The sequence below is a fragment of the Diadema antillarum genome, unplaced genomic scaffold, assembly GCF_040938485.1.
Source record: "Diadema antillarum isolate AM-2024a unplaced genomic scaffold, OU_Dant_1.0 seq00002016_RagTag, whole genome shotgun sequence".
Lineage (NCBI taxonomy): Eukaryota > Metazoa > Echinodermata > Echinoidea > Diadematoida > Diadematidae > Diadema > Diadema antillarum.
In genome coordinates, this window is record NW_027272671.1 from 126129 (window position 1) to 270307 (window position 144179).

The 144179-nt window shown below is 38.0% G+C and overlaps 1 protein-coding gene and 1 long non-coding RNA gene across 2 annotated transcripts; both read right to left on the reverse strand.

Moving 5' to 3' along the window:
* Window positions 1–45413: 45413 nt before the first annotated feature.
* On the reverse strand, window positions 45414–119315 carry LOC139713619 (uncharacterized). Its single transcript, XM_071625325.1, has 4 exons — window positions 119179–119315; window positions 111325–111636; window positions 110507–110635; window positions 45414–45538 (listed from the first exon to the last, which is right to left on the reverse strand). The coding sequence occupies exons 2-4, from the start codon at window positions 111629–111631 to the stop codon at window positions 45414–45416; spliced, it is 561 nt and encodes a 186-aa protein (XP_071481426.1). The 5' UTR covers window positions 111632–111636; window positions 119179–119315.
* Window positions 106542–109145, reverse strand: LOC139713616 (uncharacterized). Its single transcript, XR_011709648.1, has 3 exons — window positions 109012–109145; window positions 107552–107713; window positions 106542–106834 (listed from the first exon to the last, which is right to left on the reverse strand). It is a non-coding gene; the product is annotated as an uncharacterized lncRNA (long non-coding RNA).
* Window positions 119316–144179: the final 24864 nt, after the last annotated feature.

The window sequence follows — 144179 nt, forward strand, 5'->3', positions numbered from 1 at the left end:
GTTTTCATGTAAACGTACACACACACACACAGGTACACACACACACACAGACACACACAATATCCCTTTGTTTTGTGTTGGAGACCACATTGCTTTGACAGGCAACTTGGACTTGAAATTACAAATGTTAAAGTGAAGATGACTCTTAAAAGACCGCATGGCCATGTTTGATTTTTTTTTTTTACAATATAAAGACCTATTGGTAAATATTCATTCACATATCCTTTCCAATCAACTTACTTGAACACGCCGACACCACACGAAATTTTCAATTAGTTGCATGACAGAAACAATTTCATCTGAATTATGTAGGACTGTGTAAAGAATTGGACTTCACGAATATTTCTCAATATTACTTCAAGTCGCTACTTAACATTATTTTCGTTGTCGATCACTGAAAATGAGAATGGAATCTGGTTGAAACGATTCCCGATTTATCTTTGTAACTGTATATTGATCGAATCCACGCGGCCACTCGTGGGAAGTTGAATAGCGCTATCAGTCACTTGACGTATATAGCCAAAAAACTGAATATCAATGTAAATTTGTGTTGTGTATAGCATACATAGATAGATTTAAGTTTCGCACAAGATCATCGGATCTTCCGTGTGGCAGAATCGCTTAGCACGCTGCGTGTTTATAATGCCCGACCGGAAGGAGAGAAGTTAATCGAGTCCCGCAGGACTTTTTCCTTTTATTTCTTTTTTTCTTTTTTTTTTCTGTAGTTCAGCTTCACTCTTATGTCATGAACACAGCTACTCTATTTCCCTTGTTTTGCATTGGAGTTTGGAGGTTGGGTTTGCTTCATTAATTTTGTCACACGTAATGTTGTAAATTGCCCCTTGACACATAGTCCATGGGCCAGGCCAGATATTGGTACCATCTGAGGTGGCAAAACCTTTTTGGTGTCATTTTGTTTGTCGGGCATAGATATGCTTATCAAGCTATGATAGCATTTCCAAATGAGTAGCTTAGTCATAGTAAATGAATTTTTAACCAATTTAGTTTCGTTGTTATATCCCTATACTTCTGAATCGAAACTAACCGCCATACAAAGAAGAGCACAGTCTTCTGTATGTTCCATAGAGCTGTAAAATGCAGCTCTATGGTATGTTCACAGGTGTTCTGTTGTAAACGCGGTGCGCTTAGTCTTTATTCAAGGCAGCGAAGGGAATATCCAAAGGTTATGATGTCCACAGCGCTTAGTCCTTATTCTAGACGGCGAAGGGAATATCCAAAGCGTATGATACAGTGTATATCCTTTTATCTAAAAACAACAACAACAACAAAAGCAATTCCTAGTGAATTTTACCGTATTTTTCAATCATTTATCATTTTCCTGTGAAAACGCTACGGTGAAAATGCTGATACCACGCCAATGTCGCTTTATTTCCCTCCAACAATATAAGATAATGCAAAAACAATGTACCGGTACACTACGATACATTATAATGAATGATATTGTAAATGAACAGAGTGATTTTTGTTTAAAACTGATGTATTTGTTGATAGGGTAGTATAAAAACAGTATAGATAATCCCTTTTATGAGGAACTTTAGACATGATAACGGTACATTGGTCTAGATAAAGAACTAAGCGCACTGCGTGACAGCTGTGGACATCATAACCCTTTGGATATTCCCTTCGCTGCCTTGAATAAAGACTAAGCGCACCGCGTTTACAACAGAACACCTGTGGACATACAGAAGGCAGTGCTCTTCTTTGTATAGCGGTTTAGTTTCGATTCAGAAGTATAGGGATATAAATACGAGACCAAATTGGTTAAAAATTCATTTATTATGACTAAGCTACTCATTTGGAAATGCTATCATAGCTTGATAAGCATATCTATGCCCGACAAACAAAATGACACCAAAAAGGTTGTGCCACCTCAGATGGTACCAACAACCCATTTTTCGGGTCTTGGCCCATGGACTAACAGTACCCCGCTTGCCACCATTCGTTTTCTCTTTCCTTTTCTCTTCATTTGTTCTTGTTATACTGTAGCAGGATATTTAGGAACGTGTACGTTTACATAACTAACATGAATGGGAACTGAATTAATTAACTCTAGTCCAGGTGCATGGCGTCTCGCTTATCTCTTTGGAATTCCAGGTTGTTATTGTTTGACCAAATAACGAAGTTAAAGACAGGCAGGGAAGGAAGTGACTTGATATTGCTTCATAATGAGGAATTTCGGGCAACACCTTTCCAAGTGTAGTGATTATGACGGGGTTCTCTGTCGTTTATTTTCGTCATGGCTGTTTCACTAGTTAGCCATAGGTGATATATGTTGCTGGCATCTTGGAGAATAGAACAGATCAGTACCAAACTGGAATAGCCCTATAAGCAATGTGGTAAGCGTTCAATTTTTTTTGCATTATCTTTCTTCTTTAAAGTCAATCACTACTGATCGAAATACACACTATAATATGACACGTTCCACTGGTAGTTTAGGAAAAAGGAGTTAATACACGATGCAATGATAAATGTGCTACCATTGATTTTAGAGACGTCATTGTGGTGTGGTACTGGTGATGGTAAGGGAACCATAGATTGCTTTTAAAGTAATGAGACAATCATTGGACCTTTGCATCAACACCGTATTCCCATCTAGAATATAATGCGGCGTGCGGCGTTTTTTAAAATCCTGACGTGGACATTTTCTTTTTCTTGTTTTTAATTTACGAATGTTATATCTAAATTTGTTTCTTTCCCCTAACATTTTTTTTGTTGAATATAAAGTTGGACGTTCCTTGACCGAGTCGAAGAGCAGCGATTTAGTTACAGTTTCAATGCATCTTGTTTACCATCTTCTCTGACATTAAATTGATGGTTTTTATATTTGACATTGTCTGTCTATTTGCCTGTTTATGCTCATAAAACACTGCTATAACAACTAATACCTTTGCTTCACTTGTCACACGCAATGATATGGATTGCAGTTGTGCATGCAGTTTTACTTCTGCCACCTCTCGTTTTTCTCTCCCCTTTTCCCTCACTTTGGTTTTGTTATACTGCAGATGGGAATGATTACACTAACATAACCCAACTTGAAGTAGGAATGAGAACTGAATAAATTAACTCTAGGCCAGGTGAATATAGCGTCTCACTCATCTCTTTGAAATTTCAAGTTGTCATTGTTCGACCAACGGAGTTGAAGACAGGCTTTATGTTGCTATAGAGGTATCTCGCGCCACATGAATGGAATGCATACGCTGTTTAGTATTAGTAATGAATTTTTTCATGTCCATCCCTGCCAATGTAAGTGAAGTGTGTTTGACGGGGTTCTGTGTCATTCTGCCTATGAGAAAGGAAAGTTTTATTTTCGCCATGGTTGTTTCTCTATGCGTGGCCGTGGGTGATGGGTGTTGTTGGCATCTGGGCAGTAAAGAACCGAGTATCATGCTATAATACCCCCCCCCCCCTTTGGTTCTAAGCGTTCAATACGGTGATATATCTCTCTTCTTTATCATGTCAATCACTGCTGATGGAATTACAGAGTTATGTTATGACACGTTTCACTCAAAGCTTAAAAAACAAAGTTTATGCAAGATACAATTCAATTCAATTCAATTCAATTCATTTATTTTCATTCTTCTTCTTTTTTCTTTTTCAACAAAAACATAACACAAGATAAATCAGGTTTTACATCATAAACAAAAAACATTTGTCTTAATTAATAAATGGTATCAATAAACATAGGAGCGCATACTGGCAAAAAAAAAATAATACAAAGTCATGCTTCAGTTGAAAAAAAAAGGAAGAAAGAATAGAGAGGTCCACTAAAAAGCAAAGCTTGTAGATTGTGAACCACTCATACAACCTATAAATTACTTATTTACAAACACTTGTGACGAATATAATATACGACACGACGGGACAAAACAGAAGAAACGCAACAACATGACACAACTTGCCAGAATAGATGAAAAGTATGGAAGGAAAGAAAGAAGAAAAGAGAGAATGAGAGAATACCTACACGCTGAAAAAGGGAAATGGAACAGAGAAATGGAACAGAGGATGGTAGAGAATGTGCTTCATAGAGATGGTGCTGCATGCAGCTGAGCAAGGATTGTAATGGCTACTTTTTTACGTAATAATAAATTCAGTGTTTGAATGATTGGTGGGTGGATGATGAACTCTGAGGTTAACAAATACTATAGCTGTTAATGAAAAAAAAACATGTCAGGGAGGATTTAATAAAAAAAGTTTCAACTTGCGCTTAAAAGAATACAAAGATGGGGAATTTTTTATTTCACAGCTCAGTGAGTTCCAAAATCTAGGACCAGTGTATATAAATGTATTCTGAGCCAATAAAGTTCTCAGGAGGGGTAAATGAAACTCATTAGATTGTCTAGTGGGATAATCATGAAAAGACTGGTTTCGTGGGAACATTGAATTAAAAATACTGGGAAGTGCATTTACATTGTAATTAAACATAAACTGACCAAGTTGAAAAAAATACAAATCTTTAATTTTCAAAATCTCATGTTTAATGAATAATGGCTCTGTATGGGAACGTGGCGGGACGCCACAAATAATACGAATAACCTTTTTTTGTAACAAAAGTAATTTATCTAGTAAGTTTTGATGGGCACTACCCCACGCTAGGAGTCCGTAATTAAGATAAGGTAAAATTAGAGAAAAATACAACGTCAACAAAGAGGACAATGGAATATGAAACTTGAGTCTATTAATAATACCAATATTGCGTGAAATTATTGTACTAATGTTAGTAATATGCGGCCTCCACGAAAGTTTATCATCCACTGTGATACCAAGGAATTTTATATGAGGAACTCGTTCTAACAAAGTGTTATCAAGAACAATACCTGTGTCTAAATCTTCTAAAGAATTACTAAAAAACATATACTTAGTTTTCTGAAGATTAAGAGATAATTTATTAGCTCTTATCCACTGAGTTACTTTTTTCAATTCGGAATTAACTATGCGTACAAGAGTATCTGGATTTTGGTGAGAAAAGAAAATATTTGAATCGTCAGCAAAAAGTATAAATGAGAGTATGTCAGATGATCTACAAAAGTCATTAATATAAATGATAAAAAGTAAAGGTCCTAATAAACTACCCTGTGGGACGCCACATTTAATGAATTCTAAACTCGAGCTGTACTCGTTCAGAGATACATATTGTTTTCGGTTTTGTAGGTAACTCCTGAACCACTCCAAGGCCTTCCCGCGTATTCCATAATGAGACAGTTTATAAAGTAATATTTCATGATTAATTGTATCGAAGGCCTTGGAGAAGTCCAGGAAGATACCAATGAGATGAGAATGATTATCAATAGTGTACGCAGCGTGGTCAATAAACTTTAAAAGAGCATGAATGGTGCTATGTTTCTGACGGAACCCAAATTGAGAATTTGTAAAAACATTATGCAAATTCAAAAAATTAATTGTTCTTGTAAATATCAATTTTTCCAATATTTTAGATAAAGATGAAAGCAAAGAAATAGGTCTATAATTACATATATCAGAATCATCTCCTTTTTTAAATAAAGGGAAAACCTTAGCTATTTTCAGAAAATCAGGAAAAACACCACTTGATAAGGATTTATTGAAAATATATGAAAGTGGGTCAGCAATTGAAGATATAATCCCCTTTAAAATAAAATTACTGATGTCGTCATAACCGGCACTTCGCTTGTTATTCATTGCGGTAACAATATCTATTATTTCATATTTTGTTGTTGGAACAAAAAAAAATAGAACTGGAATTGGATTGACCTAAAAATTCAGAAAAATGTATATTTGACTGTGGTATTTTTTCTGCCAAATTCTCTCCAATCATTGAAAAATAAGAGTTAAAAATATTGACTATATCATTAGGATCTTCAAAAACTTTATTATCATGTCTTATTTTTATAATTTCTGATTTCTTTTTTGATATATTCATAGCCTGCTTCAACACCTTCCATGTATTTTTCATATCATGTTTATATTTTTCTAACTGAATCATATAATATTTTCTCTTTTCCAACCGTATAATCTTCGTTAAAATATTTTTATACGAAGTGTATTTATATTTTAACTTCTCAGTTTTTTTCATTTTAAATTTATAATATAACCTATTTTTCCTATTTATTGAACGAAGAAGAGATTTTGTAATCCATGGTAATTTGGGGGACGTTTTATAATTAACTGACTTTTCTTTTAATCTGGGAATATATTCATCTAAATGTCTATTAATTATCCCTGAAAAATTCTCAAACGATACATTTATATCATCATTATCATAAACACTAGACCAATCAGCCCTGTCTAGGTTAGCACCAAGACTAGCCAAATTTTCTGGTGTAGCTCTACGTCTGGATGAAAAAGAATGAAACTTATCAACACAATGTTTAAGGTCAAAACATGCTATAATGGGGAAATGATCAGTAATATCAGATAAAATTATGGAAGAATTTAAAATCTGCACAGAATTAGTAAAAATATTATCAAGGAGGGTGGCGGAATGATTTGTAACACGAGTTGGCTTCGAAATTAATGGCAAAAAAGAAGCTGACAAAAACATTTCAAGAAATTCTTGAGATGTATTATCATCATTCTTAACCAAATCAATGTTAAAATCACCCATTATGAAAATATCTTTATTAATAAAATGGGGTTTTTTTAATAAGTTTGATATACAATCCAGAAAATCTTTAGGACTTGAACTTGGGGGTCTATAAACAATACCAATCATAATATTTTTACTTTGTGGAATGATTATTTCCACAAACAGGGACTCTAAAATATCATTCATGATATTGAATTCATCACAAACACCATATTCAAATTTTTGAGATAAATATAACGCAACTCCACCACCCGTCCTGTTCCCTCTGTTATTAACAATAAAATCATAACCATTTAATGCATACGGCAAATTATCATCAGATGATAACCATGTTTCAGATAAGCCTATCACTGAAATTTGATGTTTATTTTGGTTATCTAATAATATCTGTAATTCATCAAAATGTTTATTAATACTCCTTATATTCAGATGTAACATAGAAAAAGTGCATTGTGAAAAACTCTTTGTAAAATCTTTGAATTGATCAACAGTGACATACTTAGAAGGAGTTGGAGTTAAGTCATGTTCAAAATCAAAAGCATTATATAAATCTTTTGAAGATGCGTTAACATTGTTGGCAATAAAATTATCAAAAAAAGCAGACGAATGTAACTGAGTACGACTTAATTCCGAAGGGAAGCGTCTAAACAAATCAAAGAGTTCATCATCATCAAGGGAATCAAATGCTGCATTGAGTCGATTAGCCATAAGGAGAGTCATAAAGTATATGAAGGCATGTCAACTGATGAGTTTGTACAGGAATGAAATATAATGGCACAAGGGAAGCACTAACAGCCCCGGGTTCACGGATAGTACAGCGAGTAGGCAAATTCACATGGAGATAGATTTCTGGCAACATAAACAAAAACATAAAATACATAAACAGCATAGGAAAAGAACATAAATTACATAAACAATACAGGTAGAAAGTGTACACACAATCAGTCAAAGTCTGTAGGAGAACTTTGACTGGACCAGTACAAAGCATGTAAACGGACATAGAAATAGCTCCCGAATTTGAACAGATTTGCTGTTTGTAGGAAATAGTTATGAATATTGTCTAAAAAATTATTGATTTGTAGGATGAAAAAAAAAAACATCTGTAAATTCATTCTGTATATCTCACCCTCGCTCCCGATTCCACCCCCTCCCGGTGTTCAACGCACTGATTGCATGTGTACAAAAACTACAGTTTAATTTGTAATGATTGACAAGATGGGAAAAATAGTGGAATTAAACGCACTCGCGTGTAAAAGGAGCAAAAAATAATCAAACAAACAGAGTGTTTTGATGAGGAGGGTGAAGAAGGCGAAGGTGGGACAGACAAGTATTTCATAGGCATGTGTTGAAAAAATCAGCAAGAAAAATGCTAAGGCTGTTTAAGCACACATACAATTCAGTTTTTACTGGGTGGTTGAATTTTCGTGCAACCAAGGCAGGCTAACGACCGTCAAGTTACACCCGGCATTGACTTACAGAATAAGAGAGAAAACAAATGCGTCATGTTACATGACAGGCAGAAAAATGAGGAAAAAAAATGTGAAAACAGCCCACGTGCACTGTTACAAAACAAGGAGGAGTATAATATACACAGGGATATACACGGGGGTATACAGGACTGGTCGGATCAGAATGTAGACTGAAATTGTAGCTAATCTGAAGGACTGGTAAGTAGCTGAGGTGACTGCCCTCGATTGGACATTGGACATTGTGAAAAAGAATACCACTGAAAACATTATGAGTATAACGACAAGTTGAATTCAAATTGGGATACACATGTATACCTATATATCATTAAATGTGTCTTATATTATGAGAATACCAATACGTGAGTGGAACAGGTTCACGTTAATTTGCTGACATTACGCATGTCGGACAACACTGCTGAAATGAGTAAACATGAACGTGCTATAATGATGATAATGATAACCCTCGCAGGGGCAGACGGGGCAACAGTTGTATGCGAACTGAATGCCAGACTTACAAAAGGTGATAAGAAACAACAACAACAGATCATTCCATAGTCTCAGGAAAAGCGTTATTCGTACATTACTGGATGCATAAATAAATAAACCGGTCTATTATTCGGAAAAAGATGTACTGTATGTCCCACCTCCGCTCCCGATTCAACCGTCCTGGGGTTAAACGTACCGATTGCATATATAACTTGTATTATTTGACAAAGTGGGGAAAAACAATCGAATACTAGGCGCTCACTTATGAAAAAAGAGCAAAAAAACAAGAGCAAAAAACAATCAAACAAACAAAAACCAAAGTGTTTGATGAGGAGCGTGAAGAGGGCGGAGGTGGGACAGACAATTATATCATAGGCATGAGTTGTTCAGTCAATGTGAAACGCTGAGACTGTTTAAACACACATACAATTCAGCTCTTAAAAGACAGGGAAAATGAACTTGCGAACAACCAGAACAGACAAACGACATTCTCGGCCAAGTTTTACAAGGCAATGTCTTACAAAAGAATAGAAAAAACGTGAAAACAGTTCACGCGTCATGTTATATAACAAGTAGAAAAATGTGAATACAGTTCATGCGCAGAGCGCAATGTTACATAACAGGGAGGGGTATACAGGACGGATCAATATGAAGATTGAACTTAGTTGATCTGGTTATAAAGGTAAGTGGCTGAGGTGACTGCCCTCAATTGGTGGGGGGGGGGGGTGTAAGGAATGAGTAAAAAGAGGATACACATAATGACCCTCTGGTTTTATCATAGCTCTGGTTGAAACTGGATTATACACATGATTAAAAAATCCATGGGCATTTTGAAAACGAATACCTCTGAAAACATTGTAAGTATTGGGATGACGACAAGTTGAATCCAAATTGGGGTACATTATCATCCAATGTACATAGAATATTATTAGCAAAGTCTTGCAACGTGTGAATACCAGTGCACGAATGAAACAGATTTAAGTTAATTTGCTGACATAACGCATGTCGGACAACTGCTGAAATGAGTGAACATGTCCGTACTATACTGATAACCCTCGCAGGGGCAGACAGGGCAACAGCTGTATGCGAGCTGAATATAATACTTACAAAAGGTGACACGGAACAAAAACAACAACAGATCATTCGAAAGTCTCAGGGGAAGCGTCAAATACCTTTGGATGCATGAATAAACCGGCCTATTGTTCGGAAAAGGATGTACTGTATATCCTGCACCTCCGCTCCCGATTCAATCGTCCCGGAGTTAAACGCACTGATTGCATGTGTAACTTATATTGTTTGGCAAGGTGTGGAAAAACAGTGGACTTCTAAGCACTCACGTATATAAAAAAAAGGGAGAGAAGAAGAATAAAAGTGTTTGATGAGGAGGGGGAAAAGGGCGGAGGTGGGATAGACAAATATTTCTTAGGCATGTGATGAAAAATCAGCATGTAAAACGCCAAGGCTGTTTAAACACTCATACAATTCAGCTTTTAAAAGAGAGGGTAAGTGAACTTGCGAACAACCAGAGCAGACAAACGACCTTCTCGGCCAAGTTTTACCGGGCTTTGTCTAGCAAAGGAAGGGGAAAAATGTGCATGAAAACAGTTCACGCGTCATGTTACACAACAAGTAGAAAAAATGTGAAAACAATTCATACGCAAAGCACAATGTTACATAACAGGGAGGGGTATACACGATGGATCAAAATGGAGATTGAAGTTCGCTGATCTGGCTATAAGGTAAGTGGTTGAGATGACTGCCCTCATATAATGTGGGGGTGTAAGGGATGAACAAAGAGAGCGTACACGTAATGGCCCTCTGGTCTTATTCTAGTTTGGGTTGAAATAAATACTATATGATAAAAAAAAATTAATGGCATTGTGGAAACAAATACAACTGAAAACATTATGAGTATTTGGAAAATTAAAAGTTGAATCAAATTGGGGGTACACATGTACATCCATAAAATAGACGAGTCTTATAGTGTGTGAATACCCGTGGGGGAGTGGAATGGGTTTCAAAAAAACACCTTGACCTTCAATGGAAGGGTACAGACCCTGAAAAGCTGTACAAAGAATGAGTGTTATTTGGATTCCATAACGTCTTGACAAGAGTATGTTTAACACATTATGAGTAATAGGGCAAACGAAACGATCTAAGGAATACACACAGGTGGATATCGGTGAAGAGTGTATATATGGACGAGTTCTATGCACTCTGTAAGCAATTTGGGACAAGAAAAAGAAATGCTGTACATCAAATACATGACTTTAGTTTCCGTTTTGGGGGAAAATTCACAACAGGAGTAATCATACTAGCCCGAAATTCAACTAGCATGAAATTGAACCTTTCAAGGACAGTTGATATACAGTACATACATTTCTATTTAATCATTTGCTAAACACGTTGGGTAAAAAGCCAGTTGGCAGTTGATTCGAAATGAGTATAAAATGATAATGGGTCATTAGAGCAAAATTCAGGGTTTTTTTTTAATACTTCAGATTAAAAAAAAGCAAACATACACCACTCGGTATTTGTTTGCATGGGGTAATTATAACTCTGAGCATAAGGATTTCAGACAAAATACGAAATTGGAGGAGTGTGACGGACATGCTACGTATCACATCAGTGACTTTAGCGACAGTTTTGGAGTGAAACTTTAAACAACAATTTATTGAATTCTTAATACAGTCGATTTTGTAACTGACAGCAATAGCATTTAATGCTAATACGAGATGATTCAGTGTAAACAAAAGGTGGCTTTTCATTGTACCTTGCTATGTAATTTAAGGGTAATTGGTATATAATTTAGGGGTAATTTAAGGGTAAGCCACATGGCAACTGATTAGAAGTGAAAGAATGGGTCATTGAAACAAACATTCAAAATCACCAACTACTTCGGCGGGAAACCAAAAGCAACAAGCATACAGATACATGTAGCACTTATTGTACTGTTTGAAGTAATTATCAATTTCAACATGAGATAGGAAAAATGTGAATGGAGCGGAAATATCATCAATTCATATTAAAGAGTAAAACGAATTCGAATAATACTAATCTTACATGTTATTCCTTCCAGTCAGTCCAACGGTCGGCGTTCCCTCCATTTCGCGCACTTTTCCTGGTTTGGAGGATGACTTTGGTTCCAGCTACCTTTATCCTGGTCGATAGGTCATTGTTTTTCCTGATGTTGTATGCCATTGCTGCCAGTCTCCCTCTCTCGCGCTTCATCTTCGGGGGAAGATCAGTACGGATGGAGACTCGACTGAAGGGATTCGGGGCTGGAGACGCGTCACTTCCAGGAGGAGGGGGTTGCTGGCCTTGGTCACGGCGTTGGCGGGGGCGATGCTCGTAGGCGTTCAAGAGCCGGTCTCTATCCGTCATGCATGCGAATCTTATGATGAGAGCCGGTGGCTGGCGTCCAGAGTCATGGGGTCCACGATTAGCTGGGGGCAAGCGATGAGCATTGATGATGGGTATCGACGAGGCCTCCGTTGTAGAGATGTTCAGGAAGTTGGTAAGTACTTCAGTGACAACTTCATGAATGTTTTCGTTCTGTTTAGGTGGTACGCCATAGACAAGGAGATTTTGCTTCCTGTCATGTATTTCGCTCAGGATAAGTTTTTCATTCAATTCCTCGATTTTGTTGTCGATATAGCTACGCAGCTGAGGAAGGGTATCCCTCTCCACTGTGCACAGCCGATCAGAAGCATCAGTTAGACCCGTTTCCAGGTCAGAAACCGTCTTTTTCGTGCTTGCAAGGTCGTTCTTGAGCGAAGCTATTTCGTTCACTACAGAGTCGAGTTTTGTGTTTACCTGACTCGTGAAGGAGCGAAACATGTCCTTAATATCCCTCATGAATGAAAGAAGTTCAGGAGGCGCGGCAGCTGTAGCGACCGGCTGGTCGCTGGACTCGAGCAGAGACACATTGCTAGCCGTAGACGTAGTTGAAGTGTTGGCGGGCGAGGCTCCGCCCATGGTGCTGCTCGTGGCGCCACCAATAGATCCGCTGGTCTGCATAGCTTCCTGTGTGCTTGAATTTCTAGCTGCACAACCACTGAGATTTGACGGTTCCTTTCTCGTATTAGATGACGGTTGTTTAGGTTTTCCACTTGTCTGAGAGCGGAAATTATATTCCCTTCTCCTTACATCCATAATGTGGAGAAATATGATCCAAATATCGCGTATTTCCACCAAAATTCGGAATATGAGTGGGAGCTCTCTACAAAAGCGTTGCTGCTACGCCGACATCACGTGCATCAAAAAAGCAATGGTGCATGAGTCCTATAGGCCATTGATTTTAGATGAGAAATTATGATATGCCTATAGTAGGGGTGTCATTGATTAGGAATTATTAATGACACGATTAAGCACTCCTTCCACTTCTAACTCTCCCCTTTGAATGTGTGTCGATCACGTGAGATCGTCATAAATTATCATTCACGTATAAGCTTTCGTTCAAAGTGTACTCTTAGTTGGAGGAGACCTATAGTTACATGGTTAAAGGCGATGTCTCTTTCGCTGGAGCCGTACGTTTGGCCCGTTTTTCTTTTGCCCTTTTCTCTTTAATTGAGGTATCACTTTCGTCCAGGATAAATCACATTCTCATGTAAACAGACTCACTTGCTCTGTATCCCTTGTTTTGTATCGGAGGCTTCATTGGTTTTACTGCTGGTAAATCTCACAGGCTTGTATATAGCTGTAAGAGCTCTCTGAACTGATCATTATGATAGCAAGATTAGAGGGAGTCATATTGGTTATGTAAATAATGGTCAAAGGTCATGTTTTAAAAGGCCACTGTTAAAGCCAGGATGGTTATAAACACTTAATTGTCATGTTTTATTTGTACGTGCCGAGGATCCCTTGGACCCCGTTTACAGTGTGAGGCTCGGCCGCGCCGAGCCCACCTTCATTTCGGTGTAAACGCGCAAAAGGTCAAATGCGGGGCCAAATTTGGCCTCGCATTAGGCCACGCTCTGGAGGTGGTCTCGGCCGCGGCCGAGCCGCGGTAGCGCCCGGCCTTTTTCTCAGTGTAAACGCAAACTGGGCTAAATGCGCGGCCAATTCTAGTCTGGCTTCCAAACCCTCGCCTGTACTATTTCGCTATTCAGGATATTAACCACTGCAACGTCGAAAACTAGTATAGTTGAAGGTGGTTTTGTCCTGCAAAGGATTTTCTCCTTCGGCAAAAGCCTTTGCCCGAACGGCGACTTCGTCGCCACGGAATTCAGTTGGCAAAGGATCTGAAAACCAGACAATACCAAATTGCGTTTGTTTACAAGTAGAGCGCCACTACGACAAAATAATGAAAGGTTTGAATCAAAAGCGCGGTCGAGTCCGGCAGTGTAAACGGACTAAATTGCGGGGCTCGGCCTCGCAATTGAGGTTGGCCGCGGCCGCGGCTCCGCCCAGCCCCGCACCGTTAACGGGGTCTAAGTTTATGCACTGTACGTACTCAAAAAGTCCGTAAATCAACTTAGTCGCACACGCACAGAATTTCCACCTAGTTTGTGTGACAGAAAAACAAATGTGATCTGAATAATGTAGGCCCAAAAAAGTTCAACTAAGTATCTCATTATAACTTCCAGGTGCTATATTGCATTCTTTTCTTTGTCGATCACGGATAACCGATATCTGATGACCCCAAGCGTATCACCTAACTCGTCTTTAAAGTGACGAGTTTCATGTCTCGTTCTTCTTTCTTTCTGCCACATTTTGTGTAGTCAATATCTCAACAATGACATTACGGAATAACATAACATTTTCGGTCAACATGTCTCATAACAATATCTAGCCACAATAAGGTTTTCATGACAGTAACATATCTATGACGTCATCTAGGCGCCATTTTGTGATTTTCGGACCTTGTCACATGATCGATCATAACTTCATAACTAGATATCATTTCTGTATCATTTTCGGTGGACATAAAGTTCAGGTCAGGCTCTATCTTACGTTTTAACGCTAGTTACCAATGTCATCATTACGCGCGCGTTTGCGCGCGTCAAAATTTTAAAAGGCTCAAAACGACTTCCCAATGGGAAATCTCGAAGTTTCAGACAATTCTAAGCGTTTCAAACATTTTCTCGCGTGCGCGTCCGTCCGCGCAATTTCGCGCGCAGAGGGCGTAACCAACATGAAAATGCAATTTTTTTTGACTGATTTGGATTTCTGATACTTTGAGTAACAATATCCATTGATTTCCGATCGATTTTGACCTATAACAAAGGAATGCACTGGCGTCAAAGTTGAAATTCCGCGCGCGCGTCTTTCTGCAAATATAGTGAAAAAACATGTTTTTGTTTATGTCGCCATAGCTCTTTAAATCGTCCATTGACCCTATATTTCTATTGCATATTACAAAAGCATATGAATTGGAAATAACGTTTCAAGTACCAATATTGCCAGGAAAACTCATGACGTCATCATATCATCATCTGAAATCAAAAAAGTGGAATTAATTTTTTTGAGGTACTCTTTCTGACATTCATTTACTCGTATCTCTATTGTTTAAGCTTAATATCACCCCAAATTCAGATATGTTTTACTTTGAACATTTGCCTTTCAAGTCCATGTCATGGTTTTGAAATTTGATGACGTCATCATACTTTAAATTGTGATTAAAGGTAAAGACGCAAAATCGGACAAGTTTACGTGTTATGTCTATGGGAGGTGATTTTTTTAAAAACCATACATTGACTTGACAACGTTTAAGCACCTTTATCTCAGATGATTTTGCTTCATTTCCTCTGAAAATTAAGTATGTTGTAGCTGTGACAATAAGCTGCAGTAATCATGCATTTTATTCTTTGAAATCTCCTCATCAGGTTGACAATTTTGCAATTTAAAACTGAAAATGAGAATGGAATGCGGACGAAACGATTCCTGATTCATCTTTCACGTACATAAGTTTACGTTCCTCTAATTTTCTCGTCGAGACGTATGGCCGAGTGGTTAGAGGTGTCGTCACAGAAACGTGAGGTTGCACACGTACGGGTTCGAACCTCACAAGAGCACGAAAGAAAATAATAATTTTTTTTTTACTTTTTTTCTTCAATGGAGTACTACACCTTCGTCCATGTAGAAGTCACGTTCGCATGTAAACACACCTATACGCACACACTCACACAGTATCCCTTTGTTTATCGTTGGAGACTGCATTGCTTCGACTGCTGCAAAATATTGCAGGCTGGGCTTTTCAAGCTGATCATGGTATATTGTAACAAAATGAAATTTGTTCATATCAATTCAGTAACACAATGTAGTCGTGGTTACTTTGTGCTGATTTTATACATGTAAGAAGCTATACATTGTAAAAAAAGGTATTTGAATTGTTCCTTTAAGTCAGTCTTCTGTATTGATGATTATTTGTCAATTAGTGGTTTTTGTGGAGTTTCAGATAATGATAAAAAGTATGTATGATAAGTGCAGCGATACTTTCTACAGTTAGTTCAAAGTTGGGTTACAGAGGTTTGATACATACATTTAGCATTGTGTTTGTGTGTCCACGTGTGTATACAGGTTGGCCATATGGCACATTCTAGACAATAAATCTTAATTAATTAGCAAACGCGATCAGCTATGGAACTGAATATGGTACTAATGTATGATGTTCATGATTCTCATTAAACTGTGACGAGTTTAAAGAGATAGCTTAACTGTGTGTAAAAATAAAGCAATAATAAGGAAATTTTAAGGGAATTTGATAACCATGCCTATAATAATTTCATACAGGTACTAATAGCTGCCTCATATTCGTGTGATTGATCGTCATGTCAATAGCAAACTGACAACGTACGATTAATATATTATACATTAAACAACTGTCTTTCAAATCCATATCGATGTTTTCTAGTTTGATGACGTCATCATACTTTAAATTGTGATAAAAGTAAAGACACAAAATCGGACAAGTTTACGTGTTATGTCTATGGGAGGTGATTTTTTTTAAAACCATGCATTGACTTGACAACGTTTAAGCACCTCTATCTCAGCTGATTTTGCTTCATTTCCTCTGAAACTTTAGTATGTTGTAGCTGAGACAATAAGCTGCAGTAATCATGCATTTTATTCTTTGAAATCTCCTCATCAGATTGACAATTTTGCAGTTTAAAACTGAAAATGAAAATGGAATGTGGACAAAACGATTCCTCATGTATCTTTCACATACATAAGTTTACGTTCCCCATATTTTCTCGTCGAGACGTATGGCCGAGTGGCTAAAGGCGACGTCTCAGAGACGTAAGGTTGCGGGTTGGAACCCCACAAGATCACGAAACAAAATACTTAGCTATTTTACTTTTTTTTCTTCAATTTTGTATTACATATTCGTCCATGTAGAAATCACGTACGTATATAAACGCACCTATACACACACACAGACACACACACACACGCCATATCCCTCTTTTTTGTGTGTTGGAGACCACATTGCTTCGACTGCAGCACAATTTTGCAGGTTGACTTTGTCAAACCGATCATAGTATGTAATGACGACGACTGAGGTGTTGTACTTTGAACAATTGTCTTTCAAGACGATGTCATTGTTTTGAATTTGATGACGTCATTACACTGAAAATTGTGATTAAAGGCAAGGTATCAAAACCAGCCGATTATAGGTTTTATGTCTGCGGGACGTATTTTTCCCAAGTTGCCAGAAATGGCATAGCGACCTCAGTCGTTACAAGGCCGCTTTTCCGTCTAGCAATGCAATAGATGTTCACACGGCCACGTTGGTTGAGTGGGCATTGACTTTCCCCCTGTTATATCTATACATTGTTTTTTTTTTTGTCTTACCATTTCCGTGGATGACCCGTGGCCGAGTGGTTACAGAAACGGTTTCGCATGTACGCTCAATATAACTTCAAGGTGCCTATATCACATTCTTTTCTTTGTCGATCACAGATGACTGTCATCTGATGACCACAAGCGTATCACCTAACTCGTCCTCAATGTGACGAGTTTTCATGTCTCGTTTTTATTAGGTGATACGCTATCAGCGTATCACCTATTGTGATTGTCAAAATTTCTCTTTTTTTTTATTAGGTGATACGCTATCAGCGTATCACCTATTGTGATTGCCAAAATTTCTCTTTTTTTTATTCTTCTTTCTTTCTGCCACATTTTGTGTCGTCAATATCTCAACAATGACATTACGGAATAACATGACATTTTCAGTCAACATGTCTCATGACAAAATCTAGCCACAATAAGGTTTTCATGAGAGTAACATATCTATGACGTCATCTAGGCGCCATTTTGTGATTTTCGGACCTTGTCACATGATCGATCATAACTTCATAACTGGATATCATTTCTGTATCATTTTCGGTGGACATAAAGTTCAGGTCACGCTCTATCTTACATTTTAACGCTAGTTACCCAGGTCATCATTACGCGCGCGTTTGCGCGCGTCAAAATTTTAAAAGGCTCAAAACGACTTCCCAATGGGAAATCTCGAAGTTTCAGACAATTTTAAGCGTTTCAAACATTTTCTCGCGTGCGCGTCCGTCCGCGCAATTTCGCGCGCAGAGGGCGTAAGCAACATGAAAATGCATTTTTTTTGACTGATTTGGATTCCTGATACTTTGAGTAACAATATCCATTGATTTCCGATCGATGTTGACCTATAACAAAGAAATGCACTGGCGTCAAAGTTGAAATTCCGCGCGCGCGTCTTTCTGCAAATATAGTGAAAAAACATGTCTTTGTTTATTTCGGCATAGCTCTTTAAATCGTCCATTGACCCTATATTTCTATTGCATATTACAAAAGCATATGAATTGGAAATAACGTTTCAAGTACCAATATTGCCAGGAAAACTCATGACGTCATCATATCATCATCTGAAATCAAAAAAGTGGAATTAATTTTTTTGAGGTACTGTTTCTGTCATTCATTAACTCGTATCTCTGTTGTTTAAGCTCAATATTATCCCAAATTCAGATATGTTGTACTTTGAACATTTGCCTTTTAAGTCCATATCATGCTTTTGATATTTGATGACGTCATCATACCTTAAATTGTGATTAAAGGTAAAGACGCAAAATCGGACAAGTTTACGTGTATTGTCTATGGGAGGTGAGTTTTTTTTAAACCATGCATTGACTTAACAACGTTTAAGCACCTTTATCTCAGCTGATTTTGTTTCATTTCCTCTGAAACTTAAGTATGTTGTAGCTGTGACAATAAGCTGCAGTAATCATGCATTTTATTCTTTGAAATCTCCTCATGAGGTTGACAATTTTGCAATTTAAAACTGAAAATGAGAATGGAATGTGGACGAAACGATTCCTGATTCATCTTTCACGTACATAAATCTACGTTCCTCTAATTTTCTCGTCGAGACGTATGGCCGAGTGGTTAGAGGCGTCGTCTCAGAAACGTGAGGTTGCACACGTACGGGTTCGAACCTCACAAGAGCACGAAAGAAAATAATTATTTTTTAAATTTGTTTTTTCTTCAATGGAGTACTACACCTTCGTCCATGTAGAAATCACGTTCGCATGTAAACACAACTATACGCACACACTCACATAGTATCCCTTTGTTTTGCGTTGGAGACTGCATTACTTCGACTGCTGCAAAATTTTGCAGGCTGGGCTTTTCAAACTGATTTGAAATATTGTAATAAAATGAAATTTGTTCATATCAATTCAGTAACACAATGTAGTCGTGGTTACTTTGTGCTGATTTATACATGGAACAAGCTATACGTTGTAAAAAAGGTATTTGAATTGTTCCTTTAAGTCAGTCTTCTGTATTGATGATTATTTGTCAATTAGTGGTTTTTGTGGAGTTTCAGATAGTGATAAAAAGTATAGATGATAAGTACAGCGATAATTCCTACAGTTAGTTCAAAGTTGTGTTACAGAGGTTTGATACATACATTTAGCATTGTGTGTGTGTGTACGTGTGTATACAGGTTGGCCATATGACACATTCTAGACAAGTAATCTTAATTAATTAGCAAACGTGATCAGCTATGGAACTGAATATGGTACTAATGTATGATGTTAATGATTCTAATTAAACTGTGACGAGTTTAAAGAGATAGCTTAACTGTGTGTAAAAATAAAGCAATTATAAGGAAATTTTAGGGGAATTTGATAACCATGCCTATAATAATTTCATACAGGTACTAATAGCTGCCTCATGTTTATGTGATCGATCGTCATGTCAATAGCAAACTGACAACGTACGATGAATATGTTATACATTGAACAACTTTCAAGTCGATATCGTTATTTTCTAATTTGATGACGTCATCATGCTAGAAGGTATGGTTAAAGGCGAGATATCGAAATCAGCGAAGATTGTACGTTATGTCTATGAAAGGGGATTTTTGTTTTTTATCCATGCATTGACTCGATAACGCTCGAGCACCTTTACCTCACTTGATTTTGATTTCCTCTGAAACTTAAGTATGTTGTAGCTGAGACAATAAGCTGCAGTAATCATACATTTTATTATTTTTTTTTTTTATCTTCTCACCAGGTTGAGTATTTTGCAGCATAAAACTGAAAATGAGAGTGGAAGATGGACGAAACGATTCCTGAGTCATCTTTCACATATAAGTTTACGTTCCTCATATTTTCTCGTCGAGACGTATGACTGAGAGGTTAAAGGCGACGTCTCAGAGACGTAAGGTTGCACACGTGCGTGATTAAAGGCAAGGTATCAAAAACCAGCCGATTATAGGTTTTATGTCTGTGGGACGTATTTTTCCAAAGTTGCCAGAAATGGCATAGCGACGTCAGTCGTTACAAGGCCGCTTTTCCGTCTAGCAATGCAATAGATGTTCACACGGCCACGTTTAATAGTTGAGTGGGCATTGACTTTCCCCCTGTTATATCTATACATTGTTGTGTGTATTTTTTTTTTGTCTTACCATTTCCGTGGATGACCCGTGGCCGAGTGGTTACAGAAACGGTTTGGCATGCACGCTCAATATATTTTCAAGGTGCCTATATCACATTCTTTTCTTTGTCGATCGCAGATGACCGTCATCTGATCACCACAAGCGTATCACCTAACTCGTCCTCAATGTGACGAGTTTTCATGTCTCGTTAGGTGATACGCTATCAGCGTATCACCTATTGTGATTGCCAAAATTTCTCTTTTTTTTTATTCTTCTTTCTTTCTGCCACATTTTGTGTCGTCAATATCTCAACAATGACATTACGGAATAACATGACATTTTCAGTCAACATGTCTCATGACAAAATCTAGCCACAATAAGGTTTTCATGACAGTAACATATCTATGACGTCATCTAGGCGCCATTTTGTGATTTTCGGACCTTGTCACATGATCGATCATAACTTCATAACTGGATATCATTTCTGTATCATTTTCGGTGGACATAAAGTTCAGGTCACGCTCTATCTTACTTTTTAACGCTAGTTACCCAGGTCTTCATTACGCGCGCGTTTGCACGCGTCAAAATTTTAAAAGGCTCAAAACGACTTCCCAATGGGAAATCTCGAAGTTTCAGACAATTTTAAGCGTTTCAAACATTTTCTCGCGTGCGCGTCCGTCCGCGCAATTTCGCGCGCAGAGGGCGTAAGCAACATGAAAATGCATTTTTTTTGACTGATTTGGATTCCTGATACTTTGAGTAACAATATCCATTGATTTCCGATCGATGTTGACCTATAACAAAGAAATGCACTGGCGTCAAAGTTGAAATTCCGCGCGCGCGTCTTTCTGCAAATATAGTGAAAAAACATGTCTTTGTTTATTTCGGCATAGCTCTTTAAATCGTCCATTGACCCTATATTTCTATTGCATATTACAAAAGCATATGAATTGGAAATAACGTTTCAAGTACCAATATTGCCAGGAAAACTCATGACGTCATCATATCATCATCTGATATCAAAAAAGTGGAATTAATTTTTTTGAGGTACTGTTTCTGTCATTCATTTACTCGTATCTCTGTTGTTTAAGCTCAATATTATCCCAAATTCAGATATGTTGTATTTTGAACATTTGCCTTTTAAGTCCATATCATGCTTTTGATATTTGATGACTTCATCATACCTTAAATTGTGATTAAAGGTAAAGACGCAAAATCGGACAATTTTACGTGTATTGTCTATGGGAGGTGAGTTTTTTTTAAACCATGCATTGACTTAACAACGTTTAAGCACCTTTATCTCAGCTGATTTTGTTTCATTTCCTCTGAAACTTAAGTATGTTGTAGCTGTGACAATAAGCTGCAGTAATCATGCATTTTATTCTTTGAAATCTCCTCATGAGGTTGACAATTTTGCAATTTAAAACTGAAAATGAGAATGGAATGTGGACGAAACGATTCCTGATTCATCTTTCACGTACATAAATCTACGTTCCTCTAATTTTCTCGTCGAGACGTATGGCCGAGTGGTTAGAGGCGTCGTCTCAGAAACGTGAGGTTGCACACGTACGGGTTCGAACCTCACAAGAGCACGAAAGAAAATAATTATTTTTTTAATTTGTTGTTTCTTCAATGGAGTACTACACCTTCGTCCATGTAGAAATCACGTTCGCATGTAAACACAACTATACGCACACACTCACATAGTATCCCTTTGTTTTGCGTTGGAGACTGCATTACTTCGACTGCTGCAAAATTTTGCAGGCTGGGCTTTTCAAACTGATTTAAAATATTGTAATAAAATGAAATTTGTTCATATCAATTCAGTAACACAATGTAGTCGTGGTTATTTTGTGCTGATTTATACATGGAACAAGCTATACATTGTAAAAAAGGTATTTGAATTGTTCCTTTAAGTCAGTCTTCTGTATTGATGATTATTTGTCAGTTAGTGGTTTTTGTGGAGTTTCAGATAGTGATAAAAAGTATAGATGATAAGTACAGCGATAATTCCTACAGTTAGTTCAAAGTTGTGTTACAGAGGTTTGATACATACATTTAGCATTGCGTGTGTGTGTACGTGTGTATACAGGTTGGCCATATGACACATTCTAGACAATTAATCTTAATTAATTAGCAAACGTGATCAGCTATGGAACTGAATATGGTACTAATGTATGATGTTAATGATTCTAATTAAACTGTGACGAGTTTAAAGGGATAGCTTAACTGTGTGTAAAAATAAAGCAATTATAAGAAAATTTTAGGGGAATTTGATAACCATGCCTATAATAATTTCATACAGGTACTAATAGCTGCCTCATGTTCATGTGATCGATCGTTATGTCAATAGCAAACTGACAACGTACGATGAATATGTTATACATTGAACAACTTTCAAGTCAATATCGTTATTTTCTAATTTGATGACGTCATCATGCAAGAAGGTATGGTTAAAGGCGAGATATCGAAATCAGCGAAGATTGTACGTTATGTCTATGAAAGGGGATTTTTGTTTTTTATCCATGCATTGACTCGATAACGCTCGAGCACCTTTACCTCACTTGATTTTGATTTCCTCTGAAACTTAAGTATGTTGTAGCTGAGACAATAAGCTGCAGTAATCATACATTTTATTATTTTTTTTTTAATCTTCTCACCAGGTTGAGTATTTTGCAGCATACACTGAAAATGAGAATGGAAGATGGACGAAACGATTCCTGAGTCATCTTTCACATATAAGTTTACGTTCCTCATATTTTCTCGTCGAGACGTATGACTGAGAGGTTAAAGGCGACGTCTCAGAGACGTAAGGTTGCACACGTCCGTGATTAAAGGCAAGGTATCAAAAACCAGCCGATTATAGGTTTTATGTCTGCGGGACGTATTTTTCCCAAGTTGCCAGAAATGGCATAGCGACCTCAGTCGTTACAAGGCCGCTTTTCCGTCTAGCAATGCAATAGATGTTCACACGGCCACGTTTAATAGTTGAGTGGGCATTGACTTTCCCCCTGTTATATCTATACATTGTTGTGTGTATTTTTTTTTTGTCTTACCATTTCCGTGGATGACCCGTGGCCGAGTGGTTACAGAAACGGTTTGGCATGCACGCTCAATATATTTTCAAGGTGCCTATATCACATTCTTTTCTTTGTCGATCGCAGATGACCGTCATCTGATGACCACAAGCGTATCACCTAACTCGTCCTCAATGTGACGAGTTTTCATGTCTCGTTCTTCTTTCTTTCTGCCACATTTTGTGTCGTCAATATCTCAACAATGACATTACGGAATAACATAACATTTTCAGTCAACATGTCTCATAACAATATCTAGCCACAATAAGGTTTTCATGACAGTAACATATCTATGACGTCATCTAGGCGCCATTTTGTGATTTTCGGACCTTGTCACATGATCGATCATAACTTCATAACTAGATATCATTTCTGTATCATTTTCGGTGGACATAAAGTTCAGGTCACGCTCTATCTTACATTTTAACGCTAGTTACACAGGTCATCATTACGCGCGCGTTTGCACGCGTCAAAATTTTAAAAGGCTCAAAACGACTTCCCAATGGGAAATCTCGAAGTTTCAGACAATTCTAAGCGTTTCAAACATTTTCTCGCGTGCGCGTCCGTCCGCGCAATTTCGCGCGCAGAGGGCGTAACCAACATGAAAATGCAATTTTTTTGACTGATTTGGATTTCTGATACTTTGAGTAACAATATCCATTGATTTCCGATCGATTTTGACCTATAACAAAGGAATGCACTGGCGTCAAAGTTGAAATTCCGCGCGCGCGTCTTTCTGCAAATATAGTGAAAAAACATGTTTTTGTTTATGTCGCCATAGCTCTTTAAATCTTCCATTGACCCTATATTTCTATTGCATATTACAAAAGCATATGAATTGGAAATAACGTTTCAAGTACCAATATTGCCAGGAAAACTCATGACGTCATCATATCATCATCTGAAATCAAAAAAGTGGAATTAATTTTTTTGAGGTACTCTTTCTGACATTCATTTACTCGTATCTCTATTGTTTAAGCTTAATATCACCCCAAGTTCAGATATGTTTTACTTTGAACATTTGCCTTTCAAGTCCATGTCATGGTTTTGAAATTTGATGACGTCATCATACTTTAAATTGTGATTAAAGGTAAAGACGCAAAATCGGACAAGTTTACGTGTTATGTCTATGGGAGGTGATTTTTTTAAAAACCATACATTGACTTGACAACGTTTAAGCACCTTTATCTCAGATGATTTTGCTTCATTTCCTCTGAAAATTAAGTATGTTGTAGCTGTGACAATAAGCTGCAGTAATCATGCATTTTATTCTTTGAAATCTCCCCATCAGGTTGACAATTTTGCAATTTAAAACTGAAAATGAGAATGGAATGCGGACGAAACGATTCCTGATTCATCTTTCACGTATATAAGTTTACGTTCCTCTAATTTTCTCGTCGAGACGTATGGCCGAGTGGTTAGAGGTGTCGTCACAGAAACGTGAGGTTGCACACGTACGGGTTCGAACCTCACAAGAGCACGAAAGAAAATAATAATTTTTTTTTTACTTTTTTTCTTCAATGGAGTACTACACCTTCGTCCATGTAGAAGTCACGTTCGCATGTAAACACACCTATACGCACACACTCACACAGTATCCCTTTGTTTATCGTTGGAGACTGCATTGCTTCGACTGCTGCAAAATATTGCAGGCTGGGCTTTTCAAACTGATCATGGTATATTGTAACAAAATGAAATTTGTTCATATCCAATTCAGTAACACAATGTAGTCGTGGTTACTTTGTGCTGATTTTATACATGTAAGAAGCTATACATTGTAAAAAAAGGTATTTGAATTGTTCCTTTAAGTCAGTCTTCTGTATTGATGATTATTTGTCAATTAGTGGTTTTTGTGGAGTTTCAGATAATGATAAAAAGTATGTATGATAAGTGCAGCGATACTTTCTACAGTTAGTTCAAAGTTGTGTTACAGAGGTTTGATACATACATTTAGCATTGTGTTTGTGTGTCCACGTGTGTATACAGGTTGGCCATATGGCACATTCTAGACAATAAATCTTAATTAATTAGCAAACGCGATCAGCTATGGAACTGAATATGGTACTAATGTATGATGTTCATGATTCTCATTAAACTGTGACGAGTTTAAAGAGATAGCTTAACTGTGTGTAAAAATAAAGCAATAATAAGGAAATTTTAAGGGAATTTGATAACCATGCCTATAATAATTTCATACAGGTACTAATAGCTGCCTCATATTCGTGTGATTGATCGTCATGTCAATAGCAAACTGACAACGTACGATTAATATATTATACATTAAACAACTGTCTTTCAAATCCATATCGATGTTTTCTAGTTTGATGACGTCATCATACTTTAAATTGTGATAAAAGTAAAGACACAAAATCGGACAAGTTTACGTGTTATGTCTATGGGAGGTGATTTTTTTTTAAACCATGCATTGACTTGACAACGTTTAAGCACCTCTATCTCAGCTGATTTTGCTTCATTTCCTCTGAAACTTTAGTATGTTGTAGCTGAGACAATAAGCTGCAGTAATCATGCATTTTATTCTTTGAAATCTCCTCATCAGATTGACAATTTTGCAGTTTAAAACTGAAAATGAAAATGGAATGTGGACAAAACGATTCCTCATGTATCTTTCACATACATAAGTTTACGTTCCCCATATTTTCTCGTCGAGACGTATGGCCGAGTGGCTAAAGGCGACGTCTCAGAGACGTAAGGTTGCGGGTTGGAACCCCACAAGATCACGAAACAAAATACTTAGCTATTTTACTTTTTTTTTCTTCAATTTTGTATTACATATTCGTCCATGTAGAAATCACGTACGTATATAAACGCACCTATACACACACACAGACACACACACACACGCCATATCCCTCTTTTTTGTGTGTTGGAGACCACATTGCTTCGACTGCAGCACAATTTTGCAGGTTGACTTTGTCAAACCGATCATAGTATGTAATGACGACGACTGAGGTGTTGTACTTTGAACAATTGTCTTTCAAGACGATGTCATTGTTTTGTAATTTGATGACGTCATTACACTGAAAATTGTGATTAAAGGCAAGGTATCAAAACCAGCCGATTATAGGTTTTATGTCTGCGGGACGTATTTTTCCCAAGTTGCCAGAAATGGCATAGCGACCTCAGTCGTTACAAGGCCGCTTTTCCGTCTAGCAATGCAATAGATGTTCACACGGCCACGTTGGTTGAGTGGGCATTGACTTTCCCCCTGTTATATCTATACATTGTTTTTTTTTTTGTCTTACCATTTCCGTGGATGACCCGTGGCCGAGTGGTTACAGAAACGGTTTCGCATGTATGCTCAATATAACTTCAAGGTGCCTATATCACATTCTTTTCTTTGTCGATCACAGATGACTGTCATCTGATGACCACAAGCGTATCACCTAACTCGTCCTCAATGTGACGAGTTTTCATGTCTCGTTAGAATTGGACCCTCCTAACCCATTCAAAGGGGACCAGGATTACTGCTATCTTAGCATCTCTCATAGCTTGTATTGGAAGCAATAAGGCAAATGTATTTTCAGCTGGTGTGATCGTCCTCCGCGACGGCTAGCAGTCAAATAAGAAAAATCGAAAGTCGGCTTCCAGTTTATAATCTTGTCCTATTTCTTCATACTTTCCGAGTATCTAACGTATGTTGTCAGCAAGTCATCCTGATTGTCCTTGTTCACGATTTTACCACTCCAGGGGCCCGTTGCATAAAAGTTACAATTACGGTAACTACCATGGCAACATTACTCAACAGCCAATCAAAATCAAGAATTCCATGGAAGTTACCATTGGATGGCAAAGTTACCATAATTGTAACTTTTATGAAACGGGCCTCTGGTGTAATCTTAGATGTGCCCGCACTGTACGGCTACGAATAGTATTTTCCGAGGTATTTTGCGCTCTTCCTGATAATTCGGAGTACACTCCTAGGAATGTCTGTAGTCGGTCCGCACAGATTCCTAGGAATGTCGCCAGACAAGCCGATTCGCACACTTTTCGCAGTATGACGCGGAAAAGAAGCCGAAATGACAGAATTTGATTCTGCAACCCTTCCTAGGCTCCCTAGTGGACGTCAGCCCTAAGGGAACGCCCCTGTACTTTTCAAACAAGAGGCTTGCAATACACTTCTTTTTATTTTAAAGGTAAAAGAAGTAGAAGAATTAGAAATGAGCTACTTTCAGAACCAACACAGTAAAGAAACATTATCTGAATGAGTTACAATGTGAAACGTGTAATGTGTAAAAGACACACTAAATTTGATTGCAGTCCTTGTTGTAAAGGTGTCTTGTGATTTCAAAGGGTTAGGGAAGCCTGCTCGAATTTCTTTATTTTCACTTTTTTCTTGAATTATCAGGGTTGTAAAAATGTGTACATTTCGTCTCCCGGATACGTTGGTCCGGGTGAATGATCAGGGATATGAGTCTCTTTTCCACTTCCGTGGTGTCAACTAGAACTGCGTTTCTCGTTAGAAATCGAAAATGGCTGTTTTTGACATCTTCCTGGTAAAAAATGGAACAATTTCAATTGCACATAGGTGGCAAGGCCTCCGCACACCGAGTACGGTTACGGCAACGGTCCAGTTTTTGAATTGGTACGCCAAAAGAAACCATGTCTTGTTCTGTTACAATAGCACTTCTCCATCAATAATTTTGTTACAAAATAAATTTTCAATTGGTAATTTTGTTGCTCTTGATTTTGAGATACGAATACATTTTTTTTTTGATGATTTTGTACCCCGACATGGTTCTTTTTGATGCGCCATAGCAAAAAACCGGACTGTTCCAGTTACCTTGTTCGGTGCGAGGAGATGTTTACAAGGTATTAACATGGCAGTTATAGCGAAATGTCACCGCATTTGAAGGATAATAATATGAATTAATAGATATAAATCAAGACATGGAACGATTTGATATGTTTTGTGAAAATGTTAATGAAAATCTGCATGATATAAAATGAGCAACTGTACACACATACACCACACACACATACACACACACACACACACACAAACACACTTTTTTTCTCTTTACTTTTGTTTGAGTTTTATATGTTTCAGGAACAGCTGCATCACCTGCTGTTATCACACAACATATGGCAGCTTCATCTTATTCATACATCGTAAAAGGTGGGATTTGAGGCATTAATGTTATCACTTCAAAAGTCCCATTATCTTTCATTGCAAAACGTTAATACTACATTTGAAATCACATGTCTTTTGAATGATTGTAAAAAAAACAAACAAGTGTCGTTCTAATTATTCATATACTTCTTTATTTTCTTTTTGCTTGCATTAGGTAGACTGAAGACGAATAGGGGGATATGACATCATCATTTCACCTTTACGTGTTTACGTATCGAAGTGCGGTGTAAAAACCTGCCAGAATATTATGAAATCCCATGACATTCAGGATCAATATCCACCTGTGCTACATTCTCCGATTTTGCTTAATTAGGCGTTTTCACGTCAGCCAGATGTTTCGAAATAGCGCGCTATTTTCTGACTTGAGAATTTCACCCGATCACGAAATAGCACGCTATTTGATAATGTGAATACAAATTAGCGCGCTAATTGATCGAGAAAAATTTCTCGAGTCCAACTCAGGAAATTTCCGAAATAGCAGGATAATTAATGCGAACTAGCGCCCTATTTGATAAATATTCGGGCTGATGTGAATAGGAAATGAAACAGGGAGTAATTTGCGATCGCAAAAAATATATTGAGCTTGGATTTTTGTCGGGCTGTGTGAAAACGCCTATTGATGCGCTACTCAAGTACATTCAGCTTAAATATGTAGTGGCATTTCGCTGTAAAAGCCGATCATTTTACTGCACTATTTGCCAAGAAAGAAGACTGCATAACAAGTAAGTAAATACCAGTAAAACAGGGGTGTAAGTATAGAAAGAAGCACTCAGAGAGCGCATCAGACCTTCGCCTAGTAGCTAATTTCAAGCAATGATCTTGTTCTTCCATAAAGCTGTGAGCTCACCCACACATGTGCCTGCTGAAAAGGCGTTTTCACATCAGCTCGATGTTTCGAAATAGCGCGCTATTTCATGACTTGGGAAATTAACCGGATCACGAAATAGCGCACTTTTTGATAATGTTAACACAAATTAGCGCACTAATTGTATTGCTCTGATCGAGAAAATTTCTCGAATCCAACTCGGGAAATTTCTGAAATAGCTGGATAATTGGCTGATGTGAATAGGAAATGAAATAGTGCGCTAATTTGCGATCGCGAAAAATATCTCGAGCTTGGATGTGAAAACGCCTAGACTGTCGCCCGATTACCCCATTTTAGCCATGTTCAGACGAGAGCAGTTTTGGTCGGAGTAACTTCAGAGGAAGGGTCGGAGGAAGCTTGGTCGGAGTAACTTTGGAGGGTAGGTCGGAGTAGTGCCCATCTGAACAAGGTCGTGGTAAGTTCTTCCTCCGACCAAGATACTCCTGAGTTTTCTCAGGAGTATCTCGCTACCACGACTAGCCGGTCGGAGTAAATTGGCCGTGTGGACAAGCCCTCTGAGTATCTTTGAACTTACATACCTTACGACCTAGGTAAAACTTCCGGGGTTAGATCGCAATGTTGACATTTTGCGAGTACACGTGCGCGTGTAGTGCAATTCTAACCTAGTCAATCGCGACGAAGAAGTTAGCGCTCAGAAATTTCCATCAACAAGATAAGAATGGAGAAGACAAATGCCGCTGGTAAAGAACAATTGTATGGTTGACGTGCGCGGCGCTACCACTTCCGGAGGTTACACCGACCCTCCTCAGTGATCCCTGCGGAGGCCGTGGTAAATTGGTCGGAGTTTCTTCCCACGACCGTCGTGTGGACACAGGGTCGTTGTAAGATAAGTAATAATTTGAATTTTAATTGCTGCGCCATAAAATTTTACTCCGACTAGAAATACGTCTGAACATGGCTAATGAAACCTTCTATTACGTCATCAACTTTCAGCTGCGCGGCGCGCCTCGCCTAAGCAGAAACCAGTGCCGTATATACGGCACTTACAGAAACTAGAGGACGCACTTTAGGGCGCGTATGAAAACCTCTAAAATGCGCAGCTTGAACTCCCTTATGCATTGACCTTACCAGCCAAAATATCGAAAATCCTTTATAAAGTCCATGAAAATTTTCCGATCACTACCAAAATATAGTCATCTGTTCCTTGTGTCGTTTTCAGTCTTTCCTGCAAGTTTCATCTAAATTCGTTCTCAACTTTTTGACTTATTTTGCACGTGGACAAACAAACAAACCGTAATGAAAACTTAACCTCATTCCTTAGTGGAGGTAATAAATTTCTCACCTGTGATGATAGACTAAGACAGCGCAATGACATTCCTCTTCCTTTCTCTTGACAGGTGTCGTACCATTAATTTGGAGTGTACCATCTGGAAAAAAGAAGAAGGAAGTAATGAATTTATTTCTTAACATACGCAATGTCACAAAAGTCAATTCTTGGTACGTGTTTTATTATCATAATTATATATAAAAAAAAGATCTAGTTCAGTGCTTGAGAGTTCAGAGATGACGACACCTTTAATACGCCATGTAACTTTTGGAGAAATTTTGTGGAACTGGACTCGAGTGTTAACATATTGAAGTATTTCTCTTTCTCTCTCTTGAATAGCAAGATTTGCTTTTGAAATGACAGCTTGTTCGCAGTGTGCCCGTAACACGAAAACTGCATTCATGGAATGGAAATGATTGTGCCATCATAACGTATGATTAACCAACACCTCGTCAAGCCTCTTGGAAAAGGCTCGCACTTCCCGTTCCGACACTTGATATGATTATGATTAAAAAGAAATGACCCCCTTCACTGACAGCTGATGATACCAATGTATTTTGTTCCAATTCTGATTTTCATTCGCTCCTAAGAACTCTCAATACTGAATTACCGAAATTATCTATGTGGTTTAAGAGTAATAGATTAACACTTAATCTGAAAAAAGACAAATTTTATGTATTTCTGTAACAAGAAGCATAACAATGAAATGAAACATTTAAATATTATGGTGGATGGTGTATTATTGGAACAAAAAGAGAGTATTAAATTCCTCGGAATATATATAACTGCAAATATGAAATGGAACGTTCATGTACAATATATCTCTGATAAAGTATCTCGTAATGTTGGTATACTTCAGAAGTTAAAGTAATATGTCCTTCAGAATATTTTATTTCTGTTATATAATTCGTTGATACTATCGCACATTTCTTATTGCAACATTGTATGGGCAACTTCAAAAAGCCACATTGTTAGTATATTACTTTTGCAAAAGAAAGCTATACATATATGCACCAACTCAGGGTATCGAGACCATTCAGATCCTTTATTCGCGGAATTAAGAACACTTAAGGTAAATTACATTAATTTTTTGCAAAACTCACTCTTTATGTTTCGCTTACATAATGGTCAGTTGCCATCTTATTTTCACTCACTATTTCAATTAAACAAGGAAATACATTCTTATCCAACAAGACAATCTGATAAGTTTCACTTGTATAATCCCAAAACAGTGATGGCTCTGAAATCTGTCAGACACACCGGACCCGATGTTTGGAATTCTCTTCCTTCTGAAATTCGAAGTTTAAAGTCCATGTATTTTCTTAGGAAGGCTGTAAAAACAATGTTGTTATCTGAATATCAGTAATTCCATTGTAATTAATGTATTATACACGAATTTTTTTCGTAGAAATATCGACGCAATTAATCTATTATGTAATAATGATTATGTAACCGACCATGACATGTATCAGCTGTCCACCTGTACCGCGGTGAGGAAATATTTTGTCATGTCTTGTAGTCCAGGCTAGGCTACATAGAAAGTGCACCTAACCTTGTTTTTTGATATATACAATGTTTTTTGATGGTTTCTTGTCAATTCGAGGGTGCTGATTCCAAATCCGATTGATGCCACTCGCGTAACCTTGAGCATTTTCGGCAAAATGCAAAAATCCAAAATGGCCGCCAGATATGCTAATTTGGCCATGATAATCCCAGTTATGTCAATTTTATGACGAATTATTCCCTCAAAGTTTTTTAAATTGTTGTTCCTTGAGTAATTCTACTTGCACTTGCAAGAAATTTTTCATTTGAAGAGGTTCATTTAGTATTTTAAGCTTATTTTCAATCCAAAATGGCCGCCACTCCTATACTCATGTACTATATGAATGGCAAAAAATATGCATAGAAATAGAAGGCGAATTTTCAGTCACATACATACGTTTTTATCAAATTTTGCATGTGCCATGCAAATATGATGAGTGCCACTAGCAAAATAAACAAGCAAACAAACAGAAAATGTTTTGTTTTTAGGCTTATTATATTCTTCTTAATACAAAACTTCAAAATGGATGCCACTCATATACCCCTGCACAATATGAACGGCAAAGTGTACATGAAAAAAAAAAATTTTTTTTCTGTCACCCGGGTACACTGTTTATCAATTTGTGTGCTGATTATAAATCAGAGGATTGCTACTAACAAAAGCTGTTTTATTCTTTGATGCAAACATCCAGATTTACTACCTCAATCTGAATTCTTCCCAAGAAATTTGGAAAAACCCACCAAAGCTTGAATTGACGCCAAGATCAAGATCGTTTATCAGGAATTATTAGACATGAACAATTTGATACTGATTACTTGCCTTGATATGTTCAACATCATAATATTCACGCTGAATTAAAAGGCTGAATCCTACACTGTAAAAAATTTGTTTAGTTTCTAAACACCTAACTAAACACTTTTCTGTGACAGTTTAAAAACACTGCGACGCGTTTATTTATTAAACATGTTTAGGAACTAAACACATGCTGTGTTTATTTTCAGCACACCCTAGGTGTTTATCACACACACATGTTTATGTTTTAAACGGTTCTGATGTTTAAAAACTAAACACCTGCTCTGTTTATAGCCTAAACACCAAACGTTTACACCATAATCACTCACAGTGTTTAAATACTAAACACCGCACAGTCACATAATCACCCACAATGTTTAAGATCTAAACACTGAACCAAGAAATAAACATGACGCACTGTTTACGATGTAAACACTGCGACATGTTTATTCGCTGTGACAGATTAAAAACACTGCGACATGTTTATTTGCCATTTTAGTGTTTATTCTCAGAACACATGTCTGATTTATAGATCGATCACAAAATTGCATACACTAAACATGTGACATGTTTACATATTAAACATCGCAATTTCTCAGTGTTTATATGATACATGTTTACACATTATACATGCTGAGTGTTTATATGAGACATGTTTACACATCATACATGGTAATTTCCATGTGTTTATATGAGACTTGTTTACACATCATACATTCATACATGCTAATTTCTACGTGTTTAAATGAGACATATCATCATGCATGTTAATTCCCATGTATCTATTAATGTAAAGTGGATTGTTTCATCTTTTTTTTTTTTGCATGGAATGAGATAAACGCATAACATTATATAGAATTTACCCAGTATGTACCAAATCATCAGCACACTTACATCGCATAATACCAGGGAAGACCTGGGCTAGTTCTTATAAACATTTTGGCTACAAGAGTCAAAGGCAATTCTCTGAATGCAAGTTATTAAAACATCAGTCAAAGCTTGGGCAATATCTGATGAATGATAAGTTAAGATCCTTTAAAGGGGAAGTCGAGTCCAATAAATAAGATAGTCTGATAAAAAAGAGTAAAATCTTACAAGTTTAACAGTAAAAATTTTGAATGAAATCGGATGAAAAATAAGGAAGTTATAAAATTGTGAAGTTTTGCTAATTTCTGCAAAGCAGTTAAAAGTGGATATGAATATGCAAATGAGTGAGTTGACCATGCCATAACCTCACAATTTTCCATTGATCGAGTACAAAAAAAATAATGAAATTCAGTGTTTATGTTAATGAAATGTGAAACATTATGGTATTGCTGGTTGAATAACTTCAGAAAAGTGATCAGTTAATTATATCAGGACTTGAGCCTCGGGAATAATTGCGTTTGAATGAAAAACTTGAAATTAAGGTAAGTTGTGAGGGAATGACATGCCCACGCTGCCATTCGCATAGAATATCAACCATTCAAGAACTGTTTCCTCAAAAATTAGCGAAACTTCAAAATGTCATAACTTCCTTATTTTACATCCGATTTCGATCAAAATTTTACCAATGAACTCTTAATATTTTACTCTTTCTTATCAGACTAACTTGTATTTGGACTGGATTTCCCCTTTGAATATTGCCATGTTTTGCTATACGACACAATACTGAGTTAAATGCAAGATACCTGGGAGTCACTGGCCTGTACACGAAGACGTAAATGAAATTCTCTCCTATACACACAGTAAAGTTTGTATATGCAGGAAATGGCACACAACTCATTTTGGAGAAGAAAAAAAATATTGCATTTAACAATTACTTTTCAGTCACATATAATTCTTGGCCTGCTTTCAAGAATTGCCTTCTTTCTACTATATTCAGAACTAATCCTTTAGTATTGTTAAACAAACTAATAAACTTGTTGATTGTGAATTGCAACTCAACGCTTCGGAAGCTTGACATGTACTAGTATGTAACACCTCCAGGAACATAACTGCAGTCTGTGAACAAATCCATGCCGACCTTGAAGATTGCATCAATTATTGGCAAAGTGCTTTGAGGTGTACCCGAACCAGATTAGGCTCACGGCAAATTATACCATGCACAACACTATGGTCGTATTGGTACTGATCAGGGAGTGTAGATGATGCACTCCATCATAAGGAGACCTAACAAAAAAAAAAAAAAATGTTTTCACTGTATTTAGCCTGTGGTGAACATCTGCACTCCCTGATCAGTACCAATAATGGAACTTAAATACATCCATAATATTGTTCTTTTCACTGCGACGATCACTGAAAGTACATGTAGGCTAACAGTACTGTATGGATTTTTCACTTTTGCTATTTTGAGAGAAATATTAGAATGTTAGTGGATTTCAAGGGGTGAGTGAGAAAAAACTTCTACCTTGCTAGAACCTTGGAGAAAGAAGTCAAACTCAATGGGTATACAAGATGTACATGAATAGTCTATTAGAGTCTAATCAGTCTCATCATACTCCACATAATCATGGTATGGAGGGCTACTTTCAATCTCGACACAGCAGAATTTTTAGTAAAGACAAGAGGATATGAACAAAGAAAAAATAATGCATTGCAACTGGAGGCGGGAGGGTATGCAAGGCTGTCATGAGCACGCGATGTGATCAGCAAGACTCCTGTCTTGTCAATTTGTCAGTCAGTTGCAAGACTCCTCCCTATTCTCCATACATGTTGTACTACATTTCTAATACCTCTCTCCATGTGACCGATTTCAAGAATATCTCAGAAAGAAAATATCAACTACCGAATACTGCATTTCCTATCAGGTCTACAAGAAAATTGCAAAGAATTCCAAACAAATGCAACTACTTGCTTCTCATTTGCGTCCAATATCTGCTGATTGTATTGGAAGCACCTGAGGGGAAAAAAATGAAATGGCTGATATTTTGATTTGATTTGTTTTGATTTCTATATTCCTTTTTGCACATACAACAGAAAGCCAATCGAACAAAGTTCTTGAGTAATATCTTAACAGTGAATTACAAGGACATTGGTTGATGAATAAAATGAAGTGAATAAAACTGTTTTTCTTAATAGTGCAAAACTATTTCGAGCAAGTGTCTTTACATATGAGATAAAATTACAATTTTACGTACCAGCTGTTAAAAAAGAACACATATCTATGAGCAATAAGAATGCAGGTGACCATTATCGTAAGCACAGAGGACAATAGAATCGCTTTGTTTTGGATATCCCTGCCATTTCAAAACCAATTTTCATCAAATAAGCATTGAATTCCTCTTCGAATAATATCTAGGCCCCCTACCTTCATATTTCTTTAGAGGTTCGTCCTTATGTAATACACACACGCAAAGTTACACACACACGGAGAGCTGAAGCCCCATCGCATACAAAACCCTATCGTCCCCCATATGATTTACTTTATTCTAGTACACAGGTTTAGATGCACACTGTCAGTAAAGAAAGAAAAAAACAATAGAAAGGTTGCTCTAACAGGTGGGATGCCTCCTAGGTCTGTAGTGCATCATGACGATGTGAGACATCACATGGCTAGCGGGAAAAAGATTAGTAACATTCAAAATTATTATCCATGGTTCATTTCCTGCATATGGCATGTAGGCCTATAGATATACTGTATATCAGTATATCTTGCGATGTCCTTGTAATCCTCAGATGTTTGCACTTTTAGACGGGTTGTATAGAAGTAAGCGCATGCATCTTTCATTCTAATCCAGACAGGTTTGGCGTGATCCCTGATCAATTCTTCCATGACGTACTGGTGCTGGTAAAAAGAAATGATTACACAAGGAAAACAAATCAGTTGGCTTTGCAATACAATGGACTTAACTGCTCCCATAGATTCTGAAAATGAATGGATAGCAAAGAAGTTGACTGAATCCATAAGCAAGTTCAAATTAAAAGGAATGACAGAATCCCTTCATCACATTAGCACTTAGTGTCTAGCGTCAGTTTTTACTTACTTTGATGAATTTTCTGGAAATAATTCAAGTCTTTTTTGTTGTTGTTGTTGCTTCTTTCTTATTCATCATTATCAAGCAGAGTTACGACCATTACTGTATCCTTTGTCTCTTGGGTGAAGATTTTCACATCAGTAATTTACACTTTCAACAATATTTGCAATACATCAATTTTTCATATTTATTTTAGCTAATGGATTGGATTCGGGAGTCGGGAGTAGGTAATCCCCCCAAAACAAACAAACAAACAAACAAACAAACAAACAAACAGAAGAACTTAAAGCATCTAAAATCTGCATTTTTTAGAATCTCATTTACATGCCCTTTTAATAAGTACATAATATTAATTGATTTGGCTCTGCAATTTTGAGTACTTACTTGATTTCCACTTTCCACATGGGTAGTATACAGTGATGTACTATTCCCAGTTGATTTACTCTGCTGACTGCACCATGCCTCGTTCTCTGCCAGCAGAGGTAATGTCTTGCAGAATTTATACAGTCGTCAGGACATCATCGTCACCCACTTTGGTGCCATCGGCATCCCTTTCCAAGACATCCTAATGGGCTTTACATTCACTTTTCAGCACCTGTTGAGTTATGAAGAATTTACAGGGAATGAAACTGAATTTCACTCAATTTATAGTCACTAACCCATCGTCATTCACATGAAAGATACTTCATAACTTCGTAAAATTAAAGATACAGTGAGTTTACCCGCTAGGCCGAGTTTACCCATAACTACGGTACCGGTAATCTGTAGAGTGTAGGAATATTGTAACGTTAACAACACTAACACGTTACAGTTAGAGCGTTCCCAGTTCTAACGTTAGATTTAGAAATAGAAAACATTACAGAAACGAGCAAAATCTTTCAGGGCGTAGCCTATTTCTACGCCTACTACAGTTTTACATTAAACGAGGGCAATTTTGCAATAATCTTGTTATTCACCGACTTAGCAGACTTAGCAGACTTACCGCTTTCATGCAGGCCGGCCAGGCTAGAACTTTATCGCTTCGACGCCATCTTAGCTAGATCCGCTCCTTTAGCTTTATTAACATGCAGTACGACAGTACAGTCAGTACAGTGCAGTCGATCGAGTCGTAAGGACAGTAGTGTAGTGGACGATGCATGGATGATGTACCAAGCCTCGAACGAATGCGCACGTACTGTAGGCCTACGCACATCACGCTGCTAGGGCAGCGCCAGCCAGCCAATCAGACATCCATCCGTACAGGACGTACGCGCACATCTCCTTTCTTGATCCCGCCAATTGTGCATTGATTATGGTCATAATTATGCATAGCACGAGTGTGCGCTAGAAGCGTACGCACAGGGCACCACTGCGTGCGTTGTGGCCGCGGCCGTCATGTCACGTGCGCTGCTGACTTGTAGAGTACGAGTAGCACAGTGTTTATGTTAAACATGTGCGGTGTTTAGAACGTGTTTACGAGGCGTTCTAAATGTAAACGCGTCTGTTTACCCTGACAGTAGAAGTGTTTAGGCCTAACCAACAAACATTTGGGTAATGCCCTAAACCATGAACGAAATCATTAACAAAGGCAACTCCCATTTTTTTTTTCTAGCAGTTAAAATATAGAACTGTACATGCGAAACCAAAATATAAATTTATTACAGTTGTATTACATATTTTTAGGTTATCTTTTTTCCTTATTGAAGGCATTTCCATGAAAGGCCTAAAACATGAATTATTTCATAGTGCATCTTGATGTCGTAACAGTTTCCACTTTCTCGTGATGAAAGGAAACTAGAAATTGCAATTTACACACCATTTCCAACACTTCTCCATATATATATGGACATAGCCAGAATAAACACTCCAACTAAACACTCCAAGCTAAACACTTTAACTCTCAATACTTTACACGTGCTATACACACCGGGTGTTTAGATGTTAAACAAAGTGTTTAGATTCTTAACACTGTGTTTAGTTCATAAACATGTCGCATGTCGCATTTTTTACAGTGTAGATGATGACACAATGAAATTTCCAATTACCTGCCCTGTTCTACATTATCTAAAAGTGATATTATACAAACTTTTCAGTCCCCTCACCCGAGAAAGAACATGAGGCAGGGGAAAGTGGAAAAAAGGGACCACCTCACTTCCTGTTGTCAAATCTCTGAAATGAAAACGATGTCCAAAAGTTTTTCATGTTAACCCAGATATATGGTAGATGAATTCTACCTCCATTTTTTTTTTCTGAGTGAATGTGTTTGCGTATATGATGTCAAGGGAGACTCTGAGATCTGTACAGTGCTGTCTCATTCTGAAAGTAGTGTTATAACAACTTCACACTGCTTGTCTTTAATCTTCAGCACTCAGAGACTCCAACTCTCCAGCTTTCAACGGGAGATCTCCCGCCCCCGTTTTGCAAAATCTCCCTTTCTCCCGCTTGAGATTTGATTTCTCCTGTCCTGGCTCTGTGTCTCCCACTTGAAATGATTTCTTATACTTTATGTGTTCGTATGTTGAAAAATAAGCCCGAGATAACACAAGAGAATATTAAGAACCCTATTAGAGCTTTCAGAGCTCAAGCGGGCCCTGGACCCCGGCCGCAGGAAACTTCGCGCTCGTAATATACGCTTCGCGCAAATCGAGTTGGAGTCTCCCGTTTGCAAGGGGTTTCAGGCGGGAGAATCTCCAGATCAGAAGGTACTTAGGATTGGAGTCTCTGAGCACTTGCAGATTCAGGATTGCTCTAGGTAACCAGACCAGCAGTGTTAGGACTCTGAATGATGGCCTCCTTAATGGTGGCTGTAAACTAACTCCACTAGAGCTCTTTTTACCATATACATGGTGACATAATATTCCCTTCACTTAGGAAGTTTCCAGATGATCTTGCCTTTGCGTCTCATAGAAAGTCCTTGGATGGCATGAGCCGAGTACTGACCCATCTCAAGACAATAGAGGAGTTCTTCACGTTCTTGAAACTTTGCCCCAACCTTTATAAGATTATAATCCGACCCATGCCCTCCATCTTAGTAACCACCTTGCCAATGCTATGTTCAAGGTAGTCCTCTATGGCAAGCCTTCCAAGCACAGGCTAAGGAAGTCTATCCTCCTTCACTGGCACTCAATCACTCTCCCTCACGCTGGAAGGAAAGGATGGCAAGTGTCACCAGTGCTGTCAACGCATACCCTGACCTTCCAAACGCGATAGAATGGGGGCATTTCATGAAGCGTTTTGTCTGACAAATTTGTCTGACAAATTTGCTCTCAGCCAATCAGATGCAAGGATTTTAGTAGCTTATAACAGTTAGTCAAAAAGAAAACATCTGACAAAACGCTTCATGAAATATGCCCCCTTGAACAATCTGCCATCAATGCGTCTGAAATCCCACAAGCCTATAGATTTCCCTCCTGTAACTAGAAAGCTTTGACCCCAAAACCGGTTGGTGAAAATGCTGGTCTATGTCATCTCTGACACCACCTAAGTTACCTACAACACTGTCTCTGGCCTGGCAACAAAGCCATAGGGCTTCAACTGGTGGTGATCAAGCAAGTCTTCATCTCTTCATTCTCTTTCTATGGCAAATAATCGCCCTCTGACCCCTGAGGAAGTGCTGAACATCACCAGATGTGGTTGCAATTAAAGGAAATGCAGGACTAATATGCCTCTTTAACCTAAGAATTCTGCAAATTTGGGGCTGATGTCACCTGCTGCCAAACGTCCAATTAACGGGTTCTTTAAAGACAATACAAATGACAGTTTTAGTTTCAAGACAAGACTGAATGAGATCATGATGTCAAAGTGTATATTATCAACACCTGGGAACTGTGAGAGAACTGAAAGAGGTATCTCACATTGCTACTTGGTTGATGTTTAATGAATAGTTTGTACGGTATTGCGTTTAGACAGTTTCGTTTATGCCTTCACCAGTTTTTGTCGTTGTTTTAATTCAAGAAGAAAATCAAGTTTGCTCTATAATACCAAGGCGGTACTTCTAAATTATATCATACCAAAGTGATGGAGGTTATGATCCATTTCAAACTCGCCCCCCCCCCAACTCCTTGCTGGAAAAAAATCTACAATGTAAAGCCTAAAGGGTTTTTAGTTGTGTCATTAATGTCCGGTATGTTTTTGTCTGCAACTATGTATCTCTGCACTTCCTGTATAGGATTTTTTCTGTACTTTGTTAACATGGTTTTAGGAGAATGTATATTAGAAGCTTTGCTTTCTAGCTCCCCCTCCATTTTCAACATTATTTGATAAATACCATGCATCAAGGCTTCTTAATATATTGTGTTAGTATTACATTTTCATATTCAACCTGCGTGTAGAATAATGATGGTATATTGATTTCTTGCGAGACGTTTGGTGAACTTATATTCGTTGTTGAGGCAAAATGAAATAGACAAGAAATTGTGTTAAACATAGTAAGGTTGATGAATATTAAATGCTCAAATATACATGTAGGCCCTCTATATATTGTAAGTGACACCCAACATATTTGTATTACACATGCAACACTTTATGACAGCGTAGGTACGGGACTGGAAATACAGTAAATTTGTTCTATATTCTATGCATTGTGTTTTGCCATTCATATAATACATAAGCATAGGAATGGCGGCCATTTTGAATAAAAAATGAGCTTTAAATACTATATGAACCTATATGAAAGGAAAATTCTCTCGCAAATGCAGATGGAGTAACTCTAGGAACAGAAATGTACAAAGTTTGGTGGAATAATTTGTCATATAATGCACACTATTATGTTTATCACGGCCGAATTAGCATATCTGGCGGCCATTTTGGATTTTTGCATTTTGCCGAAAATGCTCAAGGTTACGCGAGTGGCATCAATCGGATTTAGAATCAGCACCCTCGAATTGACAAGAAACCATCAAAAAACATTGTATATATCAAAAAACAAGGTTGGGTGCCTTCTAGCCTGGACTATTGTTAATCAGTGATACAGGTGACTTTACTTTGTATAAACCTTTAGTGAAAGCAGACAAACCTCTCCTTTCACTTTCTCCTTTCAACTATCCTATCTCTATGCAAGTCATCCCTCCCTCCTATTCTCCTTCCGATGTACAGGGTGTCCCAAATAAAACTATACACTTTTGAAATGGCTGCCGAATAAGGAATATATAATCATGGGGGAAAATGTTTGTATGTATGGATAGCTTATGGACTCAACTTAATTTATATGACACCAAAATGTCTACAAATAATGCATGCTTGAATGAGCACTACTCACTTTTGTAAAGGGTATGAAAATTAGGCTGCGCAGGATGTATATTATAATGTTATGTTATGCTACGGGGGCTGCACGCAAATCAAGCTACGCTTATGCTGTAGCCCCTCTGTATTATTCATTGTATGTTTTGTTGTACTTTTGCTGTACATTATACACAGGCAATGAATAAAAAAATACTTATATATATTATTATATTTATGTTTGTACATGAATGTGTATGTACAATGATTATACAGAAACCAAGAAATCAAATCGAAACAACATAAATAAAAAAATAATATCGACGTTTTGATGATTTAGATTGTTGATAGGCTGTGACAGTGTAGAAAGCATCCACATTGGGACGATGACTGCATGGAAGGTCTAATAAAGGTGATAACTATGTACTCAGTGGTAATTTTCTTTTCTAGGTTACAAGTGAATGATTCATATATCAATAATTCAGTTTCCTGTGGTAAAGTTAACTCACTAAGCCGGTCCTCGAGGCGGTCTAAAGTCTCGGAAGAGAAGTCCGTAATGCCACAAGTCTCGATCAAATCGATTCTCTCAGTTAATATGTGACGGGTTTTTCCTCCTGGCTGTTCTGTGTACCCTTCATCAGATATCACGGGATATTTTCCTGAATTTCATCAAAATGAAGAAGACTACAAAATTAATGATAAAAAGTTCGGTAACTCGAATAAAGCTCGTCCTTTCTTCATCTCTCTCTCTCTCTCTCGTTTCTTTGTCTTTATGTCACCCTACTTTTCAACTAGTCTATCACGTTACGAGCGACATCATGTCTAGCGGAAATAAAGCACCCCTCTCTCTCCCTCTCTTTCTCTCTCTCTTACACACACAAGCACACACGTAAGTGCCTACACACGTGCGAGGGATCCTGTATTTCAGCAACTGATTCGGGCATCTTAAATCTAATAAGACGCAAACCAAACCAATCCAAATCAAACCAAACTAAACAAAACAGAAATGTATTACAATTTTATCGCCGATGTTCATCAAAAAATAGTCTGTGTGCGTTGATTCTGTGTAAAAGATATTTCAATAGTTTCTTTTTTTTCGCTTCATAAATCGTTACTACGTGATCAGACTGGCAAGATTACGACAAGTTTACGATCGCGAAGTCTTCACGATCTTAAACTTCTCGATGTTTTGTCAGTGTGAACAGGACTTGTGTCTGTCCAAAGAATCATCGATCATTTTGCTATGTCAACACCATTGTCCTATCGCTTTCACACACTGAATATCCATGATTTAATGTCTTACAAGTTGTCTATTACAAAGTGTCTATTTACTCATTCTGAAGTGACCAATGTGCCAGAAACTGAAGCGTTTCATATTTGTCTTGATTTCACACTTTAGTTTGCCGTATGCTACAAGATTAGTTGAGTTTCACAAATTTGCGCAAAAGGGGGTTCCCATACAGCCATTTGTTTATGCGCGAAGAGAACTACAACCCCCCCCCCCCCACACACACACACAAAAAAAAAAATCCGGTTACTACATACAGTGAATATGTTTCTTTCTTTTTGAATAATCACAAAGTATCATAGGTGTATACTTTACCTGTACTGGCCGGTGGAATAATGCTACACGGACGGTAAAACGACGCTGCCGATGGGCATTTACCGAATGTAATTACCACTAAAATCATTCCATAGTTTGAAATCGTCCTCACGTATAAGGAGCTGCACACATATTATCTTACTACGGTTTTATTGTACTGCACGTCTGCCGCATATTATAACACTCACTGAAGACAAATGTGCAAAAAGTTGAAAGTGATAGTGATTAATGACGACACTGTGTCTTCAAACATTCTCATTCTTTGAAATCACCCATATTGCATTTGAAAGTTAAGTACGTGCTTTGTTTAAAATTCGCAGGCTGTCTGCGGTCATGATATGAATTACATTTGAAAAAAAAAATGGACTCTTCACGAGATGGCAAACAAATTAGTATTAAGGAGATAAAAGCATTATATATAAATAAGATACTCGCGATGTAGGCAGATTGATGGACCAAGTTTGCAGTTAATTTTGGCCATTCCCATTTTTATGTGTAAGCAATCTATTCGATACCAATATATTGTCGATGCCTCTTCTCAATGAAACGGCAGTCCTCATTCAAAATCGAAACACTCACACTAACAAAAGTGATACAATGATTCACATTTACCGTGAAGGGCGAAGATAAGCGAGTTAATGAGAGATGACTTGCCAGCATCCTTTTCACCAAATACGCCGATGTTCACCTTCGATTGGGTTTTAAAATGACTACCATAACGCGCCTTCCCGGGTAAGTAATCCCTTATTTTCCGCCGAAGGCCGTCTCGTTTCCTCTGTAAACTGTTCACTATTATGAGTAAAAAAGGAGATCTTTCCATTGATTATTCAGATTCAGATGATGCCACGTGTTAGTTGATGGGACGACACATTACCAACTACTTTGTGTGTAGGCAGTAGTAGGTTACTGTAATAGTCATGACATGCATTGGGCGTTTTCAGCAATTTATGAATAAACGTGTCAGTTGCATTCTTCAAGGAAGACACATGACAATTTAGACATTCCAGTCAGATCAACCATGATACAGGGAAACATTTACAGGGAACATGATAGCTATATACAATGGTGTGATATAATTATGTGCCTTGGCTTGTATTGGCATTTCACATATGGACCCATAAGACACATGTGCCTTTAATATTTATCAAGAGATACCTATGAAAAACAACAAACTAACAACATTTGGGTCCAATAAAACTGTTCACGTGAGATTTTGATGTCCTCATGGCTTATGTCCACGGACTAAAATGATCTAAAAACATTACTTCTGGTTGGGGTTTACACTCTGAAATTATGTATATATTCTACAAATTCCTTGAAGGGTTGTGGAAGATGAAAATAACTAGCGTACTATCAAAAAGCATTACAGGATACTTTTGAAAATGTTATTATGTTCTTATCTGCGTTTGACGTACATTTTTTTTTTCTTAAGCCAAAATTTTACCTTGATGTGGGACATCTTTTATAAAATAAATAGGCCTAAATGAGTAGAACAAATTGATATCCTGATAATGTTTCCAAGACTGTTCCGAGACTTTGACCTTCATCTTCCTGCATCCAAGATAAGATACAAAATAATGATGCTTCTCGTACTCTCTATCAATTCTTCTTCCGCGTCAGATTGCTCAGTTTCGTGTTGTCTCCGCCAGCAGGGATTCCAGCCACATCCTTTGAAACGTAACAACATGAACAACGACAACAGTAAGTAGTAAGAACTATATTCGCATCAACACATGAATCTTATACAAACAATGCTGTCTTCATGGTATTCATGTGTTTATGCAGATGTGAATGCTGTTTGAAAAATATGATTTTGTCAATTATTGACTGTGTGACCGTATAAGTATAGATAATCCTGTAATTCATTATCGTAGATTACATTATTCCTTTACCGACAGACCTGAACTCTACGTTATGTCACGAAACTATTCCGCAATTCAGCCATTATCAAAAAAAAATATTCCATTATAAACATACAACTCTTAGAAAAATAAACAATGGTACATTAATTCTTTTCTACTCGTTTTATGTACGGATTCATGAAATGATATTCGCTTCTAAATGATTTGCTTTGGTAACCAAATAAAAAATTTGAACACCTTTTCGCGGTAGATAGTCCGGGTGGTATTTTTTATAGATATTTTCCAACGAGGAGAAATGCGATGACCAGGAAAACAGATATGCCAATGCCAAGTCCAATAGCCAGACCTAGATTGTCATTTTTACCTGAAACAGGACCTGGTGTATATAGAATATAACACGCGATACATTTATCATTACATCCGTGAGAGATATTTGGTAAGTTGAGAGAAGTCTTGATAATAATTATAACACTTAATCGTAGTTTGCTTTCTTGGTTTTCATTTTGCAACGCCAGAACAAAAGATAAGTTCAAGGGAAGCAACTGGACACATAAGTATTGAAAGGAAGCAAATTTGATTGTGTGGTAGTATTTATTATAAAATGCTCAACAAAAGAGATGGCCTGGTGGCTCGGAGCCTATAAAAATAGATATCAGGCCTTCATTCTCTAGAGAATGATATGTTTTGATATATATAATGTGTTGATATATATATATATATTTTTTTTTTTTTTTCATCCAGGGAATGAAAGGATTGCTCGTGGCCAATAAGTGCTTTATTACATCATGCATTTCAGTTGGCTGCCGGGACCAGGGTTGCCAGTTAATCTTACGGCCAAATTCGGTCAACTGGTTTTTTTCTCGCTTTCAAGTTCTATCTACAAAGAACAGAAGTTAGTATACCTCGACGCTGAATAGAATGATAAGTGCACGATTACAGTACGTCATGGAAAAGTCATTTTTGTGTCTCGATTCTCATTTGCATGAGGTGGGAGTCAGCAAACGGTACGTGGTATTTCAAACCCTTTTTTATGCTTTTATCATACTGTTGCTTTTCCTGGTTTAGTCCATGTTTATGGAATTATTTAATTATTAACATTTTTGCCCTTTTTTTAAGAAACAGTACGAGCTATTTTGAGCATGTCGTATATAATTGATTTTCACAGCATTGTCATGCTATGTTGTATTCTTATTCTTAATCATTTCAGTGTTTTGCTAAATTATCATATTTTCAGGCTTTCCTTTATTCTATAGAGCCACTAAAGAAAAATTAAAGATATTTAATCATTTAGAAAAAAAAAAGTAGTGTCGAGCCATAAGATTATAATACCTATACATATACTGCATGTATACATGTGTGTGTTATAGATATCGTTCAGTCCTAAATAGTAGCTCAGAATAAACATCAAAATAAAATCAAAATCGACATATTTCATAAAATATGTCATACTTTAGGGAGAACATAAATCAGTAAGGACGGTTTGGCTTATAACGCAATGGAAAACTCAATATCAACAAAGTTTCCCCATAACCTGATAATGGTAGAACGATGATTTCTGCGGTAGACGTTTCATTCAGAGAGTCTCCGGTAGCCGTACAGATGAAGGTTTGCTCCGTGCCGTCCTGTTTGGCTGAAACGGTGATTGTCTCGAACCGCTCGAATGTGCCGCTAGATAGTGCTGTCTGTTGCGATAACACAGGATACAACACCTCTCCAGACTCCTCTGTCCAAAGCATGGATATGTTAGACATGACTCCTCTTACTACGCACGTAAGGTTGAAGGAATAAGTCTCAAAGGGTGTTTGATGTGTACACCGGTCTGGATTCAGCTTGCTCTCGTGAACGCACTCCTCGAGTCCATTTGTTATTATCATTGCTAGGGGGAAAATGCGCGTGAATTAAATGTAAAATGAACTTCGTTAGTCAGATATTACGATAGGTTTGTAACATTGGGGGGCCTATTTCGTATGAAGAGACTTACATTGGAACGCTTGTTTAGAACATGAAACAAAAATAACGACAACCGTGATTTTTCCTGACCAGGCCTACAACGCTCTAATAGGCCTATCATGTACTGCAAGGGGAAAGGGGGGGGGGGGGGGGCTGTCAAAACATGCGGGCGTTGCAGAAATGCTTTTCTATAAGGTATTGGTTCTAGATCAGGGTACCAGAGTATATGCCAAAGCGACTGTAAATGGAAGAAAGAAACGATAACACATTTTATTCCATTAATCCAATCCAGGCAAACTGGTGAAATTTTCTGTTTAATGGCATTTATTTTCAATGTATTGTACAGAAGATACACTCAAAATGCTTGTAAGATGTGTCTGTTGCTATCTTCTAAAAAAAAGGAACCATATGTTTCAAATGTAGTTGTTTTGTGTAACATCAACGTTGAAATTTGAATGATTGCGTGGTTACAATCATCGCTACCACTCAAAATTAACTTTGAAATATCGAAAACGTTATTAAACATTAGATTTTATTTAAAGATTTTACAAGATGTGTCGTGAACCTTCATCAGTAATAACGAAAATTAGCATGACTCAATCATTGAAAAGCATGAATTTATACAAAGCAACCTGATATAGGCAGGACTGTGATTTCTGTGGTGGACCTTCCATTCAAGGAGTCTCCAGTAGCTGTGCACATGAAGTTTTGCTCAGCCCCGACTTTGGCTGAAACAGTGATCATCTCGAACCTCTCGTACGTGTCGTCAGCGAGAGTTGTCTGTTCTGAAATCACAGAATGCAGTTTCTTTCCCGACTCCTCGGTCCACAGCATGGAAATGTTGGGCTTGAATCCACTAATGACACACGTAAGGTTAAAGTAAGAAGTTTCTGGGAAAGTTTGGTATATACACCGGCTTGGAATTTGTTGGCTCTCATCAACGCATTCCTCAATTTCATGCGTTGATACCATCGCTGTATTGGGGAGCAAACAAATATATAAGATAATCATTCAAATTTCTAGACAGCAGACACCAAATGCACCTGCCACAACTAGACCTCTTTCACAAAAAGACAAATATTTGTGCGCTAAGTCAAATACGTGTCGGACATGAAAAGCAAAACAAAATAAAAAAAACCCCAAAACAACAAACAAATAAACAAACAAATGCCATTTTTTTTCCTGATCAGGCCTGAACAAAGTTCCAGACATACTGTATTATCAAGTCATAAAACTTGAATTGTATCAAGGGTGTCTTATAAGCATAAACATTGTAGTGTAATGCTACCGTGTTGGTCCACACCCGACATTCGATTTTGTAGAATGGATGATGTTCCATGGATCATGACATTACATTGTTACTTTCCAGACTATTTTACAAATGAAGTACTTATGAGTTAGAAAAAAAAAAATGTAGGTTTACATGCTAACCGACGAATCCTCTTTCTACTCACTGCGGTTCACCCGTAAATGTCCGACCGAACCCGTAACATTTCTATCTCTATTTTTTTATTGCTCATTTCTATAAAAAAAAAGCAAACAAATTTGTAATCACAGTTGTGCGCCGCGATCACAAGGTGACATTTACGATCTTCATGATGTATATGTATATGTATTATATATATATATTTTTTTTTAAGTAATTCATTTTATAATGTACTGTAATCATGATAAAGATTCACTTTTTATCACATTATATGGGTCAGAATTTTGAACGATGTACAATTGAGCCAAAACAAGGTAAAATTTAAAAAGTAGGAATTTCTCCAAATCATTTATCTTACCTGAAAGAGTATATCTCAAGCTTCAATATGAACCCAATTATACTAGGTTTTTCCCAGAGGAACAAGTTTTTATTCACCGCGGAAGTTTACCATGTCCAGAACAGCGAACGTCCGTGAGGAATAGTACTGCACATACATTTGAATACCATCTAACATAGTTTGCAAAGATCTGATTCAGTTCAAAATTGTAACGAAATATCGTAAGGGACATGTGTACGGGTTGGCAGAATATTAAGCTTGTACTCATAACCTGTACGTAATGGTAGACAACCGATGATTTAACCAAATTCGTCATTTCTGTTGAAATATTGCTCTTCCGCTAAACACTTTCTCCACTTCACGCGCATTTCACAGAAACTCAATATTTTGACCTCTTATTTCACTATCCCATACTTTAATCCTCACTCCCAAATAATAACAAACCGTTTTAAGATGTATCTGGTCCAGGCAGTCTCTATAACCCCACAAACATACCATAGTTTTCATCACGGAGGTTCGCATATAGCTCACGGACGTTCGGAACAAACAAGATATTGAAAAATGCGGCTCTCTTGAGTTGAAAACGCATATTACTCACAACAAACAACAATTATTTCATGTCGAGAACAAACTCCTCTGCAAAATCCTGAATAGATATTACCAATTCCCAATTATAAAAGCTTGTTTATCTTCTCATACTGAGGAATCAAAGAAAACAATTGTCCTATCTCTCGTAAATGAACGTACAAACGTACGTGTAATCTCAGTGACGTATAGTCCATCCTTGACAACGAATATATTTATCAAAATTTCGTTATCACGATGTAGAGATTCAGGTCCTAAATTTGTTATCTAAAGTCTTCAATGAAAAATTTGCTTATAACGAACATGGTCACAGCTAAATATGACAAAGAATTAACATACAAAAACAAAAGAAATGTGCTCCGTTATAAAAATACGAAGTGTAGCTGGGGAGGGCAAACGAATACGTTAGGAAGAAATCCCTCTACGTTTGCTCCTTGTGTTACACACTGTTAACGAGGAGAATTTGTGTTATTATATTAGTCAGAAATGATATTACGTTCGATGCTGCGAAGTTTCGTCATAACAAGACGCAATAAGTCCATATAACTTGGATGGATGTTTGTGACTTCGATATTATACAATATGGTTTGTTATAACAAACATTTTGTAGCGCGTCATTTTGGAGGCTCGTTATTCATACAGTTTGTCAACTTGAAAATTGATAGAGTTCGTATAATCATGAAGCTTTTTTATTCGGTAAATGATAGGAATCTCCGAAGGTTAATCGAAAGGTTTATTAATTGCAACATGAAAAATCAGGTTCGCTTATCCAAATGTGGAGAAACAAGTTAACAACCAAATCCTCCAAATTTCAAAACCTCATGATAACTGTTTTCACCTAAACGAATATCAGGCCCATTCCACTTTTAGAAGAACAGACCTAAAATAATGAACCTTGATACTTAATTTTAGGACTAACATAATTTCGGAATAAGAACATTTTTAATAAGAAACCTCCTGAATTCACTACGAACATTTTATTTTCTCATTTTCGGAATAACAAACCTTTGGACATTCGGAGTAACGAATCTTTGGAAGAGCGAACGTATCAAAGTGCAACCTTAAACCTATTCTTAATCATCACTTTTTTAGCATGTGTTTTCAAAGTAAGCACAAAAGCACAAACAAATTGACGATCTCTCTGTCTCTTAAATGTAAACTGAAAAAAAAAATCTTGGAAAGAATTACAAATTGACATTGCTTCTCATTGATGAGTATGAAAAAAGAACACCATGCCATGATAAGGGGAGGATTTGCGTGTTTTCATCAGACAATAATTGTATACTGCACTATTTTTGTTCGCTTGTGACGGCATTTCGATGAATGAAAAAAAAAAAAAACTTCTCCAGAGGAAATTGGTATAACGGGAGTGCACTGGCAATTCTTTTCTCTGTGTATTGGAGCTCGATCCCTTCTCTGTTTCTTCTCATTTTCATTCAACTGTTTCCACGTCCTTATGAAACTTGTCCGTTTCTTCTTCATCACATGCCTATTACAGACTTCTTCCATCATTATCCTGAATGTGATTGCGTAGCACTTTTCGGATTTGTTTTGTTTTGTTTTTGTTTTCTGTTTGGTCGCAACATGTTCAGGCTACTTAGGGAGTGAAAGAAAAATCGTCGTGAAGAGAGAAATAAGAATGAATTAAGGTATTTGATATCATGACAATTACAGCGAACGTCCGTTATGGAGACCAAAACTGGATGTGTTCTGTTTGAGACGGCAGCTACCATACTCAAAAGATAAACACTTGGAGCATCTGTCACTAAAAAGTGGCACTGTTCTTCTTTCTCCTACTATGTAATCAATTGACTCATTCTACCAACGAACATCCGTGACCAAAATGTTTTCCGTTTGTTATTACAGGTAAATTGAGTGCTGAACGTTATTCACTTTTGGGTATGAGCGACTCAGTGATTTGGTAATATTTTCAAGTAACATTAACTTAATGTGCAGTGATATTTTTTTAATTATCAAAAATTTCCTTTCTCGGACAGAACGTCCGTGAGCGAAACTTTAAGAACCTGTAACGGTACAAATTGTCTCAAGAACCTCATTAGAAAGAAATTCATATGCACAGAAATTACAGATTACGCATAATTCAATTTTTCTAAAAATTTTTTTTAAGTGTTAAGCTGTTTTTGTATAATTAGAGGGAAAACAAGTGTAAAATTGTGAGTAAATTTTTAACTGTTTGCTCATCATGATCACATAACGCCTTAAAAATTCTGAAACCACTGCTCTAAGCTCATAGTTTACTTTGTAAAACTTTATTTGTCGCTATTGGAGCCAAAAGTTTTAAAGAATACAGAACACTTTCGGGACAAGTTATCTCTATCGGTGGGATTGCATACGTCACGGACGTTCGTTGGAATTGTCAAGGACGTTCGTTCTACTACAAGGGTCATGTTCCAGGACGGATAACTAACCGGCAGAGAGTACCTAGCCTTCCTAACTCTTTCAAAGTTTTGAAAAGGTATTGTCAATGCATATTATAAGAAATTTGACATCCTTACAACATATGTATTGCTCAGAGGGGGATCAGGAGGTGAACTTTCAGAGAAAATATTAATTATTTGCTTGGTTTTCGATGAATTGCATGGTCCAAAAACTGGGGACGAGCCTCAGTCCGCTCCAAAAATGACATGCAGCTCCTCGGCTAGAGAGCCAAGGGTAAAATGTACCTTCGCCATCAAAGCAAGATGGTGTCCCACTCGAAAAATATAATTTCGGTTCCTATTTGACAAAGGATGGACAGAAACTCAAAACAAACATGTTATCGTGTGGCTAGATCTTAGTTGATTACGACTCAGAACAATATCACCAATAACGTTTAATGGGCTACGATCTTTATCAAAAAATAGAGTATAATGTTGCATAAAAGAATGTTACGTCCCATGTACAGCCAGCAGACGTACAGTTTTTGCAGGATTGTTCATTAGTTGGAACACCAAATTTTCGTATACATTACAATTGGGACAACAAAGTAGAATTCGCAGCAGTGATAGAAATAAAAGCATCACGGACGTTCGTCTGTTTAGGACTTTGATATTTCAATTGTTCTCTGTAATTTTATACGTGCTCATAAATTTCTTATAATTTTGTGGTACATACCCATGATATGTCAGATCCAGAACATGGCCAGATATTAGATGCCACGTACTATGATAAAGGCACATCATTAGTTTGAAAAACAAAAATTATTGTGAAAATAGCGTTTTTACCGTATTTTCACGCTTTAAGTCCTTGTCAAATGAAAAATATCAGGCAAAAGTCAACCAAACCATACATTTCCTGAAAGGAAATTTACCAATCTTCGGAGATGACATGAAAAAATATAGTTTCTTAGATCATCCTGGCGTGTTCTAAGGGAAAGAATGTCATAAGGTGGGAAAATTGGCAATTGTACATCGTTCAAAATTCTCACCCATATTATGTACTTTCAGAATAGTTTGTTATATGTAGATGTTACCTCATCCATACTTACTCAATTTTGTTATCCTGCACCTCTGCCGGACTGTTGCATTTACCAAACTCACTAACAAGTCAGTTATATTCTTTCGTAAAAACAAGTACTCACAGCTAACAGTAATGAGGGTGGAATTCTCGAAATTCTCGAAATTCGTAAGCACCACTTGACAGTGATAGAGACCCTCATCTGCCACTTCTAAGTCGGTAATGATCAAGTTAAAGTTCCTGTCGATGTCGAACCGTGCCGCCATGCTCACATAATCCCCGTCAAAGAATGCCTTACTCGTCGACAGCTCGGGATTTAACATGCTCTCCTTGACCCAGTATACAGCTAGAGGCTCTTCGTGGAATTCACACGGCAGTCGGATGTCTTCCCCTCTCCAGCCTTGAATGGTTGGCAAGGTGTCTACCGCTGGGGCTAGACGATGCAAAAGTGTATTACATAAATGTGTCATATCGAAGTATGTGAACGTGATCTTCCACTAACTGATGAAGTGTTATTTCTTTGTGTAATATATTTTGAGAGCGACTCGGGGTATAGTCATGGATTTAACGGTGTATACAAATAGTGTTTTCTTTTAACATATGAAGCTGCCAGTCTCGCATTGGCAAGATGTTTTGAAGATGTGTTAGGATAAAAGTACGAGATGGTTAAGGAGTGCCAGCTGACAAAGTGATACTGCTAGTTCGTGTCTACAAGAATTCAATTGGCGTATATGATAATAATATTGGTCAATTTGAAACTGTCTATATTAAGTTTTGATTTGTGTGTGTGTGTGTGTGTGTTTGTGTGTGTGTTTGTGTGTGTGTGTTTCAGCTATTCCCTGATGTCCTTCCTTCAGCTGGTTGGAAAGGCTCAAGGGCCATAGTGATTTCGATTGCTTTTTTTCCCCCAGCCCGACAGCTTAGGAAGCACATCAGACCTTGTATTATGTGCCTTTTGTTGTTTGAGCATTCAATTGTTGTGCCTTGCTAAAAGCAATCAAATTAATGGTAATGATGATGATAATGATATTAGAATGTATTCTTTCTTACACTGCATATTTCGTTGCACAGTGTTTTGTTCACTCCGTGGGGATAAATCATGGCACTCACAAAATCTTGATTTCGAAGTGTGTGTATATATATATATATATATGTTTAATATGTTATGTATATATATATATATATATATGTTTAATACCAAATTAGCAAATTCTGCAGGTTCCAATATGTCGCCCGAATTTTCGTAAATATTGCTATTCCCTTTCCCTAAAAGTGATCATATTGACTCTGCTTACTGGGGTTACATGCCTCCTATAAGCACAAAGGATCACATAAGCATCTGATTACATTTCGTCATATTCAAATCCATATTATTATTAATAACAGGACAGGAAAAAAAGTGTCAAGAGAGGCATGCACCATAGTCTTCATTCACACCACATCCTTCGCTCCTTTCTAACGCTTCTATTTATGTTCTCAGCAAATTGGAACACTCTAGTCACTGACAAAATAACGTATCGATATCACCCGATAGGATGAATTACCATTACTACCCATTTACAGGTAGTTTCAATGCGCCTTGGATACATACCTATCGATATCTCTCTGCAACTTACAGGATTCTTCGTTGAACATAAGTGATTGAGGCCAAGCCGTAAATGGCAGGGATTTTAATCATCTAATTTGCTGTAATTATTGTGTTACATGATGTGTTCAACAGACTTTTATAATGCAGGTTTTACACTGTCCTGAAATTGAGAGAAAAGATGGGCACACGATAAAGGAAATGTACAAATTCGACTCTGATCGTATAACCTTTCAGTAATTCGTGAGATCATGTAAGACCATTTTATGACCACCGATGGAGTTTCTCATGATGCGTCAGCAACTTCATGAGCGGCAGCAAAATCTTTTATCAGAAAAAGAAAATAGCCAAAGGACTTTTCGAAGATGTATTGTGTAGTGAACATTTACCTCTTCGAGTAGCCTCCTAGTGTGGTTCGGGTGTCATCGTGTGACTTTCTGTAAAACATCTGATATGCTTCGGCTTTTGATTGGATTTAACCAAGGTCAGGAGCAAAATTGAAATTCCATGTTCGTTTGGCCATCTTTTGTCAAATATTGGGCAGCATGACGTCATCTTTGCGTAGATTTTTTTTTTTTTTTGGTCTCACTTTCGCTTTCCCATGAACGCAGCTAATTATGCATGCTTTAACGCTGATTTTTCTACAACACGCATTTCCCATAGACATTTGCCCGAGTACACTCGGGACTCGTCCTCAACTGGTTACAACAGATTCGATATGAGATTTACTCCTAAAACTAAAGCTGTAAATGTATAGTTGATTCTCACTACATTCTGGTTACTTTTGAACACATACAGGACACCCTGTTACAATATCATCATGATGTACAAGGAGTCAATTTGATGACCTCCCTCATGCAGATCCATTTAATGATTTCTCGATGAGGATCAATTCCACGGCCAACTCATGGATTTCCTATGAAGCTCAATATACCAGCGAATCCATTACATGTACTAATGGTATCAATCCCTGCAAACATATAGGCATTTATTTCCCTTTCTTTTTTTACTTTCTTCATTTTTTTTATATTTGGGGTTCACTAATGACATTGTAAATATTTTCCCAGTAAGTCAACCCCGTCCCTATGTGTTCAGAGGATGAAACAGTACTTACAGATCACTGACTGGAGGGTTGAGTTCCAGAAAACCTCGAAGCTTCCCAATACAAGCTGGCAATGATAGCGGCCCTCATCTTCCACGTGCACGTCGCTGATGACGAGACTGTAGTTCTCGTCGATATTAAACCGTTCACTTTTGCTTGCAAAATTACCATCGAAGAAAGAAGCCTTTCTTGTCTCAAGCGGCTGATTTGAGCTGCTCTCCTTGACCCAGAAGACAGCTAGTGGCTCTTCCTCGAAGTGACATTGCAGTCGAATGTTTCCCCTTGTCCATGCCCGAACGGTGGGGGCAGTGTTTACTACTGAAGCTAGATGAACGGGAAATGAGAAGAGTTTATTTCTCGGGCGCCTGTCCATTATACCGGTTGTCCCCCCCCCCCCCCCCCCCCCCCCCAAAAAAAAAAAAAAGAAAAAAAAGAAAAAAAAAAGAAAAAGAGAAAAAAAAAAACGAAACGTGGATTTTCAGTGCCTTGCATTCTAAAAGTGATATATTTTTTGACATCATAGAAAGAAAATCTTTCGCAAAAGACAATGATGCAAAACACATTATTTTTGGGTAGGAAACTTTTTATCCTAGGCCCAATTGTGTAAATGCAGTCATTTTCAAATTTCGCTGAATTTTTGCTACGTTATATGAGCGAAGAATTTGGGTGCGACACGCGTGCCATATCGGTGTATTGTGTAAGCCCATTGATCCATGTCAACAAAAGATACAGTTTTCACATTGGGCGCTGGCCAGGAAAAAAAAATAGTGTGTGTGTGTCTGTGTGTGAGTGTGTGCGCGCGCCCAATGTGCAAGCTGCATCTTTTGTCGACATGGATCAACGGTCTTACACAATAAACAGTATGGAACGCCTGTCGCACCCAAATTCTTCACTCATAATTGGTTCTGTGCCAAATTTAATGATTTTGGTATCATTGTCTTTTGCGGAAGATGTACTTTCTAATGATGTCAAAAATTAAACCACTTTTAGAAAGCAAGGTACCGAAAATCCATCCTTCCGCTTTTTTTGGAGGACACCCGGTATATGGTTTGTACGGAAAGTTGTCTCTTTTTTTTTTGCGGGGGGGGGGGGGTATTTTTACCTCTTCAAGGGCTCATCGTAAAACATGCTTTTGCTTTCAGTGAGTGACTATCAAATCTAATCACAAATTAAGTGACATATAAGAGCTTCCACCACACCCTATTATGTCGTTCCCACCTATTGTCAATGCACATTTTCGCACAGAACATTTTGGGGTCAAAGTTCGAGGCTGAATGTCTGTCTCTATGTTGTACATGCTATGACTTGGTAGGCAGAATGCGGCGCCATTGTTCCGTTACATGGTAGAGACTCTCTTGTCTGTGCTGTACGCATTCTAAAATACACGCATGAGCAAATAGGAGTTACACAAAATGTGTGGTGTGAATCTGTGCCACTGACTTGTAAATGCGGCGGCCATTTTCTTCAAACCCCCACAGCGACGGTAAATGATTGCTGACACAATTTACAACAGAATCGAAACATTGGTATTACTCGAAAGTAATATTCTGAGCATTCAGATTAATTTGTTTTTTCCCTAATGCTTAGTAATGATGAATGAAATTTATGTTACTGTCTTCTGCTTTAGTTGGTATTATGCTTTGCAGGGAATAGAAGTAAGAAAAAGATCCGTATACGTAGGTGTTATTACCTGCTTTTCTAACTGTGATGATTGCATGATTCAGTTTCTTTTTCTTTGTAATGCTGCCATCCACGCTTTTAAGGGCGATATCACTCGTAAGTATTCTTCACGCACCTCTCTGTTTTGTTGTTTAATCGTGACTTTATTCAAGTTCAATATATATATATATATACATATATATATATATATATATATATATATATATATATATAATGTCTACCGTTTCATTAAAAACGAATGACAGGTCAAAACAAGTACACGAGTTACAAAACAACGGTTGACGTTCACATTTCCACAACAATATTTCAAATCACATCACACACAACCTGTCCAATATTAATCAATCGATTCCATATCAATAATATCAATGCGTTACAATAGTAACAGTGATGATATCATCTTCCGCAGTATCAGTACAATAATTATTGTGTAAAAGTGACGGTGATGAAATGAAATGAACATGACTAATTGATATGTATAAACCTAGCTACAATCATCGTCATCATCATGATCATAATCTGAAGCATCGGTATAACCAAGGGTATTATGTGTAATGCATAGAAAATCTCCACTTCTTACCTTCTGCTAAGCTAGAATGGATTATACAGACAGTCACTATTAGGAACAAATCTACGTTCTTGTGGTATCTTTTCATTTCAACCGGAAGTGAAGTTTCACTTGTCAAAAAAGGACAGAGACAATTTCGATGAATCCAAGTGCGCAAACATTGAATAACGACGGCAGTGGCAGTGTGGACCAAGCCCCCGATAACTGACAGTATCCTATTCGAACTAGCGGTTGTAATAAACTTGCGAAAACATTGTACACGTCACGTGATGACTAGACCATTGTTCGCGTTTTATTTTACGGCGGTGACGGGGTATTGGGAATCCCACTGTGGTCCGCGACGGCTAGGTGGCTTTCTATCAAGGATAAACAGACCAAACCACTCTATGAAATGCCTGATAAATATGATATTTCACATAGCGTTGTGTCAGGATTTCCACTTCAAAATGAAAAGGACACGACTTTTATCAGGATTGCTTTATTTTACCTTGTTTTGAATAATTCAGTCATTACAAAACCGAGTTTGATCAAAAAACTTTCAATTCTGTTTCGAATTGTATGCTGTTTACTATTTTTAGAGTGGTTTATGAATATCTCACAAAGCGTTTAAAGCTGAATCCTAACCTCAACCAGTACTATACCATCCTTTTAACTTCATCACAATTACTCATTAGACACATATTTCTTGTTTTTGTGTGTGTGTCTGTGTGTGTTCTCTGTTTGTTTAGTCTTTTCATTTAAAGGAAATGATAATGTAGCAACTTTCTTTTTTTGTTAAACATTCTTTTGATCTTATTTGCCGATTAACCCATTGAAAAACCAACCTCCTGATAACTACTACCCTGAAAATTGCCGACCCCTCCAGACGACTAATCTGTGTAGGCTTATTACCCTCTCGGGCAATATCCGTAGGAGACTTCCCTTCCAGGGCAATTCCTCCTACGACAACTAACTTCCAGGTAATAACCCCCAGAGACTTAAGCGACAATGAAATTACGCCCACTGGTTCACCTTATAGTTAATAACTGTGTTAACAAGTATTAGGGTACATTTTCGTTCCCTTCCACCCAAAAATGTGTGTGTATGGCGCGCCGTTTGGCCAATGATTCCGATAAACTTATGTTTGTTTGTTTTTTTGCAAACAAAAAACCTAGTTTATCGCCGAAAACTTTGTTTATCAGTCGATGCAGAGTTTCTCGACAAACGTAGTAGTGGGGCAGATATGTGAAAAAGATGCTCACATCCGGCGGAAAGTATGAAATTTTGCATATCGGGGTATTTTGGGGCGCTGATTTTAAAAATTGCCGGATCCAAGAGATCTGGCCACGGGGTCGGCCGCCATTTTGAATTCCAATATGGCCGCCGTCAATGATCCCTATCTTCAGTTCTGCATGGCATAAGCCATTGGAATTTGTTACCTAAAAGCATGGTGATATGATGACGTTAATACCAAACTGATTTTATGTGTCTGACAAGCTGCATGGCAGCCAATATGAATTTTTATACAAAGTTGTCATGTTGGAGTGTTGAAAATCTCTATCTCGGGTTTGTAAATTAGGCTACCTGATTGAGCGCGCGTTTGTAAGTGATTGAGTGCGCGCTGCTGTATTTCCATTGTGACGTCAGTGAAAGAGGCATTATGCTTCCTTTTTGCTGCAATTTTTGACATGCCCGTGAATGTTAGTCGTGGTGTTTGTCTTCGCAGCCACATTGAAATTCAAAATAGCAGGCATTGCGTTTGTCAGACATATCACATTAGTTAGTATTTTAACTCAGTATGTTAAAATACTTGTTTACACTTAATTTCAGCGTCACTCACCATTTAGAAATCGAGATAGGGATTTTGAATATTTCGTCGAAGCGGCCATATTGGAATTCAAAATGGCGGCCATTCGATGTTTGTCAGACACTTCAAATCAATCTGTCATCATATTCAATATGTCAAAACGCTCATGTGTACCAAATTTTGGTGCCACAGGTCATTCAGAACTGAAGATAGGGATCTTTAGATTTGTTTTGTGATGGCGGCCATATTGTAATTCAAAATGGCGGCCGACCCCGTGGTCAGATCTCTTGGATCCGGCAATATTTGAAATCAGCACCCCAAAATACCCCTATATGCAAAATTTCATACTTTCTGCCGGATATGAGCATCTCGGCCAAATTTTGTTACATATCTGCCCTACTATAGTGTTTCGCTTGATAAACTAAGATTATCGCTTTATAAACAGATTTTTTTTTTCGCTCAGTAAACAATGTTTTTCGAAAAACTGAGCTTATCCAAAAACTAAGTTTTACATTAAACTCTGTTTATCAAGCGAAAAACGTAAGTTTCTCGATAATCGTAGTCAAATTGAACGCAATGTCGTTGCCCAGCGTATTACGCGTTAAAAAGTTAGCACGTACGCTCAGATGTAATAATGAAAACCTACCAAATAAGGGGTAGTGAACAATGGGAACTGCGTATGAGCGCACTTTGGTAACAATAAGGTTCCACAAATATCACTGGATCAATTTTGACCAATTACAAGCTTCAAAATTCAGGATAGTGGTCCTGAAAAGGACCATTGGGTTGTATGGAAGCAAGAAGCACTGTATTAATTTAAAGTTTTCTTCACAGTTTATTGCTCTTGTCTTCTCCCCTCAGGACTACACATTAACTTTATTTTGATCTCTCATTTTGCATTTCTCCCGCGGGAACCTCTTTAGGATTTAACTGTCATTCATTTTCCTCCACATTTTTTCTTTCCTCTGCAGCATTTATTTCTAGGATCCACCCAAGCCCCCTCTCCTTTACTTTCTTGAATCTTATTCTTTTTTTTCTTCTTCTTTTTATTTCTTCTTCTTCTCTTTGTTCCCTCCTCCCTCCCTTCTCTCAACAAAGTCTCATCTCTCTTCGACTTACCTTTCCTTCGCGGGATTATTCATCCTTTCTCCATTGATTCCACATTCCATAGTCCACATTGTTCGCCGCCTTCGTTCTTCTCTTGGTTTCATGAATCTTCACTTCTCTCTCCTATCTCCATGATTTTCCAACCTTCAACTTCTCCCTCTTCCTCTTCCCTCCACTGTCTTCTTTCTCCCCCTAACGATGTCCGAACATATTACTTGATTTTCACTCTATTCTTCCTTACCACTCTCTGTGTTCTTTTCTCTACCGTCTCCACTAGTGCACATTCAACTTCCAGCCCATTACTGTTCCCGACTCTTCACTTTTTGCCCTCCTTACAGCCCCCATATGTCGCTTCCCTCTTCAATTCTCATATTTCTAGGCTCTTCTGCCAAACAACGATCCGGTTAAGGACTACATACACATGGTGTCACCGCAAATCTTTCTCCCTCAGATGCTAAGCTGGTCTTCCGTGGGGTCCCGTTGGATATGTGGTGGGACTACTTCACCAGGTTAACCCGTTGAGGACGAGTCCCGAGTATACTCGGGCAAAGGTCTATGGGAAATGCGTGTTATAGCAAAATCAAACCGTCCTCAACGGGTTAAGCACCCTGCTCTTTGCGATAAATGAATGAAGCGGGATCTTTGACGTGCATGAGTTGTGACTCTGTCACACACGGGGACCTCCATTGTATGTCCTATCCGAGGGACAGAGTGTTTTGCCTCTTGCTAGAGGGGACGGTCTGATTGACACACAACATTGCTCAGTCCATACTCGGGCCGGAGGTAGGCGCGCTACCGACTGAGCCAACTCACCGGCGATATCGGCGATAAACTCAGTGTATCGGAATTATTTGGCAACGGCGCGACATATTCGCTTGATAAACTGCGTTTTTCAGTTGATAGACAAAGTTTGCCGATAAACTAAATTTATAGCTCGGTAAACACAGTTTCTCTCGGAAAAAAAAAATATTAACAGAAACTAAGTTCATCGACTGATAAGCTGATATTTTCGGCTATAAAGTAAGTTTATGGGCGAAAAAAACACAACTTAGTTTATCGGAATTATTCTGCATATGGCGCCATAACTGTATCTCCTTGGTTCATATGAGTCTCACAGCTGCCTTTTCACATTGTGCGAGACAACAAACGTGGACGCGCGCCAGAATTGAGAACTTCATTCTCCATGGGAAAAGTATCTATTTTGCCTAGTGTAGGTCTCGTGAGCCTCTTGCGTAGTATCAGTCTCGTGAGCTTGTTTTGATTAGTGTTGGTCTCGTGAGCTTTTTGTGCGTATTGTCGAACTCATGGGCTGTATTTGCCTAGTATTGAACGCATGGGCTGTTTGATTCATGAGCTGTGTAACTCGTGGGCTGACTAATGTAAATATTTTCCATTTCCACTTTCCATGGATTTTTAGTTAAGAGCAGATTCTGAAAGAGAAGATTTCTAAGCTTATGAAGTGATGTATACTCGATTCAAATGGACTCTCATGTCACTATGAAAACCTATCTAAATGTTAGAAGGAAAGCACACACTCTTGAAAAGTGTGAACTGAGAAAAATGGCTCTGAAGTACAGGGTGTACTAACTCTTTATGTGCCACGTTCGCACGGCCGAGTCAGTCGACGGCGTGCCAACTTCGCATATTCTGCTCAACAAACAAAGCCGCCAAGACCGATCGATAAACCGCTAATTACTGCTAATCCCGCGGCACAATGAAAGCCTTTCTTGTGCTTTTGATCCTCTCTTATACGGCTTGCATTCTATGTGGTAATTGATTATCAAGCGGTGTTCCCAACTAGATTTGCTCGTACATTGTAAGTTTCTGTTAAGGTTTTATGTGCAAAAGTCATGCCTTTAGAGTAATGTAGTAGCTGGTCACTCAAATGAAACACTGAAAATAGATTCGTCATACAATTTATATCTGAACAAAGCTTGGCATTCCTCTTTAACTTTGCCTACTATTATGCCCATTTTAACAGAAATTTGTAGAAGTTATACAAATTGGAAAAACAGAATTCTTTCTCAAAGCATGACTACCTTCGTGTCTCAGAATAAGGTGGCACACAGGGGGTTTCCACCATGGCACATAAAGAGATAACCCGTTCCTTCCGCAATTCTCTGAGTGCCTTTGGCTGCGTTTATCAACTTTCCCCAGTTTAAACGACTTTCGAAAGCCCTTTCGATAGCCCTTTCGATAGCCCTTTCCATAGCCCTTTCGAAAGCCCTGTCCACTCCCTGTACTATTAATGTGCCTCTTGTTTTCGTCGGCTGCGTTTATCAACTTTCGATAGCCCTTTCCATAGCCCTTTCCATAGCCCTTTCGAGAGCCCTTTCCAAAGCCCTGACTGCCTGTACTATTAATGTGCCGCTTCTTTTCTAAGAAGGGACGGCGAAAAGCAATTACCATCATAAAGACATATCTTCCTTTGAGAGTGACAGTCATGATACAATGGCACATGAATCAATTGTCTTCCTATCTGCGAGGCAGCTCCAGTTTAGCACATACTTCAAATATTTCTGAGTGGCGGCATGAGACATGGGATCAAAGGGAATGAGACTGTTGTTACTCTTTTTCTCAAACCTTGTTGGTGAAAGAAACACCTCCTTGGGAGGGCGCCCTTGATGTCGAGCTAGAGAGGACGCAAAATTTGGAGCTGCGCTTCAACCATTATTTTTGACGGCCTAATTTCATTTGGACCAAGCTTTAACAGTTTTTTCTTTCCTGAAAGTAAAGAGCCATGCTTAGTTTCAAACGTCTCCGTATGTCGAGTTCTGAGGATAAATCAGGAGAAGCGGACCAAGAGAAAACAGTAAGTGAAAGTGCCACTCCCATATCACCTTCCATTGCTGAGGTACGTACGGAAAATACCGAGTCTCTACTACGTAACATTCTAGAAAAGGTGTCGATGCTCGATGGTATGTGCAAAAAAATTGATGTTATCTCCGAAAAAGTCACGAAGATAGAGGGAAACATTGAAAGCCTAGACACTAGAATATCTGACCTTGAACATGGAGTGTCATATATGGAGACAGAAATGGGAGAAATCAAGCAAGATCTTGGGGAAATTCGCAAAGTAAAGGCCGACCTTGAGTATGTAAATGAGCTACGCAGGAATGTTGTTGACCTTGTCAACCGCAGCAAGCAGAACAACGTCATACTACACGGGATTCCAGAAGGGGAAGAATTGTCGAATGGATCACAGGATTGCGTAACCTATGCCCGCGACTTCTTGGCGACTCATCTGAATATGCGTGAGGTGGAGATTGAGCGTGCCCATCGCACACCACGTGTACACCGCCCTACTGGGAACGAAGGTAGCCGCTCGAGACCACGCCCCATCCATATCAAGCTGCTGCGTTTCACTGATCGCGAAGCGATTCTGAAGCGTAGTTCCGTTCTGAAAGGTGTCACCATTCGCGGATCCAAAGTGGGCGTGAGCGACGATGTACACAAAGACACGCGGATGGAACACAAGCAGCTCATGGTCAAAGTGAAAAAGCTCAGGGAGGAAAACAAGTTCGCTTTCATCCCGAACTCGGTACCAAGACTTATCAAGTACAAAGATGGCCCTAAAGATTCCCCCGGTTCTCTGAAAACACTGAGGTTGTCAGATTTGCATAAAGTGTAGGTCGTACAGTCTTTAGTGCATAGAATGATGTTCTATGGAGGTAGCTATTCTGTCCATTACGTCTATTGTAAAATGTATGTTTAGAATAAAAGACAAAATTGCTATCACAGAGACGTAACTATTATAAACGACACACTATATAGATCCTTTGCTCGAGATAACAAAGTCAAATAATGTGAGTTATTTTATTTCATGCTGTTTTAGAAGGCCAAAAATACTCAAATGACGAGCTCCTTTTCGCACGCCACGGAAATGTATGCTGGCGGAAAAACGAAAATCGCAAATCAGCAATTTTCGTGTTTTACGGTTTCTTTTGGGTGGTGGTGCTTTTTGTTTTGTTTCATTTCAAATCTGCCTACAAATCTAGGCCAAAAACTCAATTCACATCACTTGTTCATACTGTGCCTTTTGAGTTTCGGAATGAAAATACATGCCAATTTCCTTCTCATATATTGTCTGTACAATCCGTATAATACTGTGAGAATGTTTTACGTACGTCATGAGTGAGCCAATTGATATCAAACTCTGTTCTTTGAATGTGAGGGGACTTAGAAACCCCTTTAAAAGACGATGCGTTTTTAATTGGATAAGAAATTCAGATTATCATGTGATTTTCTTACAAGAAACGCATTCTTCACCAGATTCAGAAAAAAGATGGTGTCAAGAATGGGGATATAAAATCATATTCAACCATGGTCGATCTGACAGTGCAGGAGTATGTATGCTTCTGAAACCTTCTGCAACTTTTGAAATAGTAAACACTGTTAGAGATGACAATGGTAGAATATTGTTGGTCGTCCTGAAATTAAATGCAAATTTGTTAACACTCGGTAATATTTACGGCCCCAATAATGACAACGATAGTTTTTTTGCTGATCTGCATAAGCTACTTGCAATGCACGGGGAAGAACCATATGTAATCGGTGGTGATTTTAATACAATTTTAGATGCTAAGTTAGATAAATTTCCGAATTTGATCCAAAATCATCCACGATGCTTCAAGGCCATAACTGATATAATGTTAGATTTTGATTTGATTGATATATGGAGATCCTTTAATTTATCAAAATTGAAATACACTTGGATGTCTCACGACAGTAAGATAGGAAGTCGTATTGATTATTTTTTGATATCCCAAAGCTTAACCACTTCAGTTGAAAAATGTGATATCCGCTTTGGATATAAAACGGACCATTCTTTGATTTCTTTGATGTTAATGAAGTCCGTTGCAAAGCGGGGGCCGGGATTTTGGAAACTCAACAAATCTATTTTAGCTTCGGCAAAAAATGTGGAAAAGATACAAAGTGTAGTAGATTTAGTTTTGACTGAAAACAAAGATTCGAACCCAATAAAGACTTGGGAATATTTGAAATACAAAGTAAGACAAAAGTGTATTCAAATTTCAAAAGAAAATAAAAGTGTCCGTCAGAAAAGATTGAGTAAATTAGAATCAGAAATTAATAAATTGCGTAATACAGATAAATTGAATGATAACAATGTGTTATTGAATGATCTGAAAAGGAAAGAAAGGGAATATGAAGAATTACAGGAAGAAGTCGTGCGTGGTATAATTGTCCGCACCAAAGCCAAATGGATTGCTGAAGGTGAACGTAATACTAAGTATTTCTTTAATTTGGAAAAGAGAAATTTTCAAAAGAAGTGTATTTCTCGATTATCTACAAACAATGCCATTTTAACCGATGCAACTGATATTCTTGAAGAAGAAAGGTTATTTTATCTCCGGTTATATACCAAAGACAATCTGAAAAAGTTAGATGTTGATCCAATTAAAAATTTGGTGTTACCTACACTGCATCAGAATGAAGAACGATTCATTGGTGGAAAGATTTCAGAGAAAGAATGTTATGAAACTATAATGTCATTTGCAAACGATAAAACACCGGGATCTGATGGTTTACCCATCGAGTTTTACAAAATATTTTGGTTTCAGATTAGAGATTTGTTATGTTCTATGTATAATAAATGTTTTGAGGAAAAATCTCTTCCACATTCAATGCGAAGAAGCATTATAACTTTGATTCCAAAAAAAGGTAAAGACCTGTTACTTTTAAAGAACTGGCGTCCAATATCACTTCTTAATAGTGACTACAAGATTTTGGCAAAAATTCTCTCCCAAAGACTTAAAAAGGTTTTACCTTATATAATAAGTAGGGATCAATATGGTTTCCTGAAAGGTAGATACATAGGAGAAATTATACGGTTGTTCATTGATATAAAACATTATTGTCAAATGCATAACATGGAAGGTATTGCTTTAAGCATTGATTTTGAAAAAGCCTTTGATATGTTAGATTGGGATTTCTTATATTATGCTCTTTATACCTTTGGTTTTTATCAGTCTTTTATTCAGTGGGTCAAATTGCTATACTGCAAAATTGAGGGTTGCGTAATAAATAATGGGTTTTCTTCGAAATCTTTTGATATACAACGTGGAGTGAGACAAGGTTGTCCTTTATCTCCATATCTTTTTATAATTGCAGTTGAGTTACTTGGCTGTTTAATGCGACAAAATGAGGAAATCAAGGGATTAAGAATATACGATATAGATGTGAAAATATGTCAATATGCAGACGACACAATTATGTTTTTGAAGCCGAATGAATTGAATCTAAGAAAATGTATTGGAGTGTTGGATAGTTTTAGAGAAATGTCAGGCCTAAAAATAAACCTTGAGAAATGCAATGTAGTCAGACTTGGAGGTTTTTCAGAAACATTGTGTCGAGACATTCCATTTATTTGGCCAACAGATTTGTTTATGTATCTAGGAATAAAGATTCCCCTCTCTGATTGTACCAACGATTATGATTTGAATTTCAAACCTAGAATTGCAGAAATAAGAGCACTTTTGAATTTGTGGAATTGTAGATCTTTGACACTTTATGGAAAAATTGTTATTATAAAATCTTTGATAATTCCAAAATTGATTTATCCTTTAAGTATATTGCCAAATCCTCCTCCATCTTTCTTTGATGAGGTTCAAAAATTATTCTTTGGGTTTTTATGGAGTTATAAGAACGATAAGATAAAACGTTCTTTGTTGTATAATGATTATGATGAGGGTGGTCTGAAAATGCCACATCTGCAATCTTTTACCTCTGGTATGAAAATAACTTGGGTAAAGAGGTACCTTGATAAAGAAAATGAGAGTAAACACAAAGTTTTTCTTAGAATGTATGTAACAACTATGGGCGGTGATATGTTCTTTAAATGGAATCTTTCATCTCGGCACCTTATTCTAAATGATAATATTGATATTTTTTGGTACAATGTTCTCTTTGCATGGTGTCATTACAAGTACTACAATCCAGTTAACTTCAAGGAAATTGTTTCACAGCCATTATGGTTTAATTCCCATATTTTAGTTGATGGTCAGCCTATTTATTCTAGAAATTTGTTTGAATCAAACATGATTTACATAGGAAATATTATCAACCCTGATGGTTCCTTCATGAATTATGACCAAATATCACAGAAATTTAATCCAGGGTCATTCTTGATTTATTTTTCAATAGTATATGCAATTCCTCAAGAATGGAAATTCACCATAAAACAAAATATGGATTGTCAAAGTGTTGTATTACTTTCGAATCCTTGTGATCTTCTACTGAACAATTTTCTTAAATCCAAAAGAGTTTCAAATTTTTGTTACCCATACTTTGTAAAGAATCATAAAACCACACTTTCAGAGACAGACCATCAAGTAAAATGGGAAACTGATTTACTGTTGAACTTACAAGATTCTTTGTTATGGAAGTCTCGATTTTCTTTGATCTATAGATCATCGATAGAGAACAGAATTCGTAATTTTCAATTTAAGTTCGTACATAGAAAAATCGCTACTCAATATTATCTATGTAAAATAGGTATCAGTGATTCTGCACTTTGTAATTTTTGTGACTCTCATCCACAGACATTATTACATTTATTTCTGAAATGTACCCATGTGTCATCCTTCTGGTATGAAGTATTTCTTTGGCTCAAAGCTAAAAATGTCCGCAATTTTATGTTCACAGATGAAGAAATCTGTTTTGGAACTTTGCATGTTGGAAGGGGACATTTCGTGAATACAATTATCTATTATGCAAAATATTTTATATTTTCTTGTAAAATCAAAAATATCATTCCAACTCTAAATCCGTTTCTGTTTTCTATGAAGCATTTGGAAAATACAGAACGCATCATAGCTATGAAAAAGAATCGTCTAGATTTTCATGTGAGCAAATGGCAAGCTCTTATACCATAGTTTTCTATGTTATACATGTATGTTTTTTCCATAATGTACTATTCATTATTTTGCATGTATTTGGTATATGAAGCAGCATGTGAATTGGGAAAATAAAGTTGGAAAAAAAAAGAAAAAACACCTCCTTGTTCCAAGCATACGCGTGCATTACACACAGCTGTATGTATACACCTGTGTACACGTACTCGTGTGCACTTTACGTGGCGCGCGTCTTTTCAGAAACTGGAAACGCATGGTTGCGTAACCGCAGTAGGACGACCTAAAGGGCTTTCAGAACAGCTTTGCGTTTATCAACTTCGAAAGGCTTTTACAAACAGGTTTCGGATAACCTGTTTAGGAAACCTGTTTGGATCGTCACAAATTTCGGGCTTTCGAAAAGGCTTTCCTAAAGGGCTTTCAAAACAGCTTTGCGTTTATCAACTCGTGAAAATTCCTTGAAAGCTGTTTGGATAACCTGTTTCTGCCGAGAAAGGAGAGTTGATAAACGCACCCTTTCGTAAAAGGCTTTCCTAAAGGGCTTTCAAAACAGCTTTGCGTTTATCAACTCGTAAAAATTCCTTGAAAGCTGTTTGGATAACCTGTTTCTGCCGAGAAAAGGAGTTGATAAACACAGCCTATAATGCCCCCAAACGAGATTCTTTTCGCTCGTCGACAGAGAGGCACACAGGTTGTTAATCCAGCTGTGTGAAGGCAGTCAAGCGGGTCATTGTGTCCCCCTTTCTACGGTCAACTACATGTGCCCGTGAACAATGGAAATATCGATCGGGTGCGAGGTATGAATAGAGCGTGCGCTGATGAGCTCTCAGAATCTTTTGTTCTACACAAAACCAGGTACCTGAATGAGGTGACGGGGGTCAGCGAACCCGCATTTCTATCTGATCTCAGCCTTGATCATTATGTATGTTCGTACCAGTTTACAGCAGAACAAGCACAAAACTAAATCACGAAAAGGTACATAATACTGTAAAACCCCTCTTTTTTAAACGGCAGGAGAACAAATCCTGATAGAATAAACTCTGATCTTTTTATCAAACCCACTTTTCTGAGCATTTTAACACAAAGAAACATGAATTTAGGCCACTGAAGCAGGCACCCTTGTCTTCATTTTGGGAACCTGGTAAACCAGGTTCCCGTACATCAGTTGCTCCCACGGGAACCTGGTTTAAGGCAGGGCCGGTGCACTGTTTTCAAAAGTGTGGGGGCCCACTTCCGGGTTTCATGAGCTAACAAGCAAAAAAAAAAAAAAAAGAAAAAAAAATTGTAGCGTTTCTCCCTAGTTGAGGTGGCGAGGGTGTTAGGGAACAAACGCTATCAGGATAATTACTATTATGCCCTAATTAATGCTACAATATAAGACACAAATGGCAAATATGCTCAGCGTCTATAACTTACCGTTTCTGAGCAGCTGCTCCAATTGCCAAGTGCAGGTACAAGGTAGTGAATACTTGCAGTAATGTCAGTGGACGGGGACGAGGGACAGTCGAGGTCAAGGGAGGTCCTGAGCCGTTCTCTGTCCTGTCCTGGGTCCGTCTGTCTGTTGGTCTCTATTTTGCCCTCCAGGTGAACTTTCCGTGCGTGCGGCTGGTGCGTGCGTGCACGTTTGTTGGGGGTTGTGCTGTCCGTCAGCCTGTGTTGGCACATACGCCGATTACCGGAGTACGCGGCAGTATGGCCATGCATTACTACAGTGTATGCGCGGCGACGGACGGGGCTACGCACCAGTAAACATTATGTACCGCGGCACCGGTATTGGCTTGTATATTCCCGGTGGCAGATATATTATCGCCGACCGTATACAACATATATTCCTGGTGGCAGATAACCTATTATCGCCAACCTTATATATTATATACTTCCGGTGGCAGATATAATCGCCATCCATACAACCAAACCGAGCGCCGAGCACGGAGTTCAACCTGTCTTACTACACTCCCCCCGGTCCTATAGATTGTCACCAGCATGGTGACAATCTTGATAGAAAAACAATTTTCCTCAATATTGTCTGCCTGTGGAGCTGCAATTTGCCGGAATGCCGATTAGCGGCAATCCTGGCAGAATACCGATTATCGGCCATTCCAGCAAAACTACATCACTCTTTAAACAGACACATAGACTTTGCGGCCGGACGTGAATACAATGGAGGGAAACAGAGAGCCAGGACAGACATTCATACGGAATCTGCAGCCGGGATCTGCAGAAATGGGATACATCAGCCATGGCGAGCTAGAGAATGCTACGCTTCCCGGCTGGCTGTTACTTGGATTTCTCTTTAGTTCTGCATCGGTCTCCTGTTCATCACCCCGCCGGAGGAGGTTACCCCACTCAAGGCAAGAGTGTCTTCAGGAACCGGTGCAGGCTCGGTACTCACAGGCTTGCATCCTTGTGTCACGCCATTTATGGGGGTAGCAATGTCCCAACTGTTGGCAGTGATATCCATGCGTGTTACATGGAGTTTGGCAGGTGCTACACTGGAGACCGTGACATCTGAGACCTGTTTTGATTTGTAGGCTAGTGGAATTACATCATCCACTTCGTTGGCAAAGCTTGACCAGTTTTGATGGGCCTTACGACAATAAGAGCAGCCTCGGCACGGGAGGTCATCAGGATGCATACCGAGGTGGTATTCTTCGCACATACTCTCACTTGTTGGGATTCGCGAGAGTGCGTCTGCATTCTGGTGTTTTTTCCCCGGCCGATGCTGGATTTTCATGTCGTACTGGGCCAACTCCTCCAGCCATCTTGCCAACTGGCCTTGTGGGTCTTTGAAATTGAGCAACCATATCAGGCTTCCATGGTCGGTTCTCACCGTGAATGGCTTGCCGAGAAGATAGTGTCGATACTGGCGTGTAAACCTGACCACTGCTAGAAGCTCGCGTCGAGTGACGCAGTATCTACGCTGCTCTGGTGACAGAGACAGGCTGGCATATGCGATAACCCTCTCTTGTCCCTCTTGGAGCTGCAGTAGTTCAGCACCGATTGCTGTGGCAGACGCATCAGTATCGAGCACAAAGTGGTCCTTGTCATTGGGTATTGCTAAGACTGGGGCAGAAGTCATCAGCTGTTTAACATTGTCAAACGCTGCTTGGTGCTTCGCCTCCCAGTGGAAATCGTGCTTACCTGTTAATTCATACAGGGGACCCACCATCTTAGCATAGTCCTTGAGGAAGACTCTGTGGTAGTTGACCAGACCGAGAAATTGTTCAATTTCTTTTGTGTTGGTCGGTACTGGCCAGTTTACCACTGCTTGAGTGTGGTCTTCTTTCAAGTGAAGACCTGAGCTGTCTACTTCCCTGCCAAGGAATTCCACTCGTTTTTGGAATAGTGCACACTTCTTGGGTTTCAGCTTTAGTTTGTAATCCCGGAAGCGTTCAAGCACTTTCCTCAGGTTGCTCATGTGGTCATTGAACGAAGTTCCCAGCACTACCACATCATCAAGGAAGGCGAGGGCGATGTCCCAATTTAGTCCTCGGAGAACGAGGTTCATCACCCTCGAGAGAGTTGCCGGGGCGTTGCACAGACCAAAGCCCATGCGAACAAACTCAAACAGACCATACCTTGTGGTAAAAGCTGTTTTTTCCCGGTCTTCTTTCTTGATCTTGACCTGGTAGTATGCCGAGTTGGCATCCAGCTTCGAGAACCATGTGTTGCCCGCAAGCGTATCAAGGCACTCTTCGATGCATGGCAGAGGGTAGACATCTTTCTTTGTCACAGTGTTAAGACGACGGTAGTCAATACACCACCGAACACCCCCGTCTCTCTTCCTCACCAGCACCGGAGCTGAAGCCCACTCTGACATCGAAGGTTGAATCACCCCGGCTGAGAGCATTTTGTTCAAATGTGCTTTTTCTTCCTGCACAAAGTTCTGGGGGGTTCGCCTCATCTTTTGTTTGATTGGCTTCGCCTCCCCAGTATCGATCTGATGCGTTATTTCTTTGAAATCGCCTAGATCGAATTCGTCCTTTGCAAAGACTCCCTCAAATTCTATGAGCAACTCCCGCAGCATTTCTTGCTGTTCTGGGTTTAGATGTTCGCTTGACTCTGCCCATAGGTCCATTAACTGGGCAGGCAGTTGATTACTAGTGGGGAAATCAACTAATTGTACTTTCTTGCCCTCCCGAGAGGTATCCGCTTCCACAGAATGGACAATGGAGACTTCCATTGCCTCCCCTATAATCTTGTCCCGTTTCCAGCGGATATTATTACCTGTCGGGTTTAGGGCAAAGATTTCAATGTCTGCCTCAGTTTCGTGGAGTGATCGGGGGATGAACCCAACTAAGTCCCTGCTTGGCTGTACCAGGAACTGATTGAGGGGGTGACTCATTCGGCACTTCACCCTCTTTACGGATCTTGGGGGGATTACCACAGTTTCTGATACAAGAACCGTGGTCATTGATACTGTGGGTTGCCCCGAGTCTATAGGGATGTCTTCGCCTTGGATAGACAGTATGGATTCCGGTATGTTGATGTTAGCTTTATGTTTTCTGAGGATGTCTACCCCCAGTAACATATCGTCGTCAATTGGTGCAATGTATACAACTTCACTGAAATTGGCATTGCCCAATGACAACTCTACCGGTCCGACTATCATACCCGTCATTTTCATGTTCCTTCCCGCAGCGTTGAGGGTTACATACCTCAGCACTGCTGGTTTGGGGGACAATGTGTCGTACACCCTATCTGACATGATAGTTACCTCTGCAGCTGTGTCCACAACTGCTCTCAGTGCTCTGTCACCGACCTTCACATCCACGCCCAGCATTGAGTTGGATTTCAGTCGGCAGACAATTACCTCGTCAGCGGGTGACATGTCCCTCTTCTGGCAGTCCGGGTCTAGCTCTACCTTGTCAGTAGGAGGGGGCCACGGTGGTAGCCGCCATGATTTCGACGAAGGCAGAGGTGCGTCCTCGCCTACCGTGTCCTTCGTGGCGCCACCACTCCCTCCAGCTGATGGCCATGGTGGTTGCAACCATGGTTTTGACGGAGGCAGAGGTGCATCCTCGCCTGCCGTGCCCTTCGTGGCGCCACCACTCCCCCGAGCTGATGGCCATGGTGGTAGCAGCCATGGTTTCGACGGAGGCTGAGGTGCGTCCGCGCCTGCCGTGTCCTTCGTGGCGCCACCACTCTCCCCAGCTGATGGCCATGGTGGTAGCAGCCATGCTTTCGACGGAGGCAGAGGTGTGTCCTCGCCTACCGTGTCCTTCGTGGCGCCACCACTCTCCCCAGCTGATGGCCATGGTGGTAGCAGCCATGCTTTCGACGGAGGCAGAGGTGTGTCCTCGCCTACCGTGTCCTTCGTGGCGCCACCACTCTCCCCAGCTGATCTTTCACTTACCACAGACGCCAGAACTGAAGGAGTGAAGGCTGTCTCTTCTTCTCTGGACTCTTCAAGTTGTGCCTGCAAACTCGAAGGTTTCTCCAGAGGTTTGACATTGGTGCCGGATTCGACTTCCGGCAACCCTTGACCCAGATTTACTCGGACCGGGTCTGGGTCTGATCCACCGATCCGCGACCGTTTCCCTGATCCTCGTCCACAAACGAAACTGACTTTTCTGTCTTTTTTTCTAGACAGTCTCGCTTGAAGTGCCCAGTTTTGCCACAGTTGTAGCACTGAATGGTCCTACCGGGCGAAGCGAGTCGGTTAGGGGACTGACGAGGATAGGCTGAAGTTGCCCTCGTGAGATCTTTGAGGGATAGTTGAATTCCCTGGACGGCACCTTGGATTAGGTTGACTGCCTCATAGATGGAGTCTACCTTTCCTTCCAGGGTACTTACCCGTTTCTCCAGCCTTTCCACATGGTCTGAAGGTTGAGGACGCTGACTGGTGGTTGCTGGTGAAACCTGCCGGATTTCAAAGTCCCGGCCAGGCCCTTCCGTCATTGAAAGCTGCTTTACTTCCTTAGACGGCTTACCATATATTGCACAGTGAGTGTGCTTGTACCACCTCACAAAGTCAAGTGCCTCATCCAAAGACCTAGGCCTGGAGTTCATTGCGTACTGACCGGCCTCCCGGTCCAGCGAGCCCTGACAAAATCTGAGGACTACTTGCTTCTGAATGTGGCTTTCAGGCAAGTCTGGGAAGGCATAAGTCGCGAGAGTCATCAAGCGGTCAGCCCATTCCACAGAAGTTTCCTCTGGGTTTTGTCTGGCGTAAGTGAAGTGCATTTGTGACACTTCTGGCAGATCTCTACGGGCAAACCTCTTTTCCAGACGTTTGGTCAGGTCCCAGTAGCTTATGTCCGGTTCCCTTTCGATGAGGAGGGCATAGAATTCACTAGCCCCTCCCTCCAAGGACCAGCATAGTTGACGCTGCCTCTGCCGGCTATTCCATCCACAGTCATCGGCGAAGGTATTGAACTTTGCCATAAAAGCTTGCCAACTTCCCTTGCCGTCGAATGTGATGGACTTCGGAATCAACGGCCGCGTAGGAGCTGTGGACCTACCAAAGTCATCTGGATATCTTGCTCTTGGTGACCTCTCATACTCCCGATAGTCTCGGGATGGAAAGGCAGGAGAAGACCGAACCCTGGCAACCGGTGGAGGTGCCACAAATTCGGTACTTCTCGCCTCTCGCTCATGGAAGTAGTGTCTGGGGGCATACCTATCTCTGTAGGAGGGAGGTTCATAAGGAGGAGCTGTCCTCCCATATTCCTCCCTGGGGTTCACAGACTGAGGCTCGCGCCTTTCCATAGTCTCCCAATCCCGGTAACGCGTCCTCTGGGTTAGTCCAGGGGACGGGTACCGGTCACGTCTGTGATCATCTTGCACCCTATGATCAAAATTGTAATCCATGGTTTGAGTACCATAACTTCCTTTCCCATACATTTGAGCTGCATGGTACTCACCTTGCTTCCCTGCCACGCCGGGAGGTGCCGCACACCCATCCCTCCCTAACGACCTGGGCGGAGAGGTGCCGCATCCCCGGCTTACCGACTCAGGGTTCTCCCTAGTGGGAGATCGCCTCTCTGCAGGGGCTCTGAGTTGGGTCTCACTTTGGGTTGTACGTGGTGGAAAATAATCAAAGGGATAGGGCATTGGATTATTCTGATCGCACCCATCGGCCGCAGCATGCTTTGGTGACCTAAGGTCCCGCTTGCCGGGACTGGATGGAGAGAAATCAAAATAATCCATCAAATTTGGAATGTTCCTCAAATAGGACATAGAGGAGAGCAAAGTGGGGGAAAGTTCCCCCTGCGCCTCTCTCAAGTCCAAGATACGCTGGGCCAAAGCATTTCCAATCCCTGGCACCAGCGTCAATTCATCTTCCGTGCAAAAATTAATACGAATCTTCGACATTATTACACTGTGCGGTATACTTGTACTAAAATGAAGAAGAGAAAAAAGAAGAAAAAATGCAATATCCCGATATCCAAACAGTCGATAGTACCCTATAAATAACAACTGAGTACAATACTCAGTGAATACCGGTCAAAATGAAGCGCAACTATGCCGTATACTCTTGATCAGAGCGGTAGAATAACGGCAATAATCGCCCGGTATACCACCTTAATTACCAACAATTACTAACATAAGGAAAAAGAGAAAAAAATCTATACACGGTATTGAATATTCTGACAACAAATATATCTATTTGCCACCAAAATAAGAGGCCGGTAATATATATATATAGGTCAAGTGACCCTAGTATATACCGATCACCTATGCGCCAAATAGTAAACAAAAAAGAAAGAAAAAAAAATCAAACAGTTCACTTAGGGCTGCAGTTCCTATCTGCTTGCCCAATATGGCCGCCTATAAAACTACGAAGACGCACCACAAATCGCGGAAAATCACAATATATTACAACAAGTTAATAATAATAAACATATATTATAATTATGTTTGAAACGCAATTACGTATTTTGATCCAGTGACCAAATATACACACCCGCCTAATAGCGAACAAACACTAACAAAAATGCATCAGTTCGGCAGCACATTTACCCGCTATCCCGATGTCTGGCAGCCTCTTATTAGAAAGGCGCCGGACTGACCACGTGGATGTAATACGTGATCCGGAAAAGTCAGGTTAGGCACGCTAAATCCAAACTGGTCGCAAGAAATTAAGAGAAAAAAAAATAAAATACAAATTCAACGCTTTGCTTTCCAGTTTCTTAATGCGGAAGCAATTATGCGGTAAAGAAACAAAGAACGAAGGAAAAAAAAATACCACGCAAATACGAACGCGCGATGTTACCAACAAGGGGCTGAATTTACGTGAACGATGCAGAAAAATGTTTTCCAAAGTCCACGAAAAGTCAAAGGTGATATACTAGTACTTGGAAAAGAAAAGGAGAAACTGGAGAAAGAAGCAAAGCAAGACAAATACAGGTATACGATGAAGCAATCAATATATATCCTCCAATATTTGGATCATCCCTTATAGTGAAATTATAATCACTTTAGGACGTCCAAAATGTGGTGGAACGTTAACAAATGCGCATGCAAAAATCACTTTATGAAATGAACAAACACATAAATTATTTTCAAACAATTCTCGCAACAAACAATCGCAACAACAAATAGGAATTGCGTGTACAACATGTAATCATACTCTCAGCAAAAGCATGCAAAAAGCATATAACATTAGAGAAATAGGAATTGCATCAAGAAAATACATGTATAAGCGTCAAGAAAAGCATGAAAGAAGATTGCATGAAAGAATATAACGTATGTGTCACCAGCGATTCAAAGCAATCAAAAAATCAATCATCAAACGCGCCAAACAAAGATACAACAATGTACAAATGCAAACATGCAAACGTATAAAGTATATAAGGATGCAATACAAATGCGAGAAACGAAACATATAAGGATGCCGCGATTGCCTGGTTTCAACGCGATCAATTTACCGCGGTCATTCCGAACGGCGCAAGCAACCGCGAAAATCCAACTATCCGCGAAAGAGAAAAAAAAAATCTATCCGAATCGGAAAATGAAAAACGCATATAAACATGTAAGTACGGCAAGCGTTGAATATGCTGCCGATTCTCACACTATACGATGGTATATAAACAGAAAGGGAAAATCTAACCCTTCTAGTTATACATGAGTAGCGAGAAAGACAAAAAAAAAAAGGAATCACAAGTGACTATATAAATCAACAACGAGCTGTCAAAAAAAAATACGATAATTCACAAAGAATTAAACGCTACTCAGGACAAAAAAAAACAACTACTGCTATACATCACATACAAATCAATCTTACCAGCTTTACTTCAACAAGAAAGCAAAGCGAAATAGAAAAAACAAAGGTGTACGGCGTACCATATAAGCAACGAATTGGGTAGTCGAAATGTTCGTATTACTTCCTACCCCAGTGCGTTACTGAGTGGAAAAAAAAGAAAACAAAGAAATACAAAGCGAGCGCTCGACACTAAACGGTGCGACCGTGACTACGCTAAAATCAATCGGTCTAGTGTATAAGCCTGCACGTAAGGTGCAGCGACAAAAACGAACAGAAAATGAGCATGAATCTGTGTTACTACAAATCAGGCTAACGAATGTATCACATTACTTATAGTACGCCACTTCAGCGAAAAGAGAGAAAGAAAGGAAAAAACAAGAAAAAATAAGAAATCTCGGAACACGTTAAGTGCAGTAGGACGACGCACCAACTATCAAGATTGACGAATATGCACAAAACGTAATACGGAGAAAGTATAAGAAAACAAAATACAAAATAACTCAAATTGCTACTTACATTCGTGTCTGGATCACCGGTGCTGTGCGGAATTGGGGTTTTGTTTAGCTCCCCAAACCAACAGGTGGATGCTCAAGAGGAGCTAAAGAAAAGGAACTTGACCGCGGGATCGAAAAACGGCGCGAATCTTAGGTCACCTGGTCTAAACGGCGCGCTTCCAAACAATAGCGGCATCCCAAAATCACCACTTAACTAACATAAAACTAAACTTAATTTACCTAAATTTAACAATTTCCTTTCTCCGTAAACCAAAAAGAGAATTTTTTCCTGTTTCTGTTGTGACTTTCGGGTCTGCCACACCCGTACGTAATGGGTTGGCAAGACCAGAATTTACCACAAAATGTTACGAATTAAAGACAACCGGCAGCAGTAAGCGCCGGTATTTGTTCCCGACCGGAAAAAATGATACAACTAATTTGTTTAGAAAGAAGCCTCAAATGTTTGAAAAACAAACTCGTTAAGAGTCGGTATAAATTACTTGAAAAATACTCCAAAATACTAACATCTCTTAAGCTACCTTACAGTTTCTTAGGGTTTTCAGAAAAGAAAAGAAAAAGAACAAATATCCTTGCCGCCCATGTAAATTGGTGGCAAATTCAAAATGTCTAAGATAATTCCCTCCCGGGTTCAAAAAAAGAACATCCTCGTCGCCATTGTAAAATGGCGGCAAATTTAAAATTTCTTAAACAGTTACCTAAAGGTCCGAAAAGGACATCCTCGTCGCCATTGTAAAATGGCGGCAAATTTAAAATTTCTCAACTAATTCCCTCCCGGGTTCAAAAAAAGAACATCCTCGTCGCCATTGTAAAATGGCGGCAAATTTAAAATTTCTCAACTAATTCCCTCCCGGGTTCAAAAAAAGAACATCCTCGTCGCCATTGTAGCTCATTCTCTCCCCTCCCATTGTAGTGCCTCTTACGTACTTCCGGGTTGGAAAAAAGTGTGGGGGCCCAAAGTGATGACACCTTATGTATTCCTTTGTATGGTGCACAAAAAGTGTGGGGGCCCGAGCCCCCACGGCCCCCACGGCTGCGCCGCCCCTGTAAGGAACGGGTTAAAAGCGCTTAACCTTTACTAAGCCGTACTATACCTGTGAGAAGAATCGGGCAAAACGGCATGTAAACCACAGTTGTAGCAACAACGAACGGAATATTAGATTAGGCTGAAAATTAGCATGATCCATTAAACACATTCTGTCCACGATTAATGTCAACTTTCAAAGCAGTAGCATTATTGGTTTTATTTTTTATTATTAGAGTTGAAAGTTAAGAGAGTTCAAAGGATTTTCAAGAATTGAAAAGGAGCCTGTAAGACATACCTGATCACACTTCTCCACCCCCCCAAAAAAGAGTTGTAAATAATTGCTGAAAACCCACTTGCCCATTCATTTTATGATCTCAAATTTAAGAATAATGTAAAAAACAATATTGCTCTCTTAGAAAAATGGAAAACTCAGAATTGACTTGGTTGACCCGTTACACCTTTTTTTTAGTGTTGGAATAATAAAAACGATACAAACGCGATCTACTCATTTTAATTTTGCGTGGCTGTTCTTTGGCCGGGGGGGGGGGGGTAATTCAACCCCCCGAGGTCTCGGCCGTCGATCGGGCAATCACCATGACATTGGCACATGCATTACCTGGGGCGTAATCTACCAAACTATGTAAAAAGAAATGGACATTTTCGTAATAATACTATGCTATTATATGCATAAAATCCTACATTCTTTGTAGCATTCCTTATGATGTACCTAAAAAAAATCTGGTATCAAAATTAATTTCTTATGAATTTTGTTGTTTTATGAATGTGTTATTTTTTTCCTTGTTTTCTCGACCTTTTCTTATATCATGTTGTTTTTCGCAAAGTTTATGCCAGAACCTATTTTAAGCATCATTATGCTCAAATTAAATAATTTCAGCATATGCAAGTGAAAATAATCAAATCTTTATGAATTAGGTGAAAAAAATTCCATTTGCATAAACTTCATACACAAAAAGCCATTTTCAGCCATTTTCGGTCTAACAGGCATGTATAAAAGGTCATGCATCGTCGTACGGTATGCGCGATTTTCGCGAAATCGGGGTCAAAAGATGTGCGAGTAAAAAAAAAAAAAAATCGCGCGGCGGAGTAGTCGCGAAAAATATCGTAGGGAGGGGGGTTGAATCAAACCCCCGGCCTCTGTAGGATTAAGAGAATAAAAAAGATAAAATTCACGACATGAAGCATACAATGTAAAGGAGCGCACGATACGTTTTCCTTTTTGTTATTGGATATACGCCACACATCATTTTAATTTGCAATCAATTACAAAATGACATTTTTGGAAAAACTAAAAGTAATGAAGAAGACACCAGGTATAAAAGCAAAGGTGACGCAGCCGTGGAAAACACGTTCAAGGTGTGTGGAAAAAATCTTCCTATACGTGAACGTAGTAATCTTGAACTTAACATCGCAAGCAGCGATTTAATATTGCTACTTCTTGGCAGAAGGATAACCAATAAAATGTAAACATTAAATACAAAACCTGGAATTAACTATATCGTTGGCGTGTTTTACAGACATACTCCAGCAAGTTATTGGCAATGATAATTATCACCCATCTCCCCCCCCCCCTAAAAAAAAACGGTATTATTTAGGCCTATGCTTCCTTGTAAATATGAACGTAATAATATAAAAAAGAATTCTGGTGTAATATTTATCAAGGTTTGTTGTGAATGTACTAAGCAATATAGTGGAAAAGGAGGCAAATGCAGGAATACATGACTACAATAATGCTTAAGACTATTTTTGCCTAATTTCAGTCAAACGAGATTGAGTATTAATATAAGCACCATTGCGGTTTTGAGAACTCTTTGACGCTCATGTCTGAAAACCCCCTGAAATAAATTATTGTCACGGTTGACTTGTTAACTTTTTGTCTCTCTCTCTCTCTCTCTCTCTCTCTCTGTCTCTCATACTCAGCCTTGTGTGCTGAAAACGAACCTACTCACAGAAATAGCCACTAGCTGAACGGATGAGGCAAATCATAAAAGGAAAACCTTCAAATGAAGAGCAGAGTCACAATGACTGAGGGAATGAGAGTCATGTTGTCATATATACAAACAGTTTTTACTGAAGAATAAGCCAACAATTATTATTAAGTATAATATAAAGAGCGTGAGCCTAGATCTTTAGATTTTCTCATGCTGAGATTGTCACGTTCGTTTTATGAGTACCGGTATGTTTCGTATAATATATAATGCAACAAAATGATATATATTGAAATATTGAAATTGGAATTATGATAGATGAACTGCAATCGGAAAATGTATAACTGAGAAATTTATATTCTGTCTACGTAACACACACACACACACTAACACACAAACACACACACACACACACACACACGCACACATACGTATACAAACAAACACACGGAACACACTTAAAAAGGCGCACACGTAGTGTGTAGATCAGAAAATATCGGTACACACCCTCAATGTCAGATTATTCTTGGCATGCATGTAGGAAAGAGTGGACAAACATCTAAAAACAGACCTGAAAGACGAGACACTTATTTCATGAGCTTCGAATGTAGCAGTACACCGATGATCAAAGACTGTAAAGACATGAATCATCAAAAAACACTTTTTCCATCAATATCTGAAATAGTATAGCTTTGTTTGGTTTGGTTTGGTTTTATTTCTGCCTTTTTCCAAATCACACATAACAAAAGAATTCATATATTTAGAAATCAGCATAATAAGTCAGCATACTCTCTTACAAATTAATTCAAAGTACATGTATACATACGCTGTGAACATGACAATATTCAATGTATGAGACGTATAGCATAATATCACAAAAATGTTCAGAAGGGAATCGTGGAATTAAAAGTTAGATTATGTCAATAATGATTGATTATTCATTTAGAATATGTCATGTCGTTACAGTAAACGAATTTCCAAAAAAAAAAAAAATAAGGAAGGGGAATTCGAATGAATTGAATTTAGATTTGAGCATTTTTTTTTTCTATTATGACAATAACAATGCAGGAGACCGCGATCATAGCAGCAGCTTCACATGGATCGAGGCCTCGGGGTAAAATACGAAACTTAAATTTGATTTACATAACTCTATAACGGACGTGTCTACAAAATAGAATACATAATCAAATTCAAAATATCGTAGAAATTTGTGAGGTCAAAAATAAAAGGTAAATTCAAAATAGTTATCGTTAATTTATTTTCAACAGGCATTCATTAAATATGATACTGTACTGAGATGAGTGCTGTGCTTCCGGTGCTGTGCATCCGGTGCTGTGCATGCCATGAAACACAACTTTGTTAGTTTAACGTTTGGGCATGTAATACATAATTGGGTTTGTGTCTAATGTATTTTGTGTCATCTATTTGTCTGTTACATATTTCTGTTTACAATATCAATTTTAATATGCAGCAAATTACTTTTATTTATTTACAACATGCATTGTTTTACTACAATACTGTGCTGAGGTGAGTGCAGTGCTGTGCTGTGCAGTGCTGTGCATGCCTTGAAACACAATTCTGTTAGTTTAACGTTTCTGAATGTAATACACAATTGGGTTTGTGTCTAATGTATTTTTGTGACATATATTTGTCTGTTACATATTTCTGTTAACAATATCAATTTTAATATGCAGCAAATTACTTAACTCCTAATATGCCGGTATAAACTGTTTGCGAGTTGAAATAAAAACCCCAAATTCTTTTTTATCACTCATACATTGTTATATTTCGATCCAAGAGATGTATATCTTTATCACAAGTGCCTTAGAAGGATATAATGCAGTGGTTGCTTTGATTTGCTCAGGGAGATTGTTCCAAACGTCTGGTCTATGGCGTCTAATTGACTTGTGAGCTACCATTAGCTTGAAATTGTGAAGATGAAAATCTTTGGGATGTCGAGTTGGGTAAGCGTGGACGCTGGAGTTCACAGTGAATAGGTTGGGGGACGAGGAAGGAAGGGTAGTGGATGCGTATTTGTACATGAATATTGCGCATTGCAAAGTATGAATTTCGTATATGTGACCCTGCACTTCAAAACAAACAAAAAGTCGCCATACATGAATTTCTAGTTAAGAGCATATTCTGAAAGAGCAGACTTTAAGCTTTAAAATGATGTATAACTCTAATCAAATGGACTCTCCTAACCTATCTAAATATTGGAAAGAAAGCACAAACTCAGGAAAAGTGTGAACTGAGAAAAGAGGCTCTGAAGTACAGTGTCTATTCAAGCGCTTAATTGTTACGAAACCGTGCTGGCTGTGCGATAAATGGGACAAAAAACAGAAGTAAACCACCAGAGTAACAACAATGAAGGGATTATCAGATTAAACTGAAATCAAGCATGCCTCATTAACACATTCTGTTAATGATTAATGCCAACTTTCAAAGCAGTAGCACTATCCTTTCAAAAGTTATTAGAGTTGAAAGTGAAGAGTGTGGACATGGTTTTTCAGAAATGTAAAAGGGATTCTGAAGACACACCTAATCACACTATTCTACCAAAAATGTTTGAGATAAACTGCTAAAAACTTACACTTTCCTGCCCGTTTTATGGTACCAAATTTTAGCATAATGTAAAAGAAGACCCGCTCTTTCAGAAAATATAAAAAAGTCAAGTTCGGCTGGGTTGACCCATTTCACTTATTTTCAGTCCTCACGCAAAATCAGTGTATGCGACTTTATGTTCGTTTTGAGGTGCACGGTCACATATTACACAGTTTGCAAGATAATGTGAGTTTGTGCAAGGTGAACTGTCTTGTTAGAATATGCCCATAGCATATTCCAGTATGTTTCTCGATATAATACTAATTTTATTGTTTATATATTTATTCCAGGTAAGATTAGCATAAATAATTGCACGAAAAAATTGGTAGACTTTTTTTCTACAGGGGGTAACCCATCAATGTATAAATTACATTCAATATCACAAGAATGAACTTACGAAATTATTGTATGAAATTAGTTTAATCAGTATTCACAGATAATCTATTGCATTTAAACCAAGAAGAAGCTTTTCACAATTCAAAATTAAGTGTGCTGATAAGTATCTGTGGATCTCTATGTGGATAACATATAATTTGTATCGTCTGCGAACAAAATGAACGTTAAAATTGGTGAAACATTGGTTATACAACTGTATTACTAACATAGTTGAGAAATAAAGAAGGGCCTAAGATAGACCTTTGTGGTACTCCACAATTTTTTTAATGTCCGGGAGGAACATGAATCAAAATCAACGTATTGGTCACGGTTAGATGAATAATCGGTGAACCATAACAAATGTATTCATTGAACGCCATGATGTTTTAATTTTCGAATGAGAATTTTGTGATCAATATATCAAATACCTGAATACTCAGGTCATTAAAAAATCCTAATGATATGTTCCTTATTGATACAAGCTTCAACTATTTTGTCACAAAGGTGAATAATGGCGGAAACTGGAGAATGATTTTTTTTTTTAATGAATCCGAATTAATTCGGAATAAGAATTTCATTTTCATTATAAAAAAAAAAACCCAAGATCTTTTACAATCAATTTTCTCCAAAAAAATATGTGGTATGCTTGAAAGTAGGAATATTGGGCGATATTTTTTTAGTTGTGTTTGATCGTCTTTTTTATGGGTGGGAATCACTTTGCAATTTCAAGTGAGTTTGGGCAGCGGCCTGAATTGAGAGAGAAGTGGAGCATGCGTACTAGTGGGAGTGCGATTAATAAATAATTTGTTTAAAGAAATAAACACTTTAGCCATCGTAACCTGAAGACTTGTTGGATTTGAGATGTTTTACAATGCTAACTATTTCATAATATGAAGTTGGTGAGAAAAAAAAAAGAGAATTACGAAGTGATACTGCATAAAATTACTGTCGATTATATTCCTAGAAGATTCTAAATTTGAAAAGAAATAGCAATCACATTTGGGGCCGCAATTTCATATCCATTTTCATTAATTTTAGAACAGGTAGTGTGTTCTTTTTTCAAAAGATCCTTAATTACCTTCCAAAGTGAGGTTGTATTTGATCAATGCCTGTACAGTGACGGGGCGATCGTGAACTGCCCGGTAACGATCGCCCCGTCACTGTAAGCCTACAGGCATGCTAACCTGGAAGCATTAAACTGCACATTACTTGAATATGAGACCATTCTGAATCAAATAATTTCACACAACGATAAACATTTTAATGTACTCTTGAATGAATCCCACAAGGATTGGAACAATCACTCCCAAGCATTCCCACTAATTCCCACTGATCAGTTACTAGCCGTCCTCTTTAAAACTGTTATTTAATTTAGAGGGTAAAATATCAATATTATAATCACCCATAAGATAGATATTTTCATTTTTACGTGCCAATATATTATGAGCATGGAAAAAATGAAATCGGCTTAATTACATACAGATATAATATACGCACTTTGTAAACAGATTTCTAAGAAAATATGATTTTGTTCCTTTGTTTTGTTTTTAAATAATGTTAGAAATAACATTATTACTATGAGAGATTACGTCATTTACGAGCAATAAAGGATATTAATGTCGCAACCCCTCAGGGCCAACCAGAGGAATTGTAGATACGCAATATCTTTTTCAATGTCTTCCTCCTTATTTTCTGGGGTGTAGTTGTCAAAAATCCAGATAAGTTCTCTCCGCCAGCCTGTGACTGTTATCATTTCCCGACGAACAGCCTCTGCATCTTCATATTCATTCTTGTGCGTTATTACAATTAACGATGGTGTACCTAGAAACACACACACACATAAAAAATACAACTTTTAAAGCATAAGATTTATCGTTTTAAAATCATAGAGTTGATGTCTGATGGAGTGGCATTTCTCTCGGTGGTGGAGACCCATGGGATACTATTCACAAAATATTGGCTAGTTTAGGGAATCAGTAATCAAATAGCCTTAAGTCAAGTGGCGTAAAACAGTTCTGAGACAGAAATGAAATGTAACTATAACGTCAAAGGAACACAAGCGTCTTTGACACCATGTAACGATAAACTCGTGCTGGTAAACGCGATTATGCATAGTTCTGAGGTGATTAGATGTCGGAAAGTTAAAAGGGTTCTTCTCGAATGAACTGTCTGTTTCTGTAAGCTTGTGAACACTGCACTGTATTACAATATTTATCAACCTTCTACAATCACGAACTGAATGAAAACAGTCTCCACGGCACTCATTTTGTCTCGAAGGTCACATGAAGCTCTTCAAATTAAGTTGAAATATAAAAGAGCTCATGTTCGTTTTCTTTTTAAGTTAGTGTCATCTGAAAACACATTATATCGTGAAAAAAGACTGCAAAAGTGCGTATCACAAAAAAAAAAATAGCTGAACACTTTATTCTACACTTACTCAGCATTTGGTAAAGAAGACAGCATTATCCTGGAGAGATTCCTGGACCTTGACTATGAGCGTTATGCAAATTTCTTATTCCGGTTATTTTGCTTTAGCAGTTGAACCATGTTTTTCTCTTGGTTCTATTGCGAAGTGGACCATGATAACTTGATTAATATGAATACAATCAGTAGTTATTGGAATAAGATCAGTTTGGCAATATTAATCTAGACCACATTAACTATTTCGTCAAGCATGGATTCTGAGATACATGGCTGATGATGTGTAGGATACTATGTACTTACGGGTTGGAAACAGCGCCATCAAACGACAAAATTTTTCGATGAACCTCATCGCGTCTTCTCCGGTGCCTGGCCTGACAGTATCAAGAGATCATTTGATATTGATTTGATCTTTTTTTTTATTATTCCAATAAGTTTACATTTGATATGTTGTATCTTGTTTCTTTGTCTTCAAACATGTCAAATAAAAGGAAATATACATTTGGGATCTGGAAGAAAACGAATTGAATGACCTATAAAAGAAATAACTCGTCTCAAAAAAATACCTTTTCGCCTCCTCGATCATAAACTCGAGAACGTCTCCAAAATATGATAACCTTGGACTGCATTAAAAATATATTTCTCCCACTAGACCGTAGGGCATATACGACAAGGATCGACCGGTACTTCTTAAACACTATAGTAGGTCTATTCATTTCACTCCCCTGCTAACAACAATTTTTAGCTGCTCCATAATGTTGCCTCGAAAACTCGCAAAAACGTACTTCTCATTTTAAAGCAGAAAAGAACCGTCTTGTGAATCAAGGAAAGTATTATTCTCGCCAAATCAAAACACTTACAATTGTTAGTATGAATAGAAACGTGTAAGAAAAACCAAAAAAAAAAAAAAAACACCCTTACTGTAGTCCTTATAAATAGATGTTTGTTATTACATTTTGCTATTTTCCTCTCGGCTTTTATGGTATTATTGTTGGAAAGTGTGACAACAGAGTTCTTAGAAAGGTTTGGATGAATTCCACCTATCTAGCAAAATCGTCTGAGTGTATAATGAGGGAGGGGTATCTCCTTACCATCTCCCTATGGTGACATCGAAATTGCACCAAATCTCAAGTTTCTTGCTAAAAGTAGGGGATTGCTGTAAGGGATTGATTATGTCACTGAAAGGGCCTATGCAATGCATATAATGCATTTTCATTTTATGTTGGTTTGTGGTCATATCATCAACACTAGTATGTGGCCAAACGAATATCTGAATATCTGTCATATAGGTGGTAATTATGAATATTTGCTTAGAAAGGGAGACTGCATTATTAAAAATATCTGGAAACATGATCTGCAATTAATCTCTCACCTGTGATGATAAACATACACAGCGCAATGACACATTGCATCCTTTCTTTTGACAAGGGTCATATTATTAACTGAAAATATGCCATCTGGAAACAAAAAAGACAGAGAAGAAAAGAAAGAAAATTATCATTTTGATTGTTAAACACATCATTATATCTATCGCAATTTGTGTATTTATTTTGAAATTTATACGACATACAACGAATTCGCAAAATATAATTGTTTAAGATTTCAGATTTGACGGCTACATTTATACTGACCGTCATCTCACCATCAATTTGGAGCAACTGATTTGTAATACTAACAAACTAAAGTCCTTTGCAGACTTTCTCTTTTCTTCTTTTTCTTTAACCAAGGATTGTTTTCGAAGTGATAGCTCTTCAACAGTTTGTTTACAAGCTCTTCTTCACTCGTGAAGTGAAAAATCAATGCAAAAATACGACAGAAGAGTGTGAGAAGCGGACGTCACTGCACAAATTGACCAGCCTTTTGAAAAAGTTTATCTTTGACACACTTGACATAATCATACTAGTTATTAAAAAAAACTGTTTGTTGATAGGATGTGGTAGTGTAAAAGCTCTCACATATTGACGGTGACTGCGTGGAAAGTATTATAGTAATAATAACGATGCACACACTGACAGTGGCACATTTTTTTTGGGGGGGTGCGCATCACAAGCTAGACAGTCGCAGGACTCATACAGTCCACGAGTTACACAGCTCACAAGTCATACAGTCTATGAGCTACACACTCAATAAAAAAGAGGTCCACGAGCACGACATTATGTAAAAAGGCTCTCTAGCTATAAACGGTCAACGAACTGGTAAACCTCTGCCTAAAATGTTCCTCGTCACATTGCTCGTGGGCCTGATATACGTGTCTAGGTATGTGACTCGAGGGCTGTACGACTCATGGGTGTACGACTCATGTTATTCAATAAGTCCAGTTCGTCGGCCGCATGAATCGCTGTTACCTAGCTCTTTGGATGTTTTTGTTTGTTTGTTTGTTTGTTTGTTTTGTTTTGTTTTTTGTACTCTCTAAAAAAAATCGAGTGAAAATTTTCACTCTAAAAAGAGTGAATACAAAAAAGAGTGAATTTCGAGTGAAATTGGAGTGAATTTTGAGTGAAAATGCTAATTTTCACTCATTTTGGAGTGACGTCAGGGATCACTCGAAGATTTTGGAGTGATCCCTGACGTCACTCCAAAATGAGATGAAAAAAAAAAATACATCTTTACCCCTCAAAAAGCAGCAAAATGAATATCTTTTACCAGCGAGAGCACGCTTCAGCGAGTTGATGAAACACGATCTGCCAGCACCACTTTCACCGAACAAACCGATGTTCACCTTTGATTGGCTTTCAAAAGGTGTTGTGAATCACATCACTATTCTTTTCGGGAGAAAGGGAAATAATGGTTATAGAAATAATCTTGGACTATGATTGTCTCTATCTTATCATAAGAGACGTTATACCATTGTGTAAACTTTTTTTTTTTATACCGGGTAAGAGTTCCTCTTCTTCTTTGTATATTCTCCGCCAGCAAGGATTCCATCCACATCCTTTGAAACATGACATCAACAACAATTGAAAAAAAAATGAAATTGTTCTTGTGTGTATCATTTTATAATGTTTGATATGTTGGACACTCTAACTACTTATTTGCCCGTACTTGATAATATTATATAATTTTATTATGTTAAAATTTACCATCGTAACGTTACACATTCCTTCACTCATAGTTGTGAATTCTATGGTATACGTTATGAAGCTTTCATTCTGAAGTGACATGAAGAGCAAGTTATATCATAATAACTCATACGACCTTTAAAAGGGTAGGCCAGAGAACAGGCATCTTACCACCTTCATTGTTTAGGTTACATTAAGTATGGATTAACAAAAATCGAATCGCGATACTTTTTTGTGGTAGGTAGTCCGGATAGTGTTTCTGAAGACATTTTCCAACGAGGAGAAATGCGATGAAAAAGCAAACAGATATACCAATGACGAGTCCAATGACAAGACCTAAATTGCCACGTTTCCCTGAAATATGACGTGGAAACAATCAAACATGTAATCATCTCCGTTAAATTTGCAAGAAATTATTTGTAGAGAGTGTGAGAGAGAGAGAGAGAGTGAGGGAGAGAGGTGTCTTGGCAACATCACAATATCTTTTTTTTTTCAAAGCCGAAAAAAACAATTTGGAATAATATGTGAATTTGCCCCCCCCCAAAAAAAAAAAAACAAAAAACAAACAAACAAGAAAAGTCGTACTCACTGATTTTGCGTAAGGACTCAATATAGGTTAAATGTGTTAATTCAGTGAATCTTAGGCTTTTCGTACCTTCTAATAGAGGAATTCCTCTTGTACATTATTCTTAAGATTGGGATCATAAAAGGAAATTGTGTTGTTAGCATTTTTTTTCTAAAACCTCTGTATACTTTGTAGAATTTTGTAGTGTGATTAGGTTTGTCTTGGAGTCCCCTTTTCATATCGTAAAAAGCCATTTAAACAATCACCAAATTTTTTGAAATATAGGGTCCTATTGCTTTGAAAGTTTGTGTTAGTCATGGACAGAACGAGCCAATATAGCAAGATTAATTTCAGCTTAATTTTAACAACCTCGTCACATACGAGTCTCTTATCTCATTTATACACAATTTTACAACGCGTGTGAGTTTATCTTATATTTAGACATGTTAGGAAAATCCATATGAATCGAGTTGAACATCATAGAATTATTTTGCCCGTAACTAAAAATCCATGTCTGGCGGCTTTTTCTTGGTTTTAGTGATGCAGGCCACACAACGGATTATCGGAATACACATCGTAAGAATGTGCACTGTTGAAAAAAAAAAGACTCTGAACGATGAAGGTAAGGTGTACCGTTTTCACTGTTTTTCGCATGTATTGTTAAATAGAAAAGAAGCTTGCTTGATTGTGTTGAGTAAACAATAGCATTTTATACTTATTTGCATATGAATACATATGTGTGTGCGTGTGTGTGAGCATTTGTGACCGTGCATCACAAAACTAACAAAGCGTCGCACCCCTTGATTTCAACTGAGGACTAAACAAAAGGTGAAATGGGTCAACCGAATCAATCTTGAGTTAGCATTAATCATGGATAGAAAATGTGGTAAGTCGACATGCTCAACTTCAGCTTAATCTGATAATCTCTTCACTAGGCGTTTTCACATCAGCCCGATAAAAATCCAAGCTCGAGAAATTTTTCGCGATTGCGATTTAGCGCGCTATTTTATTTCTTATTCACATCAGCCCGAAGAGAATCAGCCCGAATTTTTGTCGAGCTAATTCGACAGCTAAGTATGTGCAAACATCATAGGCAATGTGTGTGCCCTCTCAAAAATTCATCGTGATTTGTGTGCAGTTTGCCTCGATCGATTGGGTGACGCACGCTAGGCATAATGGGATGCATCACGCTAATTTCTCGAGTCGTTTTCACATTATCAAATAGCGCGCTACTATCCCGCTATTTCAGAAATTTCCCGAGTTGGACTCGAGAAATTTTCTCGATCAGACCGATACAATTAGCGCGTTAATTTGTGTTCACATTATCAAATAGCGCGCTATTTCGAAACATCGGGCTGATGTGAAAACGCCTATTGTTGTTGGTTTACATCCGTGTTTTGTCCCTTACATTGCACAGCTAGCACGACTCTGTAAAGATTAAGCGCTTGAATAGACCCTGTATTTCACAGCCTCTTTTCTCAGTTCGCACTTTCCCAGAGTGTGCACACTTATTCTAGCATTTAGACATGAGTTACACACAATTTTAAAGCTTAGAGTCTGCTCTTCAAGAATCTGTCCTCAACTAAACATCCATGTCTGGCGACTTTTTGTTGGTTTTGTGATGCAGGGTCTGTGATGGTTAATTACAATAAACCCCAGAATAAAATTAAAATCACAACATGTGTTTAAAGATTTTTACTTGATCATGAAAAACAATTTTGTATTGGCGCCATATCTTTTGGAAAGAAAAACAAAAGAGTGACGAAGTTTAATAAACCTGAAATAGGTAGAACGGTGATTTCTGCGGAAGACGTTCCATTCAGTGAGTCTCCAGTAGCCATGCATATGAAGGTTTGCTCCGTCCCGTGTTTGACTGAAACAGTGATTGCCTCGAACCTTTCATATGCGTTATCAGAAAGTCTTGTCTGCTGCGAAACAACAGAATATATTCCTTTACCTGTCTCCTCGATCCACAGCATTGAAACGTTAGGCTTGAATCCACGTACGACGCACGTAAGGTCAAAGGAAGAAGTGAGGGAGGGAGTTTGGTAGGTACACCGGCTTGGATTTGCCTCGCTTCTATCGACGCATTCCTCGATTTCATGTGTTGATGCCATTGCTAGGGAAACAAGAAATAACATGCTTATCTGGAGAATAATTATTTGCCATCTAACAATTACTAACAACTCTTCTTTTTCAAAGATTTGTTCTATGTGGTCACCAAATACGTCACCAGCAAGGCATGCTACTGGACTACTAAAGTCCATAATAAAATTGGGGGAGGGGTAGGAAGATATGATGGAGTACACACAAACATTCCAAACATGAATATCTACAGAATTTCTAAATAAAAAAAATCATACAAATTCACCAGATACCTACAACACGACATAGAAAAAAGAAATTCTTATTTAGAAAACACATTGAATTGTATTTTTAGACAAAAACTTAAGCTGCAGTTGCATTTCTATAACGCTAAGGATTTATAACTTTTTAGACGGAAATAAAAAAATGATGAAAAACCACGGCTGTTGAAGACAGACTGGTAATTTTATCAATAAAGAAATATTCAAGTAAACAAGCTGACCCACTGATATCTGTCTGTCGAATGCGCTTTATCAGGGGTGTGTTTAATAAGCTATAATCTCAAAACAGGATTGATCGTGCTCACAGTATTTTTGAAGCTTTTCAACATGGGGTCAGTAACAAGAAGGACACTTTTGTAAGTACACACACTTATCTTTTTAGATAAAATTGAGTTTCATAATCTTTAATTGCTAGCTTCTGGTATTCTATTCTTCATGATTTAACAAGCTTGTCGCCAATACTAATTAGGTCACATGGAAGGTAAGTCGGGTTTGCGTCTATCCACGTGATGTCAAGTTTGAAGCACTAATATTGTTGCCACCCCTCATGGAAAAGAACGCTTCACGACTACTTCTGACGTATATAAAGTCGGACTGGTCAGCATACTATCTGAATGATTCCTAGATGCTGAAGACCATACTAAAATGAATGATCCCGTTGAGAAGTTTGAGAAGAGTTTCAGGTTGCAAGATCGGAAGGTCGTATCAGTCCATCTATTGTCATAAACATCTCCAGCCAAGAGAATATTCATTATTTTTATTCTGGAAAAATAGGATAATATATCATTCCTCGATATAGAGAAGTTGAGGAGGTATATATATATATGTGTGTGTGTGTGTGTGTGTGTGTGTGTGTGTGACCGTGCACCTCAAAACGAACATAAAGTCGCACACACTGATTTTGCGTGAAGACTGAAAATAAGTGAAATGGGTCAACCTAGCCGAACTTGACTTTTTCATATTTTCTGAAAGAGCAGGTCTTATTTTACATTATGCTAAAATTTGGTATCATAAAACAGGCAGGAAAGTGTGTTTTTTAGCAGTTTATCTCAATTTTTTTTTTTGGGGTAGAATAGTGTGATTAGGTGTGTCTTTAGAATCCTTTTTTTCATTTCTGAAAAACCTTGTCCACACTCTTCACTTTCAACTCTAATAACTTTTGAAAGGATAGTGTTACTGCTTTGAAAGTTGGCATTGATTATGGACAGGATGTGTTGATAAGGCATGCCTAATTTAAGTTTAATTTGATAATCCCTTCATTGTTGTTACTCTGGTGGTTTAATTCCTGTTTTTCGTCCCATTCATCGCACAGCCAGCACGGTTTGGTAAAGATTAAGCGCTTGAATAGACACTGTACTTCAGAGCCTCTTTTCTCAGTTCACACTTTTCTTGACTTTGTGCTTTCTTTCTTATATTTAGATAGGTTAGGAGAGTCTATTTGATTTGAGTTATACATCATTTTAAAGCTTAAAGTCTGCTCTTTCAGAATATGGTCTTAACTAAAAATTCATGTCTGGCGACTTTTTGTTTGTTTTGAGATGCAGGGTCACATATATATATATATATATATATATATATATATTTTTTTTTTTTTTTTTTTTTAATGAGAGAGATCACCACCTAATTGCCGCCAACAGATTGCCACTCACTGACAACATAGGTGCACGGAGAGCAGTAACTGACGTTCTCAAGACCCGGTCAGATCTATTATGGAACCGGTAACAGACCTGATTGATTCGATATCTTTATGGAGAACTAGAACAACACTTGCTATCACCATTGTGCGCTGTTTCCATGAACGTCCTCATTCATTCTTAACTTTCTTTTATGCTATATTATATCGTGTCTTACAATGTCCAATACTGACAAGTGAACATGGTGACACTTTCGCATTTGTATAGTTATCTTCACTGAATTGTTGTTAAAAAAATCATTTGAAAGTTGCTCGGAGCCTTCGATACAAGCAATACTCACAGAAAACTGTCATAAGGGTGGAATTCGAGGAAATCTGGAAATTCTGAAGCACCAATTCACAACGATAGAGACCCTCATCTCCCACTTCTAAGTCAGTGATGATTAGGTTGAAGTTCCTGTCAATGTCAAAGCGTTCCTCACGGCTGACGAAATTCCCGTCAAAGAATGCCTTGCCAGTCGACTGCTCAGGGTTTGAAATGTGCACCTTGCCCCAATACACAAAGAGCGGCTCATCATGGAAGTCACATGGTAGTCGGATGTCTTCCCCTTTCCATCCTTGAACGGTAGGAACGGTGTCTACCACTGGGGCTAGACGATGGAAAGTGTGTATATCAGTTTTGTGTCATTTATGCATGTTATACTTGCACGGTTCATGGTAGGAACAGGTTGCTTTGGGCATCACACAAATTAGATAACTCCAAACAAAGAAGATAATGATATGCAAATTCATGGATGCGTTAGTTTCTCCAACAAGCCTACGGCATAAAATATGACTGGGTTTGAATGTTCAGTGTTTATGAAAGGTTGTAGAAAATACATTCCATATGTTTAGTTTTAAGACTGTTTAGACGTTGAAATACCTCCCAGTTCGGGGGGGGGGGATTGAAAAAGTACCACACCACTTTGAGAACGACAGAGTAGCAAGAGAGAGAAAGAAAGAGAGAGAGAGAGAGAGAGAGAGAGAGAGAGAGAGAGAAAGGTCCTTCAAAGTTTTTGCTCAGTTTGAGAACCAAGCTGCGATTTTACCAGATATTCCTCAGACGCGCCTAACAGGTTTCTTTGTTACGGATGTTTGATTTTGTAAAAATGCATGGAGGTTGGCTGTGTTGTGCATATTTTATTTACAAAATGATGTAAGATATTTGTAAAGTCAATATATTTAGTGTAAATCAATAAAATGATCGATAGCAAGTTGAGGATTTTGACTTAGTAACGCTTTCTCGTTGGTCTGACTTCAAGTTCGCTTGTAAAAAAAATGACTAAAGTTGCATTGATTATGTTTAAGCATTGTTGATTCATGAAACTGGATATTGATATGAGGTACTACAACATATCATGAATGAAGGTTCTGTTTAAAAGAAAGAAAGTTAAATGGACCCGCCAATTAATCTTCATTCTGTAATATAGCCACCGTGGTTTGGTATTGCGTGCGCGCAGCCAGCGTCTGCGTCGCATCACCGTCTCACGCACGATCCGTACTAATCACATTTCCACCAATGCATTTCGGTATCCTGGCTCACTTTCATCACGGTCGAACTTTCCAGATACGTCACACGCTTCACACAAAAATGAGACTGGGAAAACGATTCCTTACAAAACCCTAGACGGACAAAAGACATTTTCTACCCTTTTCTTCTTATTTTTTTTATGATGGGGGGGGGGGGGGAGGGGGAGGGGGGAGATCAATCACTCACAGGTAATAGACAGTAGGGTTGAATTTGAGAAAACCTTCAAATTTCCCAATACAAGCTGGCAATGGTAGCGGCCCTCATCTTTCACTTGCAAGTCGGTGATGACGAGACTAAAATTCATGTCCATTTCGAAACGCCCTTTCTTGCTAATGAAGTACCCATCGAAGAAAAACGCCTTCCTCGTCTGTAGTTGCTGATTTGAACTGTTCTCCATGACCCACAGTACAGCGAATGGCTCTTCCTCGAAGTAACATGGCAGTCGAATGGTTTCCCTCGTCCATACCCGAACGGTTGACACAGTGCCTACTACTGAGGCTAGGAGATAAACAAGGGAGAAGAGTACCCCCTGAAGTTTGTTAGTCAAACAGGAAAAGTGTCTTTATTGTTAATTTGGTCTTTAAATAAAAAAAAAAAAAAAACCAAAAACTCGTTTTGACGTTTCATGGCTTTTGTAATGACGCATCACAAAATAATATGCAATCGCGAATTTTAATTCAGAAATTCAACCTACAGCAGTAGGGGCTGGCGCGATGAAATGTTTATGGCTAAATGTTATTATTTTCTCATAGAAGACCTTCAACTGGGCTACTAAACATTGCTGCAGAGAAACAATAACTGTTACTCCCTTCCTTATTCATTTTGCCAAAGCTGTTATCTATACTTGTATCCCTCGCTGAGAGCATCAGTTCTTCTATCACGTGTTTACGATTGTAACATGATTTTTTATTCAGACCTAATTTTCTTTTGTCAAACTTACATTGAGATTTGTCCTGTGATGATATGTGGGATGTCGGATTTGAAGTAATAATTATGTGAAAATAGAAACGTGAAACTTGTTCTACTCTTACAAACCGAATCCACACAATATTGTCGATGGAATAAGGTGAGCTAAACAATGATGGTGGATAATACTTGAAAATGTACAAAATGCCAGCTTCCCTTGTTAGATTTACACTCATCCTACTATAACCTACAGTGTACACTTTACCCCATTAATCGTCAGCTATATACACTGCCGTAATGCTATACGTTTTATACGGTCTATGGTACTGCTCAAAATATTTGCTAATTGTAGGCAGATACACTAAGGCTATTAAGATTACAAATTGCATTTTGGACCTACCACAGGTACTCGTGACAGAGATTTCTCTTTGTAATTTCTATTATTCATTCTGTTTGGTCAAGGAGGTACTAGGCTTGCCTAGTACCTCCTTGGTTTGGGGTGCATGCTGTCAACAAATACCGTCACACTAGGTTACTGTGAATAATAGCTTCCCATTGCAATTCACATACATACTCTCATAAATGGGGGATCAAAGTTCACGTGGCTTTCGTAGTTTGAATATGTATCTTTATGTTCCAAATGCTATATTATGACTCGGGTGAACAAAACGCGACGCCGCCGTTCGGTTGCAAGGTGCAGACTCTTCCTTGTTTATGCACTGGGTGCATCCGTTACATTCCAATGCATATAGTGCACACTAACACAAAGATTTACACGTGATCAAAATGGGAGTGAGTCCGACACGTACAGCTGACTTGACTTGTAAGTGGCACTTCTTTCGGACTCTCGGGACTTTCGTGAGGATGCAAATTGGTTCCTAACATAATTGACCAAAAGGTTGAAACATTGACATTACTGGCAAAAGAACAAGCTTGCAAACGTTTGTCTCTGGTTTCCTTTCATTCTTAGTTTCGACCTCCCAACATGGTTTATCATTATTAGCTTTGACACTACCCCTAGAAACCTACAGTCAGGGTATTCCTAAATATTAAGGCAAAATGTTTTGAAGAGTAAGAGCAAGATGGCTGTTCAACTGGGACAAAACTATAACATCATAACATATTGAAAAGTAAGATTAAGATAGACGCTAATTCAATGCTAATTATTTTAGAGCAATGGCTGTGCCCATGTAAAAGGTGTATACCGTCATTGGACGTTAATATATGAACATGAATATAACCCACATTATGATTATCTTTATTTGAACAATATTTTGAAAATGGAATCAAAATGAAGGACAGACTGTAGAGGATAACTTGACACCTGAATTCTTCATGTCGATTATCCATGCATCATCATGTTCATGAAATTGATGTATTAAGACGCGTCTTGCTGTTGTTGTTCGTCAAATGGACATGGTAAAGCGAAACATGCACAACTTGATGCTTAAGTTGTCCCCTTGTCTCTTATTTATTGCCCTTGTCTGACGGTGAATACGAATGAGAATAATTCTATTAACGTAGGGCTTACGTTCATCACTGTGGTGAATATTTTATTTAACTTTGGTGTTTCAGTTCGTGCATTTTGGTGATATCATGCCTACTCCTCAAGCACCTATGTCAACCCTGTTTTATGAAGAGTTATAATTGATTGAATAGTTGGTTTCTATGGTACGTCTATAGCATGATGTGTTTTAAGGAAATTTACAATCGATTATATCTTTTGATAAAATGGGGTCTACGTCTACTGTGTAATTAATATGCATGGAAAAAATATCACTCTTACCTCCTTTGGTGGGACAATAGATCACAGAGACCGTCACTGTAAGTAACAGAACTACGCTCTTGTAGCCTCTATCCATTTTGCCCGGAAGGAAATGATAAGCTTCTTGTCCAAAATTAGACAAGCTAGACGACTGGAATATTTTCAAAGCCCGTCAACTGATTTCCCCCCTTTGCCTGGGAACTACAGGACGCAAACAATTTGAGAAATACTATACACCCGTGATCATTAGACCATTGTTTGTGATGTTCATGGGTTGGCAGTTCTCTATGGAAGATGGTATGCATTGCCTGAATTATAATGTTTCACAATTCGCAGCTCGCCAAAAGCTTTGTGTTGACTGCACTGTTTCAATGATTGATTCAAAGAATGATTATTATTATTTTTTTATTTTCGTGCTGAATATTTCATCAGCTTGTCTACTATCAATACAATGATGGTGGAGCAGCTTTCCTTATGTCAACATTAATCTTTCACGACTGACCAATTAAATGTAACTCGTCTTCGACTGAGATTGCAATCTCTTGAAGGGGGTAGGGGCAATTCATTTCATTCCCATGGGACTCTGTCAGGACCATTAAAGATTATATTACAAAACATGGTATTAAGTTTTGAACAAACATATGTTTATTTTATTTTAATTCTTTTAGTGAATGCCCTGGATATTATGGTGCAAAATCAAGCCAAGTCTATGAGATAGCTTGATGCTATATTATCACCTTATGCTGCATTAGTAATGATTGATATCGGGGAATCAAGTGAGTTGAAAGAATCAATGGGGCTAGTCATGAGAAGTATACAGTGTATCAACAATTTATCCTGATCAGAAAAAACGAGTTCATCCCAAGAGTTCGACATCATCGAATCCAACAGTCTCTCGACACTAAAAAGAAAGAATCATGCTTCCCATGAGTCATACAGTCCACAAATCGGACAACCCACGAGCTCAACGGGAGACAGAACAAAAAAGATGCTCACGAGCTCGTCACTGGGCAAATAAGGTCCATTACGTCAACACTAGGCAAATAAGGCCCATGAGATCAGCACTAAGGGCAAATGAGGCCACGGAACAAACACTGCTTAGAGCTACATTAAGACCCCCCCCCCCCCCGGTTGTGTAATGTCGGTCGTTTAGCTAGTGATAGAGCTCGTGGGCCTTGACTGCTTAGTGTCGACAATTTGACTTCATTTTCTTTCCCCGTTGGTGTGTGCTTTACCCAATTATTTCTTCAATGTATTTGAACAAGACCTTCGGCATGAACGCCTGACTATTAATCACTAGAACTAGCAAACAAAACGAGCTAACTTTATCTGATGTGTTCCTGTTTATTTGCTGTTTTTTGGTGTATTAGTTGTCCAAGTATTCATTAATATTGGTTATTATAAAAAAACGGCTCTGAATTTTAACCATGTACATTGAATATTATTTAAAGAAATATTTTGTCTATGTGTATTTTTAAGGATATATCATTTTACTGTATTAATGTGTGATAACTATATTTTGGAACCTCACTTGACTTACGGTTCTTTTAATTCTATAAATGGTCGTGAGCATAGAGACAATGTTTCATTTAAGGGGTGTAAAAGGGAAAGGGCCAAAATATAGATCTCGAAGAGATTTCATAGGCCTGATGATCTCCACAAGAAAGATTGTTTGAAACATTGAGTTTACCAATTTTCCTTTATCATTAATAACACATATTTTCCTCTTTTATATTATGTAATCTCTTCTATCGCACTTTAAAAGAATATAATGTATTCAAGCACAAAATATTTAAAGTTACGTTTTACCATATTTATAATGTGATATTTTATTAATTTCCTGCTGTTTTATACATTGTAGCGACTGTGTACTAATGTTTATGTGTGTGTGTCTGTGTGTGTGTGTCTGTTTGTCTGTGTTTTTGCATTGTTCATTTTTTTAGAAGTTTGTTCAGGTTCAACTGCAAATTCTTCAAACGCATGGATGCGTAATCATTAAAGTTCTTATAGAGACGACATCGAAAAAAAATATGTTTGCAAGGAGAGTTTATTCACAAGTTTGAATTATCGAACAAAGGTATAAAAAAGTAAAAACGAGTAAAGTGAAAGAAATGTATCCTGGGCCCACCAAAGACTACAATATGCGTTAAAATACAGTATTGTATGAGAAATGAAAACATGCATTGCAAACACGACTTCATAGTAACCAGAAAGAGTGTACAATAAGTCATGTACGATGATATCACCTGCCCATCTATAAGGCTACAACCGATACGTGAATTCAAAGGCGTGTCACCACAAATCATTGTTCGACATTCACTATTTTTCTAATGTATTATGCAAGCACTATTCTTTTGGGTAATACATTCAAAATATTTTTTCCAACCTCACACTTTTTTAGGATGGTATATCATGAAAACTGTTCCCTCGAAAATGATTTTCTAAAGTGATGATCTTGAATTTTCACATTGGAAACAGTGGTAGTCTTTACTTGTTCCTTGTGGAAAAAGGCATCCAAAATGTACAAACAATAACTTGATGAAAATAATCGAAACGCGTGAGCAATTATAGATCGATATGCATTAATCATAATCGATTTACATTCAACAACATATTTTATAATGTGTTTCATCCAATGTCAAATATCAACTTATATGATAAATAGAAAAGAACTAAATCAACAACTGAGCTATTATTTTCTTCTTCATAGACAAGTTAAACGTATCATAAATGAAATCATAAAAAAAAAACATGAAGAGAAAACATGAGAAACAAAACTGGGCATGAAGTATGTTCTGTCAGAAGGCATACTCTATCGTAAACCTAACAAGACAAATACTTGGAAGAAATAATGTGTATATGAGGCAGTCCGAAACAGCTACGTAGGTTTCAATGTCATACTTTCAAGGATATGTGCTAATACAGGACTGTCATATACACATTCAACCTTGAAGTTGCGTGCCCACATACATTAACAAAGACTCTACGGTCTGTGCTTGTTTGAAGTTGTACCTATAATTATGTATGAGATGTACAATAAAGGATATTGATATATGTGCACTACGATAATACAACACAAATCTAATGAGGGTGTATACCAACATCTAACCTACCTTAAAAAGGAGAACCAAATAACAATTAAAAAAACTAAATACGATGCCCCGTACACTCAACATATTAAAGTAATACACATAGAATTGCATAGCAAATTTTGAATCCTCATGGAAAGACATTCATGCTTGCATTAATTGATAAAGGTTTTCCCTGCCAAGGTCATACTTGTGTGATTCTAAATCATGAATGTGCATCGATCTATATTCACACAGCGCACGCGAAAATATTTTGGCACTCAAATTCAGAATCTGAGCAATCAATTTTATCTATGGAACCTCTATTTCGTTTCCGCCTAATCAAAGTCATGCATGAACATTCAATTTCCAAACGCGAACATTGCATTTTCTACACGTGCATCAAATTTACACGATAGTCCTCGTTGAGCTTGTCTGGGCGTCTTCATTTTCAGGTGATCGACTTTGTCTAATCAATAAGTGCATGGAATAGATTTTTGAAGAAGGTGAAATGGGATAAGGATAGGGGAGGGGAGGAGTATTCACAACCCAGGAAGCTTGCATATGATTATGATTGCTTAAAGGTACTATATGGTATTGTGTTAATGTATTCTAGGTCTTTCATTTCAAGAAATATTGAGTTGTAAAGTCGACCAGCAGTGCATCCACGCTACACAACAACAAGCTGTGTGTATTGTATACTCCTTGATGACACCGAATGCACTAAAAAAGATACACCACCCAATCACACAATGTATCAGTTTCAAGACAAATTGACATACGATGATCTCACATAGTCCTGCAAAAGGAATTCAATAAGATTACATTGAATATCATACAAGGCGTATCTAATGTTCAAGTACCTGAATCAATTGTGTTGGTGATGCGATAATGAGACCACCTGTTCCTAATACTATTTGCTTGTATAGCATGCAATGTGCTAGAAAATGATAATGATGTCCCGGAGAGAACCACAAAAGGGTCTTGGGACGGGTGATTTTACCAGAACTTTGTCATTTTTGCATGGATAAGTTGAGAGTAACCTTTTATGTGAGTGAGTCGTGACCCAAATACAGTGGTGGCGTTGTATTTTGATATTTGTTTTTTCATTCTTTTAACCTTTCCTATTATGATTTCGTGTTTATGGAGGGACAACATGTTTCAGTGTCGAGTTTCTTTCTTGTTGTTGATTCACCCATTTTAAGGCAAAATTTGCGATTTGACTTGACTTTTATTTTTGTGATGATAAATCTCCGTACGACATGATTCTGTCTCGTTTCATTTTTCTTCCCTGATTCAGAGAAATGCAACTGTGTGAACATCTGTCAGAGATTTCACGATAAAAAGCGGTTTGGAAATGACAGAGAAAACACATAATAGCTGAAAATTATCTTTACCTATTCTCATGAACACATATTAAGCATGATTTTCTTTTTTCAATGGGTAGGGTAAAATATACTTTTCTTCGTATGACTTAATCAATACATTGTAGTTGGATGCTATAGCGAACAGATGTGAATACTAAATGAGGATTACCGTGGAATAATCTCTATGATAAACAACATGGAAAATGAGAAGCCATGGGAAAATATTCTCACACTCTTTTGTGTGAATCAACTTTTAACCGTAACGATCGGGTTAGCCACCCGCTTCCTTGCGGTATTTGATAATCTCATCACAAATCTGCAGGGCCGACCATAGAAACTGCAGATACTTCACGTCCTTTCCTAAGTCCTCCTCATTATCCGTAGTGGTGTAGTTCTCAAACATCCAGATTCTCTTCTTGCCTCTGAACCTTGATATCTGATTTCGAACAGTCTTCGGATAGGCAATATCATCTTTGTGGGTTAGCACAGTCAGTGAATTTGTGCCTGGAAAGAAAAACGATAGAAGTAGAAAAGATGAAATGCACACTTTGACAATCTGATACTAGCCGATAAGTGCAAAATCACATATTCCATCCAAGTATCAACGTGAGATACAATCCTTAGATTATTCCCTTTATGCGACCAATCTTTTGCTACGGACTATGTAACAAAGATTAAAACCCTCAAAAGAAACAATAGAAAGTGGCGCTGCCGACTATAAAAGAGGAGGAAGCTTTTCAGAGTTTGGTCACAGATTAAGTCTATCTTGTATTATTATCCATACAGAGGATTTTTAGAGCCCAAATACAAGTGTTATTTTGTCGACGAACATCATAACACCTCCGACCCACTTAGAAAGTTTGTTGAACTCGACCAATATTTTTTTTGCCGAGGCGACCAATATTCAAAATATTGGACGGCAAGAGGGGGATTCCCCAAAGTTTTTTATAAACTGCACCGTGATTGGCTGAGATATATACGAGATGACCTGAAATATGAAGTAAAAGCGTCTGTGATTGGTCAATCACGAATTAATTAAAATATCGTTTTTTTCTAAAATTCTGTGTTTATACAAACAAATTTTATATATCAATTAGTTGAAATTGTTTTGCATACAATTTTTCAAAATATCACTTTCATACCAGGAAATTAAATTTAGGTTTGATGAAAACAAAGGCGACGATTGATCAGCTCAGCGCTACTGCTAGATAGCCCGCGCGCGATATACAAATACATGTAGCCGGCCACCGCCGCTTGCATTTGCATGCATGTTACGTTATGTGTATACTAAGTACAGTAGGCCATAGACAAGGACTACAGTACGAGTAATTCGATCTTTCACGATCTACGGAAGATGCGGCGTGATTTGTGTCTCAGATCTCGGATACAAGAACATCTAATTCTGGTGTAAATAAGCTAGATCTCGGCCTAACAGTAACATGACTGCTACCATGGATTCGATCACTGTTTTATCAGGGAATGAAGTAGATCTAGATTAACTAACACTGAAGAGTGTACCATACCCCATGTCAGGATCAAGTACAGTAGCTAAGTAAGAGACCATACAGCACTCTGAAACAGAAAGGGTAAGTGAAAATATTCTTTGCTAAAATCCTCTGTAGGATAATAATGATAATATCAGATGTCCTATTTTCGATTAATACAAGGAAATATAGGACTCGCTAAGCAAAATATTGGACTCGTCTTCGACTCGTCCAATATTTGTGCATAGCTCGTCCAATATTTCCTTGTATTAATCTCAAGGCCATCCAATATTATATAAAGACACGCAGAACTGTACTGTAAAGAAAGATAAGCTTCAGCCAATAAATTTGTGTATTGAAGAAGGATTTCAGCAATCAATGTAGTTCCTATATATTTTCTTAAAGACAATGAAATTATACAACTCAAAATGTACATACAAAACATCCTTTGTATTTTTTTTTTTGCTATCTCCATTGTCATGGCGACTGCGTAACATGAATTATGCGCATTCAGTCAGTCAATTGAACACCTCTCTAGAGAAATCAAGCCGGAAGCCCCGTAAATCTTGTGTACGTGTGCATTTCAGTGCTCTTATGTTTGTCTCAGTGACATCATTTTGCATCCAATAACGTATGCACTTCATTTGTTCATTGTGATGTTATACACCATTATATCTGTCTCCATTCTTGATTTTTTAATTAATATTGAATTAATTCATTTGGTTAATTTAAATTGGAATGTCTATACATCGAAAGTAATGTGCAACTGATAAATTGCAATTACGTGTGAATAATAGTATATATATATATATTTTTTTTTTTTGGGGGGGGGGTTGGGTAAAAATCAGGATATATTTTCATATCTAAAGCCAATTTATTATGTCTGATTTTGTGAAGAAAGCAGATGCCATCTCTTTGGTTCCAAAAATGTTTTTTAACTTTTAAGTTATCAGCCACAAAATAATGTGAAAAACCTTATGACTAAAGATGTAAGAGACTCTGCGTGTATGTACATACCGAGATGTTGCTTTACCATGTTGCAGAAAGTTTTAATGAATTGAATTCACTCAATAAAAATCAAATATTACGCGGACTCTGTCAAATGACCTTCATGATGAGAAGATGTCATTGTAACAAAACCAAGTCGTATGTTAAGTTTCTATGTTATGCAAACTAAAGGAAGAAAAGCATAGGGATATTGACAAAGTAGCCCGTCATTCATGGAGAAAGAATCGTGCAACGTCTGCATTTTATGTTGTAGTCTTGTTTCTGTTATATTCCAATAATCATCGTATGATACAAATTATTCTAACTGACCTGACAACACAAAGTCATACAAGACTTTCTTCCACAAAGATAATGTCTCCCGGGAGAGATTATTCAAAACAATGTCGCAGAAAACAAATGATTTGTTAAATGGTGACGAATTGTGCCATATTAAGTGACGTCGTGCGAGGCGATGTCATTATAGGTATCCAGGTCACCTCACAATCAAATGTGATTATTCATCATGAAACTACTATCTGCAACCACTAGTAATGTTAACAACTGCATTGACATCCTCTCACAACAGAACCCCTTTCCAAGTCCAACTGTTTTATTACGCTGTTACAGTCAATTTAAACATATTTAATTAATGTAAAATGATGTATTAACCCGGTATTAAAAAGAAGGAAACTTCTTACTTTGGATGATAGACAAACACAGCACAGTGACATTCTTCTTCTTTTCTTTTGACTCCAACTTCCAGATGATTTACACGGAAGATTCCATCTGAAAAAAAAGCAAAATACAGAGATAAAGTAAGTAGACCTAATCCTGTTTGATGGCAGGACTGTACCTTGACTATCTTATAGACAGCAATAATGATGTCGTCAACTAAATCGTTGTCATGACAATTGTGGGAAATCTCCTGAAATGAAAGATATGCATGATGTACCTAGTGACAATCTTTAGTCCACTACCTGTGTAAAATATTACAAAAATATTGTGATGCTGAAGCTACAGTGTACAATGAAACAAATAAATGTAGAAAGATTTACACGAAAAAAAAAGACCAACCACACATGTAGAGCGTCCGTAAAGTCTAAAAAAGGGGGACTTGCAACGGAGACTCCTTGTGGCCAAAATCAAAAAAAAAAAAAATCGTGGGATTCGGACGGCATACAAGAACAGATAATACAATCTTGCGGGAAACAGTGGCACAGTACAATAACGCTGCACTATTAACAGACAAATGATACACATTGGTAGAATTTGGTAACTAAAGTAGATACAAAAGAAAATGGGAAAATGGGGTAGACGCAAAGTGAAATCCCAGTAGCTGACGAAATCCTTTGTTAATTCAGTTGCGATAGTACATAATTTCACTGACTATAGTACTTTAAGGTAACGATTATATTTATTATACGTACCACAGGGATTTTGTTTTTCTGCGATTGAAGTTGTGCCTTCAAGAATAATCATTTCATTTTCAAGTTGTGTACTTACTGCACTCCTCATTTAGACGTTCCAAAGTGCCAGATGAGAAATCTTGTATACCACATGTGTCAATCAAGTCGATTCTCTCTGCTAATATGTGATGGAAGCGGCGACGGGTAATCCTTCCGCCATCTTCTTGTATTCCTTCTTTAGTCACGGTGGAATAATTCCCTGTTAGTGGATAAAGGGACACAGAAGGCTCATGATATAGTACATTAAGTAAGAGGAAGAGAGATCGCCCTTTACCTTTCTTTCTCGCTTTTTGTCTCCATCTTTTTCAACCATCATGACTTTGAAGTTTAGCTTACAGTTGGCATACACACAAAGAGGGTAAGTTGATATGAGTCTGAGTCGGTAAGTTGTTCGTCTGATTGAACTACCATCTTATATTGCGACTTGGTTGCAGACAAGGAAGACTGTATTCTGTTGGTGTGGTTGAGTATATTAATTATTTATTTGCCTTCATGTCTCACTAGCCAATAACGTGTTCATTTCCTTGCAGCCCGGTAAAGAAAACAAGAAAAAGAGTATTGGATGTTGTACAAGCAATATCGGACTGGTGTAGAGTGTCCTAGTTACCAAGCGTTTTCTTTCTTTTTATGCTTTTTTTCGAGGCAAAGTGTATGTCAAGGAAAACAAATGTAATAATAGCATAATTACAATTCTAATAAGTATGACTTATAACACGTAATGTAATATTTCTGTTCGTAGTTGCATGTAATATCTAACGGAGTGAACTATGCCGCATCGGTTAAAGTTTAACATTGCTTTATGATCTTATCTACTAACCCAAAATCCTACACAAGAGCACATACGATGTAAGAAAAAAATAAACTGCGCACACCACAGCTATACCGATGGATTATCATTATTATTATTTTTTTTTGGGGGGGGGGGGGAGGGGGGGGGGGGGGGGTGGGGGAAAGAGATGAAAAAAAAAAGGTTATATTTAATGTGGCATTATTTTGCCTATCAAAATAATCAATAATTCGATGTACTGTCATCCTTTTACTAGTTACTGTTTTTTTTTGTGCCTTTTGTTGTACACGGGATAGCAGGGGCCATTTCATGAAGGGTTTTATCATTTTTTTTTTTCTGACAAACTGTTATAAGCTACTGAAATCCTTGCATCTGACTGGATGAGGGCAAATCTGTCCCACAAGTTTGTCGGACAAAACGCTTCTGAAATGCCCCCAAGAACTGATTACTTTGGAACGGATGCTGGGACAGAATATGAATTTTTCAATGAAAACATGATAGTCTGTGATATCACCCTAAGTGTTATAGATGATCTCCATGCACAAGCGAAAAATGCCAGTACAGGTTTTCTGTACGACATCAATGTATAAAACTCATCAAGATGAGCGCAGATGACGTGATATGAAAAAAAGAACATTGCGCTCCCGTTTGTTTTTGTTTTTTTGGAAGTGTGACAAAATTCGATTAACAAACGATTAACAAACAATTACCATTCAGCGCGAAGTTGAGCGAGTTGATGAGACATGATTTGCCAGCAGCAATTTCACCGAAGAAGCTGATGTTCACCTTCGATGGTGCATCGAAACGCTTATCATACCGTGCCTTTCCTGGTTGGTAACCCCTGATTTTCTGCCGAAGCTCGTCCCGTTGTTTCCGCAAACTGTTCACTATGAACAAAAAAACAAAGAAAAAAAAAACATTTCGTGATGAAAAATATTCAAGTCTAAATACTGTCAATTATTTGCAGATCGTTAGGAACAATGAAGCATTACGAAATCGTTTTGCACTTATCGTGCAGTTACGATTGTCATTGATTTCTCACATTTCAATTTAATGTTTCTCTTGATCATGAAATTGCATTTAAGCTGACAAAGAAATAAAGTAAGAAACACAATTCCAGTTGAAGTAAACCCAGAAACACCCCTTCCTCTCAACATATTCTAAAATGCTTTTCATATACAAATTTTTGCTTGATTCTGTTTTTTATGTGGTATCCCTGTAAGTATGTCCTCTGGATGAAAGTATACAGTTTATCATTATCATTCTGACAATGTACTGAAATAACAGTGATTGGATATCATTGCACAAGACTCAGGTAACCTGAGGTAACCTAGTGTTATCACCAGCCTACCATTCAGAAATAATGAACACCTTAAAATGAGAGAATATATATATATATATATATATATATATATATATGGGTGTGTATGTGTGTGAGTGTGTGTGTGTGTGTGTCAGTGTGTTAGCGCGTTTTTGTGTACAAAGAGAGAAATAAAGAAATGTACTAAAGTCTTTGAGCATCATGATAACGCGTGCATCATATTGGAAACTTTAGTGCCCCATCACCTTCTGGACACAAATTTTATGTTAAGTTAACTTTTCTCATACACAGTTCTGCTTCCACGTCAGCTGGATCTGGTTTAGGTGGTCTCCGCCAGCAGAGATTCCAGCCACATCCTGTAAAACGAAACAAAGTTGAAACATTTTCATGCATTACATTGTGTTCATTTTCTTATTTGGAGCACGGTTTGTTAAATGTTGACTCTAGAGGGGTCTTTCTGCATACGTGCACTTTCGCAATGTTACATTCTAAGTAAATAAAAACGTGTAGCATATAAGAAAACGTTTCGTGCGTGTGTGTGTGTGTATGTGTGTGTTTAATTTTGAAGTGGGGAGCACGGATTACCTGTTGACTCTAGAGGGGGCCTATATGACAGTGCTGCAATTAATTATTAGTGCGAGAATTCACTTTCGCGATGTTACAAAAGTAGAAAGGCTGATGACGTATTCATGTTTATCGTGTACACTATAGTGCATTGCCTATTGATTTTAAATCATGTATGTTTATGTTGAAATCGTGAGAAAATATTTATGCAGAACACTTTGTTTCAGAATAATCATGCCTAAAATAATGTGATGGAACTGATTTGTTTGATAATTATATTGTTATTCTTCTTGATGTCGATAAATGTTAATCATCAATACCTTTCACAGGTAGGTAGTCCGGATAGTACTTTTGAAGGATCTTTCCAACAAGGCAAAACAGCGTGACAAGGGCAACAGTAACACCGATGACTAGTCCAATGATGAGACCAGAATAGTCATGTTGTCTTGCTGTTATTTGTAAAGGGTAATGTAAAGAACGATATTAGTAAAATTGCATCTTCATTCAGTTTCTTTTGCCGTGCTTCACAAATACTGCAAAATGTTCTGCTTACATCGTGAAACTCATCATCCAAGCTTCGTATGTATTAAACAGAGTAAACTCCATGGTTACTCAAGTTTTTTTTTTCATTCCTGATGAAAACCCCGTAAGAATTTTGCAAAACCCTCACTTGGATAATTATGTAGAGTCTTCAAGTACAAACCTTGTAACAAATCTACGTATTTACTTAACAGCTCTCCCAAGAAATTGTTGTTTCTTTGTTTAAAAATACTATTCAGTGATTTGGTTTTTCTATGGAAGAACGTTTGAGAAATTGTATTTTTTTATCTTGTCCTGTCCCTTTGTTTCTTAGTTAATATCGTTTTAACGGGAGCATTTTACCTTCATCGCTTGCATCTGACGGCTGTGAAGAGAGGCCGATTTAAAATCGAAAGTTTATATCCTACCTCAGAACTATTTCTAGTCAGATGAACGACTGATTATTCCCCATACTGAACGAAATGTCATTGTCTTCAGCTTTTTGCAAGCTGAAAGTAAACATTCTGAAATTATTTTACTCATGACAATCATATGTAAAATCTCTTTTTCCACCAACCCCTCATGATTATGACATGATGCCATTTTTTTTTTCACTCACGTGTAACCGTCAGGAAGGTGGAATTCGAGAAAACCTCAAAATTCTCCAGCAACATTTGGCAGTGGTAGCGACCCTCATCTGCCATTTGCAAGTCGGTGATGACGAGACTAAAATTCCTGTTCATTTCGAAGCGTTCGTCCTTGCTTACAAAATTCCCATCGAAGTATGATGCCTTCCTCATCTGTAAATGCTGATGTGAGCTGTTCTCCTTGACCCAGATCGCAGCGAGTGGCTCCTCTTTGAAGTGACATGGAAGTCGGGTGTCTTCCCTTGTCCATACCTGGAATTTGGGGGTGGTGGTTACCATAGAGGCTAGACGATAGGAAATAAAGAAAAAATCCTTTTCAGGGATGGCTTTTGCAAGTACATTCAATAATATGAGAGCTTCAGCTATTTAAAATGACAAAAGCAAACCATCAATTCGCCTGAACTCCTTGCCTGAAATTTAGCAAAGAAACTAATGTTTACAGCCTTTTCTTCTTTTTTTTTCAATTCCTCGAGTTTCAAAAAAAATGGGTAGGTTAAAGGGATAGTACAGTATTGGTGATGGCTAGGATTAGGCATTTAACTTTTTGTGAGGAACCAAGAAACTACTTATGAAATAGTACAGAGCATACCTTTCTAAGACGAATTTAAAGTGTATTTGCTGAAAATTGGTTTTCGAATAGCTGAGACATCCAAAAACAAAGTAATATAGAGCGATCATAATAACATATGGGTCCCACACTTTATTAGGGTTGCTCTATTTTGCGTATCTCGGTCATTTCAAAATCAATTTTCATCAAATAAACTTTAAATTCCTCTTAGAATCACATGCTCTTTCTTATTTCATAAGAGGTTTGTCATTATCTCATCCAAAAATGTTAGCAATCTGATGTTAGGTCTCAACGGAACCTATACTACACTCCCTTTAAGCATTATTTCGAAGGTAATCTAGAGCTTATGTATTGAAGTGAAGTGGCAACGACAGCTATTCAAACACTGTTTAAATTGTTTGATTCCGTGGGTTTGCTTTGAAACACAACAATAGTACGAAATGACAAAGAAAACGAGACGTTGATTTCTCTCCATGATTTTTATAGTTCACCGTGATGAAATCACAGAAAAGTATAAAAGTCAAAAAAAAATCGAAGTAAAACATCGCTACAAGTTTCAATGATTATTATCTTGATAGTGCAATCACCTGACAACTGAACTGATCTTACCTACTGCGATGTTCAATATTGACATCACTTTTTTAAACATCCGTATGTATTATACTTGTGCCTGCTTCGCTCTAAACAGCCTAGTTAGCACATTTATAACATCAAGAATATCAGGATGCAAAACGATTCCCTGTAAAAATAAAAATAAAAAAACAGAAGTACGAAAAACAACAAAACACCAAAGCAAAGAGAACATAATCCATAGCAACAAAAGAAAAAGAATCAACAACAACAACAACAACGAAAAATGTGCAATGATTCACTCTCACCTGCAATCTTATCACACCACACGCCGTAATCTTCAAACATCTTGAAAAAAAAAACACTTTAGAATAATAAAACATAAACATCGCTTTTAAAACCAATCTCAACCTAACATTATCATGTTAGATTGCTTAATAATTTCCATTTTGCCTACCTGAATAAAAACCATCTTGTCAAATGCACTTGTTATAGGAAAAGGACCTCGTGTGTGTTCAATGCCTTCAATTTGACCTCAAATTAATTGATAAAGTGTTGTGTTGGTATGTTAATTCCAGAGCAGATGCATATTCGTCTTTGATAACATAATGCTCTTATATAGCGCGATTCAACAAAGAATAGGTTTTCAAAGCGCTTTACATACATACATACATACATACAACTTGTACATACATAATGGAACATAGTTACAACTGGAAATTGGCAAACCACATATCATATTAATTCTACTATACTACTGCAAAAGTTACTGAACGTTGTACGCTAAACGAAATAAGTGAGTTTTCAATTGTTTTTGGAACAGTTCGGAGTTTTCTTGGGATCGGAGTGGCTGAGGAAGGGAGTTCCAGAGGACTGGACCTGCATAAGCAAAAGTCCTTTTATCGTATCTCTTGGTCCTTCTTGTGTTGACTTGAAGCAAGTGCTGAGAGGCAGATCGAAGATTTCTTGTAGAGACGTATGGAGTGACGAGTTCAGATATATCTTTATTACAGAACCACTTATGTGTACGATCATTTCGTAATGTTCTGTACTACCTGTAAACTTCCGCCTTATTCATCACGTTCATAACGTACAAGGTTCAAAGTGCATTTTAAAATCCCAACTGCCTCAGGGCTGCCTCAATAGTCTCAATAGAACAAGTGCTTCGGTGACTGTGCGTATCATTATAATTGTATTCAATATGTCGCCAGACATATGCCAGACAGAACCCTTACCAAATGATATTATAGAGATAGGACCTAACTGCATGATTGGTCTCTCTCTCCCACTCTCCCCCCCCCCTCTCTCTCTCTTAAAACATAATGAGGAGTAGCCTCAAATGCACATGCACGTTGGCACGTTTGAACGTCTCAAATCATACTACACAGTAATTGACTTGTGAGTGGTAATTACAGACATTTACGAACTTGAACATGCAAACCACTCACACATTCTGTCAGCTTTGCTTAAAAAAAAACTACAGACTTGAGAAAGAGATTTTTAGAATTATTGTATATTCCACATGCTTTTTTTTTCATTTCTTTTTGTTTTATAATTATACTTTTTACAACTAATATTTTTGTGAGAGAGGATCACAATTTGAAACTTCCCAACTTGATGAACAAAATGTCAACTACATTCACGGTATTCCTAGACACACACACACACATACACACACACACACACACACACACTTAAAAATACACCTACTTCCATGATGCTTCTTGTTTTATCAGATACAGCCAGGTTCTGTCGTCCCTATTATCTCATCAGAGCTTGGTACATGCTTTTTTGGTTTACTATAACAGTTTATTTCTTTGTTGGTGTTGTTGTTGTTTTCATTTTTTATTATAAGCTACATACACAAGCGAATAAAACATTACTAGCACTGTCTGCGAGCCATGAGACATAAAAATGTCATCTTGATTTAAAAAAAAAATCATGTGCTCGTTTTATAAGAGATTACTGCAACATCGTACAAAAGGTGTTTGCATTAATTCATGCTATTCTTAGGAACATCACATATTGCAGCAGAACTTTGAGAATAAACCCATGAATCTGACCAATTTAGAGATAAACTTAGCTTGATGTAATAAAAAGTATATAACACACGATATAAATGGTTATCTAAGAACTTAAAGCAGAATACGAAAGAAAATGCATATTTTGTTGGATTATTCCCCCATTTCAAGCATAGAGCATGTTAATCACAGCGGCCTTTAATTCATCCATTTAGAAAATTGCGTTTTGTAGAACGGCTGCTTAGAAAAATTGTATCCTGAATCATGCTCAATCGGTGGTGATCCGTGGTTATTTTGGGGGCGTGTCCATGACGTCATGGGATGAAAGGCAAACCCGGAAGTATTACACAACAGCCTAAGCTTACCTATGTATGCTCTCGATGAGAGCGTGATGTCGAGGCTCATACCCGAAATCCCATGACATTTTTTAACAGAATGTCACACAAAATGAAATAATATTGTCTTCTACTTCAAGTCTCCTGTGAAATCACACATTTCCTCATTTAAATAGAGTCTGTTACGTGTTATTTAGGCCACGAATACATTAGCTGTCAGGCCTAGTGCCTGTACGATGGTGCTTCGTAGTCGATCAGTCACATGCATGCGCCCATCACCGGCCACGTAGGTCGCAGTGCAGTAGCCTCCGTGTATCAAAGAGCGGAGAAGCCTGAGCTTCGTACCTCTTTGGTACGTACAATGTATTATATCGGCAGTTCCTCGGTAGTACTACAGCTGTGTACGCCATATACATGTATTTAGCGAGTCTATTTTTTCGCGAATCGGGACTTGCCAATAATTTCGCGAGTGCTTAAATTCGTGGTTGTAGAGTACACCACGGAAGGGGGAAATATATACGGAAAGAGAGTTAATATTTTCTCGTGTTTTTAAATTCGCAAAAAGCACCAGGTTCGCGAAATTGGCGAAAATAATAATTAAAAAAAAAACTCGCGAAACGTTCGGCGTACGTGGATCGCTAATGCTAGATATCACGCAATCAATGCGCGGGCATCGGCTAAGTCGAAGTCTTGACTAGGCCGGCCTACCCATCTAAATTTTGAAGTCTACCTGGCATTGGTCCTGCGTCACCAACGTTGTCCCCTGGCCTGCCGTGTGGCAAGCGCTCGTACTGCCAATCTCCGCTAAGTCCGTCCGTTTCAACCGGACCGCCCTGGGCCTTCCCCGCTAGCTCGCCCGTAGCGTCTCCCTCCTGCGCCCCGCCGTGCGGCTCGTCAGCAACATCTATCTCTCCAACTTCACCAGGGTCATCATCACTAGTTTCATCATCGTTATCATCACTAGTGTGTACTGTATCACTCAGTTCATCATCGCTCCCACATTCAAATTCCACCAAGAAATCATCCTGATCATCACTGCATGGCCTTAACGTACGATGTCGTGCATTATCGAAAAACAAACTTTTAAACGTTGTATGCAAATACTATCTACAACAATTTGTATGATACAATGCATGCATTATGCGCGCGGGGGCCTGCGGCGCTCGAGTCATTGCGCGATTCCTTTCATCCCGTGACGTCATCGGCAAAGCCTCGAAATTTACGCTGTGACCTAGATTTCATGGGGTGACAGGTGTAAATTTTCAAAATCCTCTAACTCCACTTCAAAAAGGCCATTTTAAACGATGTAAACGACAAATTGTTCTATGTGTCCCACTCTTTCACTTCATATATAATTCTATTTCTTTAGTATTCCCCTTTAACCTTTCAATATGGAAAAGAATTGGTGTTGTGATTCCCCCTCTCATTTGTTATTCTGGATTATGTTGAATATTTTTGTTTTTTTCACAGACTAAAAAAAAAAGTTTGAGGGTGTTAGGGAGCACACCCTCAACGTTTAGCAGCCCTTTGTAAAGGTTGAGCTTCAGTGGTTATCTCAAGAAGCAAAGCAAAATAGAATCTAAATCTTATGGATGGATCCTAATTTGTGGTTTACATTATTGTTCATGTAAGCAGCTTAAGAGGGAAATAATCTATAAAAATAATGACTTATCCTTCCAACTAGCACAAGAAGATCACCATGATGTCATATCTAACGAACTCTCTAAAATTTGAGACAACTTTTTTTGAATCTGTATTCGACATATTCTTTATATTTTGTTAATAAAATTACAAATCCTTCAACTCAGGTTGACTAATGTTACCCCGCACAAGCACGTTTTGCAAGACTGCATAGATCCAACCTTACTTATTATGTCGTTTTTACCCGTTTACATTTCAGCGACATGTCGGATCAAAGTTTTTGTGTATTTCAGAGCCCGAAACAATGTTAGTGTATGTAAAAACGTTTTGTACTACGGCTGTACTTGGCAAAACATGCGAACACGACTTCCTTGTTCCACCACTAAAACTGCTCTATCTGGTTCCTGTGTGGAGCGCATTCAGTAAGGGCCTACAACCTTTGCACAAAGCACATGAGCACATCCGCATTGTACGATAAACAATTTTGATAGGAACAATCCTTATAAATGTCTACATACTTTTTTAAGGAAGGCGTTGATATCATTTGTAATATGCAGACTAGAAACTTACTCAGCTGACAACAGAATTAAATTGTATCACAGGAATTTTACAACGTTTTCAGATTTATTCCAATCCACGTAATGATCAGTCTCGATGTCCTAACTTAAACACAATACCTTGTAACATAACACGAAATTGAATATGCTCTTACATCAATTATACCTACGCTTATCCTAGAAATTAGAAACAATGATCATCGATAGAATTCTGAAGCCAAACAAGGAACATAAATTCGTGTTTTTGGGTGAATTTCGACATACAAACCACGGAATCACTGCTCAAGCAACATAAGCGAAAGGAGAGTTTTGCACATACTGCCTTACGGTCACATTTGTGCAGAATGAGTGTAATATTGTTCATCCGTTTGAAACAACGTATGACGTGTAAAAGTAATCTGTCTTTGTGAAGCAGATACAGATTTCCAAAATTCGTTATAGTCACCTTACATTGACAGGTTTATATTCATAACATATTTTGTTTTATTATCTAGAGATAAATAAGGCTAATGCCGACTATGATTACCGAAACATTAACCGACGATTCTAATAAAAAAAACTTCCCAAATTCAGAGTCAGATTGTTCTGATTTATATTTCATCCCTCCCTCCATCAAACCTTTTCATGACGTCAGTTCTGTTATTCTCAAAGATGTTATGTACCACTGGTATGAGTTCTATATATCTTCATTTTTTTTGTTTGGTGACAATAAAGTTAATTATGTTTGTTTCTACTACCACCATCAGTTGACACAGATTAAAATGTATGACGGATTGTTGCATTACCAAGTGAACCCGCTGTTAACGTTGTAGAGATAAAGTTTAAGAAATTGAATGTCTCACCTCACTTTCCCCTGTATTCTGGCTTTGATATAATTCTCATAATTTCTATAATTTTCATATGTCTCTGAGAAGACATGACAATTGAATGAAATACATATATATATATATATATATATATATATACACGCACGCACACACGCACACACACACACACACACACACACATGTTTGTGACCGTGCATCACAAAATGAACAAAAAGTCGCACGCACTGATTTAATGTCTGGCGACTTTTTGTTTGTTTTGAGGTGCAGGGTCACATATATACATACATATAATATGTGACCCTGCACCATAAAACAAACAAAAAGTCGCCAGACATGAATTTTTAGTTAAGACCATATTCTTAAAGAGCAGACTTTAAGCTTTAAAATGATGTATAACTCAAATCGAATAGACTCTCCTAACCTATCTAAATATTGGAAAGAAAGCACAAACTCAGGAAAAGTGTGAATTGAGAAAAGAGGCTCTGAAGTACAGTGTCTATCCACGCGCTTAATCTTTACCAAACCGCGCTGGATGTGCGATGAATGGGACAAAAAAAAAAAAAAACAGGAAGTAAACCACCAGACTAACAACAATGAAGAGATTATTAGATTGAACTGAAATTAAAATGCCTCATTAACACATTCTGTCCATAATCAATGCCAACTTTCAAAGCAGTAGCGCTATCCTTTCAAAAGTTATTAGAGTTGAAAGTGAAGAGTGTGGACAAGGTTTTTCAGAAATGAAAAAGGAACTCTAAAGACACACCTAATCACACTATTCTACCAAAAATGTTCGAGATAAACTGCTAAAAAACACACTTTCCCGCCCGTTTTATGATACCACATTTTAGCATAATGTAAAAGAAGACGTGCACTTTCAGAAAATATGGAAAGTCAAGATCGGCTAGGTAGACCCATTTCACTTATTTTCAGTCCTCACGCAAAATCAGTGTGTGCGACTTTATGTTCGTTTTGTGGTGCACGGTCACAGATTAAATATATAAAAATATATATATATATATATATATATATATATAGAGATATATATATAGAGAGAGAGAGAGAGAGAGAGAGAAATAGAAATAATGCATACTCCCATTAATTCCACTCGTGCACAGGAACAGTTGTAAGGGGAATGGTAATTCCAAAGCTACATAGGCACCATTTTCTCTTTCGTTATATCTAATACGTAATACTGTATGACCATCAAACAGGCCAAACGTTCTATCGTGTTAGCAACAACATAAATCTTCACCTGGTCTTGTAGTATGTAGTACAAATCAATCAAAGAGGTTACCGTCACTTACCTTCTGTAACGTGTAGGTAGACTATAGAGAAGCAATCACAACTGACTGCAGCAGAAGAAGCTTAGTGCAGTATTTATCCATCACAAGATAATTTCCTTTTTCATTTGTCAAAAATCAGTATATTTATTTTCCCTACACAACCTATAGAGCGTGAACTTTCTGCTGACATCGGTAACACGTACGTAAACAGGCCGTCAACTGATCAGTTCTTTCACGCATGCAGACCCACGTTGTGTATAAACTGCTACGTGCGTGTCATTACTATCATTAGCGACCTTGTGGTTGGGTGGTTGTGCGTAATCACTATGAATGGATTTTGTAACTTTTGTATAACGGTACGAAGATACTGTATTGAGTGCGTGGAATTTATGATTGTGTGCACATCTTACTACTGGCGGAATGATGCATATTGAGATAATCTCTACCTCATCGTGATTTCATATTCAGCCTTTATGAACGTGCATATTACTCCAAAACAATTTTAACTATTTTCTTTTGGATCCGTATTTACACTTTAATGCTCATATTTGCATACTACGTGCTACATAAATGTAGGTACAAAGTTCCCTGATTGAACTTCAGAGCTCGACTGCGTTTCATGTTGCACATTAATACGACTTGGTCTTTTATACAGAAAACGACGCCATTGAGCCATTGCATGATACAGACTCGTTGTTGTTTATGTCGTTTGTATGTGTTGTATGCGTTACATTCTGGTATGCATTTATACTCACATGAACACATTTAAATGGCTGAATTTTAAACAGGTGTCTTCCTTCTGTTTCTTTGGTCACAATTTAATCTTAGCCACATAGAATTATTAGATATGTGTGTTAGTTATGTGTTGCTACTGAAGGTAATTGGTGGGGAAACACTAATGAGGGCAGTGTCCTACTTTGAGTGCGGTGTCACCTGAATGAGGGACGCTGTAAAATCCGAAGTCATTTGCTTATACTATAGTGATAGCCGGTGATAGCGTTGAAAGAGGAAAATTAACATTTGGATGCCATGGCAAGGTCACAACATTATCATTTTATATTTAGCAGACAAAATGTTTCACTGAGCAGCGGCTGCAATTTCTTTCGTTCTGAAACGATCGCCAATTGGATCAAAAGAAGGCGCCAACGGTTCCGAACATACGGGGGGGCGCCAAAAAAAATCAAACAAGATAAGAACAAAACGTAATGATGACGTGGTAATATACAAATTTCGGCTCACTCGCTCGTACTAATTTAGAGTATTTTTTCAAGCCCTCAGTTTGTTGGTAAAAATCGTTATATATAAGGCCGTCACTATATCTTGATTAGAATTGTAAGATTTGATAAGCAAAAAATGACAAGAGTTCCATGTTTTGTAAGCTGAAATACAAAAATTTTCGGCTCGCTCGCTGCGCTCGCTCGCCAAAATTTATCAAAACAAAAAGGAGATAAGAACAAAACGTGATGATGATGACGCGGAAATATACAAATTTCGCCAAACTCGCTCGTACTAATCTAGAGTATTTCTTCAATTCCTTAGTTTGTTGGTAAAAATCGTTATCTATAAGACGTCACTATACATTGTGTCTTGATTAGAATTGTAAGATTTGAGAAGCAAAAAATGACAAGAGTTCCATGTTTTGTCAGCTGAAATACAAAAATTTTCGGCTCGCTCGCTGCGCTCGCTCGCCAAAATTTATCAAAATAAAAAGGAGATAAGAACAAAACGTGATGATGATGCGGAAATATACAAATTTCGGCTCACTCGCTCGTACTAATTCAGAGTATTTTTTCAAGTCTTCAGTTTGTTGGTAAAAATAGTTATCTATAAGGCCGTCACTATACATTGTATCTTGATTAGAATTGTAAGATTTAATAAGCAAAAAATGACAAGAGTTCCATGTTTTGTAAGCTGAAATACAAAAATTTTCGGCTCGCTCGCTGCTCTCGCTCGCCAAAATTTATCAAAATTAAAAAGGAGATAAGAACAAAACGTGATGATGACGCGGAAATATACAAATTTCGCCTCACTCGCGCGTACATGGGGGGGGGGGGGGGGCATTTCATGAAGCAATTTGTCAGATATTTCGTCTGACAAACTGTTAAAAGCTACTGAAATCCTTGCTTCTGATTGGCTGAAAGCAAATTTTGTGCGACAAGTTGTCGGACAAAATGCTTCATGAAATGCCCCTCTGGTTTAGAATATTTTTTAAAGTACTCAGTTTGTTGGTATAGATAAATCGTTATCTATAAGGCCGTCACTATCTTGATTAGAATCGTACGATTTGATAAGCAAAAAATGGCAAGAATTCCATGTTTTGTCAGCTGAAATACACATATTTTCGGCTCGCTCGCTGCGCTCGCTCGCCAAAATTTATCAAAATTCATTACATTTAAATCACCCTCAAAAGACCCCTTTTAAGGGCTTGAAAAGCATATCATGTGGACTTTGCTTAAAGTCTCTACCGGGATGGGGTTGAGGTTGAACACTAGTCTTTTTCAGAAATTAGGGGCGCAATTTTCGCGCTTGCCCCGGGCGCCGTTTTCCCTACTCGGAACTCGATGAAATCAGCCCTAAAATCAGTTTCTACATGACAGTGGAGTTTGTGTATGGTTATGCGAAAGAAACATAACAAGTGATTTCATTATCACATCACTACAGAATGCTTCGCACCAGTCCCCCCACATACAAAAAGTAGGAAAAACACAAGAACAAAACAAGATAAAGCAAAAGAAAACACAAATAAACACAAAATCAAAAAAGAAAATATACCATTAGCAAAATGACAAACATGAATTTACTCATATCGATAGCTGCATTAAAGAAAATGCAATACAAACGCACAAATACGCATTCTTGCAGCATCTGTCTAACTGCTAGAAATATCATTTCTGATTATTCTGTGGTCTTCCTTGAGGGTCTGTGATGATGTTGTCGTTTCCTTGTTTCACTGACTCAACATTGTTTGTTTCATTCATTTGATATAGAGGTATGCGAAAGTGATGGAGTTTAACATTCTCATAATAATTATGTCACAATCATACAATCATTGGTAGAATTACACATTAAACTGTATAAAGTGAATGATGTGATGGCCACAAGACATTACAATAATTATTTTGTAGATGGAATATCATTTCCTCCCACCCACCTACCCCCCCCCCCACACACACAAGAAAAATGTATAATTGCATCGGAATTTTCTACTGCTCTTATTTTTCAAGAATCAAGTGATGATGAGGCACGTAAACGCGAGGATTACAAAACAACACAGTCGAGAATGAATTGGATGCTATGAAATTCCAGTCAACTGAAAGGCATTGACATAACTCTATCTTTATATGGCGGGTATTGGAACACTTTTCTGTTGATATAATTCAAACATTCTTAACTCTTTATGTGCCATGGTGGAAACCCCCTGTGTGCCACGTTATTCTGAGACACGAAGGTAGTCATGCTTTGAGAAAGAATTTTGTTTTTCCAATTCGTATAACTTCTACAAATTTCTGTTAATTTGTGCTCTGTTTAGGCGGCTTTGTTTGTTGAGCAGAATATGCGAAGTTGGCACGCCGTCGACTGAGTCGGATGTGCGAACGTGGCACATAAAGAGTTAATTATGGCAGATTGAAATAATCCCCTCTTTCGCACCTATCTAAGTTTATACAGACCCTAGGCACCGTCACAATGGAGGAGAAATCTTTTGAAATATACCACAAAAGTCTCGATGAAGCTTTGCCTAGCAAAAATGTGGGGCTTAGTTTTAAATGAAAACGCGTGTTTAAAATGTTTGTAAGATCCACCCTCCCTCATCCCCCAATTCTTTCAAAATACAGAAAAATCAACCTCTTTAGCTAAGTTATTTATCTAGATTAACCAAAATGTAAAGGGAGTGGCCTTGAATTCAACGATTTTGAATCTTATTTGCCAACTCGGGCAACAAAAAAAAAGAGAAAAATAATAGCCTTAATGGATAGTTGGTGGTCCGACACCTTTTTTATTTGTGTGTGTTTGTGTGGCTGATGTTTTAACCCGGATATGTAAGTATGCTTGTTCACTTTCAATCACACAGTTTGCCCAGTACACTTGTATGTAATCATTTTTTAAAGACTATATTATATACTGTACTCTCATACTCTACTGTCCACGTTTTCATGACAAAAAAAGGAATAAAGAAGAAAGAAAGAAAAAGGATAAAAAAGATTAAAAAAAGGTTTTAAACAACGAAATCAAAATTTCACCACCTCATCAGTGCTAAATTTCAGAACCTGACTTCACCAATAAACCACTGTCATCATCGACATCGCCAGCAAGGCATTACATTAATTTGTCTCCCGCACCTTGCTTATAGGTCATTGTGAGGAACCGTCCTGGTCAGATCCGCACGCCGGATATTCTCTAGTACTCGACTGCCACAACGCCCACATCGAATGCAAGTTTGACACTCCACTGGAGAAGATTGACCGGTGGTCGGGAAAGAAACTGGAGGACAACCCAAAGATGGTCAAGAGTGGTGATTCCTGCATGGTCAAATTCGTGCCCTCGAAGCCGATGTGCGTGGAGACCTTCTATGAGTTTCCGCCGCTGGGACGTTTCGCCGTCCGCGACATGAAGCAGACTGTAGCCGTAGCGTGATCAAGGAAGTGGAAAAGGATGACGGCTCTGGAAGCAAAGTCACCCAATCTGCTTAAAAGGCTCAGAACAAATAACATTTTGATAAAATCGTGTAACCTCAAGGCCATACCAAATCACAGAAAAGATAGCTCTCTCGGGTGTTAATGAAACATTATTTTTGTGCTAATAAATTTTGGAAATAGAACACCAGAAAGATCACAATTTTGAGAATAGTTGTTGAAGTTAAACTACGCGTACACGAGATCAGAAATGCGTCGGTACACGGCATTGCGATAACATAATTCTTAAAAGTACCCAAACAAAACCCAACTTTTGATTTGAGACTACAAAAGTAGTTCAGATTTCTCTAGATTTCCCAATGTATATCAAATTATGTAGTTCTTTCCCAGCTAAATAGCGACTTCTCATTATTTTTCTTGTCATCAATATTATTTGTACCTTCCATCATGATACCATAGTGAAGATAACAAATATGTCGTATATAAGTCTTGATCCTTAATAATATTCCTTCAACGGGCATTTTCTCACACAGATGTCAATTTCATTGTGCTGATCAAAAGAAAAGACCTTAGTCGACTTTGCCTAGTAAGTGTGTCATGCATGTTAAACATGTGAAGTTATGAGAAGTCAAATCACGCAGCGTTTGCGTATTGGAGAGATCATTAAGTGTGCAAATCACTTATGACATCTGCTGAGCCATTCAACATGATTTGATTTAACCTTAATCCTGAGGCAAAATACAGGTACTTGTATAGGCCTGCGTAACAAATAAATTAATGAAACTGGCCATAAACGCGTTTCCTGCTGGTGTTTCGCTATGGAGTTGTAACCTAACATGCAAAGGTCAAATTACAATACCTGACGTCTCACCCATCAAGTCCTGGAAAACATTTATTTTTTATTTTTCTATTTTTCAGGAGGAGGTGGTTTTATGCCGTATTTTCTTTTATGATTAATTCATTATCCATTGGTATAGTGTTTCACAGGATTGACTGAAGATTCTCTTTTGCTGGTGTCTTTTGTGAGACCTCTAAGTCGAGTTGGATTAACGACAAACACGAGTGATGTCCTTCTAAGCGTTCTCTGTTCTCTATTTGTTGATAATGATAACTAAGATTTATTTCATTTCTCAGACAAAAGTCATTAGGTATACTTGATTACAATATGCAATGGGACCATATATAGCAATGGTAATTACTGTTTATGATCTTAAAGTTACCCAGTTATGATTCAAACCAATGATTCTATAACTATAGCTTTCTGATTCTATAAAATCAACTTTAAAAAAAAAAATCTTTCTCCAAAGCAAGGTATGCAATACATTTAGAAAGTACAGTTTATATGAAAAGAAAAAGCAAGCTGTCTTCATGACTTTATCTGCCCGACAAGGTGTCTTTCGGAGATAAGTGTTTAAGGGTAAATAAATGGTGGTGCTTGATAGCACTTGACATTGCGTTACAATATCCATTGGCATCAACCATAGTGTGTACATTTATGCTGTATAGCTAGTGTACCTGTGTACAGTACTAGTCCTATCTATTAATGATCTTGGTATGGTGACACGCATACAGACCCAACCATGTAATTTCATACGTCTTTAATGTAGGCTACATACTTCGAGCTTTCATAGTTTAAAATACAACGGTACCCGGAGAGATAACCTGGGATTAGCACAACTCAGCAGGATTGGGTCGCTAAGTAGTCATCCGTAAATATAGTGGATAGAATAACAGAAAAAGACGATTGAAAATGAATTGGCCATTCTCTTGAGCGAATCTTGGCGCTATGTCAAACACCAATGGAGAGTCATCATGGTTGTAGAGAGTAACCAAATCACACATTCACTTATCTAAATGTGATCTTTTACTTTGGGAAATAGTAATCACATGAGCAAAATAAGTTGTGTATACTTCCTATGGTAATAATTATAAATGTATATATATATATGTATATATATATATATATATATATATATATATATATATATAATTATACATACATATGTCTTTGATGACCACTATAGCAAATCGGATGGATTTTGCTGTAAGATGTGGATGATAATAGTTTCATACCCTGCAATTGTATTTGGATTGATTTACTATATTTTAAGTTATCGTGGCGGATGGTTACGTTGTTGTTTTTTTCTTTTTTTTTTGGGTGGGCCTATACGGTTTATATATATAAATATAAATATATATATATATATATATATATATATATATATATATATATATATATAATTATAATCATATATCATGTGTGTGTGTGTGTGTGTGAATATAGTACCTGGATTACTCAAGTAATAATTACTAAATATGAGGGTCATCATCAGCATTACGAACAGCTGATAAGGGTACAACCGTTATGTCTGCCAAACTCTTGGCACGCTTGGCATTCCGGCAAATCGACACAAAAAGGTTTGAAATATTCTATTTCAAGCATAATCGCGTTGGAAAGAAATGTCTCTACAATACCCTCTCACGGCAGCCTTTATCTTTTCCGTGTTGCATCCGTTTCATCTTACAGATGTTCATGGTAAAAAAAAGAAAAGAGAACGGGCGAGAGTCGAGTGTGGTGGTTGATTCGTTTGTGCGTGTCTCATGTATTTGTTGTGTATGTTAGATTGCTTTAAAACAATACTGAAATCATACAGACATAATTTGGTGCAAAGAGCAAATATTTATTGTTAGAAGAAATTTTGTCACAAAAACGGTAGGCAGTGGCGATATAACAAATGCACATAATATATCATGCTTGAAAAAAAAAATACATTGTAGTTATAACATGAAAAATAGGTTTATTACTTCTTTACAAAACCTTAATCTATACATTTCAGGAAAACTTGCACACGGTTTATTTAATCACACTCGAACTTGTCCAGAACTATAGATTTTTGGTGAAATGTTGGGAGCACAGACGTTCTGCATCATTTGTCACTTCCGTACTTCTTCCGCACTGTTATTATTGATCACAGAATATTAACATTATTTTGTTAATTGTCCATAGCTTCAGTCATGTGCACCTCATCGGGGGACGATGGACGAGAGCTATGATACATTTATTGCATACGTTATAATGCTATTAAACAAGCAACACAGATCTAGTAATTCAAAGCCAGTGTGTTCTTAGGTCTGCAGGTCTTGCCCGTCTTGTGTAGTTTAGGTGCAAAGTTGCCTGCTTCCCACTTTTTTTAAGGTGCTGAATACAGAACAGAGAAAAGAGAAGATAAAAAAAAATAGAACAAAACGTAGAGAGTCAAGCGAATTAAGGGGAGAGTCCATGAATCGCACTGGCTTTACAATAAAAGCAAACTGTCTTTGAAGAAAGAAGAAAAGAGACAATGCAAACACGTCATCTTATTAATTACATTTGCTACAGGAAAACAACTATGGCCATTGGTTTTCATGTCAAGATTGTCAGGGCAATGTTATGAAGCAGCTGTGCACATCAAATTTCTCTGACTCTGTTTGCATTGATAATACCTCAGAAATCAGTTACACAACAATCAATATTACTAGGCACAAATTTCGGGGAACTCGTATCAACTAAAAGTGAGAGAGAGAGAGAGAGAGAGAGAGAGAGAGAGAGAGAAAGAGAGAACGAGAAAACAATGTTCTGAATAAGACATGACTCTGCAATCGTACACGTTATAAGATCCAGCGCAAGAACGATCTTAAATATTGTTCCTCCTGACTTCTTGAAGGTACTTTCCCGAAAGTCGTTTTGCGCAAAGATTTTTTTTTTTTTTTTTTTACCCCAGTGTAAGCAGCAACTCGGTATGTGTCTTTTAGCATGACTTGTGCAAACCCTTTACAATGTGCAATGAACGTCATGCACGAAATAGTATTACATGCATAGATATATCATTGTTTATTTTATGAAGATAGTCGAGATTGTATTTTTGTTGTTGTTTCTTAATAGCTATTGATAAGAATGCCACTGACCGCCTCGATATATCTATTCCAAGCTGTTTGTAAGCATCGCCCTTTTTATGCAAATACTGATTCCCTCATATATAAAAAAAAAAGAAAATCAGTATCGGCTTTTACTTTTTTTTTTTTAACGAAACTATTTCTTCTTTTTTTCAATCATCCAAACAAAGATCCATGTTGTTTCATTAAAAACTAGTGGTATGTGCTTGGAACGTTGTTATTTTAACAGAGAGAGTTTTGCCTATACAACTGTGGGTAAAATTTTACCCGACCAACGTGGTGAAACGGGCCTTGACTAAAAGAATAAAGAAACGAAAAGACATATGTGACCGTGCACCTCAAAACGAACATAAAGTCGCACACACTGATTTTGCGTGAGGACTGAAAATAAGTAAAATGGGTCAACCTAGCCGAACTTGACTTTTTCATATTTTCTGAAAGAGCGGGTCTTCTTTTGCACTGTGCTAAAATTTGGTATCATAAAACAGGCAAGAAAGTTTGTTTTTTTAGCAGTTTATCTCGAACATTTTTGGTAGAATAGTATGATTAGGTGTGTCTTTAAGATACCTTTTTCATTTCTGAAAAACCTTGTCCACAATCTTCACTTTCAACTCTAATAACTTTTGAAATGATAGTGCTACTGCTTTGAAAGTTGGCATTAATTATGGACAGAATGTGATAATGAGGCATGCTTAATTTCAGTTTAATTTAATGATCCTTTCAATGTTGTTACTCTGGTGGTTTACTTCCTGTTTTTTGTCCCATTCATCGCACAGCCAGCACGGTTTGGTAAAGATTAAGCGCTTGAATAGACACTGGACTTCAGAGCCTCTTTTCTCAGTTCACACTTTCCCTGAGTTTGTGCTTTCTTTCCAATATTTAGATAGGTTAGTAGAGTCCATTTGATTTGAGTTATACATCATTTTAAAGCTTAAAGTCTGCTCTTTCAGAATATGGTCTTAACTAAAAATTCATGTCAGGCGACTTTTCGTTTGTTTTGAGGTGCACTGTCACACACACACACACACACACACACACACACACACATATATATATATATATATATATATATATATATATATATACATATATATTGTACGAGAGAAAGAAAAGGAGAAGAACAAGAGGAAGCAAACAATACAAAATTAATGTATTAGAGTGTGGTGCTAATAATAACCCCTAAAAGTTTCTCATGTTCAACATATTGCATGCTCCGTATTTCAATGCTTGCCACAAATATCTTCATTAATCCATAACGGATTTGAGAGGCTGTTCATCAACATCATTACTTGAAATCATTGGCATTGCTTTGGGGAAAAATGAATAAGCTATTTACAGCCTTATACACCTAAACAGAGACATGCAAAGCAAAGCCCTTTGGCATAGGGACACAATCTAAGGGAATATTTTCTGAATAGTGTGATATGACATTCATAGGTTTATACGTAGGCAAGCCACCGATATCTGAGCGTCCAGTCGCACCTTTTCAGTGCCTCCCAGAGGAATTCTAGATACTCAATGTCTTTCTCAACGTCTTCCTCATAGTTTGCTTGGGTATAGTTTTCAAACATCAGGATTGTAGGCTTGCTATGCCAAAATTGGAAGAAACCGTAGATAACCTGACGAACGGCCTTCACATTAGGATATTCGTTCTTGTGGGTTACAAAGATGATCGGAAAAGCTAAATCTGAAAAGAGAATGAAACAAACAAACAAACAACAATAATATAACCGCCACCTGACCGCGCTAGGTCTTTATGGTTTAAAGCATATGGCTTATATCTGAAAGTTGATACGGGTTAACCAACATGCCCACCACAAACACGTGGGATATCATCTCGAGATTGTTTTCACCACTGCAAAACCATGATAATTAGCATGTTATATTTCTTTATGTTGTGTCTCTCGACGGGCATGCATGTAATGGAAATGCAACCTACTGAGTCGTGGAGTCGTTAGAGACACTGTTTAAAAATACTCCCAGAAATGCTTTGGACCTTCAAGAAACACGCATAAAATAACTGGAATCAAATCAAGCAAAATAGTTCCGGGTGGAAATAAATGGAGAACTATAGTCAGAGGGAAACAATCGTGTTTAACGTGATAAAGAGAGAACTCGCGGTCTCGATTTGTATTTATTTTGTCAATGAATTAATTTCATTGTTGTTTATTCATGACGTTAATAAAGGTCATGACAATAAGTATAATTCGAACACGGGCCCCTGACATTAAATATGCACAAAACTTGATTGATATAACATTTATCGATACATCCATTTCAAGCCATAATAACCTTACAATGTCTATTTACAACAAGAAAATGAACAAAACAAGCATTGTTCTGCTCATGCTTCGGCAACAAACCCTAGAAAACTTGTATCGACCAGAAACGACGCAAATGATACAAGACTGTAATTTCCCTTGCCGTTATGTGAGTGGTGGCCCCAAATCTGCTTCCCTGCAAAATGCTTACCCCAACCAAAACAATAATTTGCTGCCGAACTCAGTTATACTGTATACTATATCTCTTTTTTTTCTATCAACTCGTCCCCATTAAGGTATCTCCTTCTTGGTTCCTTAGAGAGTGTCTGTCTCGTTATGTTCCTCTTGTGCTGTCTTCGTCGGCTAAGTGATACTGAAAATATTTGCATGATCAAGTTTTATTTTCCTTTGAATCTGTGTGTATGTGTTTTGTTTCTTTCAGTTGAAAATAAAGGATCATTGTGAGGAACAATATTGTGCAGTGGCCGCTTATATTGATTATGGTCTCCTCCACCTGTAGGCTCCCTATATACCTGAAGACAGCTATAGGACCCCTATATGTACGTATTATATACGTAATCATACATATTTCTCTTGAGTACTCTAGTCTGTATGTTAATAGTGTGAGCATTCAGATTTTTGAGCTTCTTCAGTTTGTCTCCCTCTACAAATGAAAACAATTTTCATTTGTAGAGGGAGACAAACTGAAGAAACTCAAAAACCTGAGCCTGCACCCCTCTGAATAATATCTTTCTTTCATTTAGTGTGAGCATTGTTTTTGTCATAATGATTTGTAAAAGTGGAGAAAAATAAACCCACTGAAATTCAAACTAAAACTGAAACTGTTTATCGCCTTCCACATTGTGAATAACCTATATATGGCGTCAATATACTAGACTTTGAATATCATCGGTGCATGGAAACTAAATCATAACGCACTCGGAACGCACATCATCTAGTTACGTATACGGATAAGGCGCAATACAAATGTTTCGTTAATGCATTTCCTTCGTTACGCAAAATGACTCATCACAGAGGGCCAGAATGTGTTCACAGCATGTCAACTATTGGCACTATGTCAAGACCTTACTTTATGAAGTATGTGTTAGACATCGCCCTCTACGTTATTCCGAATGAATTGTAAAGACGGAAATCAAATTTGACGTGAGAAGTATTGTAGATTCAAGATTCATTTTTTTTTCATTTCCATAAAATAAACAGTAGTACACTGTATAACCTGACAATCACTTTTGATATTAGCGTAAAGTATAGTCTCGGATGTTATGTCAAATTTTAAATTTTTGACATTCATAGTTGGGGGCTATGTTTATACTACATCTAAACATTTTTGCGTGGATGTGTAAAAACACAAACAAGAGAAAAACGTAACACATAACACATGTTCACCTTTTCTAACACTTTTTGGGTTCCCTGATCTAATATATTGTAGAACAGTTACAACGGAATATGTACAAATTGGTTAAGTTATATATCAAATGCTAGGGGTATTTTTGAGGTCATAGTCCCTTATCTCTGAATGATACAAGGCATCTAAAAAAATGTTCGTTCTAATACTTGAATTATAAACATGTGTAAAATATCACCTCGAAAAAAAATGCACTTGGAACCCACTCTATAGCAAGATAATTGTACGGACTGTTCTACATGAGGTTTTAGTCCTACAGAAAACCTTGGTCTCGTCCAAGCACGCTATGCTCAACCTTGTTTCTACTTTATTTATTTGGCTACCAAACGTGCGGCCTTATGCAGACATGTGAAGATATCCAAAGTGTCACTAACACCTATTATGGTCTATCAAGCAACGTGACCTTTCCCCATGCTACAGACGCTGTACCCCCCCCCCCATAACAAAAAAAAAAGTGTTTTTTTCTGTAGCACGTCAAATATCATCGCCAGTAAAACTAAATAATGTTCTGCTTATTATGTGCGGAAAGATTGATTTCATTCATATTGGAAACTAGCTGACCATAGGATGGAATCTGCGGTTAACAGATTAAGTAAAAACAGTTGGTGATATCAACAATCTTAATAGAATATAAAATCGTTGACTAAATCATATAATTATGAAATAGAGAGAGTGAGAAATAGAGAGAGAGAGAGCGAGAGAGAGAGAGAGAGAGAGAGAGAGAGAGAGAGAGAGAGAAATATAACTATCAAAGCAAAAATGCATAGTATTCTTGGTCACTTTCTGGGTCTTTTGTGAAATTTGTGTCGCACATATTCCTCTGGAGGGAATAATCTCTATTTTTGCAGTGTATAGGAGAAAAAGAAGTATCTGAGTTGGAATGCAACTAAACAACCAATTCGTTCTTACGCGACTTCTCGGACTTACAGCGTAACTCCCTCCTTTGCGTTTTGTTTTTTTTTATATAGACCATTTTAGCCTTCTTGTTTTTTAATAAAGATACCGTATGGTGGTCAAGTCGAATAGAGCGAGAAATGTCTACAAAGTTTATGATTTACAAATTACAACATAAATCACCAGTGTCTGTTTAGGTGTGGTACAATTGAAGAAGGTATGCCATTGTGGGTCTTTATTTTGATCCTAAGAATACTCCTAGCTATAAAATACCAAAAGAAATATCTATACAAAGTAATAAAAATGCGATGGTAGAGCTTTTGTTCGTCTTGTACCCTGCTTAGAGAACGAATTAAAAAACTCAATTCAAATATTATGTACGTGTTTGCTAAAACTATAGAAAAGTACCCATTTGCTTGATCCAGTTGATATACTGTATAACTTTGAGCTGTTTCATGCTTTAGCAGATTCAGCTGTCTATCTAGATTATGATGCCTAACATTTTGTAAATATTTGAATGCTGATTATTGGTGTTTGGCGATACGAATTTGAGGCATTAGAGAGAGAGAGAGAGAGAGAGAGAGAGAGAGAGAGAGAGAGAGATCCTTACTCATGAATTCTAAGATTTATGGCTGACGAAATACAGGAGACTGCGTACTTACCAGCACGGTAATACCGGGTATACCAATCATGATAGGGAGATACACCTCTCCGGCGATACACCATGTAGCAGAAATCTCTTATAAATCTGATCGCGTCTTCTCTTCTGTCTGGTCTGAAATTAAAGCACAGATGTACAGGTGTTTTAAATGTATGTAGTTAGTTTGTTACTTTTCGTAGATACTGAGGTCATCGGGTACTGAGTCAATTGAGTGGAGTTTAAACAACAACACCCTGCAGATTCAGACAGCCCCTCACACACCTATACACATATATCCACACACTTATCTTTTTTTTAAATTCTGAGACGGAAAATTCATTTGAGATCTGGAAAAGCCAATTATCCTCTGAAAAGTCGTCGTTACTTGAACCAATGACCCATCCACCCCCGTTCCTAGGAATAGATTCCACGTTGAACAACGTAAACAGCCCTGAAAAGAATATAAGATTCATGATTGACGTACAACAACTTATGACAATGTGTTACGGCAGCATTAATACAACTGTTGGAAAAATGAAAGCGCACATAATTATTATGTTACAATAACAAAACAAAAAAAAAAACACAAATTAACAAAACAGCAACTTCTGTAATGTATATTTCTCTGATGCTCCTCTTCATATCACTAGGTAGTAAAAATCTCCAATAAATCTTACTCTTTTCAATGAGTTACAAATTATTTCTCCAACTTGATCTAATCATGAAATATACACGGTCACCCAGTACGGATGTATGTGGAAATGCCCCAATTTAAAATGCTTTGTGACCGCGTGCTCGTTCCATAAAGACCCTGTCACACCTTTCCGGGCAAGCCTTGCGTGCAACTTGTGAAGAACTATTTTTGCTACCCGGAGGTCCCTGCAGATGACCCGTACATGACAGTACCTAGCACTTATCTCACCCGTTGTTACACGGAGTTGCTCACGCACGTCCTATTCACTGGCAGCCAAGTTTAGGCCCTGTCACACATTTTCGGGCAAGCTAGGCGACTTGTTGCGTGTGGGGATTTTCCAGCACGTTGGACAATTTTGGCACGAGGACAAAGATTTGGGCAAGTTTCGTATGCGTCTTACCTGCTGGACCCGTGCTACTTTATACGTTTTAACTATACTTCCATGTGACCTGCGTGTCTGGCGCATGGGTTGCGACTGAGGACTGAAAACTCGGTGAAGGAAGTGGTAGAAGTCCCACCGAATGCCATTAGGGATCTTTAGATTTTGACGCGCGGACGTTCAGAGGGAAAAAAAAAAATGTTGTGAGCATGCGCAAAAGCGCCCGTCAAGTCGATCTATTTTTAGCTTGCGTCGCCCGAGTTTTTCACTACGCGTACTGGGCTATTTTTACGTCCGCACAGATTGCAACGTAGAGAACCACTTCACGCAACGATCATATGGGGGCGCCATTTTATTTTTTATACGTTGCGTCCTAGCGATATCTAAAGCTAACTCTTCAACGCGACGCAGGGGAGAGGAGAACGTCCAACGCACTCGTCGTCTCAAACGTCCGCGCGTCAAAATCTAAAGCTCCCTATAATCTTTGCCGCATACGGGGAATGCGAAGTACCTGCGTTATAGCTGCGAAGTACCTGCGTGGGAGTTGCCTGCGAGGTGCTGTCGTTAAGGGCCTCCTACTGACGTTCTGTGTGGACCTCTGCGTGCAATCCCCGCGACTCACCCGGAAAAAGTTTTGGTCGTGCTCAAAACTTGGCTGCGGATAAATCGGACTTGCGTGCGCACCTCCGGGCAACTACGGGCGAGATACGCGCTATTTACAGTCAGGTGCGGCCAAATGTTGGGAAGTCCGGGTAGGAAAAATACAATTTTCCCCGCAATTCCACCGACAAGGCTTCAGACACGGTGTGACATGGCCTTAAACATGCTTTAAAACTCGTTCCGGGTGAGTCGTGGGGTTTGCCCCCAGAGGTACACGCAGAACACCAGTAGGAGGCCCTTAGCGGCAGCACCTCGCAGGCAACTCCTACGCAGGTACTTCGCAGCTGTAACGCAGGTACTTCGCAGTCTCCGTATATCGCTTGTAGCTGAAAATGGATCAAATTCAAAGCTTTCACGCAGGACACACGGAAAACAGGTAAATAGTCCTCCTCTAGCAGTAAGACGCAAGTACAGGACTCGTCAACATCCTTGTCTGCCTGCAGAAAATTCTCCTGCGTGCTAGAAAATTTCTACTCGCAATAGGCCCGCGTAGCTTACCCGGAAAGGTGTAAGGGCTTTTAGACCAGGCGTCCACTAGGGCGCGGGCAAGACGTGGAAAGCAAATTTAGTAATTCCGCACTCATTCGGCAACCTCTCCGCACGTTCTTGAAAGGGTCCATTCACTGTCTTAAACATGTCCGGGCATATCCGCATCTTCGGGAGAGAGAGAAATTTCCGCGTCCAAATTTTGGTCTCGATAAAAACTTCCCGACACCTTCGGCAACTGGTCGTGAGGACATCGTCAGGACATTCCGCCTTTCCGCAACCCTTTCAATCATTCAGTCACTTATGTTTTATTTTCATTTCCAAACAATATACATGGGTAATACTAACGTCAAAACGATAGTATATTCTTGTAACATTCCGCTCCTTCCACCCCTTCCGCATACGCTCCTGCAATTCTGCGGTGCTGGCAGCTTCGTGAATGAAAGGGGAATGCACCCGGGATGATTTAGGACAGCCCACTGCCGATGCAGATCGTAAAATGCAAATGCGCGGAGCTGCAAGTGATTGTGTATAGGCAAGACACGAAAAGTCAACAGATTTCTACTAGCAAAAAGATTTTTGAAGGCGAAAAATCAATGCAGCATAATGCCTATGAAACATACAAATAAAAAACGTGGAAGGGTAAGAATAAGGTCACTCTCCTCTAGTCCCGCAACCGAACCTTTCTTCCTCTGATGAGGAACAGGTAAATGTCCACATTTCTCGGCGTCCAATTAAGAAAGCTCAGCAGAAGGCAGTGGATACTCTGCCAACAGTAACTAGGAAGAAGAGGAAGCAGCCCCCTCTGCTCCGAGTAAACTTGTTCTTTTTGTTTTGTTTCGTTCTTTTCAGAAATCATATTCATTAGCAGGATTTTTAATACAATATTGTTGCCATTACGTAGTACATCGTTTTTCAAATGTGACCGCCCAGCTCAAATACGTATGGCAAAGTACTGTACTAAGATCTCCGCTTGAACAATTATTTTAACTTATTAGAATTTGACCGTCCTAACCCATTCAAAGGGGACCAGGACTACCATTGACTACTGCTATCTGAGCATCTCTGGTGTATTGAAAGCAATAGGGCAAAGTTAATTTCAGCTGGTGTGATCGACCCCCGTGACGGCTAGCAGTTAAATAAGAAAAATCGAAAGCCGGCTTCCAGTTTATAACCTTGTCCTATTTCCTTATACTTCCCGCGTACCTAACCTATGTTGTCGGCAAGTCATCCTAATTGTCCTCTTTCATGATTTTTTTACCACTCCTGGTGTAATCTTAGATGTGCCCGCACTGTACGGCTACAATTAGCATTTTCCGGGGTATTTTGAGCTCTTCCTGATAATTCGGAGTACACTCCTAGGAATGTCTGCAATCAGTCCGCAGTGATTCTTAGGAATGTGCCAAGACAAGCCGATTCCCCACACTTTTCCCAGTATGACGAGGAAAAGATGCCGAAATGACAGAATTTGATTCTGCAACCCTTCCTAGGCTTGTCCGCGCCCTAGTGGACGTCAGCCCTAAGGGAATGCCCCTGTACTTTTAAACAAGAGGCTTGCAATACACTTCTGTTTATTACATAAAACTGTAAAAGTAAAAGAAGTAGAAGAAGAATTAAAAATGAGCTACACATGTACTTCCAAACCAATACAGTAAAGAAATATTATCTGAATGAGTTACAATGTGAAATGTGAAATGTGTAAGAGACACACTAAATTTGATTGAAATCCTTCTTGTGGAGGTTTTTTTGTGATTTCAAAGGGCTACGGAAGGCTGCTCGAATTTCTTTTTTTTCACATTTTTCTTGATTTATCAGGGTTGTAAAAATTTGTGCATTTCATCTCCCAGATACGTTGGTCCGGGTGAATGATCAGGAAGATGAGTCTCTTTTCCACCTCCGTGGTGTCAAGTAAATCTGCTTTTCTCGTTAGAAATCGGAAATGGCTGTTTTCGACATTTTCCTGACATTAAATGGAACAATTGCCATTGCACATAGGCAGCAAAGCCTCCGTACACCGAGTTTTTTATTTGGTGCCCGAAAAGAAACCATGTCTTCTTCCGTTACAATAGCACTTCCCCATCAATAATTTTGTTACAAAATAAATCTTCAACTAATGATTTGGTTGCTCTTGATTTTGAGAAAAGATTTCAATTTCTTGATGATTTTGTACCCCGACATGGTTCTTTTTGGCGCGCTATAACAAAAAAACAAAAAAAAAAAAAAAAAAACGGACAGTTCCCCTCACCTTGTCCGGTGTGAGGAGATGTTTAGAAGGTATCAACATGCCAGCTATAGTGAAATTCACGGCATTGAATGTTGATATGACATCTTATTAATAGAGCTAAATCAAGACATAACTGCTAATGGAAATCTGCATGATATAAAATGAACAACTTTACACATACACACACACACACACAAACACACACAAACAAACACGCTATATTTTTTTCTTTTTTTTAAGGTTTGCACGTCTTCACGAAAAGCTGCATCACCGGTTGTTATCACACAACATGTGACTACCTCATCTTGTTCGTATGTCATAAAAGGTGGGAGTTGAGGCAATGATGTCATCACTTTAAAAGTGTCATTAGCTTGCATTGCACAGACATTAATACTACAACATTTGAAATCACATGTCTTTTGACTGTCTCAAAATTGATATACAGTCGATGCACAGCTCACTAATAAAGTGGTGCAATATACGTACCTGTATCATTCTAGTCTCTATGTTATATAACATAATAGAAAAAAAGGTGTTGTTCTAGTATTAAACGTATATTATTTTTCTTTTCTTTTCTTGCATTAGGTAGACTGAAGACGAATAGTGGGATTTGACATCATTATCTCACCTTACGTGCCAACATACCTAAGAGTTGTGTAAAAACATACCAGAATATGACATTCAAGATCAATATCTACCTTGGCTATATTCTCCGATCTGTTCAAAGTTATTGATACTACTCAAATACATTCAGCTTAAGCATGTAGTGGCATATAATGCCGATCATTTACTGCACTATTTGCCTAGAAAGAAAATGGAATACTGGTAAATATATTGGAAAAAGTGTAATGAATCTCTCACCTGTAATGATAGACAAATACAGCGCAATGGCATTCTTCATCCTTTCTCTTGACACGTGTCTCACCATTAACTGGGAATATACCATCTGGAAAAAGGCAAAGAAGAAATGAATTAATTGTTAAGCTTAATAAAAACATTTTAATAGTCTCGACTGTTGGTATGTGGTTTTTATCATCGTAATAATGAAAACAATCTAGTGCAGTGTTTCGGAGTTCAGAGATGGCTGCAACTTTGATACACAAATCCAATGTCAATTTTAGAGAAAGTTTGAGGGCACTGTCCCCGAGTGCTAAAATATTGAAAGCTTTTGTGTACTCATTATTTGTTTCTTATTGTTAATTTTTTGAATAAGAAGAATTGTTTTCGAACTACCTGATTGAACACATTGCCCAGCTTCTTTGGAAGGTTTGCGCTTTTCATTTAAACATTTGATATGATTTTGACTGAAAAGAAATGACCGTCTTCACAGCAATCCGGTTATCCTATCGTAGTAGAAAAACTAAACTTGCATTAATGTCGTTGTTTCTTAGTTGATGGTAAAACAGACTTGCTCTTTTTTGTTGCTATAATCTAATTATCTTTTAACCAAAGGGTCGACGAGTTTATTACGACTGCCGCATAGAAAAAAAAAATAGAAAAAAAACCCTCATTAGACTTATAGCACTTTCAACGGTTCAATTCAATTCAATTCAATCATAGTTTATTTCCAATCATCGAAAATCAAAAAAACATAGTACAAAGTATACATGTGATGAAATATTGTTCAAACGTTTGCATAAGATTCATGTAATATATATACGAGACATATTATAGAACAACATATAACATGTACAATATTTAGGAAAACACTGTATAAATACTTCGTGGGCGAGCGGAAAATTAATTCGATTATGGAAAATAGTGATCCACTAAAAAGCATAGCTTGTCGGACGTGGATCGCTAGACAAATAATGAGTAAATTATATACTATTCTATAACAATATACATGTAATTATTTTGAGATACATCGGTTGGGAAAAAATATAGAATACCAATGCTAGTGCCCGGACACTGCTCACTGAACCACGTGTACCGGGAAAATATGACAAGGACAACACGTTCGTACACACATTCAATTACCCACACGTATACACTGTAAGACGCGAGACAGTACCGAGAGGAGAGAAAACGGTAACAATACAAGTCTACGAAGAACAAGAGACAGGAAAGGAAGAGGAGAGAAGAAAGAAGAGAAGTCTGCACACAGAACACGCCAAGTGCTGTGACATCAGGACAAGTGAAGGCTCAAGCATAAATCAAAACAATTTAAATTATCTAAGATATAAGTAGAAAGTAAATATTTTCTGAGTTAGTATTTAAATGTAACAAATTTGGGGGAATCTTTTAAGCTATTATCTAAATTATTCCAAAGTCTGGGTCCGGTATAAAGAAATGTATTTTGGGCATGTGCGGTTCTCATTAATGGAAGATGAAATTCGTCGGATCGTCGCGTGGGATAGTTATGAACATGACTATTTCGATGAAATGAATCATGGAATATTTTAGGTAAAAAGTTACTGTTGTAATTTAACATAAACTGGCCAAGTTGAAACACATACACATCATTTACTTTTAATATTTTATGGTCAGAAAACAAAGCATCTGTATGTTCTCGGGTATGTAAATTAAAAACAATTCTAAAGTTCATAAAGTAATGTGGTCAAATTCGATGTTTCGTCATTTTAAGAGAAATAAAAACATTGTAATGCAATAGAAATTATTCAATACCGACAAGGGCCAGTGATTAAGCCACACATTACACGCAAGGTCTGATTCCATCGGTATTCAAGTTCAGGTTAATTTCATTTGTTTGTTTTGTTTTGTTTCTTTGTTTTTTAACAGAACATCAAAAATGTATGAAAACATAATGCATACGTCTCCTTCTGAATAACTAACCAAAAACAAGTATTTGACCGTACAATACAGCGTGTCCCAGAAAATACGAAACTGGGTTTCCATGCAACTTTTTACCATCGAAATCATACATTTTCTGTATGAGATTTACATCAACGGAAAAAAAAAAATTCTTCTTTAATTTGATGTACAATTTGATGTTCATCGTTCATGCATGACTGAGTTAGAACAACAAACAGTGGTGCTGTCAAATGATGAATTTAAGGGAATTTTCAGACTTTTAACGCTACGTTTTCGTAAAACAAAGTTCATAACCTAAATATCCATATTTTTCCTCTTTCGTATGAAACCTTATGCGTCAAATATGAATAACGCATGCTTGAGAAAAATGTGAATGAGAACATGCTTCATTTCTACCGATTCTACGGATAGTCGAAAAACAAGCATTCAGCTGTCCCTACTTGGCTTTTTAGACAATGGGCTCACCTGCGCCATTGAATTCACTCAAAACAATGGCAGTACTACAGTCAATGTTGTTCGGGGGAGGGGGTGGGGGTTATTTGCAGAGAATGCTGTATGAGAACGTCAGCCCTTTGTTGTCATTCATTTAGAATAAGTAATGAGACTTAACCAATAAGTGAAGACTAATATCGGGTGTGTTCTACGGCTGCAAGCGGTCCAACAGCTATTATTATAGGAAATCAACGTTTAATACAACAATGGTATACTGTACGCATTTTGTTGAGTTTGGATACCTCAAACTTATCTGTTTTTATTCTTCTCTACATTTCCCTCACGCGTGGTTCATCCTTCATCACTGACAAGGTTTTGAAGTTTGTAAAGGGAGAGGCGAAGCAGGAAGAGGGGTACATCACTTTTTAACCACTGCACTTGCGCTTCTTACATTTAAAAGGGGGAGGGGGGTCCTCAACACTCCGCTGATGAACATCCTTTGCTCTGTGGTTTGCTGCATTGTCAGGCAAGCTCACGATCATATGCTTATTTATGACCCTATTCCGAACCGTCTGTAACATTCCCTTTTACCCCCTCCCTTCATGTTTGTGTAAATTCATTGAAGCATGAAGCTCATTGTTATCTGCCAAGTTGGGCAGTCGTGGGGAAAGCTAACTGGCTCCTTTATATTACTATCCATCTTTCTGGGTAAAATGGAAGCATATTTTCAAATTAGGTTTCCTCGAGCAGGCATAGATCATTTTTTTACCTATGAGATGTCATATGGAAGGAAAAAGGAATGGATATTAAGGCTATTGTTTTAGTTTTTGCAAATGATTGCCGAAAAAGCCTAAAAAACTTGTTCAAGGTTGCCATTTGCTCGTGCAAATGAAAATTTAGTAGCATTACTGTCTATCGTTGTAACTCAGTCACGCATGAATTATGAACTATGAGATGTGCATCAAATGAAAGAAGAGATGTATATTATTCCATTCATGCATATCTTATAAAACAAATGTATGATTATGATCGCAAAGAAGTGCAATGAAAATCGGATTCTTTATTTTTTTTTTCTGGGACACGCTGTACATAATAAGTAATGCACTAATGCCATGTTTCCTACGTATTTGATAACAATCTAATGGAAAATATAACTTTAGAGTCTTAAACAAATCAGTGTGACTGTGAATGAATAATAATTACCTGATCATAATAGGCTGATCAGCAAATTTTGGGAGAGGCAAGGGGGACCCCTCCAGCTTTATTTAATCTGTAAGGCGTTTACACGCCAAATTGGCAAGCTGCAATGACGTGCTTGGCGAACCTAAAGTTACCATAGTAAATTGGCCACGTCGGCCTTCGTACCGCCATTGTTCGATGCACTTTGCCCCAGGCAACAGCGTTTTCAGTAATAACGACATAGATTGAACAGAAACAGTAGTATAACATAGATGAAATATCCACATGTTAAAATATCGCCATAAATAGAATGAAGCAGCAGAAAACGCAAGAAACAAGAAAGATGGGAACTAAAAGGGAATGTAGTAAAAAGGTGGAACTTGAGTGACCAATGGTTTAGGTTGTTCATTGGTTGTGATTCGGTAAAAAGCACCCCATAGTGACGGTGACTGGATGGAGGGGATGTATTTTTGTAGGCTACAACTGGGTAATTATAAGATCAGCTTCCTGTTGCATAACTTTTACTCACGAAGTTCATCCTCAAGGCGTTGTAAAGTGTCGGAAGAGAAGTCCGTAATGCCACGAGTCTCGATCAAATCGATTCTGTCCGTTAATATGTGGTGGGTCCTTCCTCCTATGTGCTTTGCATACCCTTCTTCAGCTAGGATGGGATATTCTCCTGTACATTTAAAAGGACCACGAATGTTGATAAGTTCAGCAACTTGAATAAAGCTCTCATACCCCCACCTCCCTCTCTCTCGCACTCTGGTGACATGCTACCATGTCTCCCCATCTCCTTTCTCACGTCGATGTAGAGCAATTTGACAAATTAGAGAACGTCAATAATTTCATTTCATTTCACTTCAATTTGAATATATACAGTGTACGCAGTAACCGCATCCTATAAGGTTTTAGATCCAGCACTGGCTGTCGGACGAAAAATCGGCGGACTTGTGGATAAGACGCCTGTCTGGTGTACAGGAGGTCGTAGGTTCGAATCCTGCCTGAGCATGTATGCCATGGGCGTAAATCCCGGGGGGGGGGGGGGATGGGGGGGGGGATATATCCCCCCCCCCTGAAATGGAGGAGGGGGGGGATGGCCTGTACAATCATCCCCCCCCCCCCTGAATTTTGAAAAAAAAATGGAGGAAGCAGAAATGTGATTGTATCAATTTTGGCATATTGCATGAAGTTTGTACGCCGGCCTTCAGACAGGTAACAGAGCTGAACAGTATTCTATCTTGTAGGAAAATGTATACATAATTTTCTCAAGCGCTCGCTCGCTTCGCTCGCTCGCGAAGAAAGTAACATCGACATACACTGTAAGGTATGGCTCAGACGTTGACAACGTCAAATAGTATAGGCCTATATGTAAACATGCTATGACGCGAGTAACTGGGGACCATCTGCAAAATATGTACGAAAACGAACAAACAAACAAACCATAACAAAAACTATATCGCCATAATTGAACCCCCTCCATTTCCTGAATCATTCCTGAGAAACGACAGTGACTGGTGACTCAGTCAGGATACATCTATGAGCATACCCAGGGAAGATCAGGGGCGTCGAATCTATCTGGGGGGGGGGGGGGGGGGCAAAGGGGCATTTGCCCCGCCCCTACGGAAGTGTTTAGGCAGACAAATCATTTATCCCCCAAGCAATTCTCGAGATGAGGACAAATCTCGAACTTTCTTAATGGAAAATTGTCCAAATATCGCCAGAACTATGCACCAGATCGTTGTATTGCAGTCATAAACATGCAAAAGCTCCGCTATACAGGATCCCTTTCGATAGACTTTGTACACTTTTGAGATTGACGTGTATTTCCCTAATTTATCAAAGAGTGTGCAGCAGATCTTTTACTTAACAAAAGCACCCTCATATGCAGAGGCGTCGATGGGGGGATGGTTCCCCCATAAAAGTGGGACAAACAAAAGCGAAAATATAGCTACAAACGGCAGTGTTTGGAGTGTAAAATGTCAAAATTTTAAAGCTCGCTCGCTCCGCTCGCATTTAATCGCTATGCTATTCTCCTGATGCTGCTGCCAGTGAATGGCAGCAGTTGCGCCCGGTGCGCCCCGGCCCCTCAATTTCCAAAGCGAAAAATATAGCTACAAACGGCAGTGTTTGGACTGTAAAATGTCAAAATTTTGAAGCTCGCTCGCATTTAATCATTATGCCATTCTCCTGATGTTGCAGCTAGTAATTGCCAGCAGTTTTCACCCGATGCGCCCCCCTTAATTTCCAAAGCGAAAAATATAGCTACAAACGGCAGTTTTGGGACTGTAAAATGTAAAAATTTTGAAGCTCGCTCGCTTCGCTCGCTCGCATTTAATCATTATGCCATTCTCCTGATGTTGCTGCTAGTAATTGCCAGTAGTTTTTGCCCGGTGCGCCTCCTTAAT

What these genes read in the sequence shown, in the direction of transcription:
- LOC139713619 (XM_071625325.1), bottom strand. Translation starts at nt 111,631, where the DNA reads ATGGTAACCACCACCCCCAAATTCCAGGTATGGACAAGGGAAGACACC. An exon ending in CACCTTCCTGACGGTTACAC is followed by an intron (nt 110,636 to 111,324) that starts GTGAGTGAAAAA and finishes TACAAATAACAG; the next exon opens with CAAGACAACATGACTATTCT. An exon ending in GGACTACCTACCTGTGAAAG is followed by an intron (nt 45,539 to 110,506) that starts GTATTGATGATT and finishes TACGTTTCAAAG; the next exon opens with GATGTGGCTGGAATCCCTGC.